The 140706-nt window shown below is 43.2% G+C and overlaps 1 protein-coding gene across 1 annotated transcript; it reads left to right on the top strand.

Annotated features, from left to right (window-relative positions):
- The first annotated feature begins 35388 nt into the window (after positions 1-35388).
- Positions 35389-117958, top strand: si:ch211-236l14.4 (SITS-binding protein). The gene is made up of 10 exons (XM_021564132.3): positions 35389-36467; positions 49464-49635; positions 93871-94078; positions 94537-94687; positions 100701-100907; positions 101367-101611; positions 101698-101834; positions 103567-103688; positions 112379-112558; positions 113495-117958. Exons 1-10 carry the CDS (start codon positions 35997-35999, stop codon positions 113669-113671), a joined length of 2070 nt encoding a protein of 689 aa, XP_021419807.3. The 5' UTR covers positions 35389-35996; the 3' UTR covers positions 113672-117958.
- Positions 117959-140706: the final 22748 nt, after the last annotated feature.

Genomic DNA, 140706 nt, shown 5'->3' with positions numbered 1-140706 from the left:
TGTGATTTCATGAAAATGTAATATTTTTAGTAATTTAATTTGAATTTGGCGCTCTGCAATTCAGCGGATGTTGATGAAAATGATCAGGCTAACAGGATGGGTGCATCAAGAAGTTAACAAGAAATTTGTGGAGTGGTTGAAAAACAAGGTTTAATGACTCCAACCTAAGTGTATGTAAACTTCCGACTTCAACTGTACATAGATTTGGACTTTGCTGTTGAACTATATTAGCATCTGGAACAGAGTAGGAGGCAGTTCACTCTGGGCACGCTATTCATCCAAAAGTGAAATGCTGCCCCCTATCCCAAAAAGATTAAAAGTGAAGACTGTTATTTTATCAAATCAATTCTCTGTAATTATTATTGCGTGATTAAACTAATCGTGTAAATGTAATTAACTAGGAAGTCATGTGAACCCAGGAAAATCTTCAGATTACAAAGTTATAATTTTCCTAATATAACACTTCGGATATTTTAATATCTGATCAATTAGTCTTCTTATTGATGAATTATTATTTCCTCATGTCAGTCTCATTCCAAACGTCGTAAATTGTTGGTTATCTGCATGAATCCAGCCTTTACTATGAATCATCCATACACCAATTGGCTTAATCATTTATTTACTAATTAACTAAATGAAGAAATGCATAAACAAACAAACAGGAGATATGGTTACAAGGAAATGATAGGGGAGGTTCCCTAGTGGGCTTGGTGGACAAAGGTAAGTGAGTGTGGACTGAGAACATGCGGGAAAGACAAAAGGGATCACTACACAGTTGATAATCATATTAATTGAAATTCTAATCCTTTGCACATGAACGCTCACTCATTCGGGAACAATTGCAGTCAATATATATTTACGCCCAGTGTGTCGTCGTGATCTCTGTTGGAATCGTCAGTCCGTCTGTTGGAGAGTTCATCTGAGTCTCTTTCTCTCTCTCTCTGCTTCCATGACGATCAAAGTATTCCCTGGTTAGAATGGATACTTCAGAATACCTTTCAGAAATGTTCTCATAGAATAGATAGATGTTTTGGCGGTTGTCAATAGTAGCATCTCAGGTTTACATAATTTCTAGCTGCAGACTAATAAATAGTATCTAAGATTTGCTCTTATTCTATCGGGATCGATAGTTTCAGAGTTTAACCATTTCCCACCGTGTAGCCAATGCTCCACGTGGTATGGTTGGGAATTCAACAACCATTGCAACCTTAGCTTACACTGAGATTTTTGTGGTCTGAAGAGGATTTCCTCAGGAGGGGGTTTTATTCGTAACAATAGGAAAGGGCGGTTCAGGGCGCCAGATCATGTCTGTGCTCACGGGGGCGTGCCAATGACTTAGTTAAACTTGAAAGGGAATACAATTCTCTCACATTAAAGAGTTATTAACATCACATTACATCATTTCACAAATAGTTTTATCTTTACTCATTCATTTTCCACAAGAATTTGGTGCAAACCCCACAATTGAGAAATGTACACATTCAGAGATATAGTTATGTGTGTTTCCTGTCCTCTCTGAGGTCACCAAATGAAACACACTCATCATAACCGTCCCTTGAGTGTCCACGGACCATTCCCACCTTCTCACAAGTGTACATTTTGTTTCAAATTCCCATTTGGGGGATTTAGGAGTTCGCCAGGTGAAATCCTTTGTTCTCTCTGTGTCTCTCTTTCTGCATGATTGGGGGAGAGAGTCTCTGCCAGGAATTTATGACCTGAGATAACAGAACCTGGGTGTAGGAGAGAATGAGGGGGAAGCCACTATCTATACCCAGAATGGGCCATGTCATGACAGTCGGGACCCTGATCTCTCTTTTGACAAACATATCAAGAAAATTGATAGGGCAGGGTAGCTTTTTTACATCTTCGGTAACATTGCAAAAATATTAAACATTCTGTACAAAAATGATCCAGATAAGAAAAGCCATGCTTATGTCACTTCTAGATTAGACTACTGCAATTTTCTACTCTCCGGCTACCCGGATAAAGCACCAAAAAACTTCAGTTAGTGCTAAACACGTCAGCTAGAATCCTGAATGGAACAAAAACATTTGATCATGTTACTCCAGTGTTAGCCTCTCTACATTAGCTTACTGTTAAGGCTAGGGCTGATTTTTTTTTTACAGCTATCCAACAAAGCATTTACATGGGCTTGCTCCTACTTATCTCTCTGATTTGGTCCTGCCATACATACCTATACGTATGCTACGGTCACAAAACACAGGCCTCCTTATTGTCCTTAGAATCTCTAAGCAAACAGCTGGAGGCAGGGCTTTCTCCTACAGAGCTCAATGTTTATGGAATGATCTGCCTATCCATGTGAGAGACGCAGACTCAGTCTCGACCTTTAAGTCTTTACTGAAGACTCATCTCTTCAGTAGGTCCTTATCATGGCTCAGGCTAAGACCCAGATGCAGACATAGGATGCGGATAGCCTGAGTCTCAGAGTGTATTGTTGTACAAGGGGCAGACACAAGGTAAGTCAAGACAGGCAAAGAGTCACAATCCAAATGAAAGTCGGGCATGTATACGACAGCAGGCAGGATCAGGGTCAGGACAGGCAGAAAGGTCAGAACTGGGAAGACTAGGAAAAACAAAAACTAGAGCACAGGAAACATGGGAACACGCTGGTAGGACTTGACGGGACAAGGCAAACTGGCAACAGACAGCGAAATGGGACACACCTGTGCTCGGGTGTGTCCCAGGGATAAATACACCTTTCCCCCATTCATTGAGGAGACTCTCGCCACACAGGCACACTGTATTTTTGGTTGTGGCATTTTGTGGCTTGTTTGTTTTGTCACCTATCAACACCCCTCATTATCAAATCCCAGAACAATTTTGGGACAAGGCTGAACCTTCTAGAGCCACATAACTCACCGTGCAATACCGACTGAAGCCCTAGAATAGGTTTATAAAGTTTCAGAGCTCTAGGTCTGACGGTTCTTTGATAGTTCGAACCCAGGTAACTATTGCAAGCTCTGTGTGTCTTTAAGCCCCACACTGTGTCACTCCACATTGACTGTGTGCATGTGTGTGAATACAGAAAATCACAGAACATCTCAGAAATCACGTAGAGCTCCGGAACCCGCCTTAACGGATTCGCCTTAACATGCCGCAACTGGATCTATAATTTTTTTGAATTAAAAAAACACATTTATTTAACTTGATGGGACAAGGCGAACTGGCAACAGACAAACAGAAACTGCAGTTATAAATACACATGAGATAATGGGGACACATGGGAGACACCTGGTGGGGGGTGGTGACAAGCACAAGACAGGTGAAACAGATCCGGGTGTGACAGTCCTATGATCGAATGTAGTCTGGCCCAGGAATGCAAAGGTGACTGCCCTTACTGTCTCTGCCTGGCCGGCTCCCCTCTCTCCACGGGGATACTCTGCCTCTAACCCTTTTATGGGGGCTGAGTCACTGGCTTACTAGTGCTCTTCCACGCCGTCCCTAGGAGGGGTGCGTCACTTGAGTGGGTTGAGTCACAGACGTGATCTTCCTGTCTGGTTTTGTGCCCCCTTGGGCTCGTGGGGTGGATGAGATCTTCGTGGGCTATACTCAGCCTTGTCTCAGGGTAGTAAGTTGGTGGTCTGTTCATATCCCTCTAGTGGTGTGGGGGCTGTGCTTTGGCAAAGTGGGTGGGGTTACATCCTGCCACAGTATCCCATCACCCACCCTTGTTTCAGTCTCCAGTATCTATGCTGCTCTCCTTCCCCTCCCGGAGGACCTGAGCCCTATGATCATGCCACAGGACTACCTAGCCTGATGACTCCTGGCTGTCCCCAGGCCACCTGGCCGTGCTGCTGCTCCAGTTTCAACTGTTCTGCCTGCGGCTAGGGAACCCTTACCTGTTCACCGGAAGTTCTACCTTGTCCCGGACCTGCTGTTTTCAATGCTCTCTCTCTACGGCACCTGCTGTCTTGACCTCTGAATGCTCAGCTATGAAAAGACAACTGACATTTACTCCTGATGTACTGACCTGTTGCACCCTCTACAACCACTGTGATTATTATTTGACCCTGCAGGTCATCTATGACTGTTTGAACATCTTGAAGAACAAGAATGTACTCTTATAATCTCCACCCGGCACAGCCAGAAGAGGACTGGCCACCCTTAAGAGCCTGGTTCCTCTCTATGTTTCTTCCTAGGTTCCTGTCTTTCTAGGGAGTTTTTCCTAGCCACTGTGCTTCTACATCTGCATTGCTTGCTGTTTGGGGTTTTAGGCTGGGTTTCTGTATAGCACTTTGCTATAGCACTATAGCACTTACATCTGCTGATGTAAAAAGGGTTTTATAAAGAAATTTGATTGATATATTCTTAATTCCAATCTTTTACTTTTACCTTTATTTGTGTGTATTGTTGTGAACTGCTAGATATTACTGCACTGCTGGAGCTAGGAACACAAGCATTTCGCTACACCCGCGATAGCATCTGCTAAATATGTGTATGCGACCCAAAAAAATGGATTTAATTTGATTTAAAGAGATTCTCTGGTACTTTTGTATACTTTTTATCCAGTTATTCTGAAAGTAGCACTCATGAGCCAAAAGTGCCCCCCTTGACTTTATCCACATTTTGTTGTGTTACAGCCTGAATTTAGAATGTTGTAAATTGAGATTTTGTGTCACTGGCCTACACACAATACCCCATAATTTCAAAGTGGAATTAAGTTTTTAGATTTTTTTACTCATTAATAAAAAATGAAAATCTGAATGTCAGTCAATAAGTATTCAACCCATTTGCCATGGTAAGCCTAAATACGTTCAGGAGTAAAAATGTGCTTTTTAAATAGTTGCCTAATAAGTTGCATGGATTCACTCTGTGTGCAATAATCATGTTAAACATTACTTTCGAATGACTACCTCATCTCTGTAACGCTCACCTAGAATTATTTAAGTCGAGCGGTGCATTTCAAACACAGATTCAACCACAAAGACCAGGGATGAATTCCAATGCTTCGCAAAGAAGAGAGCCTGTTGGGAGATGGGTAAAAATAAAAAAGCATACATTCAATTTCCATTTGAGCATGGTGAAGTGATGAATTACTCATTGGATGGTGTATCAATAGACCCAGTCACTACAAAGATAGTTGCTGGAGAGGAAGGAAACCTCTCAAGGATTTCACCATGAGGCCAATGGTGACTCTAAAACAGTTACAGAGTTTAATGGCTGTGATAAGAGAAAAATGAGGATGGATCAACAATATTGTAGTTACTCCATAATACTAACCTAAATGACAGAGTGAAAAGAAAGAAGCCTGTAAAGAATACAAATATTCCAAAGCATGCATCATGTTTGCAATTAAATACTCAAGTAATACTGCAAAGAAATGTGGCAAAGAAATGTACTTTATGCCCTGAATACAAAAGTGTTACATTTGGGGCAAATCCAAGACAACACATCACTGAGCACCACTCTTCTTCACCACTCTTTCAAGCATGGTGGTGGCTGCATCATGTTATTGGTATGCTTGGCATCGGCAAGGAATAGAGTGTTGTTTAGGATAAAAATAAATGTAATAGAGCTAAGCATAGGCAAAAACCTAGAGGAAAACCTGGTTCGGTCAGCTTTCCAACAGACACTGGGAGACAAATTCACCTTTCAGCAGAACAATAACCTAAAAAAGAAGACCAAATCTACACTGGAGATGTTTACCAAGATTACATTAAATGTTCCTGAGTGGCCTAGTTACAGTTTTGACTTAAATCGTCTTGAAAATGGCTGTCTGGCAATAATCAACAAACAACATGACAGAATTTGTAAAATTTGAAAAATAATAATATTCAAATAATGTACAATCCAGGTGTGCAAAGCTCTTAGAGACTTACCCAGAAAGACTCACAGCTGTAATCACTGCCAAAGGTGATTCTAACATGTACAGGTGAAGTCGGATGTTTACATACACCTTAGCTAAATACATTTAAACTCAGTTTTTCACAATTCCTGACATTTAAACTTAGTAAAGATTCTCTGTCTTAGGTCGGTTAGGATCACCACTAATTTATGAATGTGAAATGTCAGAATAATAGTAGAGAGAATTATTTATTTCAGATTTCATTTCTTTCATCACATTCCCAGTGGGTCAGAAGTTTACATACACTCAATTAGTATTTGGTAGCATTGCCTTCAAATTGTTTATTTAAGCTTGCTTCCACAAGCTTCCCACAATAAGTTGGGTGAATTTTGGCCCATTCCTCCTGACAGAGCTGGTGTAACTGAGTCAGGTTTGTAGGCCCCCTTGCTCGTACACGCTTTTTCAGTTCTGCCCACACATTTTCTATAGGATTGAGGTCAGGTCAGGGCTTTGTGATGGTCACTCCAATATCTTAACTTTGTTGTCCTTAAGCTATTTTGCCACAACTTTGGAAGTATGCTTGGGGTCATTGTCCATTTGGAAGACCCATTTGCAACCAAGCTTCATGACTGATGTCTTGAGATGTTGCTTCAATATCTCCACATAATTTTCCTTCTCATGAAGCCATCTATTTTGTGAAGTGCACCGGTCCCTCATGCAGCAAAGCACCCCCACAACATGATGCTGTTGCTGTTGTTCTTGGATTGATTTGCACTTTTCGCACCAAAGAACGTTCATCTCCAAGAGACGGAATGCGTCTCCTTCCTGAGCGGTATGACGGCTGTGTGGTCCAATGGTGTTTATACTTGTGTTTGTACTTCTGTTTGTACAGATGAACGTGGTACCTTCAGGCGTTTTTAAATTGCTCCCAAGGATGAACCAGACTTGTGGAGGTCTAAAAAAAGATTCTGAGGTCTTGGCTGATTTCTATTGATTTTCCCATGATGTCAAGCAAAGAGGCACCGAGTTTGAAGGTAGGTATCACGGCCGTCGAATGAAGCAGACCAAAGCGCAGCGTGGTGAGAGTACATATTCCTTTTATTTAGAAATAACGGCGACAAAAACAATAAACAATACAGCACAACCGTGAAGCTACCTTCAACAAAGTTAACTTCCCACCCTGAAAGGAGGGAAAGGGCTACCTAAGTATAACGATAGACAGCTGTTCCTGATTGAGAACCATACCCGGCCAAAACATAGAAATATAAAATCATAGAAAACAAAAACATATAATGCCCACCCCAAATCACACCCTGACCAAACCAAATAAAGACATAAAAAGGCTCTCTAAGGTCAGGGCGTGACAGTAGGCCTTGAAATACATACACAGGTACACCTCCAATTGACTCAAATTATGTCAATTAGCCTATCAGAAGCTTCTAAAGCCATGACATCATTTTCTGGAATTTTCCAAGCTGTTTAAAGGCACAGTCAACTTAGTGTATGTAAACTTCTGACCCACTGGAATTGTGATACAGTGAATTATAAGTGAAATAATCTGTCTGTAAACAATTGTTGGAAAAATGACTTGTGTCGCGCATAAAGTAGATGTCCTAACCGACTTGCCAAAACTACTAACAACTTGCCAGCAGCATACCACTCTGCATACCACTGATGGCTTGCTTCTGAAGCAAAGCAGGGTTGGTCCTGGTCAGTTCCTGGATGGGAGACCAGATGCTGCAGCAAGTGGTGTTTGAGGGCCAGTAGGAGGCACTCTTTCCTCTGGTCTAAAAAAAATATCCCAATGCTCCAGGGCAGTGATTGGGGACACTGCCCTGTGTAGGGTACCGTCTTTCAGATGGGACGTTAAACGGGTGTCCTGACTCTCTGAGGTCATTAAAGATCCCATGGCACTTATCGTAAGAGTAGGGGTGTTAACCCCAGTGTCCTGGCTAAATTCCCAATTTGGCCCTCAAACCATCACGGTCACCTAATAATCCCCAGTTTACAATTGGCTCGTTAATCCCCCTCCTCTCCCCTGTAACTATTCCCCAGGTCGTTGCTGCAAATGAGAACGTATTCTCAGTCAATTTACCTGGTAAAATAACGGATAAATAAATAAATGTAGTTTGTTAACAATACATTTGTGGAGTGATTGAAAAACAAGTTTTAATGACTCCGACCTAAGTCTATGTAAACATCCGACTTCAATTGTATTGACTCAGGTGTGTGAATTCTTATGTAAATGTGATATTTCTTTGTTTCAGTTTCAATAAATTAGCAGACATTTATAATAACATGTTTTTACTTATCATTATGGGGTATTGTGTGTAGATGGGTGAAAGATTTAAAAAAATATATGTATTTAATCCATTTTGAATTCAGGCGGTAAACCAACAAAATGTGGAATAAGTTAAGGGGTATGAATAGTTTCTGAAGGCAGTGTACGTGCACCAAGTCATTGCTCTCTCTGTGTCTCTTTCTCACTCTCTGCTGTGTCCACTAAGCCGTTGGGCCTGCCTTGCAACCACATTGGATAATGCTGGGCAAGCCTCTTGCTAGCTGTCAGCTCATTGGCTAGAACTCAAATTGCTAGAGGGCTAGCCCACGTGGGGGTAACTGTAGAATAAATGGCATTGCAGCTTCAAGAAAATAGTCATTTTCAAACTAGGGATTTTGGGCATAACTGAGATGACAGTAATTCTGATCATAGGTTATGCATGTATGAACTACACATTGACACAGGGTGTCAACTTTGGTATTAGAAGTGGAGGGGAAATATATATATATACGTACACTACCGTTCAAAAGCTTGGGGTCACTTGGAAATGTCCTTGTTTTTAAAAGAAAGTCATATTTTTGTCCATTAAAATAACATCAAATTGATCACAAATACAGTGTAGACATTGTTAATGTTGACTATTGTAGCTGGAAACGGCTGATTTTTTTATGGAATATCTACATAGGCGTACAGAGGCCCATTATCAGCAACCATCACTCCTGTGTTCCAATGGCATGTTGTGTTAGCTAACCCAAGTTGATCATTTTAAAAGGCTAATTGATCATTAGAAAACCCTTTTGCAATTATGTTAGCACAGCTGAAAACTGTTGTGCTAATTAAAGAAGCAATGAAACTGGCCACCTTTGGACTAGTTGAGTATCTGGAGCATCAGCATTTGTGGGTTCGATTACAGGCTCAAAACGGTCAGAAACAAAGGACTTTCTTCTGAAACTCATCAGTCTATTCTTGTTCTAAGAAACGAAGGCTATACCATGCGAGAAATTGCCAAGAAACTGAATATCTCATACAACGCTGTGTACTACTCCCTTCACAGAACAGCGCAAACTGTCTCTAACCAGAATAGAAAGAGGAGTGGGAGGCCCCGGTGCACAACTGAGCAAGAGGACAATACATTAGAGTGTCTAGTTTGAGAAACACACGACTCACAAGAACACAACTGGCAGCTTCATTAAATAAATAAATTAGGTAAAATTCCAATGAAATTCCAATTAAATCTCACTGCCCCAGAAATCCATGGTCCAATTCCCACTTCTGCCTGTCCCACTTTCACTCCATAGGCTCTTATCGTGAATAAATATACAGTGCCTTGCGAAAGTATTCGGCCCCCTTGAACTTTGCGACCTTTTGCCACATTTCAGGCTTCAAACATAAAGATATAAAACTGTATTTTTTTGTGAAGAATCAACAACAAGTGGGACACAATCATGAAGTGGAACGACATTTATTGGATATTTCAAACTTTTTTAACAAATCAAAAACTGAAAAATTGGGCGTGCAAAATTATTCAGCCCCTTTACTGTCAGTGCAGCAAACTCTCTCCAGAAGTTCAGTGAGGATCTCTGAATGATCCAATGTTGACCTAAATGACTAATGATGATAAATACAATCCACCTGTGTGTAATCAAGTCTCCGTATAAATGCACCTGCACTGTGATAGTCTCAGAGGTCCGTTAAAAGCGCAGAGAGCATCATGAAGAACAAGGAACACACCAGGCAGGTCCGAGATACTGTTGTGAAGAAGTTTAAAGCCGGATTTGGATACAAAAAGATTTCCCAAGCTTTAAACATCCCAAGGAGCACTGTGCAAGCGATAATATTGAAATGGAAGGAGTATCAGACCACTGCAAATCTACCAAGACCTGGCCGTCCCTCTAAACTTTCAGCTCATACAAGGAGAAGACTGATCAGAGATGCAGCCAAGAGGCCCATGATCACTCTGGATGAACTGCAGAGATCTACAGCTGAGGTGGGAGACTCTGTCCATAGGACAACAATCAGTCGTATATTGCACAAATCTGGCCTTTATGGAAGAGTGGCAAGAAGAAAGCCATTTCTTAAAGATATCCATAAAAAGTGTTGTTTAAAGTTTGCCACAAGCCACCTGGGAGACACACCAAACATGTGGAAGAATCTGTGGAAAGAACTGAAAACTGCTGTTCACAAATGCTCTCCATCCAACCTCACTGAGCTCGAGCTGTTTTGCAAGGAGGAATGGGAAAAAATTTCAGTCTCTCGATGTGCAAAACTGATAGAGACATACCCCAAGCGACTTACAGCTGTAATCGCAGCAAAAGGTGGCGCTACAAAGTATTAACTTTAAGGGGGCTGAATAATTTTGCACACCCAATTTTTCAGTTTTTGATTTGTTAAAAAAGTTGTTCCACTTCATGATTGTGTCCCACTTGTTGTTGATTCTTCACAAAAAATACAGTTTTATATCTTTATGTTTGAAGCCTGAAATGTGGCAAAAGGTCGCAAAGTTCAAGGGGGCCGAATACTTTCGCAAGGCACTGTATAGGCTTCACACCATTTGCATTTGTTAATTTTTTTTTTATTTCACCTTTATTTAACCAGGTAGGCAAGTTGAGAACAAGTTCTCATTTACAATTGCGACCTGGCCAAGATAAAGCAAAGCAGTTCGACACATACAACGACACAGAGTTACACATGGAGTAAAACAAACATACAGTCAATAATACAGTATAAACAAGTCTATATACGATGTGAGCAAATGAGGTGAGATAAGGGAGGTAAAGGCAAAAAGGCCATGGTGGCAAAGTAAATACAATATAGCAAGTAAAACACTGGAATGGTAGATTTGCAATGGGAGAATGTGCAAAGTAGAAATACAAATAATGGGGTGCAAAGGAGCAAAATAAATAAATAAATAAAATACAGTAGGGAAAGAGGTAGTTGTTTGGGCTAAATTATAGGTGGGCTATGTACAGGTGCAGTAATCTGTGAGCTGCTCTGACAGTTGGTGCTTAAAGCTAGTGAGGGAGATAAGTGTTTCCAGTTTCAGAGATTTTTGTAGTTCGTTCCAGTCATTGGCAGCAGAGAACTGGAAGGAGAGGCGGCCAAAGAAAGAATTGGTTTTGGGGGTGACTAGAGAGATATACCTGCTGGAGCATGTGCTACAGGTGGGAGATGCAATGGTGACCAGCGAGCTGAGATAAGGGGGGACTTTACCTAGCAGGGTAGATGACATGGAGCCAGTGGGTTTGGCGACGAGTATGAAGCGAGGGCCAGCCAATGAGAGCGTACAGGTCCCAATGGTGGGTAGTATATGGGGCTTTGGTGACAAAACGGATTGCACTGTGATAGACTGCATCCAATTAGTTGAGTAGGGTATTGGAGGCTATTTTGTAAATGACATCGCCAAAGTCGAGGATTGGTAGGATGGTCAGTTTTACAAGGGTATGTTTGGCAGCATGAGTGAAGGATGCTTTGTTGCGAAATAGGAAGCCAATTCTAGATTTAACTTTGGATTGGAGATGTTTGATATGGGTCTGGAAGGAGAGTTTACAGTCTAACCAGACACCTAAGTATTTGTAGTTGTCCACGTATTCTAAGTCAGAGCTGTCCAGAGTAGTAATGTTGGACAGGCGGGTAGGTACAGGTAGCGATCGGTTGAAGAGCATGCATTTAGTTTTACTTGTATTTAAGAGCAATTGGAGGCCACGGAAGGAGAGTTGTATGACATTGAAGCTTGCCTGGAGGGTTGTTAACACAGTGTCCAAAGAAGGGCCAGAAGTATACAGAATGGTGTCGTCTGCGTAGAGGTGGATCAGAGACTCACCAGCAGCAAGAGCAACCTCATTGATGTATACAGAGAAGAGAGTCGGTCCAAGAATTGAACCCTGTGGCACCCCCATAGAGACTGCCAGAGGTCCGGACAGCAGACCCTCCGATTTGACACACTGAACTCTATCAGAGAAGTAGTTGGTGAACCAGGCGAGGCAATCATTTGAGAAACCAAGGCTGTCGAGTCTGCCGATGAGGATGTGGTGATTGACAGAGTCGAAAGCCTTGGCCAGATCAATGAATACGGCTGCACAGTAATGTTTCTTATCGATGGCGGTTAAGATATCATTTAGGACCTTGAGCGTGGCTGAGGTGCACCCATGACCAGCTCTGAAACCAGATTGCATAGCAGAGAAGGTATGGTGAGATTCGAAATGGTCGGTAATCTGTTTGTTGACTTGGCTTTCGAAGACCTTAGAAAGGCATGGTAGGATAGATATATTTCTGTAGCAGTTTGGGTCAAGAGTGTCACCCCCTTTGAAGAGGGGGATGACCGCAGCTGCTTTCCAATCTTTGGGAATCTCAGACGACACGAAAGAGAGGTTGAACAGGCTAGTAATAGGGGTGGCAACAATTTTGGCAGATAATTTTAGAAAGAAAGGGTCCAGATTGTCTAGCCCGGCTGATTTGTAGGGGTCCAGATTTTGCAGCTCATTCAGAACATCAGCTGAGCAGATTTGGGAGAAGGAGAAATGGGGAAGGCTTGGGCGAGTTGTTGTGGGGGGTGCAGTGCTGTTGACCGGGGTAGGAGTAGCCAGGTGGAAAGCATGGCCAGCCGTAGAAAAATGCTTATTGAAATTCTCAATTATGGTGGATTTATCAGTGGTGACAGTGTTTCCTATCTTCAGTGCAGTGGGCAGCTGGGAGGAGGTGTTCTTATTCTCCATGGACTTTACAGTGTCCGAGAACTTTTTTGAGTTAGTGTTGCAGGAAGCAAATTTCTGCTTGAAAAAGCTAGCCTTGGCTTTTCTAACTGCCTGTGTATAATGGAGCTGTATATCACGGGGGCTGTTCGATGCTAATGCAGAACGCCATAGGATGTTTTTGTGTTGGTTAAGGGCAGTCAGGTCTGGGGAAAACCAAGGGCTATATCTGTTCCTGGTTCTAAATTTCTTGAATGGGGCATGTTTATTTAAGATGGTTAGGAAGGCATTTAAAAAAAATATCCAGGCATCCTCTACTGACGGGATGAGATCAATATCCTTCCAGGATACCCCGGCCAGGTCGATTAGAAAGGCCTGCTCGCTGAAGTGTTTCAGGGAGCGTTTTACAGTGATGAGTGGAGGTCTTTTGACCGCTGACCCATTACGGATGCAGGCAATGAGGCAGTGATCGCTGAGATCTTGGTTGAAAACAGCAGAGGTGTATTTAGAGGGCAAGTTGGTTAGGATGATATCTATGAGGGTGCCCGTGTTTAAGGCTTTGGGGAGGTACCTGGTAGGTTCATTGATCATTTGTGTGAGGTTGAGGGCATCAAGTTTAGATTGTAGGATGGCTGGGGTGTTATGCATGTTCCAGTTTAGGTCGCCTAGCAGCACAAGCTCTGAAGATAGATGGGGGGCAATCAGTTCACATATGGTGTCCAGAGCACAGCTGGGGGCAGAGGGTGGTCTATAGCAGGCGGGAACGGTGAGAGACTTGTTTTTAGAGAGGTGGATTTTTAAAAGTAGAAGTTCAAATTGTTTGGGTACAGACCTGGATAGTAGGACAGAACTCTGCAGGCTATCTTTGCAGTAGATTGCAACACCGCCCCCTTTGGCAGTTCTATCTTGTCTGAAAATGTTGTAGTTTGGAATTAAAATGTCTGAATTGTTGGTGGTCTTCCTAAGCCAGGATTCAGACACAGCTAGAACATCCGGGTTGGCAGTGTGCTAAAGCAGTGAATAGAACAAACTTAGGGAGGAGGCTTCTAATGTTAACATGCATGAAACCAAGGCTATTACGGTTACAGAAGTCGTCAAAAGAGAGCGCCTGGGGAATAGGAGTGGAGCTAGGCACTGCAGGGCCTGGATTCACCTCTACATCGCCAGAGGAACAGAGTAGGAGTAGAATAAGGGTGCGGCTAAAAGCAATAAGAATTGGTCGTTTAGAACGTCTGGAACAGAGAGTAAAAGGAGGTTTCTGGGGGCGATAAAATAGCATCAAGGTATAATGTACAGACGAAGGTAATGTAGGATGTGAATACAGTGGAGGTAAACCTAGGTATTGAGTGATGAAGAGAGAGATATTGTCTCTAGAAACATCATTGAAACCAGGAGATGTCATTGCATGTGTGGGTGGTGGAACTAATAGGTTGGATAAGGTATAATGAGCAGGACTAAAGGCTCTACAGTGAAATAAGCCAATAAACACTAACCAGAACAGCAATGGACAAGGCATATTGACATTAAGGAGAGGCATGCTCAGTCGAGTGATCAATAGGGTCCAGTGAGTGGAGAGGTTGGTTGGGGGTCACGGCGATTTAGACAGCTAAATCGGTAGCAAGCTAGCATAGGAGCAAGCTAGCATAGAATGGAGGTCTGTTATTAGCCAACTCTTGCGTTCCGTCAGTAGATTAGTGGGTTTCCGTGTGGTAGAGGGGATTAATCCAAATCACACAACAACAACAAAAATAAAAACAATAGATATAGTTATAGAGGCCCAAGAAGAAAAATAAATAAATAAAAATAAAATAAAAATAGTCCGATTGTCTATTCAGATAGCAGATAGCCAACGGCTAGCAGGCCGCAGATGGGCGCCCAGGCAACGTTGCGCCGGAGGAGCCAGCCGGACAATTCCCTCGGGTAGACAACATCGGCAGTCCAACTGTGAAGGCCCGGTGGGGCTCCGCGTAGGCAGCAAAACGGGTCCGGATAGGTGACTGCAGCCCAGGAGTGATTGATGGAACTCTTCAGCTGGCTAGCTCCGGAACAATTGATGTTAGCTCCGGAATCGACGAAAGCCGATAGTCACACGGATAGCAGCTAGCTAGCTGTGAGATCCAGGTATGGATGTCCAGAGCCAGCGGCCGAAATCCGGTACGTTCCGTTCCGAGCCGCGCTGCGCTGCACCGCGCCGTACAAAACTGGCGATAGATTCTCGAGCCAAAGGACAGCCGATGACCACAAACCGTGGTTAGCTGAGTACTAACGATTAGCCAGTAAATAAGCTAACTAGCTTCTGAACCAGCTTCAGAGTAGCTTCTGGACCAGCTTCTGGCTAGCTCCCGGCTAGCTTCTGGCTAATTTCTGGCTAGCCTCTCGGAGGATTACAGATCTGAGATAAATAATACTTTTTTATATAAATATAAATTGGTGAAGCGGATTGCAGGAGAGTGTTCTGAAGATGAGTTTTTGGAAAATTAAAAATGTATGTGAAAAAAAAAAAAAAAAAAAGTTGTAAATATATCTATATATTTATATACACGACAGGACGAGGACAAAAATACGTCTGAACTGCTATGCCATCTTGGGATGCTTAATCATTTGATTCTATGAGAAAAATATATATTTTGTGTGTTTAGATGCTGCCTTTTTCATCCACTGAAAACCCCCAAAAGTGTTTCACAACACTGTCTTAAAAACACCAATATTCAGTTTGAAGAACCACTTTGAATAACCTATTTTTAGTGTTTCAGAGTGTCTCTTCTGTTTGAAAACACTTTTTTGTGTATCATAACACTTACATGTACATTCAAACTCCCTCCCAACACCAGATTTCAGGTTAGATGTACTACTTTTCATGGTTTCATTATACAATCATAGTGTTTTGAGTCTTTCTATTTTTACAGTGTAGGATTTGGGGTAGGGACAGTCAGAGACAGTAGGCTGTGGGGTAGGGACAGTCAGAGACAGTAGGCTGTGGGGTAGGGACAGTCAGAGACAGTAGGCTCTGGGGTAGGGACAGTCAGAGACAGTAGGATGTGGGGTAGGGACAGTCAGAGACAGTAGGATGTGGGGTAGGGACAGTCAGAGACAGTAGGCTGTGGGGTAGGGACAGTCAGAGACAGTAGGGTGTGAGGTTGGGACAGAGTCAGAGACGATAGGAAGTGGGACAGAGTCCGAGACAGTAGGGTGTGGTCTTGGAGCGGCAACGATATGGTGTGTTCTCCAATCCCAAAGGAAGGGCTATTTGAGCTATGAGTCACAGCCAGGGATGAGGCTGACGTGGGGGGACGCAGACAATGCGTGCATCCCCTTTCTAATGATTTGGTGGAGGTTGCTTGGATGCTATTTTAGACGGTGTGTTGAGGGTGGGGGGGGGGGCAGTTTGGAAACAGTGGCTTGAGAATAAGATATTATATTAAACCAATCTCATCAGACTACATTAAATTAGATATATTAAATAAATCTGATTATATTATCTAGTATAACGTGCTCTAGCACCTTTATACTTTATATATTGGCTAAAAAACAGAGGAATCTGACCTGAACCAGCCACAGCCACCAGCTAGGCACTGCACTAAGGGTTTTACTGGGGCCAATGGGCCAATGAGCTTTAACTTCATTGTAAGCTTATTAATACATTAGTAACACGTTAATAACTATAACTGACAGGTAAATATGTGGTGTTGTCAAGTATCCTATAATATTTATTGTCTTGTGATTTTGTGCCTGACAATGTGAGCTGTGTGAGCTGTCTGACAGTGAGAGCTGTGTGAGCTGTCTGACAGTGAGAGCTGTGCGAGCTGTCTGACAGTGAGAGCTGTGTGAGCTGTCTGACAGTGAGAGCTGTGCGAGCTGTCTGACAGTGTGAGCTGTGTGAGCTGTCTGACAGTGAGAGCTGTGTGAGCTGTCTGACAGTGAGAGCTGTGCGAGCTGTGTGAGCTGTCTGACAGTGAGAGTTTGTAACTAGTACAGGCATGATGTATCAAATGTTGTTTTCTAAATTCATTGTCACAATAAATTGTTACGTCTGGCTTATTCTTCTTTTAGCCCATATATAAAGTATAAAGGTGCTAGAGCCGTGTGGCATGTCACAACACTCAGAGAGTGAGCGAGTGTATGCATGCCGCCTATATTTAGTCTGGGGCGATTTGGGGGGGGGGGGGGGTTTCGTTGATGTCATCACATTGACCTTTAACCCGGGAGCTGGGCAGCCACACGGCTGACATGGAACTTGAATTTCAGGGGAAAGAGAGAGATACACACTCATACAGAGATGAACACATGCACGTGTACAACACAAATACACGGTAAAGGTACAGCACATTATACTTATGTACTCGTGTACACTTTTATGCACAGACACATTCTCTCTCTCTCTCTCATGGCTGTGGTTTCTGGGAATGTAGTACAGTTCAGAAGACTAGGTGCTGAGACACACACACACTGATGGTTGGGATGATAAAGTAGAGCGCTCACAGAGGGTGAGATTCCCACAGCCTTATCCATTGACTGTGAACCTGCCAGAGATACAGTATGTGGTGGATCAGGAAGCCTGACATGCACCAACAGGGCCAGGGGACACTGATTTTTAATGCATTTGAGCCGACACTCACTGGCTACACGCCGCACTGCATCAGCACCGCACCACGACAGCTCCAAACCTAACAGACATTAAATTACTACACCCAGATATCAATTCATGACATTTAATGACGTTCTCTTGTCCATGCACAAAACATCAGCGATATACACAGTAAACTAAAAGATTTGTTTGTTCATCCTTAGTTGCTCATAAACGTATATGTAGGCTATCTATGAGTTAGAGTAAATACATTTTATACTAGCCCATGCACAGTAGGCACGAAACAACAAACCTCCACTAAAACATACTCTGAATGTATGGGAGAAAGAGACAGTAGAGAGGGGGCAGGCAGAAAGAGAGAGTCAGAGAGAATGAGTCAGAGCAGGGGAGAAGGGGAGTCAAGTGCAATGAAAGCTTGAACAATGACATAATCAATGAGATGCCACCGTTTGTAGTGGGGGTGCCTCCAAGATGCTATGAGTACATTTTTCTGGCGGAAGAAAGTGTTCGTGATGGTAAGGTACTCCATTGGAGTTGATGTTGCCAATGCCTTCTTAATGCATCTTGTCTTACCAATTTTATTGTCCACAATAATTCTTTAGTAATGTCAACCATGTGAGTATCGAAGACACCGTGAAAGACAGACTTGGGATTTATACATACACTACATATACAAACATTTGTGGACACCGCTTCTAATGACTGGATTCAGCTATTTCAGGCACACTTGTTGCTGACGGGGGTATAAAATCGAGCACACAGTCATGCAATCTCCATAGACAAACATAGGCAGCACGTAAACATTTCTGTTTTTTATTTTAATACACTTGCAAAAATGTATTTAATCTATTTTGGAATAAGGCTGTAACGTAACGCATTGGGGAAAGGGAATCATTGTCATCTCTTTCTCTTTCGGGGGTTGGGGAATTAGTGCTGAAGTCTGATTTTTTCATGTCCTCAAAGGACACTTCTTCCTCATTCTCACTGCGGCTGGACCTGAAGGATTGGATCCCCTCATCGACAACTTCGTCTGAGAGCTGGTCACACTCACATTTGGATTCAGCTCCATTTCTCATTCACTGGCACCTGACTTTCAGCTGCACTCGGACCTGTCGTGGTGACCACCAGCTCGGCTGTGGCACGGGGGATGGAACTCCCTCTCGGGGTCAGTGGCTCTGCCACTCTCTCTCTCTCTCTCGCATCTGTCAGCTCTTCCTCTGGGCTAGATGGGGGACCAGCCCTCGCTTTGTAAGCATACGACTGGGGACACTTGAAGAAGTCGTGGTCCTCTTTTGCACACAGGGTCCACTTGCTTGGAGTATCACAGTACCTGGATTTGTGTCCAAGTTCTCTGCAACTCCGCATCTCATACTTCATATGTGGGAAATCCTTGACCTGTTGGCGGCCCCTGGCAGATGTAACACCGAGGGATCTGTCCAGGGTAGGACATCCCGTTGTACAGGCCCAGGGAGATTTAGTTAGGGATTGTTATTTACTGCCCACTGGTGGTTTTGCACAAGAGCACTTTGTACTTGCCACCTCCATACCATATCTACCATATCCCAAACGTATCCACAGGTTTCACTGCAGGTTGCAAAATAGTTTAGTACCTGTTTAGAAACACTTAATCGTTGTGATCTGGAACTCTTTCCGTCCAGAACTTTACAAAGACCATCTTAACGTCCAGCTTAATGGAAGATTCCATTGTCCAGTCCTTCCAATTTGCAGCTGTCTCTTGGGCTGACTGGACTTCTAAGAAGAGGCATAATGGAGGTTCTTCCTTGAAAACAAGTATGACATCTCTCCAGTTAGGCAGTGCAATGAATGAGTAAACATCAGCTGCACTAATCCAATTGATTGGAATAAGAGTGTCTCTCCAACATAGTCACGGTTTGGTGGATATAGATTTCCGGTGGATTTCAATCTTGCCCAGTATTGACCAAAACGTGCGGCATATGCCACCCAAGGATGTGCAATATGGCTCTGAGAGTCCAGAGATACTACAATATTGGACTATTATTATGGGAAATTGTTGATCTACACTTTGGTTTGTAATGGAGAACCGAGAGGTCGGCCAAACATCAGGTTTACTAGTTGAGTTCAAGGGAATGCCTTCCTTTCCTATTGTTCCTGTCCAAATGTTGTGACCCCGGCCGACCCTGGCATTGAAGTCCCCAAGAATAATTATCTTATCCTAATTTGGGATGCTTGACAGTGTTGTGTCTAAGCTGTCGTATAAAGTCTCCTTTACTTCCTTCTGTGAGTCCAGAGTTGGAACATAGGCACTCAAAACTGTTGCCATCTCATTGTTAGCAAGAACAAGATGGATGTTCATGAGATGCTCACTGATCCCAATGGGAAATTCAGAGAGGTGGCTGATGAGCTGGTTCTTGATAGCGAATCCAACGCCATGGATCCTGGACTCATCAGCGGCTTTCCCTTTCCAGAAGAAGGTGTACACAACCTTCTCCTCCTTTATTCTCGCTCCATCTGCCAGACGGGTTTCAGAGAGGGCAGCTAGGTCAATCTGGCAACAACGAAGTTCTCTGGCTATGATTGCAGTTCTCCTCTCGGGTCGATCACTGGTTGCACTATCCATTAGGGTGCACACATTCCAGGCTCCAAAATATATTTTCCTTTGTTTCTGACCGCATGTAGGTGATCCCTCTGGACATGGTGATCCAAGGCAGGCTATTTTTAGGGCACCTTTTCTAGTCCCTTCCCCTACTGGGGTGAGCAGTGGATCCTAAAGAGGGCTGCTCAGTCATGGGTGCAGCTGCCGAAGGGCTCTGCTTCAGTCCAAGAGCCCAGCAATTGAATCCAACACCCACCGCTTGATGTGCCAGCTAGTGACTAGGAGCTTCCAGATAAGTGTTAATTTCATCAACAAAAATAGTGACTAAAATATTCAGAAAAAACACAGATTTTTCAGTGGCAATTGATGAGACTATATCTGACCAAACAGAAAAACACTATAACTAAACTCTGTTGACTAAAATGAGACAAAATTATCTCTGACTAAAATCTGACTACTAAGTGGACTGGACAAGAGTTTATGGAGATATTGAGAGCTTTTCAGTGATAAGCACAATTAATATTAGCTGCTCCCGGCTCCACCTCCGATTAAACACATTGCGCAGGAAACTCTCTTGCTTCCCTGTAGCTATCCAGTCACCACCACATTTCTAGTTAGCTATCCTTTGCCTGGTTAAGAAACACAAGCTGCTTTACAACAACAAAACATTGCAGCATTGAGTTTACTAGTAAAACAACAGTATAGCAATGTTTTTTTTCTCCCTTGAGGACATAAAAGTAGTCTTTGAATTTGTAGTCATGCTCAACCCTCCCACTGCATTTCATATCCAGGTTCTGTAGTCAAGTCTCCCTCTATCCCTCAGAGAAAACGGCTTGAGAGATTACCGTTTAAAAATGTGACCCGTGTTACCGGCACTACGTTTTCTTCTTTCTATCATACATTGACGGGCTGCATTTTACATTCATAAAGCATGTCTCCCAACAGTTCCAAAACCGGGCTACTTGCAGACCGGACCATTAACCATTTGTTCAGTCATGTTAACTCATTAGTTAGCTATAGGACACAATATTTTGGAACGTTCAGATAGAAATATGCTATGTAGAACAAACATGCCTCTCTGACATGTTGAATGAGGAATAACGTTGGCTTTATTCATGGATTTCCTATCTGCAACATTCGAGAACGTTTTGCAACTGAACATGGCCCTGGTAACATTAGCAGTAGCCTATATTTAAATATTTGGTGGCACAGAATGAAAGGAAAAGGGATAGCAAACAATTTATTTCTACTACACTATATCTGACTCTGTAAATAATTGTTATTTGAGTTAATGTCGACTCAGCGACTCAGACTTGAGCACTTGGACCAGGACTCAATCACTGGGACTCGGACTTCAGCCATAGGGGCTCATGACTTGACTCGTGACTCGATCATTGGTGACTTGGACTTGGACTCAAGCACAGGGGGACTTGGGGCTAAAGGTTTAGTGACTGGGCGAAACAGTCATTAGCCCCTGTTCTACTTTTGGTCATCAATGTTGATGCGCCATCTGTTGAACGTTGATAACAATGGCAATCCTACTTTGCCAATACTTTGCAGAACCATCTGGTGATGAACCACCTCCCCCTTGACCTTACCACCATGGGTGAACCTACCAGGAACTAGCTTAGCTCAAGACGGCATCGCTCTCGGGATCATTGGAACTGTGTAAGCTTCTCTACCAAGGCAAGGTGGCGATACTCTGAGAAGATGATATGCAAATGAATTACTTAAAAATCATAAAATGTGATTACAGATCACATTACAGATCTCTACATGCTTTGTAAGTAGGAAAACCTGCAAAATCGTGAGTGTATCAAATACTTGTTCTCCCCACTGTACATGGCCTTCATAGACCTTACAAAAGCCTTCAACATAGTTGACCGCCACGCTCTCTGGCGGATACTCTCAAAATACGGCTTCCGTGACAAGCTTGTCAGAATACTAAGACTGCTTCATGATGACGTCTGCCACAGTGCTCAGCAACAGTGGCTCAGTCAAAGCCCTTCACTGTAGAGACAGAGGTCAAACAGGGCTGCATCATTATGCCCACCCTGTTTGCAATCTTCATTGCTGCCATCCTCCACCTTGTTGGCCAATACCTGCCACAGGGAATTCAAATCCTGTACTGGAAAGATGGCAGGCAATTCAACCTCATGGAGCTTCCTTATGCCGACAACAATGTCATCGCAGCGGACTCCGAAGAAGACCTTCAGTGTTTCCTGGATGTCATTGCCAAGTCATAGAGGCTCCTGGGTCTAGCCTTGAATTTAAAGAATACTAAAATCTTCACCAACCACCACTAAACAAGCTCTCTACTCCACCCACAATACAGGATGACGATAACACCCTTGAAAATGTGTCTCACTTCCCATACCTCGACAGCCTTACCTTCTCCAAAGCCGACACTGACTCGGCGATAAACCACCCCCTGAGTTGTGCCTATGGAGCTTATGCAAGAACAAAAACATTTGTGTTTGATGACCATACAACTAGCTCTCAAGTCAAAATGATGTTCATCCATGTTTCTCAAACGTCAAATTTCGAAGTTCTTCCAAACATCACATGTCAAAGTGTTTAAGGGTAGCATTAGTCATTAAATCAGAATTTTTAAGGTTAGGGTTAAGTTAAGGCATTACATCAAAATTGTTAAGGTAAGGGTTAAGGTTTGGGATAGGCTTAAAACAAACATTTTTAAATCGACTTTCTATTGCGGGATTTGAACACACAACCTTTGGCATCAGGCAGATTCTTACACCCATCTGGCATCCCTGTCCACAAAGATCTAGCAAAACCGAAACCTACTTGAAGGTAACAGTGCTCACTGTTGCCCCTAGTGGCTGGTTTCTAAGACATCTCCCGACGTCCTCAGACATTGATGGACGTTGAATACTGACTTGTATCACAGGTGACCTGGCTGGACCTACAGGTCCAAACGAAACTCCTGGTCTACAGGACACTGCACTAAACAGACATAACTGAAGAGAAAACACTCAAGAGGGAATTGCACTACACAAAAAAGATATCCACCATGCCGCGGAGGACCAGTGGCAGCTACACAAGTAGAGGCCCAACCAGGAAGGCCCAACCACCACCCCTGCCCACACTGCACCAAAATATGTGGCTCCCGGATTGGCCTCTACAGCCATCTGAAGACCCACATCTAGAAGGCACAATGGAGGACAATCATACTTGACTTAAGTGATCGCCGATGATGGTGTATAAGTAGACTACCATGGTAATGTGAGTACCGGTATTTGTGCTAATAGCTCTATGGGTGTGCTTCAACAGGACATGCGTGTGGTAATGTGTATGTCCCCAGACCACAGTATTACTGTGACAAGCGGAGTGATTTCTATGTGCTTATTTTGGACCTAAGCTTGTCACCTCCTTCCCGCCTTTGGGACAATGACTCCCACTGTTAGGGTGGAAACATGGATAAAGTGATTACCAGACGTGATCAGCAGAGATCGCACCATGGATAGAACACACGTTTTGATTGGTTTACAGTTTAGTACTAGGCAGCGTTTGCCTGTCCAGCTAGCAAACATAAAAATAAGTATTTTACAAAAATGTGCAAGAATTGACATTGCCAACACATGGAAATGTGTTCAGATGAAACAAATACAGTGCCTTCAGAAAGTATTCAGACCCCTTGACTTTCTCCACCTTTTGTGTTAAGTTACAGCCTTATTCTAAAATTGATTAAATCGTTTTTTCCCTCATCAATCTACACACAATATCCCATAATGACAAAGCAAAAACTGATTTTTAGAATCTTGGCAAATTTACAAAAAAAACATTATATTACATTTACATACAGTTAAAGGAGGAAGTTTACATACACTTAGGTTGGAGTCATTACAACTCGTTTTTCAATCACTCCACAAATTTGGGGACAAAGATTGTCCTTTTTTGAGAAATGTCCTCTGGTCTCATGAAACAAACTTAGAACTGTTTGGCCATAATGACCATCCTTATGTTTGGAGGAAAAAAGGGGAGGCTTGCAAGCCGAAGAACACCATATCAACCGTGAAGCACGGGGGTGACAGCATCATGTTGTGGGGTTGCTTTGCTGCAGGAGGGACCAGTGCACTTCACAAAATAGATGGCATCACAAGGAAAGAAAATCATGTGGATACACTGAGGCAAAATCTCAAGGCATCAGCTTGAACCCCTTAAAATAAAATTAAAATTAAAAAAAGAGTTAAAGCTTGGTCGCAAATGGGTCTTCCATATGGACAATAACCCCAAGCATACTTCCAAAGTTGTTGCAAAATGGCTTAAGGACAACAAAGTCAAGGTATTGGAGTGGCCATCACAAAGTCCTGACCTCAATCCTATAGAAAATATGTGGGCAGAACTGAAAACGTGTGTGCAAGCAAGGAGGCCTACAAACCTGACTCAGTTACACCAGCTCTGTCAGGAGGAATGGGTCAAAATTCACCCAACTTATTGTGGGAAGCTTGTGGAAGTCTACCAGAAACATTTGACCAAGTTAAACATTTTAAAGGCAATGCTACCAAATACTAATTGACTGTATGTAAACTTCTGACATACTGGGAATGTAATGAAAGAAATACAAGCTCATTCTCTCTACCATTATTCTGACATTTCACATTCATAAAATAAAGTTGTGATTCTAACTGACCTAAGACAGGGAATTTTTACTAGGATTAAATGTCAGGAATTGTGAAAAACTGAGATTAAATGTATTTGACTAAGGTGTATGTAAACTTCTGACTTCAACTGTAAGTATTCAGACCCTTTACTCAGTACTTTGTTGAAACACCTTAGGCAGCGATTACAGCATAGACTCTTCTTGGGTTTGACGCTACAAGCTTGGCACACCTCTATTTGGGGAGTTTCATTCTTCTCTGCAGATCCTCTTAAGCTCTGTCAGGTTGAATGGGGAGTGTTGCTGCACACAGGGTTCAAGTCCAAGCTCTGGCTGGGCCACTCAAAGACATTCTAAGACTTGTTCCGAAGCCACTCCTGCATTGTCTTGGCTGTGTGCTTAGGGTCGTTGTCCTTTTGGAAGGGGAACCTTCACCCCAGTCTGAGGTCCGGAGCACTCTGGACAGGTTTTCATCAACGATCTCTCTGTACTTTGCTCTATTCATCCCTGCCTTGATCCTGACTAGTCTCCCACTCCCTGCCGCTGAAAAACATTCCCACAGCATGATACTGCCACCACCATGCTTCGCCTTAGGGATGGTGCCAGGTTTCCTCCAGATGTGATGCTTTGCATTCAGGCCGACGAGTTCAATCTTGGTTTCATCAGACCAGAGAATCTTGTTTCTCATCATCTGAGAGTCTTCAAGTGCCTTTTGGTGAACTCCAAGCGGGTTGTCATGTGTCTTTTACTGAGGAGTGGCTTCCGCCTGGCCATTCTACCATAAATGCCTGATTGGGGGAGTGCTGCAAAGATGGTTGTCCTTCTGGAAGTTTCTCCCATCTCCACAGAAGGACTCTGGAGCTCTGTTAGAGGACCACCGTGTTATTGGTCACCTCCCTGACCAAGGCACTTCTCCCCCGATAGCTCCGTTTGGCCGGCTGGCCAGCTCTAGTACGAGTCTTGGTGGTTCTAAACCCTTTTCATTCAAGAATTACTGAGGCCACTGTGTTCTTGGGGACCTTCAATGCTAAAGACATTTTTTGGTACCCATCCCCAGATCTGTGCTTTGACACAATCCTGTCTTGAAGCTCTACGGACAATTCATTCGACCTCATGGCTTGGTTTTTGCTCTGACATGCATTGTCAACTGCGGGACCTTATATAGAAAGGTGTGTGCCTTTCCAAATCATGTCCAATCAATTGAATTTACCACAGATGGACTCTAATCAAGTTGTAGAAACATCTCAAGGATGATCAATGGAAACAGGATGCACCTGAGCTAAATTTCGAGCCTCATAGCAAAGGGTCTGAATACTAATAGATTTTAATAGATTTGCAAACATTTCTAAAAACCTGTTTTCGCTTTGTCAATATGGGGTATTGTGTGTAGATTGCTGAGAACTTAAAAACAAATCAATTTTAGAATGAGGCTGTAACTTAACAAAATGTGGAAAAAGTTAAGGGGTCTGAATACTTTCCGAAGGCACTGTATACACAATATGTGACCAACTGGCTCGATTCGGTCTTATGTAGCAAAGTTTGAAATTGTGTTTTTTTACATTGAATAAAAATAGAGACTGTGCTAGAAAATTGTATATCATATACAACAGTTGAGAAACAATGGGAAAGTAATTATGCTTTGAAAGTTGATAAACTTGTAACCCCACTTTTGAGAAAATGTCAATTTAATTTTTTCGTACACCTACTGGAGTGCTCTTCTTTGTCTACACACATTCAGCATCAATTACACCCTCGTAAGCCCTACCGCCACCCATCTCTTTTTTTAATTTAAATTTTATTTTAAGGGGTGGATCAGCTTAATATTGAGGAAAGAATGTTGCTTCCATCAATGTAATTGTCTGCATCATTTCTGTAACGGTCTTCTTGTGGTGAAGTAGAGGCGGACCAAAAAGCAGCGTGATTATGTTGATTCATGTTTAATGACAAAAGGATAAACACGAACATTACAAAAACAAGAAACGTGAAAACCCAAAACAGTCCTATCTGGTGCAAACACGGAGACAGGAACAATCACCCACAAACACACAGTGAAACCCAGGCTACCTAAATATGGTTCCCAATCAGAGACAATGACTAACACCTGCCTTTGATTGAGAACCATATCAGGCCAGACATAGAAATAGACAAACAAGACATCCAACATAGAATGCCCACTCAGATCACACCCTGACCAACCAAAACATAGAAACATACAAAGCAAACTATGGTCAGGGTGTGACAATTTCCAATCCCCCATATATATTTTTTGTAAATATATATCCATATACATGCATGCATACATATATACATATATACAGTGCCTTGCGAAAGTATTCGGCCCCCTTGAACTTTGCGACCTTTTGCCACATTTCAGGCTTCAAACATAAAGATATAAAACTGTATTTTTTTGTGAAGAATCAACAACAAGAGGGACACAATCATGAAGTGGAACGACATTTATTGGATATTTCAAACTTTTTTAACAAATCAAAAACTGAAAAATTGGGCGTGCAAAATTATTCAGCCCCCTTAAGTTAATACTTTGTAGCGCCACCTTTTGCTGCGATTACAGCTGTAAGTCGCTTGGGGTATGTCTCTATCAGTTTTGCACATCGAGAGACTGAATTTTTTTTCCCATTCCTCCTTGCAAAACAGCTCGAGCTCAGTGAGGTTGGATGGAGAGCATTTGTGAACAGCAGTTTTCAGTTCTTTCCACAGATTCTCGATTGGATTCAGTTCTGAACTTTGACTTGGCCATTCTAACACCTGGGTATGTTTATTTTTGAACCATTCCATTGTAGATTTTGCTTTATGTTTTGGATCATTGTCTTGTTGGAAGACAAATCTCCGTCCCAGTCTCAGGTCTTTTGCAGACTTCATCAGGTTTTCTTCCAGAATGGTCCTGTATTTGGCTACATCCATCTTCCCATCAATTTTAACCATCTTCCCTGTCCCTGCTGAAGAAAAGCAGGCCCAAACCATGATGCTGCCACCACCATGTTTGACAGTGGGGATGGTGTGTTCAGGGTGATGAGCTGTGTTGCTTTTACGCCAAACATAACGTTTTGCATTGTTGCCAAATAGTTCAATTTTGGTTTCATCTGACCAGAGCACCTTCTTCCACATGTTTGGTGTGTCTCCCAGGTGGCTTGTGGCAAACTTTAAACTACACTTTTAAGGATATCTTTAAGAAATGGCTTTCTTCTTGCCACTCTTCCATAAAGGCCAGATTTGTGCAATATACGACTGATTGTTGTCCTATGGACAGAGTCTCCCACCTCAGCTGTAGATCTCTGCAGTTCACCCAGAGTGATCATGGGCCTCTTGGCTGCATCTCTGATCAGTCTTCTCCTTGTATGAGCTGAAAGTTTAGAGGGACGGCCAGGTCTTGGTAGATTTGCAGTGGTCTGATACTCCTTCCATTTCAATATTATCGCTTGCACAGTGCTCCTTGGGATGTTTAAAGCTTGGGAAATCTTTTTGTATCCAAATCCGGCTTTAAACTTCTTCACAACAGTATCTCGGACCTGCCTGGTGTGTTCCTTGTTCTTCATGATGCTCTCTGCGCTTTTAACGGACCTCTGAGACTATCACAGTGCAGGTGCATTTATACGGAGACTTGATTACACACAGGTGGATTGTATTTATCATCATTAGTCATTTAGGTCAACATTGGATCATTCAGAGATCCTCACTGAACTTCTGGAGAGAGTTTGCTGCACTGAAAGTAAAGGGGCTGAATAATTTTGCACGCCCAATTTTTCAGTTTTTGATTTGTTAAAAAAGGTTGAAATATCCAATAAATGTCGTTCCACTTCATGATTGTGTCCCACTTGTTGTTGATTCTTCACCAAAAATACAGTTTTATATCTTTATGTTTGAAGCCTGAAATGTGGCAAAAGGTCGCAAAGTTCAAGGGGGCCGAATACTTTCGCAAGGCACTGTACATACCTATATAGACATATATACTTTTTTTTAGAATATACCTTTATTATTCCCCGCAAACCCTACCACCCTTCCCCCAATTAGAGTAAACCAATAAACACTAAGGCTTCTAGCTTCAGTTAATATATCTTATACACATTTTACAGACACAATCTATTTTACAATAGTTATATTTCGTTTGTTTTTAGTCCTTAATCTATTTCTGATGTCCATCCAGTTTGATTTCTATTTGTAACTGTGCTATTTCACAAAAGTTCTGAACCTATATACATACCCCCACTCATCTCTTTAAGGATTCACATGTGAGGCCATGTGCTAAACAGTGAGTACATTCGTGTACTAAACAACCAAAGATTTCAAGACAAAAGGCTGGTTTATACTACATCTATCGACATGTCCGTATACAGTTCAATATTACAGAAAAATAAACTCACAACAAGATCATTATTTACAAGTTACAGAATATTAAAGAAAATAGCTTACAGTTGTGAGTGTGAAGAAATAAAAGCAGGGCATTCTACTGGAAGAATTTTAGAACATGGACTCTGTCTCGTTGGCCTAACGTTATATCCTGATTTGACTTTGGTGGGGGTAATGTTGTTCTTTACATTACTGTCTCTGGTAAACACACACTATATAAAAAAAAAGTTTATTTCTCACATGGACAAATGGTTAGTTGCATAGTGGAGTCTTTTGTTTAGACATGTAGCTAGCTAGCTAACCAATTAACTATAATCTCAACTCATAACAATACTACCCTGCATGAATCTACAGGCAGCTAAACGCTAACAAACTAGGTTCAATGTTAGCTAGCTAGCTAACATTAGGCTATAACTAGAAATGAAATTTGCTCTGAGACGCTAATAATAGTACTGCATAGTTCATACATGTAATTGTCACGACTCCTACCGAAGGTGGCTCCCCCTCCTGTTCGGGTGGCGCTCGGCGGTCGTCATCACCAAACTACTATGTCACGTTCTGACCTTAGTTCCTTTGTTATGTCTTTGTTTTAGGATTGGTCAGAGCGTGAGTTGTGGTGGGCAGTCTATGTTCTTTTTTCTATAATTTGGGATTTCTGTGTTTGGCCTGGTATGGTTCTCAATCAGAGGCAGCTGTCAATCGTTGTCCCTGATTGAGAACCATACTTAGGTAGCCTGGTTTCACCGTTGAGTTGTGGGTGATTATTTTCTGTTCTGTGTTTTGCTTCAACGTTCAGGACTGTCCGATTTTTTTGTCATTTTATTGTTTTTTGTTCAAGTGTTCAGTATTCGTATAAAATACAACATGGACACCGACCACCCAGCGCATTGGTCTGACATTTCTTACTCCTCGTCTGAGGAGGACGAAGACAAGCGTTACAGAATCACCCACCACAACCGGACCAAGCAGCGTGGTACCCAGGAGCAGAGGGTTCAAGACTCCTGGACTTGGGAGGAGATCTTGGATGGCAAGGGACCCTGGGTACAGCCGGGAGAATATCGCCGCCCCAAGGCAGAGCTGGAGGCAGCGAAAGCCGAGAGGCGGCATTATGAGGAGCTAGCACGGCAGCGCGGCTGGGACGAGAGCCAGCCCCAAAAATGTCTTGGGGCGGCACAGGGGGAGTGTGGCTAAGTCAGGTAGGAGACCTGAGCCAACTCCACGTGCTTACCGTGGAGAGAGGTGGACAGGGCAGGCACCGTGTTATGCCGTGAGGCGCAGGCATAGCCCGGTGCGTTACATAGCAGCGCCTTGTATCGGCCGGGCTAGAGTGGGCATCGAGCCAGGTGCCATGAAGCCGGCTCAGCGCATCTGGTCTCCTGTGCGTCTTCTCGGGCCGGGGTACATAGCACCAGCCCTGCGCATGGTGTCCCCGGTTCGCCAGCACAGCCCAGTGCGGTCGATTCCACCTTGACGCACTGGCCTGGCTACGGGGAGCATCCAGCCAGGTAGGGTTGGGCAGGCTCGGTGCTCGAGACCTCCAGTGCGCCTCCATGGTCCGGTCTATCCGGTACCTCCTCCACACACCAGGCCTCCGGTGGCAGCCCCCCGCACCAGGCTGTCTCTCCGTCTCCTCCCTACAGAGTCTCCCGCCTGTCCAGATCTGCCAGAGTCTCCCGTCTGTCCTGAGCTGCCAGAGTCGCCCGTCTGTCCTGAGCTGCCAGAGTCGCCCGTCTGTCCTGAGCTGCCAGAGTCGCCCGTCTGTCCTGAGCTGCCAGAGTTGCCCGTCAGTCTGGAGCTGCCAGAGCCGCCGGTCAGTCAAGAGCTGCCAGAGCCGTCTGTTACTCCGGTGCTGCCGGAATCGCCCTTCACTCCGGAGCTGCCAGAGTCTCCCGCCTGTCCGGTGCCACCGTCCTGCATCGGATAGGATCCGCGATGGACCAGATGATGGAGAGAATGGACCGATGGGAGAGGAGTGGTCTTCTCTCTCCACCTTCGGTTACTCCAGCTCTGGATCCCCCTTCTCCTCCCTCCCCTTCTGGCTCCAGCGCTGTCTGTCTTGCGCTCCCGAGGGACTATGATGGAGCGGCGGCGGGGTGCCAGGGGTTCCTTCTTCAACTGGAACTGTACCTGGCAACCGTGAGGCCCACTCCCTCGGGAGCGGAGAGGGTGAGTGTCCTCGTCTCCTGCCTGACGGGTCATGCTCTGGAGTGGGCGAACGCGGTCTGGAATGGCCCAGACTCAGGGAAGGAGCACTACCCAGAGTTCAGCGACTGTTCCACCTTAGGCAGGAGAGTAGGAGCGCACAGGATTACGCATTGGAGTTCCGGACCTTGGCCGCTGGGGCTGGGTGGAACGACAGGGCCCTTATAGACCACTACCGGTGTAGTCTCCTGGAGGACGTCCGCAGGGAGCTAGCGTGTCAGGACACCGCTCTCTTCCTTGATGAACTCATCGACATGTCTATCCGGCTGGACAATCTGCTGGCTGCCCGCGGGCGTTCGGAGAGGGTCCTGTTCGTTCCACCACCCTGCGTCCCCGCTCCCATTCCTATGGAGTTAGGGGGGCCCATGCCGAGGGGTACCGGAGGAGGAGGCTCCCCCTGCACCAGCTGTCGTCAGAGAGGACACACAGCCTCTTCCCAGCATAAGGCGCTATTCGATTCAGGTGCAGCTGGGAACTTTATGGATCGCGGACTCGCCATCAAGCTGGGTGTTCCGCTCCTGCCGATAGATTCTCCCTTCCCCGTGCACTCCCTAGACAGCCGGCCGTTAGGGTCAGGGTTGGTCAGGGAGGCCACGGTTCCACTGGACATGGTGACGCAGGGAAATCATAGGGGGCGAATTAGTCTTCGTTAACGATTCGCCAGCGTTTCCAGTGGTGCTGGGGATTCCCTGGCTGGCTAGTCTCAAACCTAAGATTTCGTGGAGACAGGGGGTTCTCCAGGGGTGGTCAGAGGAGTGTTCTGGAAGGTGTCTGGGAGTTTCCATCGGTGCCACGTCGGTGGAGAGTCCAGACCAGGGTTCCACGGTGCGCATCCCCCCTGAAAATGCCGATTTGGCAATCGCTTTCAGTAAGAAGAGAGCGACTAAATTACCACCTCATCGACAGGGGGATTGTGCGATAAATCTCCAGGTAAACGAGACGTTGGCTATGGAGACATATGTTACGGAATCTCTAGGGCAGGGGTACATTCGGCCCTCCATCTCACCCGTCTCCTCGAGTTTATTTTTTGTGAAGAAAAAGTAGGGAGGTCTGCATCCGTGCATTGATTGGCCGACTCCTACCACGGTGAAGGAGGTGCAGCGGTTTTTGGGGTTTGCCAATTACTACCGGAGGTTTATCCGGGGTTTTGGCCAGGTAACGGCAGTGAGGTAATGGGGGGCCGGTGCGTTTGCGGTGGTCGGCAGAGGCTGACAGAGCCTTCAATAGGTTGAAGGCGCTGTTCACAGATGCACCCGTGTTGGCGCACCCGGAACCCTCTCTAGCATTCATAGTGGAGGCGGACGTGTCCGAGGCTGGGGTGGGTGCCATGCTATCACAGCGTTCGGGTACACCACCAAAATTCCGCCCCTGCGCTTTCTTTTCAAGGATGCTCAATACGGCGGAGTGTAAGTATGATGTGGGGGACTGGGAGTTGTTGGCAGTGGTCAAGGCCCTGAGAGTGTGGAGACACTGGCTTGAGGGGGCTAAGCACCCCTTTCTCATCTGGACCGACCACCAGAATCTGGAGTATATTCGGGCAGCTAGGAGACTGAATCCGCGTCAGGCAAGGTGGGCCATGTTCTTCACCCGATTTAGGTTCACTCTGTCTTATAGACCAGGCTCCATGAACATAAAGGCCGATGCGCTGTCCCGTCTCTATGACACCGAGGATCGGTCCACCGAGCCTACTCTCATCCTTCCAGCCTCGAGGCTGATGGCTCCAGTGGTAGGTGGGAGGTGGATTCGGACATCGAGCGGGCATTACGGGCGGAGCCTGCGCCTCAGAGTCCGGCTGGGCGTAAGGACATAGTTTTTGATCGGGGTCCCCAGTTCACGTCCCGGGTATGGAGAGCGTTCATGGAGCGTCTGGGGGTCTCGGTCAGCCTGACCTCCGGTTATCACCCCGAGAGTAATGGGCAGGTGGAGAGAGTGAACCAGGAGGTGGGTAGGTTTCTGCGGTCGTATTGCCAGGACAGGCCCAGGGAGTGGTCGAGGTACGTCCCATGGGCGGAGTTGGCCCAAGACTCACTCCGTCACTCCTTGACGAACCTATCATGTAGGTTGTTGTACACGGCTGTAGGTCATGTTTGTCCGTGTATTTTGTATTTTGCTGGACTGTTTAAGTTGGCGTCGTTTTCATCGTTGTGGTGCAAATAAAGCAGCGCTACCCTGAACTCTCTGCTTCCTGCGCCTGACTTCTTCCTCCACTACACCTCGGGCGTAACAGTAATGTTAGCTAGCAAGCCAGTTAACGTTAGCTATCAGTACGCTTTAACTTGCAATGAAAAACAACTCTCTGACAAAATTAGAAAATTATAATATTTGAAAATGTAGCTAGCAAGACTCTTTCACCTGTAGACATGAATGAAGGCTTCTCCTTTTCTGTCATGGATGCCATGGTTGCCTTTAGTTTGATGATGTGATCCAGAGGGGTGTTTTATACAACAGCCTTCTGTGTTCTTTTTTTGACTCCCTCCACATTTGCAATCAAACACCTAAATCTCCTTAGCTATCATACTCTGCTTCCACCGGGCATTCCACTGACTTCAAAATTTGGTCCATCAGAAAGTGGATAGATATCTTTAAAAGAAATCCCAGTTAGAAAGGATTACCTACAACAACTGAGCAGCTCATTATAGACAGAAGCGTGCTAGATGACAAACCAATCCTAACTCATCTCTCGGCATGTCCAACCCATCCATTATCTCATCTGATCATGGCTAGCGGGAAGGTTCCTGGCTTTTTCCATTGCTAAATCAACTAGGCTCGTAATTTAACAATTGTATTCGTATTTACAGATGGCATACAAGTTTGCTACTAAGGCACTTGAAAGTTCACATGTTCCAGAAGGTATTTCTGTCAAGAAATGCATTTTGAAAACCAGTCACATTGGTAAAAACCAGCTTCTCCCTCAACAGAGATCAATCATCTCCCAAACTAAAGCAGATAGCTTACTATGGCTCACCACCTAATTGTGACACACCCAAGACACACTTATTAGTGAAGCTGCGACTGCCTGTCTGTTACGCCATGCTCCGGTTCAGTAATAAATCACACAGTTTATAAAGAGCCACTTCTTCCAAGGCATAAAGAGTTCCATGTGTTATTACAATTTCATGTATAATTTTTTTATCCAAACATTTGGTAATTGTAAAAGCATTGATCTTGCCAAAAGGTTGCCTGTTTTGCCCACCAAGCTAGCTAGCTAACCAGGCTAGTGATGAGCTAAGCTAGATATCTAGCTAGCGCAGTTCACGTTGGACAATTTCAATTGAAACTGGAACGAGAAAAGTCTGGGTTCACTTTTAAAATTACATTTATTGACAGCTAGACCATGTACATAATCCTTGACTAACCATGGGGTCTGGAATTTGTTATACATTTCCCATTTGGCATATATATTTTGTTGTGGTTTGAAGCAGCAGTAGCAGCTGTGTTGACATGACAATGGGTTCCTAACAGAATGGTATAGAGCTGACCAGCTTGTGGTCCTAAAAAACGGAAATGAGTTAGTTACCTCTGGTTCGTTCAGCCATTCAAACTGTATGCGGGACATAAGTGGGAAAAGAATGGGGTTTTATGATAAATGCCAAAAATAAGGTCTGAGGTTAACACAGACTTAGTACATCTTACACATTTTATTTTATGATATAATATCAGTCAGTTAACATGACCTATATGAATTATGAAGCCTTTATGCTCTTGTTTTGATTACATAAATGCTTCAAAATTCACAAAAGGTTATGTTAGTTGAAGAAGATTGTCATAGAACAAAATGTATAAGATCTCCTACACCTGTTTTTATCACATACCTTATTTTCAGCATTTATCCAAAAACCCTACAGAAAAACCCATTCATTTCCCAATAGGCTTTGACCAACGAGCCATGGCAGGGTTAGTGCCTACAAAAAGTGACCATTAGGCTATTGCTCTATGATTGATTTATATTTCTTGTGATGCAATTCAATTAAATTGCAGGCAATTTTTGGAGGTTGAGACACTGACCAACCCAGATGCAACTGTATTGCAAGCAAAATAAATTGCATCCAGATAGCTTCCTGTGAATATCGGCTTTTAAGGTCAAATTTAATTGCAACTGGCCAAATGTAACCTACTTGTTGATGTTTTGCCCACTATAGGCCCAGGCCTACTCCATAGAAAGTCAAGTCAATTACAACCTAAAGACATTGAGTTCCAAAAATTGTTAAGCTACACCATTTTACCCCTCTCCAAATTAATATTTATTCGGCTGATATTAACTTAAGCGCAGTGTTGTAAAAACGTGCAATGGCGAGCCTGCCAGTTGGAGCGCATGCAAGGGGAGCGAGCACCGCCAATGGCCTGCTCGCCCCAACCGGTTGCTCTGGGACTGCCTGTCAAGCCAAGCTCCTCGCGTCTACCGGCTCCCTTATCACTATATCTTCTCTACTCTACCTTTCTGAAGAAACAGCCTGGCGTTACGTCAGACCCGGGCAAAAACCGCAGGGCAAGCAAGTCGGAGCTACCAAACCCGGGTTAAGGCTGCTCACTCACAGCTCAGCGTTCAATGTCATTAAAAAGGAACACTTTTAAACCGCGGCAGCATGTGGTAAGTCAATTTTTCTCTGATTCGTTTTTCCAGCCGTTGGGATTTTTTTTTTTTTTTTACCGTTTTCACTCACATGACACTTTGACCAGTTGTCTCTGGCTGGCATAATTGCGCAAAAACTGCGGTAACACCGCGTGTTGGAGATTGTTCAAAAGTTGACTAACAAACGTTCAGCCACTTTGAAACCAACGTGACATGATGATGAGGCACCCAAGCTTTTCAACAACCACTTGCAGAGATTTTTTCTTCATTTTTTAAATTTGATTCTTGATCATTTCAAAAACAAACATGCCTCATGCTCGAAATAGGAACCCTAGCCCCATCCCTGAGGTAACATGGGATACGGGATTGAAGGAGATGAACGAAACTTGGAAGGGAGCTATTGCCTGTCTCGGGGTGGCAGTCTTTTTCGTCATGACCATTGGAATCATATACTGGCAAGTGGTGGATCAGCCTAACAAGAACTGGATCCTAAAGGGAAGTTATAGCGGGCTTATCTGGGAGAGACGGACTCACTCTCTGGTCATACAGACACTGACAGAAGACAAGACCTACGTGGAGATTGACGTGGGCAACGTGGGGAACCCCGATATTGAAGTGCCGTTTGTCAGGAACCTGTGCTGGCTCAATAAGACGGAGTTCTGCTACACATGGGATTCGGTGGCGGACGTTAAAATCTCTTTGGAGGTGAATGAGGCGACGGAGACGGAGTGTTATAGCATGACATGGTCGCCGGTGCACTGTCATGTGGAGCTGAAGGTACGGGAATGGTTTCTCTCTCTCTCTACCCCTCTCTCTCTCTCTGAGTGTGTGGCATACACACAGCCGGTTCAGCCTGTCAGACAGATATCAGACTATTCAGATGCGTTTTATTCACATAAACCCATCAGGATATATTTTCCAAAATGGTCGTTTCCAAATAAATCAATTTACATACATAAGTGGCTTTTATGATGGTTGTCACACTTTTTATTCTTGTGTGAATTTGTCAGCACCAGTATATTTTACAAGAGTCTTTTCAATATTATGAGAAAGACCAAGGTCTTTGGTTGAAATGGGGTCCCGTTTTATCCTGCATATCTTATTCCAACATGGAGTTAGTTATAAAAGCCATCAAACCCTCTGTCCACCTGTGACAACCAGCCCCACTGTGGGGTTGGTTGTCACACAGTATAGGGGTTGGTTGTCACAATGTTTGCTAGTAGCTTATTCCTTTTGTAACGGGAAATTAAGCAATATAGCATATAGCATATGATTTAACAATATTCCTAACAACATTCAGCATTTTATCCCTTGATAATAACATGACATATTGAGTAAATTTGTGCGTGTGAATGTAAATTTAAGAGTGCTGTCATATTTTTGTTCTAAAAAATATGTGTGAGAGAGGGAGGCAAGGAAGTGAGCTCTCTATAGTACTAGCAAAAAAGAAAAAAAAGATCTTAGGATTTATTGTAATGTCCCTGAACAATATGCCCAGCAAACCAAAATTGGTTCTGTGAAAGTTCCCAGAACATTCGTTAGGTTGTGGCAAATGTTCTCATAACACAAAAACTGTCAAAAAACATTTTCCTGATGTTGCAAGAATGTTCCCAGAATGTTGTTCTCACATTTTGTTGCAGCAGTATGTTAATAATAATAACCCGGTCCAAAAAACATTACTGGTACATTGTGCTATTACATTACCTGGAAACCTAATGAGAACGTTTGGGTTCGGGGAATGTTCTTTGTGGTTGTTACATTTTAGTGAATGTTAGGACAACATTCCAAGGATATTTTAATTTAAATATTAATGTTTTTGGTATGTTGTCATCCTAATGATTTCTGGTCAAACAACATATGGAAGAGGGGTCTCAGAAAACAGTAGAGTATAGTTCAGTACAATACAGTACAGTAGACTAGAGTTCAGTACAATACAATAGAGTTCAGTACAGTACAGTACATTTGAGCACACTAGCGTAGAGTACAGTATAATTTACTGTATTGTACTATACTGTACTGTACTCTTTTGTACTGTACTAAACTGTGCTGTACTGTTCTCTACTGTGCTGTTCTGTGATGTCCAAACCTGTGAAACATAGATGTCTATGATTGGTACAGATTTGGTCCAGTCCGGGCTAAACCAATTTTGGTCTTGTTTGGAGGTGAAGCTCATTAGAATAATAGCCAGTATATAGAATAATAACCACGCATACAAAGGACGATTCTACATTTTTACCATGAAGATAATTACATTCATTATTATGCATTCTGTATTGTACAGATCAGGGACCAATGATGTCATTCTGTTACTGTCACGTTCTGACCTTAGTTATTTTGTTTTGTCTTGGTTTTAGTATGGTCAGGGCGTGAGTTGGGATGGGCAGTCAATGTTTGTTTTTCTATGTTGGTTTCTGTGTTCGGCCTAGTATGGTTCTCAATCAGAGGCAGGTGTCGTTAGTTGTCTCTGATTGAGAATCATACTTAGGTAGCCTTTTTCCACCTGTGTTTCGTGGGTGATTATTTTCTGTCTTTGTGTATGTCGCCAGACAGGACTGTTTCGGTTTTCGTTCGTTCACTTTAATGTTTTTTTGTATTTCAGTGTTCAGTTTGATTCATTAAATATTACATCATGAACACGTACCACGCTGCAAATTGGTCCTCCGATCCTTCTCGCTACTCCTCCTCAGAAGAGGAGGACGAGAGCCGTTACAGTTACCATCATTATGTTACCATAGAATTGCCCACAATCAACACCAATTTGTTTTTATAATGGAGTTGATTATGACAACCACCCACCCAATGCTAATTAAGATGCTAGTTACCACATGACTTGACCTAGGAACTCAGAAATAGGTTTGAAATATATCTCTCCCTTTCCTCTTTTCAACAAACATAATTGTTCATGGCTACAGCTGCACCATCTACAGCTGTACCATCGAGAGCATCCTGACTGGTTGCATCACTGCCTGGAATGGCAACTGCTCGGCCTCCGACCGCAAGGCACTACAGAGGGTAGTGCGTACGACCCAGTACATCACTGGGGCCAAGCTTCCTGCCATCTAGGACCTATATATTAGGCAGTGTCAGAGGCAGGCCATAAAATTGTCAAAGATTCCAGCCACCCTAGTCATAGACTGTTCTCTCTGCTTCCACACAGCAAGCGGTACCGGAGCACCAAGTCGAGGTCCAAAAGGCTTCTTAACAGCTTCTACCCCCAAGCCATAAGACTCCTGAACAGCTACTCAAAGGGCTACACCGACTGTTTGCATTCCCCCCCCCCTCTTTTACGCTCTGTTTATTATTTATGCATAGTCAATTTACCTCTACCTACATGTATATATTACCCCAATTACCTCGACTAACCGGTGTCCCCTCACATTGACTCTACCGGTACCCCTGGTATATTGCCTCGCTTGTTATTTTACTGCTGCTGTTTAATAATTATTTACTTTGATTTTCTATTTTTTACTTAACACTTATTTAAATGTTTTTCTTAACTTAAAGCATGGTTGGTTAAGGGCTTGTAAGTAAGCATCTAATTTTGTTGTTTTTGTCCATTAAAATATAATCAAATTGATCAGAAATACAGTGTAGACATGGATATTGTTGTAAATTACTATTGTAGCTGGACACGGATGATTTTTAATGGAATATCTACATAGGCGTACAAAGGCCCATTATCAGCAACCATCACTCCTGTGTTCCAATGGCACGTTGTGTTAGCTAATCGATGTTTATCATTTTAAAATGCTAATTGATCATTAGAAAACCCTTTTGCAATTATGTTAGCACAGCTGAATACTGTTGTGCTAGTTAAAGAAGCAATAAAACTGTCCTTCTTTAGACTAGTTGAGTATCTGGAGCATCGGCATTTATTTGTGGGTTCGATTACAGGCTCAAAATGGCCCGAAACAAAGGACCTTCTTCTGAAACTCGTCAGTCTATTCTTGTTCTGAGAAATGAAGGCTATCCCATGTGAGAAATTGCCAAGAAACTGAAGATCTCGTACAACACTGTGTACTACTCCCTTCACAGAACAGCGCAAACTGTCTCTAACCAGAATAGAAAGATGAGTGTGACGCCCCGGTGCACAACTGAGCAAGAGGACAAGTACATTAGAGTGTCTAGTTTGAGAAACCGATGCCTCACAAGTCCTCAACTGGCAGCTTCATTAAATAGTACCTGCAAAACACCAGTCTCAATGTCAACAGTGAAGAGGCGACTCCGGGATGCTGGACTTCTAGGCAGAGTTGCACAGAAAAAGCCATATCTCAGACTGGCCAATAAAAAGAAAAGATTAAGATAGGAAAAATAACACAGTGCCTGGACCAAGGAAGATTGGAAAAAAGACAAATCTAAGACAAATCTAAGTTTGAGGTGTTCGGATCACAAGAAGAAAGAACAACATTTGTGAGACGCAGAAAAAAATGAAAAAAATGCTGAAGGGGTGCTTGACACAATCTGTGAAGCATGGTGGAGGGAATGTGATGGTCTGGGGGTGCTTTGGTGGTGGTAAAGTGGGAGATTTGAACAGGGTAAAAGGGATCTTGAAGAAGGAAGGCTATCACTCAATTTTGCGACGCCATGCCATACCCTGTGGACGGCGCTTAATTAGAGCCAATTTCCTCCTACAACAGGACAATTACCCAAAGCACAGCTCCAAACTATGCAGAACTATTTAGGGAAGAAGCAGTCAGCTGGTATTCTGTCAATAATAGAGTGGCCAGCACTGTCACTGGATCTCAACCCTATTGAGCTGTTGTGGGAGCATCTTGACCGTATGGTATGTAAGAAGTGCCCATCAAGCCAATCCAACTTGTGGGAGGTGCTTCAGAAAGCATGGGGTGAAATCTCTTCAGATTCCCTCAACAAATTGACAACTAGAATGCCAAAGATCTGCAAGGCTGTAATTGCTGCAAATGGAGGAATCTTTGACGAAAGCAAAGGGCACAATTATTATTTAAGTTAAAAATCATTATTTATAACCTTGTCAATGTCTTGACTATATTTCCTATTCATTTTGCAACTCATTTCATGTATGTTTTCATGGATAACAAGGACATTTCTAAGTGACCCCAAACTTTTGAATGGTAGTGTATGAAAAACATTTATATCATGCTGACATAAATTAACCAGGTGGATGAGTTCTTTCAAAGAGTTCACATATTCAAACCTTAAAAAATAACACACAGTGCCATTTTGATTGTGAGTAATTAGCACTGTGACAACCAACTCCTGAGACAAATGGCATCCGTGACAGTCCATCCATGAGAGAGGCCTGTAATTGTCATCATAGGTACACTTCAACTATGACAGACAAAAGGAGAAGAAAAAAATCCAGAAAATCACATTGTAGGATTTTTAATGAATTTATTTGCAAATGATGGTGGAAAATAAGTATTTGCTCAATAACAAAAGTTTATCTCAATACTTTGTTATATACCCTTTGTTGGCAATGACAGAGATCAAACGTTTTCTGTGAGTCTTCACAAGGTTTTCACACACTGTTGCTGGTAGTTTGGCCCATTCCTCCATGCAGATCTCCTCTAGAGCAGTGATGTTTTGGGGCTGTTGCTGGGCAAGACGGACTTTCAACTCCCTCCAAAGATTTTCTATGGGGTTGAGATCTGGAGACTGACATGACCTTGAAATGCTTCTTTACGAAGCCACTCCTTCGTTGCCCGGGCGGTGTGTTTGGGATCATTGTCATACTGAAAGACCCAGCCACGTTTCATCTTCAATGCCCTTGCTGATGGAAGGAGGTTTTCACTCAAAATCTCACGATACATGGCCCCATTCAGTCTTTCCTTTACACGGATCAGTCGTCCTGGTCCCTTTGCAGAAAAACCACCCCAAAGCATGATGTTTCCACCCCCATGCTTCACAATAGGTATGGTGTTCTTTGGATGCAACTCAGCATTCTTTGTCCTCCAAACACGACGAGTTGAGTTTTTACCAAAAAGTGATATTTTGGTTTCACCTGACCATATGACATTCTCCCAATCTTCTTCTGGATCATCCAAATGCTCTCTAGCAAACTTCAGACGGGCCTGGACATGTACTGGCTTAAGCAGGGGGACACGCCTGGCACTGCAGGATTTGAGTCCCCGGCGGCGTAGTGTGTTACTTATGGTAGGCTTTGTTACTTTGGTCCCAGCTCTCTGCAGGTCATTCACTAGGTCCCCCCGTGTGGTTCTGGGACTTTTGCTCACCGTTCTTGTGATCATTTTGACCCCACGGGGTGAGATCTTGCGTGGAGCCCCAGATCGAGGGAGATTATCAGTGGTCTTGTATGTCTTCCATTTCCTAAATAATTGCTCCCACAGTTGATTTCTTCAAACCAAGCTGCTTACGTATTGCAGATTCAGTCTTCCCAGCCTGGTGCAGGTCTACAATTTTGTTTCTGGTGTCCTTTGACAGCTCTTTGGTCTTGGCCATAGTGGAGTTTGGAGTGTGACTGTTTGAGGTTGTGGACAGGTGTCTTTTATACTGATAACAAGTTCAAACAGGTGCCATTAATACAGTGGAGGACAGAGGAGCCTCTTAAAGAAGAAGTTACAGGTCTGTGAGAGCCAGAAATCTTGCTTGTTTGTACGTGACCAAATACTTCTTTTCCACCATAATTTTCAAATAAATTCATTAAAAATCCTACAAGGCCTCTCTCATCTTTTTAAGTGGGAGAACTTGCACAATTGGTGGCTGACTAAATACTTTTTTGCCCCACTGTATACAGGTAAGATAGTCTCGCTACCTACATTTTCAGATATTACACATTTCTAATTTTGACAGAAAGTGGTTTCATTTCAAGCTAAATTGTACTGTTAGCTATCTAGCTGACGTAAGCTGGCTGGCTCCCTAGCTAACGTTACGTGTATGATATTATTATTCGTATCCCAGAGCCGTTTGCTTGGCTAGTTAGAGCCTAATGTTAGCTAGCTGGCTGGCTCCCTAGCTAACGTTACGTGTATGATATTATTATTCGTATCCCAGAGCCGTTTGCTTGGCTAGTTAGAGCCTAATGTTAGCTAGTTGCCTGGCTGGCTCGCTAGCTAACATTACGTGTATGATATTATTATTCGTATCCCAGAGCCGTTTGCTTGGCTAGTTAGAGCCTAATGTTAGCTAGCTGGCTGGCTTCCTAGCTAACGTTATGTGTATGATATTATTATTCGTATCCCAGAGCCGTTTGCTTGGCTAGTTAGAGCCTAATGTCGCCTGGCTGGCTCGCTAGCTAACATTACGTATATGATGTAATTATTTGTTTCGCAGAGTCATTTGATTTACTTGTTAGCCTAATGTTAGCTAACTAACATTGAATCTAGTTGGTTATCTCCCATCTGATTCATGCAGGGTAGTAACGACTTTATTTGGCTCTATGTTCATTGTTGTTTAACTAGCTAACATTAGCTGGCTGGCTCGCTAGTTGACGCTACGTGATGTGTATGATCTTACACGTTGTTTACCTAGCTAGGTTCATTGTTTACCTAGCTAGCTAGCTAGCTACATGTCTTAACAAAAGACTCCATGCAACTAACCATTTCAGGTTAGTTTGTAAATTCAATCTGAGTATGCCAGAGCGCAGAATAACTGATGGATTTATGAATGCGTAACACCCGTTGAATATGGCCAGTGTCAGTAAACGTCGGCAAAAAATCGTAATGCAATTGCTGCCAGCAGAGCTGGTTAGGCTGTTTTCATGTTATCCAGAGGTAAACAAATCATCGGCCAGAGCGTCAAGTCTGCGTTCCGAACACTCCGAGAGCGAAACAAGATGGGTGGGGCTAAAGCTTAAGAGGGTGTGAACGATGCTGAATGGTTGTAGACAAAGAAGAGCTCTTCACTAGGTACCAAAACTTTCAAAGGCCATTCCCTCAAAAGTGAGTCTACAAGTTTATCAACTTTCAAAGCAGAGTTACTTTCCCATTGTTCCTAAAAAATGCATTGTATGATATACCATTTCTCTTTTTTTATCCAATGTAAAAAACACAATTTCAAATGTTGCTACATAAGACCAATTTGAGCCAGTTGGTCACATTTATCCTAGACATTTATATTATTTGGTTGAACTTGAATACATTTTAATCAGATGTCCAGTGCACGCACGATGCACAGACATGGCTGTGGAAGGGAAGCAGGATCTTGAACGTCCAGTCTGCTTCGTCATGGCACTGGGTTCTGAGACCACAGAATTCCTTTCCTTCTATCCCTCTTGCTGCCTAATGATTAAACGCTTAACAATTCAGATGTTTTGAAAGTTTAATCCTTCTATTGGTACATTCCCTGGCATAAGTATGTTGTCCCGTGTCATTTGGGGATTCCAGTGGCTTCATATCCTGAAAGAGGGTCATTTCATAAGTCCCAAATCCTATCACATGTGTGAGAGAAATTACAAGATTATGTTATAATGCTGTTATTGCATCAGATGGTTGTTTTATGCAACAGAATAAGGGGTTGTTAGAACACTCATCTAGAGCACTCAATCGATTCACTTTATATGTGTGTGTTGTCTTGATCTGCTCCCTTATTAATAAACTAAATCTTTATTCACTTAAGTATAACTCTGACTTGTGTGATAAGTTTGTCTCTCCTCATTTGATAGTAAAGAAAGTAACTGTCACACGTGTCTCAGGTGACCGCCTGGCACTTGTATAAATTCCTGGCACGGAGCGGAAAATACTTTGGAGGAAAAGCAGAATGAACATCATAGAGGCTAGGGTGAAAGACTACAAATGTGGCGTGATGGGGTTTACGTGGACATATTTTCTTCTTTAGGCTACAGTAAAGCAGTGAAGTGGAGATAGATTCAAGTGCCACATTTGAATTCATGTGGAATCATATTACCGGCCAGCAGACCATGTTCTCTGCACATTTGAAGAAAATGTTATGTAATATTGTAGGCCTGTCATTTTTCATTTGATTCAATGTCACATGCCATTATTATTCCACATAATTCACCAGCTTTACTATAAGTGGAATATTGATCAGGTATATATATTTTTGAAATTTAACCTAATTTCGATGCTCAAAAATGACACAGTCGCTTACAGCACTACAGTACTTCACAATCACAATTGGATTAGAGTATAAAATGAGTATGTGGAGTGCAATATTTTGCCAGTTACACTGTAAAGAGGATGCCATGAATTTGACAGTAACTTACAGGAAGAAAAGTGGCAAGTTACTGTATTTTAAATTGCAGTAAATCTACTGTAATCTAAATACATTATCAAAGCAGTTACTGTGTAATTACACACAGTACGATACCATACAATTGCATGTATTATACTGTAAAAAAGTAAATGCTACTGTAATCATAATGAATGAATGAATGAATGGATAAATGAATGAATGAAATTCATTGAGGGGAGGGGTTTGTATTTCACAATATTTTACTGTAATTACATAGGATTGTTGTAAGCAGGTTGGCTGCTAGGTAATGCGTTTATGAATATTTGGTGTTTTATATTACTTGCACTACTAGAAGCCTTAACAAAGGCTTCCAACCTGGCAGAGACTACAGGGCAAAACAGACCAAAAAGAAATGGCAAAATGTTCAACCATTTAAGGCTTAAAGGCCCAATGAAGCCATTTTTATATACATTTTAAGTCATTTCTGACATTTCCTAAGTAGATTACTGTAATAATTTTCCATTCAAAAGGTTAAAAAATAATCATAAATAGCTTTTTAGCAACAACTTTTTCGCTCTTTGTTATTGGTTTATTAACTATTTTACAAGCCGAAACCCCACCCATTCAAAACATGCCGATTATATACACTGAGTGTACTTAACATTAGGAACACCTGCTCTTTCCATGACATAGACTGACCAGGTGATTGCAGGTGAAAGCTATGATCCCCTATTGATGTCAGCTGTTAAATCCACTTCAATCAGTGTAGATGAAGGGGAGGAAACAGGTTAAAGAATAACTTTTAAGCCTTGAGACATGGATTGTGTATGTGTGGCATCCAGAGGGTGAATTGACAAGACAACATATTTAAATGCCTTTGAACGGGGTATGGTAGTAGGTGCCAGGCGCACCAGTTTGAGTGTGTCAAGAACTACAATGCTGCTGTGGTTTTCATGCTGAGCAGTTTCCCGTATCAAGAATGGTCTATCATCCAAAGGACATAACACTGATCACATTTGTTCACACTTTTACAGTTAGTTTCATCAGCTGTAAAATGTTTCACAGTATTTTACTGTTGATGATACACCAAATTACTCTATAAATGACAGTTTTACGTCACAGCGTACAGTTAAGTCAAGTGGATATAGCGATCACTATAATTAATAATTTCATTGGATACATTTGTTGTAAAATTGTTCTGACCGGCTACACCTAAGTGTATCCTGACCAATTGGCACTCCAAATACACCTCCGCTGTCTTCAATCAGGATCTCAGCGATCACTGCCTCATTGCCTGTATCCGCTACGGGCCCGCAGTCAAACGACTACCCCTCATCACTGTCAAACGCTCCCTAAAACACTTCTGCGAGCAGGCCTTTCTAATCGACCTGGCATCCTGGAAGGATATTGACCTCATCCCGTCAGTTGAGGATGCCTGGTCATTCTTTAAAAGTAACTTCCTCACCATCTTAGATAAGCATGCTCCGTTCAAAAAATGCAGAACTAAGAACAGATATAGCCCTTGGTTCACTCCAGACCTGACTGCCCTCGACCAGCACAAAAACATCCTGTGGCGGACTGCAATAGCATCGAATAGTCCCCGCGATATGCAACTGTTCAGGGAAGTCAGGAACCAATACACGCAGTCAGCAAAGGCCAGCTTTTTCAAACAGAAATTTGCATCCTGTAGCTCTAACTCCAAAAAGTTCTGGGACACTGTAAAGTCCATGGAGAACAAGAGCACCTCCTCTCAGCTGCCCACTTCACTGAGGCTAGGTAACACGGTCACCACTGATAAATCCATGATAATCGAAAACTTCAACAAGCATTTCTCAACGGCTGGCCATGCCTTCCTCCTGGCTACTCCAACCTCGGCCAACAGCTCCCCCCCCCCCCCCCCCCCCCCCCCCCCCGCAGCTACTCGCCCAAGCCTTCCCAGCTTCTCCTTTACCCAAATCCAGATAGCAGATGTTCTGAAAGAGCTGCAAAATCTGGATCCGTACAAATCAGCTGCGCTTGACAATCTGGACCCTCTATTTCTGAAACTATCCGCCGCCATTGTCGCAAACCCTATTACCAGCCTGTTCAACCTCTCTTTCATATCGTCTGAGATCCCCAAGGATTTGAAACCTGCCGCAGTCATCCCCCTCTTCAAAGGGGGAGACACCCTGGACCCAAACTGTTACAGACCTATATCCATCCTGCCCTGCCTATCTAAGGTCTTCGAAAGCCTAGTCAACAAACAGATCACTGACCATCTCGAATCCCACCGTACCTTCTCCGCTGTGCAATCTGGTTTCCGAGCCGTGACCTTGCATCGTGACCTTGCACCTCAATCTGGTTTCCGAGCCGTGCACCTCAGCCACGCTCAAGGTACTAAACAATATCATAACCGCCATCAATAAAAGACAGTACTCTGCAGCTGTCTTTATCGACCTGGCCAAGGCTTTAGACACTGTCAATCACCATATTCTTATCGGCAGACTCAGTAGCCTCGGTTTTTCTAATGACTGCCTTGCCTGGTTCACCAACTACTTTGCAGACAGAGTTCAGTGTGTCAAATCGGAGGGCATGTTGTCCGGTCCTCTGGCAGTCTCTATGGGGGTGCCACAGGGTTCAATTCTCGGGCCGACTCTTTTCTCTGTATATATCAATGATGTTGCTCTTGCTGCGGGCGATTCCCTGATTCACCTCTACGCAGACGACACCATTCTGTATACTTCTGGCCCTTCCTTGGACACTGTGCTATCTAACCTCCAAACAAGCTTCAATGCCATACAACACTCCTTACGTGGCCTCCAACTGCTCTTAAACGCTAGTAAAACCAAATGCATGCTTTTCAACCAATCCCTGCCTGCACCCGCACGCCCGACTAGCATCACCACCCTGGATGGTTCCGACCTAGAATATGTGGACATCTATAAGTACCTAGGTGTCTGGCTAGACTGTAAACTCTCCTTCCAGTCTCATATCAAACATCTTCAATCTAAAATCAAATCTAGAGTCGGCTTTCTATTCCGCAACAAAGCCTCCTTCACTCACGCCGCCAAACTTACCCTAGTAAAACTGACTATCCCACCGATCCTCGACTTCGGCGATGTCATCTACAAAATAGCTTCCAATAATCTACTCAGCAAACTGGATGCAGTTTATCACAGTGCCGTCCGTTTTGTTACTAAAGCACCTTATACTACCCACCACTGCGACCTGTATGCTCTAGTCCGCTGGTCCTCGCTACATATTCGTCGCCAGACCCACTGGCTCCAGGTCATCTACAAGTCCATGCTAGGTAAAGCTCCGCCTTATCTCAGTTCACTAGTCATGATGGCAACACCCACCCGCAGCACGCGCTCCAGCAGGTGTATCTCACTGATCATCCCTAAAGCCAACACCCCATTTGGCCGCCTTTCCTTCCAGTTCTCGGCTGCCTGTGACTGGAACAAATTGCAAAAATCGCTGAAGTTGGAGACTTTTATCTCCCTCACCAACTTTAAACATCTGCTATCTGAGCAGCTAACCGATCGCTGCAGCTGTACATAGTCTATCGGTAAATAGCCCACCCAATTTACCTACCTCATCCCCATACTTTTTATTTACTTTTCTGCTCTTTTGCACACCAGTATATCTTCCTGCACATGACCAGCTGATCATTTATCACTCCAGTGTTAATCTGCTAAATTGTAATTATTCGCCTACCTCCTCATGCCTTTTGCACACAATGTATATAGACTATTTTTTTTATTTTTTTCTACTGTGTTATTGACTTGTTAATTGTTTACTCCATGTGTAACTCTGTGTTGTCTGTTCACATTGCTATGCTTTATCTTGGCCAGGTCGCAGTTGTAAATGATAACTTGTTCTCAACTAGCCTACCTGGTTAAATAAAGGTGAAATAAAAAAAAATAAAAAGTGTTTTCCAGATATGGCAGATTTGTCTGGATAATTTGTTGAGAATTTCTGCAGCATCCACGTATTACACCTCTCTTGGCCATATGAAATCAAAAAGAGCTATTTGTGATTATTATTAATATATTTATTTAAATCACAGCTCTTGGTAGAAAAGTCTGTTGCCCTCAGTCACAACCAGCTCATTATTTTTGTAGACTTTTTAAGTTAGATCTTCAACGCTCGTCCGCTCTTACATTGCTCCTCCTTTTTCTTCTTCCTTATCCTCCTCTTCCCCCTTCTCCTTCTCCTCCCCCCTCCTTTATTTTTTATGAATATATCTATTAGTGTGTGAGACTGATTCTAGATGACACTAAAGACCTCAGATCAACCCCTTTAGATTTTCCAACTCTGTCTCAATCTCTGTTTTCTTCCACGGTGTATTCTCTATCATTCAACTACCTTTCATCTATCTCTCATCATTTTCCTCCCTCCTTCTTTACCCTGTTCCAATTCACCTTTCTCTCCCCGTTCTGTTTCTTTAGAGGAATATTCTCTCTTCCTCCTGCCTTCCACTGTCACAAGCCCAGTCTCTTTTTTCTTTGTCCATCTCTCACTCCCTCTTGCTGTCATTCTATTAATCTCCTCTCTCCTCTGTCTTTTCCAACCATCTACTTCTCTCTCTCCTCCTCCTATTTCACTCACTCTTTAACTGTATCTTCTCTGTGTGTGTGTGTGTGTGTCTCCCCCTTCCCCCAGGACTGCTTCTCCATGGCTAACATGTCGTGGTATGGTGGCGCCAGCGTCCAGAACCAGAGCTGGCCAATCAACGAGCAGAATGTCACCATGCAGCCGTTCACTGTTAGCAACCTCAGGGACAACCCGTCTGGCTTTGGCTCAGTCCTCGAACGCTACTTCCTGGGCTCGTCAGGTAAGGGGTCTTCGCCATATCTGGTCCGTCGGCTTAATAATGGGTACAGAATGAGAATGTTGAGCCAGATTGATTTAGCTAAAAGTTGCCCCTATTCACTGATACAGGGTTAGATACGTTTTCCATCCCCTAATGGTTATGGTTAGGACAGGGGAAGAGATATCTGATTCTACATCTGTGGTTATTGGTGACTTGATGAGTCACAGGGACAGGGGAAAGCCCTGTCGTTGTTCTTTTGTTGACTTACTGTATCACTTACAGGCCTACGGGACACATGCTCTGTAAATAGAGTGTAACACAATACAGGTTGTCCCTGGGTTTATTCATTGAGAGATTATACTACAAAAGGCAGGAAAACCACCACATTTACATGAACTCCTAGGGATGCAGCACTAATTGCCTTTTATTTCTATTATTAGAAGCAACAGATTACTTTATTTGAAAGGTTATTTTTGGGGGGTGTTGGTTTTATCGGGATAGGAGTGTGGGGAATGCCATGCTAGTGGTCCCAGCCGGATGTAAATGTGTGTGTGTGATGAGGGGTATTGCAATGACCCCCGGGGACTATGGACCACCACGCCTGCTATGTGTGGCATGTGTGACAGGGCTTCTGAGCTCCAAACCCAGTCTCTGCTTAAAGTGAGCCATATGTAAATGCCAAACACACACACACTCACACAAACATACACACACACACACACACACACACACACACACACACACACACACACACAAACACAAACACACACACAATGAGAAAAAGGTTACAAAATACAAAGACATCTTAATGCAATGTGTGTGAGTCGAGGTTTGTTTGTGTACGTGTGTGTCTGAGTTTGTGTGTATGTGTGTGTACGTGCGCACGCACGCACGTGTGTGTGTGTGTACACATGTGTGAGTGAGAGAGTGTACCATGACTGTGTGTGTTTGTTGGAGCTAAAACATGCTAATCTTTGTCCCAGACAGCTTTGCCAGTCCAGATCAGAGCATGGGGCAATACATCAACTAAAAGCCATAATTATCATCATGTGATACAAACAAAAGCCCTTTGTGATTCATCACACCATTGTTTCCCCACACACACACACACACACACACACACACACACACACACACACACACACACACACAGTCTTATATAACACAGTAGCAGGGGCTTAACTGTCACATGACTTAAATCTCTTCTCCACCTTCTGAGAGGGCAGCAGTAATGTCCAGGACCTTTTAACCCACTATCTATCACTGTGCTTTGAAGACAAATAACAAAAGTGCTCTGGGCTGAAGCTACTGCCGCTATCTCTGGGCATAGCAAAGCTGATCCCCAACCATGCCAGACATGCTAATGTGATACTAATGCTAACATTTTGCAGGTAATATTTCCTCATTCAAAAATGTAGTGCCGGTTTCCCAGACACAGATTAAGCCTAGTCCTGGATTAAAAAGCTCCACTGAAAGCACTTTTCAAATCAAATTGTATTGGTCACATACACATATTTAGCAGATGTGATTGATTGTGGGTGTAGTGAAATGCTTGTGTTCCTAGCTCCAACAGTGCAGTAATATATAACAATTCACAACAATACACACAAATCTAGAAGCAAATAATGGAATTAAGAAATATACAAATATTAGGACGAGCAATGTCGGAGTGGCATTGACTAAAATACAGTAGAATAGAATACAGTCACACCTGCTCCCTCTCTCCCTCCCTGGCGCTCGAGGGCACCAGGCTGATCTGCATTACTCACTCTTGACACCATCATTACACACACCTGGTTCCCTCGTCACGCGCATCAGCGACCATTTGGACTCACCCGGACTCAATCACCTGTATTATTTCCTTCCCTATATTTGTCTGTCCCCCAGCTCTGCTCCCTGCTTCCGCATTGATTGTCGTATGTCTCGGTTACCCGGTTCTGATGCTGTTCCTGTCCTGTTCCATGTCTGTGTAAATTAAATGTTCACTCTCCATACCTGCTTCTCATCTCCAGCGTTGGTTCTTACAGAATACAGTATATACATCTGAAATTAGTAAAGCAGTATGTAAACATTATTAAAGTGACTAGTGTTCCATTATTCAAGTCATCAGTGATTCCATGACTATGTACTGTATATAGGGCAGCAGCCTCTAAGGTGCAGGGTTGAGTAACCGGATGGTAGCTGGCTAGTGATGGCTGTTTAACAGTCTGATGGCCTTGAGATAGAAGCTGTTTTTCAGTCTCTTGTTCCAGCTTTGATGCACTTGTACTGACCTCGCCTTCTGGATGATAGCGGAGTGAACAGGCCGTGGCTCAGGTGGTTGATGTCCTTGATGATCTTTTTGGCCTGCTTCTGACATCGGGTGCTGTAGGTGTCCTGGAGGACAGGCAGTGTGCCCCTGGTGATGCGTTAGGTAGACGCACCACCCTCTGGAGAGCCCTGCGGTTGCAGGCAGTGAAGTTGCTGTACCAGGCGAGGATACAGCCCGACAGGATGCTCTCAATTGTGAATCTGTATAAGTTTGTGAGGGTCTTAGGGGCCAAGACAAATTTCTTCAGCCGCCTGAGGTTGAAGAGGCGCTATTGTGCCTTCTTCACCACACTGTCTGTGTGAGTGGACCATTTCAGATTGTCAGTGATGTGTATGCCGAGGAACTTGAAGCTTTCCACCTTCTCCACTGCGGTCCTGTCAATGTGGATGGGGCGTGCTCCTTCGGCTTTTTCCTGAAGTCCACGTCCTTAGTTTTTTGACGTTGAGGGAGAGGTTATTTTCCCTGGCACCACTTCGCCAGGGACCTCACCTCCTCCCTGTAGGCTGTCTCGTCATTGTTGGTAATCAAGCCCACCTCTGTTGTGTCGTCTGCAAACTTGATGATTGAGTTGGAGGCGTGTGTGGTCACGCAGGCATGGGTGAACAGGGAGTACAGGAGGGGGCTGTGTATGCACCCTTGTGGAGCCCCTGTGTTGAGGATCAATGAAGTGGAGGTGTTGTTTCCTTCCTTCACCACCTGGGGGCAGCCCGTCAGAAAGTCCAGGACCCAGTTGCACAGGGCGGAGTTCAGACCCAGGGACCCGAGCTTGATGATGAGCTTGGAGGGTACTTTGGTATTGAAGGCTGAGCTATAGTCAATGAACAGCATCCTTACAGTGCCTTGCGAAAGTATTCGGGCCCCTTGAACTTTGCGACCTTTTGCCACATTTCAGGCTTCAAACATAAAGATATAAAACTGTATTTTTTTGTGAAGAATCAACAACAAGTGGGACACAATCATGAAGTGGAACGACATTTATTGGATATTTCAAACTTTTTTAACAAATCAAAAACTGAAAAATTGGTCGTGCGAAATTATTCAGCCCCCTTAAGTTAATACTTTGTAGCGCCACCTTTTGCTGCGATTACTGCTGTAAGTCGCTTGGGGTATGTCTCTATCAGTTTTGCACATCGAGAGACTGACATTTTTTCCCATTCCTCCTTGCAAAACAGCTCGAGCTCAGTGAGGTTGAATGGAGAGCATTTGTGAACAGCAGTTTTCAGTTCTTTCCACAGATTCTCGATTGGATTCAGGTCTGGACTTTGACTTGGCCATTTTAACACCTGGATATGTTTATTTTTGAACCATTTCATTGTAGATTTTGCTTTATGTTTTGGATCATTGTCTTGTTGGAAGACAAATCTCCGTCCCAGTCTCAGGTCTTTTGCAGACTCCATCAGGTTTTCTTCCAGAATGGTCCTGTATTTGGCTCCATCCATCTTCCCATCAATTTTAACCATCTTCCCTGTCCCTACTGAAAAAAAGCAGGCCCAAACCATGATGCTGCCACCACCATGTTTGACAGTGGTGATGGTGTGTTCAGGGTGATGAGCTGTGTTGCTTTTACGCCAAACATAATGTTTTGCATTGTTGCCAAAAAGTTCAATTTTGGTTTCATCTGACCAGAGCACCTTCTTCCACATGTTTGGTGTGTCTCCCAGGTGGCTTGTGGCAAACTTTAAACGACACTTTTTATGGATATCTTTAAGAAATGGCTTTCTTCTTGCCACTCTTCCATAAAGGCCAGATTTGTGCAATATACGACTGATTGTTGTCCTATGGACAGAGTCTCCCACCTCAGCTGTAGATCTAGATCATGACACCTCAGAATGTCAACCAAAGCGTCAGCGATCCTTCCATTCTTTGATGCCCTCTGTCAGTACAATGTCATAAAACAAGAGGTGTGACGGTCGAGCGCAGCATCGAAGGTGTTCGGCATGTCCTGGTACGTTATTTGCAGAAACTGCATACACCTACATTTGGAAATGACAGACGGCAAAGAACAGTTTTTAGCCATATTAACACAAGTTTGGCACAGCAAAACAATTGTTATATTTGTGTAAAAAAACAGCTGTGGAATTTTATCTTTGACTACCTTCCACCTGTAAAGGAACTCCTTTACAGGTGGGCTGTAGGTGACGTCACAGGGCAAATGTGATCTGCATCAAGGCTATACTTGAGATGATAAGAATAGTCCATCATGTACTGGATTCTGTTTGTCAATGTCTTCTTGAAGGTCTGAGTGTCATGGGGAGAATCTCAATTGCATTTCCTCTCTCTTTGTTTCCATCTCAAAACCCATTGGGTGAGAAAGTCAGAAGGGAGGGAACTCTTACCTTCTCGTCCATTGGGTTTTGAGAAGGAGAGTGTTACGGTGCGTGAATGAGGACCCAAAAGCGAATTAACTTAAACAGAGCTTCTTTAATTACCAAACATAGGTAGGCTCAGACGGACCGGCAGATTCCGACAGGACAAGACAAGGTTACAGCAAACATGACGACAGTCTGGTTCAGGCATGAAACACAACAAACAAGAATCCGACAAAGACAGGAGCAGAAACAGAGAGAGATATAGGGACCTAATCAGAGGGAAAAAGGGAACAGGTGGGAAAAGGGGTGACGAGGTGGTTAGGAGGAGACAAGGCACAGCTGGGGGAAAGAGGGGGAGAAAAGGTAACCTAACAACGACCAGCAGAGGGAGACAGGGTGAAGGGAAAGGACAGAGACAAGACACAACATGACAGTACATGACAGTACCCCCCCACTCACCGAGCGCCTCCTGGCGCACTCGAGGAGGAAACCTGGCGGCAACGGAGGAAATCCTCGATCAGCGCACGGTCCAGCACGTCCCGAGAGGGAACCCAACTCCTCTCCTCAGGACCGTACCCCTCCCAATCTACGAGGTACTGGTGACCACGGCCCCGAGGACGCATGTCCAAAATTTTACGGACCCTGTAGATGGGTGCGCCCTCGACAAGGATGGGGGGGGGGGGGAAGACGAGCGGGGGCGCGAAGGACGGGCTTGATGCAGGAGACATGGAAGACCGGGTGGACGCGACGAAGGTATCGCGGAAGAAGAAGTCGAACTGCGACAGGATTAATGACCCGAGAAATACGGAACGGACCAATGAACCGCGGGGTCAACTTGCGAGAAGCCGTCTTAAGGGGAAGGTTCTGAGTGGAGAGCCAAACTCTCTGACCGCGACAATATCTAGGACTCTTAGTTCTACGCTTATTAGCAGCCCTCACAGTCTGCGTCCTATAACGGCAAAGTGCAGACCTGACCCTCTTCCAGGTGCGCTCGCAACGTTGGACAAAAGCCTGAGCGGAGGGGACGCTGGACTCGGCGAACTGAGATGAGAACAGCGGAGGCTGGTACCCGAGGCTACTCTGAAAGGGAGATAGCCTGGTCGCAGACGAAGGAAGCGAGTTGTGGGCGTATTCTGCCCAGGGGAGCTGTTCTGACCAAGACGCAGGGTTGCGAAAAGAAAGACTGCGTAAGATGCGACCAATAGTCTGATTGGCCCGTTCTGCTTGACCGTTAGACTGGGGGTGAAAGCCGGAAGAGAGACTGACGGAAGCCCCAATCAAACGGCAAAACTCCCTCCAAAATTGAGACGTGAATTGCGGACCTCTGTCCGAAACGACGTCTGACGGAAGGCCATGAATTCTGAAAACATTCTCGATGATGATTTGTGCCGTCTCTTTAGCAGAAGGAAGCTTAGCAAGGGGAATGAAATGAGCCGCCTTAGAGAACCTATCGACAACCGTAAGAATAACAGTCTTCCCCGCTGACGAAGGCAGTCCGGTGACAAAATCTAAGGCGATGTGAGACCACGGTCGAGAGGGAATAGGAAGCGGCCTGAGACGGCCGGCAGGAGGAGAGTTACCGGACTTAGTCTGCGCGCAGACCGAACAAGCAGCCACGAAACAACGCGTGTCATGCTCCCGGGTGGGCCACCAAAAACGCTGGCGAATGGAAGCAAGCGTACCCCGAACGCCAGGGTGGCCGGCTAACTTGGCAGAGTGAGCCCACTGAAGAACGGCCAGACGAGTAGGAACGGGAACGAAAAGAAGGTTCCTAGGACAAGCGCGCGGCGCCGGAGTGTGAGTGAGCGCTTGCTTTACCTGCCTCTCAATTCCCCAGACAGTCAACCCGACAACACGCCCCTGAGGGAGAATCCCCTCGGGGTCAGTGGAGGCTACTGAAGAACTGAAGAGACGAGACAGAGCATCAGGCTTGGTGTTCTTAGAGCCCGGACGATAAGAAATCACGAACTCGAAACGAGCGAAAAACAGCGCCCAACGCGCCTGACGCGCATTAAGTCGTTTGGCAGAACGGATGTACTCAAGGTTCCTATGGTCAGTCCAAACGACAAAAGGAACGGTCGCCCCCTCCAACCACTGTCGCCATTCGCCTAGGGCTAACCGGATGGCGAGCAGTTCGCGGTTACCCACATCATAGTTACGTTCCGACGGCGACAGGCGATGAGAAAAATACGCGCATGGGTGGACCTTGTCGTCAGAGAGGGAGCGCTGAGAAAGAATGGCTCCCACGCCCACCTCTGACGCGTCAACCTCGACAACGAACTGTCTAGAGACGTCAGGTGTAACAAGGATAGGAGCGGATGTAAAACGATTCTTGAGGAGATCAAAAGCTCCCTGGGCGGAAACGGACCACTTAAAGCACGTCTTGACAGAAGTAAGGGCTGTGAGAGGAGCTGCCACCTGACCGAAATTACGGATGAAACGACGATAGAAGTTCGCGAAGCCGAGAAAGCACTGCAGCTCGACGCGTGACTTAGGGACGGGCCAATCAATGACAGCTTGGACCTTAGCGGGATCCATCTTAATGCCTTCAGCGGAAATAACAGAACCGAGAAATGTGACGGAGGAGGCATGAAAAGTGCACTTCTCAGCCTTCACAAAAAGACAATTCTCTAAAAGGCGCTGGAGGACACGTCGAACGTGCTGAACATGAATCTGGAGTGACGGTGAAAAAATCAGGATATCGTCAAGGTAAACGAAAACAAAGATGTTCAGCATGTCTCTCAGGACATCATTGACTAATGCCTGAAAGACAGCTGGAGCGTTAGCGAGGCCGAAAGGAAGAACCCGGTATTCAAAGTGCCCTAACGGAGTGTTAAACGCCGTCTTCCACTCGTCCCCCTCCCTGATGCGCACGAGATGGTAAGCGTTACGAAGGTCCAACTTAGTGAAAAACCTGGCTCCCTGCAGGATCTCGAAGGCTGAAGACATAAGAGGAAGCGGATAACGATTCTTCACTGTTATGTCATTCAGCCCTCGATAATCTATGCAGGGGCGCAGAGACCCGTCCTTCTTCTTGACAAAAAAAAACCCCGCTCCGGCGGGAGAGGAGGAGGGGACTATGGTACCGGCGTCAAGAGCTACAGACAAATAATCTTCGAGAGCCTTACGTTCGGGAGCCGACAGAGAGTATAGTCTACCCCGGGGGGGGGGTGGTTCCCGGAAGGAGATCAATACTACAATCATACGACCGGTGTGGAGGAAGAGAGGTGGCCCTGGACCGACTGAACACCGTGCGCAGATCGTGATATTCCTCCGGCACCCCTGTCAAATCACCAGGCTCCTCCTGTGAAGAAGAGACAGAGGAAACAGGGGGGATAGCAGACATTAAACATTTCACATGACAAGAGACGTTCCAGGAGAGGATAGAATTACTAGACCAATTAATGGAAGGATTATGACAAACTAGCCAGGGATGGCCCAAAACAACAGGTGTAAAAGGTGAACGAAAAATTAAAAAAGAAATGGTTTCACTATGATTACCAGAAACAGTGAGGGTTAAAGGTAGCGTCTCACGCTGAATCCTGGGGAGAGGACTACCATCCAGGGCGAACAAGGCCGTGGGCTCCTTTAACTGTCTGAGAGGAATGTCATGTTCCCGAGCCCAGGTCTCGTCCATAAAACAGCCCTCCGCCCCAGAGTCTATTAAGGCACTGCAGGAAGCTGACGAACCGGTCCAGCGTAGATGGACCGACAAGGTAGTGCAGGATCTTGAAGGAGAGACAGGAGTAGTAGCGCTCACCAGTAGCCCTCCGCTTACTGACGAGCTCTGGCCTTTTACTGGACATGAAGTGACAAAATGACCAGCGGAACCGCAATAGAGACAGAGGCGGTTGGTGATTCTCCGTTCCCTCTCCTTAGTCGAGATGCGGATACCTCCCAGCTGCATGGGCTCAGCACCCGAGCCGGCAGAGGAAGATGGTAGTGATGCGGAGAGGGGGGCAACGGAGAACGCGAGCTCCTTTCCACGAGCTCGGTGACGAAGATCAACCCGTCGCTCAATGCGAATAGCGAGTTCAATCAAGGAATCCACGCTGGAAGGAACCTCCCGGGAGAGAATCTCATCCTTTACCTCTGCGCGGAGACCCTCCAGAAAACGAGCGAGCAAAGCCGGCTCGTTCCAGCCACTGGAGGCAGCAAGAGTGCGAAACTCAATAGAGTAGTCTGTTATGGATCGATTACCTTGACATAGGGAAGACAGGGCCCTGGAAGCCTCCTCCCCAAAAACAGATCGATCAAAAACCCGTATCATCTCCTCCTTAAAGTCCTGATACTGGTTAGTACACTCAGCCCTTGCCTCCCAGATTGCCGTGCCCCACTCACGAGCCCGTCCAATAAGGAGAGATATGACGTAGGCGACACGAGCAGTGCTCCTGGAGTAAGTGTTGGGCTGGAGAGAAAACACAATATCACACTGGGTGAGGAACGAGCGGCATTCAGTGGGCTCCCCAGAGTAACACGGCGGGTTATTGATTCTGGGCTCCGGAGATTCGAAAGCCCTGGAAGTGGCCGGTGGATCGAGGCGGAGATGGTGAACCTGTTCTGTGAGGTTGGAGACTTGGGTGGCCAGGGTCTCAACGGCATGTCGAGCAGCAGACACTTCCTGCTCGTGTCTGCCTAGCATCGCTCCCTGGATCCCGACGGCTGAGTGGAGAGGGTCCGAAGTCGCTGGGTCCATTCTTGGTCGGATTCTTCTGTTACGGTGCGTGAATGAGGACCCAAAAGCGAATTAACTTAAACAGAGCTTCTTTAATTACCAAACATAGGTAGGCTCAGACGGACCGGCAGATTCCGACAGGACAAGACAAGGTTACAGCAAACATGACGACAGTCTGGTTCAGGCATGAAACACAACAAACAAGAATCCGACAAAGACAGGAGCAGAAACAGAGAGAGATATAGGGACCTAATCAGAGGGAAAAAGGGAACAGGTGGGAAAAGGGGTGACGAGGTGGTTAGGAGGAGACAAGGCACAGCTGGGGGAAAGAGGGGGAGAAAAGGTAACCTAACAACGACCAGCAGAGGGAGACAGGGTGAAGGGAAAGGACAGAGACAAGACACAACATGACAGTACATGACAGAGAGAGGATCTGATGAAGTCATGTTAGCTATTACGACGTAACGTTAGCCCTGGCATGCCAGTTAGCAGCCTGATTACTAGCTTGACAGATTATGCTTTGAAATTGTACAAATTAACACACATGATTCAAATGAACAATTAATAACTTTATACCATTGAGAAAGTATCCACTGTTGCCGGCAATAGTTGATAACAGCTTGCTATGGAGATAATACCGATTTAAGAAATCGTGGCGATTTTGCCGCCATGTTGGAAGTCATTTTTCGGAACTTGACAAATGTGCCTTTGGAATGTCAACGTGCATGACGTCAGACGTAATCAAGAGCTTGCATCTAACTAATTTGTTCTATCAAATACACTCAATCTTATTGAGTGCAATCTATAATAACTAATAATTGAGAAATAACTACTGAGTGAAAGTGAGTAAATTGTACTTTTAGTAACCTTTGAGTAAATTGTACTTAATTCTTTTAGCAATATATACTGTTAGGTTTTACAGTGCATGTGCCATGGGTTTTGCCATCTGGGAAGTCAGAATGCATGTTAAAGGTATTCAAACAGGCCCTGAGACTCAGGCATTGGCTGTGAGAGACTCTGTCTGTTGTTCCTGTTCCCAAGAAAGCTAAGGTAACTGAGCTAAACGACTACCGCCCCGTAGCACTCACTTCCGTCATCATGAAGTGCTTTGAGAGACTAGTCAAGGACCATATCACCTCCACCCTACCTGACACCCTAGACCCACTCCAATTTGCTTACCGCCCAAATAGGTCCACAGACGATGCAATCTCAACCACACTGCACACTGCCCTAACCCTTCTGGACAAGAGGAATACCTATGTGAGAATGCTGTTCATCGACTACAGCTCGGCATTCAACACCATAGTACCCTCCAAGCTCGTGATCAAGCTCGAGACCCTGGGTCTCGACCCCGCCCTGTGCAACTGGGTACTGGACTTCCTGACGGGCCGCCCCAGGTGGTGAGGGTAGGCAACAACATCTCCACCCCGCTGATCCTCAACACTGGGGCCCCACAAGGGTGCGTTCTGAGCCCTCTCCTATACTCCCTGTTCACCCACAACTGCGTGGCCACGCACGCCTCCAACTCAATCATCAAGTTTGCGGACACAACAGTGGTAGGCTTGATTACCAACAACGACGAGACGGCCTACAGGGAGGAGGTGAGGGCCCTCGGAGTGTGGTGTCAGGAAAATAACCTCACACTCAACGTCAACAAAACTAAGGAGATGATTGTGGACTTCAGGAAACAGCAGAGGGAACACCCCCCTATCCACATCGATGGAACAGTAGTGGAGAGGGTAGTAAGTTTTAAGTTCCTCAGCATACACATCACAGACAAACTGAATTGGTCCACTCACACAGACAGCATCGTGAAGAAGGCGCAGCAGCGCCTCTTCAACCTCAGGAGGCTGAAGAAATTCGGCTTGTCACCAAAAGCACTCACAAACTTCTACAGATGCACAATCGAGAGCATCCTGGCGGGCTGTATCACCGCCTGGTACGGCAACTGCTCCGCCCACAACCGTAAGGCTCTCCAGAGGGTAGTGAGGTCTGCACAACGCATCACCGGGGGCAAACTACCTGCCCTCCAGGACACCTACACCACCCGATGTTACAGGAAGGCCATAAAGATCATCAAGGACAACAACCACCCGAGCCACTGCCTGTTCACCCCGCTATCATCCAGAAGGCGAGGTCAGTACAGGTGCATCAAAGCTGGGACCGAGAGACTGAAAAACAGCTTCTATCTCAAGGCCATCGGACTGTTAAACAGCCACCACTAACATTGAGTGGCTGCTGCCAACACACTGACTCAACTCCAGCCACTTTAATAATGGGAATTGATGGGAAATGATGTAAAATATATCACTAGCCACTTTAAACAATGCTACCTAATATAATGTTTACATACCCTACATTATTCATCTCATATGCATACGTATATACTGTACTCTATATCATCTACTGCATCCTTATGTAATACATGTATCACTAGCCACTTTAACTATGCCACTTTGTTTACATACTCATCTCATATGTATATACTGTACTCGATACCATCTACTGTATCTTGCCTATGCTGCTCTGTACCATCACTCATTCATATATATTTGTATGTACATATTCTTTATCCCCTTACACTGTGTATAAGACAGTAGTTTTGGAATTGTTAGTTAGATTACTTGTTGGTTATTACTGCATTGTCGGAACTAGAAGCACAAGCATTTCGCTACACTCGCATTAACATCTGCTAACCATGTGTATGTGACAAATAAATGTTGATTTGATTTGTCTGTCTGTCTGTCTGTCTGTCTGTGTGTGTGTGTGTGTGTGTGTGTGTGTGTGCGTGGCTGACTGTCTGTCTGTGTGTGTGTGTCTATACTCATAGAGATTATTTTAAATTACTAGAGGGGCTATGTCATAAATACTCAAAGTTCCAGAATGGAAATCCAAAACCAGTCTAATTGGAATGAATGGCAATAGAGGCATAGGTGATGCATTTCCTGCTTTTACTTATGCAAGACAATAAAAGTAAGGCATGTGATGTATCAGAAATGGTGTAATGGAATTAGTCAACTTCATTAATGCAGTTTATACAGGTTTTATACACATTTTCTGTATAAAAAGCCTTTAAAATATATGTAAACAGAGCTTAAATGTCTCAGGAAAGCTGTGAGTGCTATTATATGATACAACCTCAGTACTTGTTGCATTTGCTACTTGTCTACGTCCTATCATCAACTGATTTGAGCCAGTGTATGCATGTGGATTGACTGCATAGAGGGCTTGCAGTTGACGTATGATGCCTCCTGGCGGCCATGTTGGAAGACCACCGCATTAATTATTCTGGCAACAACAGTTAAGTGGCTACCCCAAACTGCATGATAACAGTGCCTTAAACTAGTTGATCCATTACCACGATCATTTTCTGTGCAGTATTTGGCTGCTCTAACAAGGCAGGAAAGAAAACATGAAAAACACATGTTTACAGATTCCCCGCAATTATGAAACACCATTGGTGACATCAAGAAGATAAGTCTCAAGAACTGTCAGAAATGCGAGAAAAAAAACATTTTGCCCGTCAAGACCTGAAACCAGACAGCTGTCAGTACAAGGTCTGCTACGATAATTTCATCACTGGTATGTCAAGTCTGATCGATGTTGAGTGAGTTTAGCTGTTATGCTAAGCAGGTGTTAACAACAACAGTAAGTTAGCTAAAATTTGATGGTAGCCTAGGCCTACTCTGCTGACACTGACAACAGATCAATAAAAATGAATATGTCTTGAATGTAACCATGTAATCTAGGCCTATGAAAAAGGGTCATGGCTAGAATGGATCTAGCTTTTGTCAAATTAATGTCAAAAGTACATTTTTGGCACTTTAGCTAACCCTAACTCTTTTCCTTATCTTAACCTAATTAAACTAACCTGCTACATTAATTATCCTAGTCTGCAGCGTAAATTACATTAATTTGACAAAAGATGGATCACTTCTAGCCATGACCATTAAAAGGGGAGACACAAATTGTACAATATTAGGTCCATATAGCCTGAAGGAGGACATTATTGTCCAAAACAACTCCAGTGGCACTGAACCAATTATCATTTGTCGTTAACTTTATTAATAAGAGGAGGGAAATTGTATAGACATTACAGCATAGGAAAAATGCCTCAATGGGATAGGACAACTTATCCCATTGTTCCAGCCCAACAATAGATTTAATCTATATATGACACTAAAACACTTGCTGTAATTAAACACAACCAAACAAGAGCCCTGATGGTTTAGGTGACCTAAAGAAGTGATATTCTAACATCAGGTGTGATTTTCATTTGTTTATGTTCTGTTCACCAGCTGACTTTTATCAAGACACCAATGTCAACTGGATTCCCCCTGTGAAGATGAGGAATTCTGTAGCAGCATCAGTTTCTACTTTTACTACTTTGTCCTTTTCCAGATATGAAAGGAGACATCCCTCAGTTATACGAGATGGTTGTTATATGCTGTGCTTTGGTTAATCTGAATGATTCTGTTGTGCAATATGAGTAGAGCACCTTCACCTTGTCTTCATGACAAAATAAACCATATAAATATATAAAATGTAATTTGGAACATGTAAAAGACTTGTTAATGATATTGTAAGCTCACTGTACTTTAATAATAGGCTATATTGTTGTATGGGTGAAATTAAAAGTATTTTGTTTGTCATCTCTTAATATATTTAATATAGCCTAAAATTTAAACACATTTAGCATAGATATTATAATTGTTGTGGTAGTCTTAGGCAAACTATTATCACAGTGGCACCTCCAAGTGCCACTCAGACCTTCTATGAGAAAAGTATCTGGAATTGAACTTGGTAGTAGTAGTGTGAATGTTTTAAACCTCTACAGGATCGGTGGGTCCCCCGCGGGACGGTTTAGCTAACGTAGGCTAATGTGATTATCATGAGGTTGTAAGTAACAAGAAACTTTCCCAGGACATAAACTTATCTGATATTGGCAGAAAGCTTAAATTATTTTTAATCTAACTGCACTGTCCAATTTTACCGTAGCTATTACAGTGAAATAATACCATGCTATTGTTTAAGAAGAGTACAGTTATGAACTTGAAAATGTATTAATAAACCAATTTGGCACATTTGGGCAGTCTTAATACAACATTTTGAACAGAAATGCAATGGTTCATTGGATCAGTCTAAAAAGTTGCACATACATTGATACCATCTAGTGGCCAAAATCTAAATTGTACCTGGGCTGGAATAATACAGTATTGCCTTTCTCTTGCATTTCAAAGATGATGGTACAATTTTTGTTTTAATAAACATGTTTTTTCCTTTGTATTATCTTTTACCAGATCTAATGTATTACATTCTCCTACATACATTTCAAATTTCCACAAACTTCAAACTGTTTCCTTTCAAATGGTATCAAGAATATGCCTATCCTTACTGCAGGGCCTGAGCTACAGGCAGTTGGATTTGGGTATGTAATTTTAGGTGAAAATTGTAAAAAAAAAAAAGAAAAAAAAAGGGTGCTAATCCTTAGAGATTTTAAAGCTAAGGATCCCATCACTTCCTGCTTCCAGACATTTCACTAGCTAGATTACAAGGGTTGGATTTGCACTAAACAATTTATTGTCAGCACAAGGCAACATCAAGTTCTAGTATAATGATTAGTACACTATATATACAAAAGAATGTGGACACCCCTTCAAATTAGTAGATTCGGCTATTTCAGCAACACCCGTTGCTGACAGTTGTATAAAATCGAGCACACTGCCATGCAATCTCCATACACAAACATTGGCAGGAGAATGGCCTTACTGAAGGACTCATTGACTTTCAACGTGGCACTGTTATAGGATGCCACCTTTCCAACAAGTCAGTTTGTCAAATTTCTGCCCTAATAAAGCTTCCCCGGTCAACTGTAAGTACTGTTATTGTGAAGTGGAAACATCTAGGAGCAACAATGGCTCAGCCGCGAAGTGGTAGGCCACACCGCTTAGTGCGTAAAAATCATCTGTCGTTGGTTGCAACACTCACTACTGAGTTCCAAACTGCATCTGGAAGCAACGTCAGCACAAGAACTGTTCATCATGAGCTTCAATGGTTTTCCATGGCCAAGCAGGCACACACAAGCCTAAGATCACCATGATTAATGCCAAGCTTCGGTTGGAGTGGTGTAAAGCTCGCCACCATTGGACTCTGGAGCAGTGGAAACGCGTTCTCTGGAGTGATGAATCACCCTTCACCATCTGGCAGTCTGACAGACAACTCTGGGTTTGGCAGATGTCAGGAGAACGCTACCTGCAGACACAGACACATTGTGAGCAGTTCAGTCATCTACACGCAATACAGCTAGCCATATTTTATAGCATACAGTACATATTCTTACCTCTGTTGATTGATATCCATTGAATTGTGTCCATTTTCTGATTTGAGAAAGATTTGCACAAATATGAAAAAATAGATGGTATCGTCATAAAACTAAATCACTTAAGATCATACAAGGGAAAAACCTTACCTTAAATTGAGGAGAACTTTAACATTTTTCAGTTAAGTACCTCCACCTGCTGTCCTTTCAAATTCAAATCCAAATGTTTCAGTTGGGCAGTTAGGTTCGTACAAGAACCACCACCAACTAATGAGGTTCCTCGATGAACCCCACCTACTATGAGGTTCTTGGAAGAACCTTTTGGCGGCAATTTTCAGTACCAAGAACCCTAAGGTTCTTCAAAGAACTTTGAGGAACTTAGAAGAACCCTTGTTGAACCCCTAATTTTTAGAGTGTATGTTAGGCCCTGATCTGGCAATGCCATTTGGCTGTGGGCTACACTAGTTCATTTAGCAGACAAGATTTGCTTAGAATTCTGTGGCATTATTTTATATAATTTTATAGTATGAAGAATACAATTGAATATAACTGAATAAAATAGAAAGGACATTTTCTCCAAACGATTTGAGGGAGTGTGCACATGTGGCTGTTCTGTGTTGAGCGCCGGTTAACAAAGAAATAGGTACTCCTATATGCTTAATTTTGAGTTATTTATGTAACTTTAGTTGTGATAAAAATGTTGAGCTATATGTTTTGATTTTTAATACATTGTAAGGCTGCATAATGCAACTCTAATGATGATTTGAAAAAATTCACATGAAAGGCATGAGCTCTGCTTTGTTTTTTGCGCAGGCTGTACACACTTCATCAGTCTCTCATTTACAATTTGACAAGCACTTGATAAGGCCTCAAATTTCCTGGCTGCATCCTCTTTGTGTGGCTATAATACCCCTAAAATAATCCATGCCTTTTGCAGCCAGTGGCCGTTGTTCCCTTTGGCTGAATGTAATAATTATAATTCCCTTCTCCCCGCTGGGTGCCGAAGCACCTCTCTCTTACATGGCTCTCAGTCACATGATCAGTTCTTTCTCACGATTCTGACTAGTCTCCCACTCCCTGCCGCTGAAAAACATCCCTACAGCATGATGCTGCCACCACCATGCTTCACCATATGGATGGTGCCAGGTTTCCTCCAGAAGTGATGCTTGGCATTCAGGTCAAAGAGTTCATTCTTGGTTTCATCAGACCAGAGAATCTTGCTTTTCATGGTCTGAGAGTCTTTATTTAGGTGCCTTTTGGCAAACTCCAAGTGGACTCAAGGAAAAGTCTTGGTGGTTCCAAACTTCTTCCATTTAAGAATGATGGAAGCCACTGTGTTCTTGTGAACCTTCAATGCTTTGGTACCCTTCCTCAGATCTCTGCAATCCTATCTCGGAGCTCTACGTATAATTCCTTCGACCACATGGCTTGGTTTTTGCACTGATATGCACTCCCAACAGTGGGACCTTATATAGACAGGCGTGTGCCTTTCCAAATCATGTCCAGTCAATTCGAATTTGCTACAGGTGGACTCAAATCACGTTGTGAAAACATCTCAGGGATGATCAATGGAAACAGGATGCACCTGAGCTCAATTTCGAGTCGCATAGGGTCTGAATTAGAGGTCGACCGATTATGACGGCGATAACGATACCGATTAAAAAAAAAAAAGCTGATGCCGATTAGTCGGCCGATTTTCAAAATGTGTATATATATATACACACATTTTTGTAATAATGACAATTGCAACAATACTGAATGAACAATGAACACTTTTATTTTAACTTAATATAATACATATGGGCTTTTGGATGGGTGTTCTTAATAAGGTGATTCCACAGGTTGGTGGTATTTTCTGATTTAGCCGTTGCTGACCCCATGCTTACATCTTTATTACAAATAAGACACCTTGCTTTCCCTGGTGCCAATTCCATGTCATTGTCCCACACTGGTGCTCTGCCTTTCTCTGCCATCTGTAAAACACACACACAGCTCTGAAGTGACAATGATACTGAAGAGTCTGCTTAGGAGACAAATACTCTCAACTGTTTGAATAAAATTTTTTAAGTTTAAGTTACCTGTGATAAATGTTGAAAACAAAAACTGTAATTTCTATATGCAGGAAATCCTATTTTAATAATGGACATGGTAAGAATTGACTACCAAAGTGCTACAAATGCATTTCGAGTTACAAAATAAATACGTCAAGATAGGTAGCTAACTAGCTTATATGAAGTTAGCTAGCTGGTGATATTTAATTCACTTGGCTAGCTATACAGTATGTAAAGTTAGCTAGCTAGCGAACATCACGTTAGCAGCCCTTTTGAAATAGCTTGCACACAAAGTTCCTGTAGATATCATTTTCAAAATTAAATTTACTTACTTGAATAGGTTCTATAAATGCCTCCACTTTCTAGGTCCTTAGAAAAACTAAATAATGGGCAATTTTCCTGAAGTTTCCGGTGATAGCAAAATGCAGCCACCCATGTGGACGATTGGTCTTCGGACATGGCACCTGGTGCGGTTGCTAGGTGATTTGTGATGCAACTGCAAGCTCTCTATTGTTTGAATATAATTTTGGCAGTTAATTTGAACAAATGTATGCAATCATTCCTTTAAAACTGTCTGGCCATCTAGATAATACACATACAGTGCAGAAACATTCTAAACATTCATTGTTTCACACAATATCTTCTCACAGCACTGGCAAACCGTGGTTGACCAACATGGCTGACCTTTGGACCATCATAAGAAGGTTCATGTCCATTCTAGTATTTTCATTCCTAATTCTATGTCCATACTTCTGTCTGTCTGTTCGTCCGTCTGTCCAGCAGCAGCTGAATACCATGTCTTTGTCTTGGCTGGTAAAATGAGCTTCCCTCGACCCAGTGGTAACCTTTTAAACTCTTGCAGCGGTACCCCATGTATATTAAGACATTGGGACAGTCGAGGGGTGTGTTGTTGTTTTTTGCAGTGGGCTATTGTTGTTTCTGAGTTGTCTAACCTGGGATCTGTCAACTGTGGCCTAGTATCCTCTTTGGTCCAAACCAGGCTTGGCTTTGGCCTTGAGACACTTTGGTAGGTAATGCTTCCTTCTGAGTTCTGAGAGAGAGAGCAACAGAGAGAGAACAGAGAAAATGGGAGAGATAGAGAAAGTCCTAAAGAGAGCGCAGGAGAGAAAGAGCATACGGGGAAGAGACAGAGACGGGAGATAGGAGAGATTCAAAAAAAGAGAGAGTACAGGAGGAAGAGAGTGCAGGAAAGAGAGAGAGTAGGAAAGTGACATTTGAGCTAGTTGCCAACTGGGGGAGCTTGTCCTATGCCCACCTGTCTTAAACTGTACAGAACAAATGGAAGTACTGGAGTGCAGATTAGATATCGCTGAGATGCAAGATACCTTTTTTTTTGGAGCTATCATGCGAGCCTTCTAAAGCCCAAAGGCCTATTCCTATATTTACACATCATTAAGTAATGTAGATACACGTTACAGGGGGTTACCACAACCAAGACGTAAGCATTATTGGTGTAAAGTATACTATAGGATAGGTGATATACTACCGGTTTATAACAGTTGATGATACGTAAACATTGTCACCTACTCATATTAGTGATTCATTAGTGATTCACTACTCATATTAGTGATTCATTAGTGATTCACTACTCATATTAGTGATTCATGAACTTGGTCTCACTAAGGCTGGGATTGAATCCGAGACGCATTGTGATGTAGAGCGCTTGACATTAAAGGTGTGTGTTTGCGATTTAGCCGACATTTGCAGCATTAACTGTGAATGTGATCTCTGTGAACATCGGGAACATTGCCTTAAAAAAGTGCATTGTCGGCTGTATAGTGCACTGCTCTATAACGCCCCTCAGATTGTTAGTTAAGTTCAAATCCATCTCTGATTGGTAAGGTAAACTTTCACAGATGGGCTATACCTGGGGAAACAAAATATTATTGAAAAGAGTATTATTGAATGTTTTGCCAAGTAAAGTTTTTTGTCTGAGAGCAATTAAATATTTGGTTAATCTTGTATATTTCATATTTTATGTGTTTGAAACTCTGAAGTGTGACAACGATTGTACAGTAAATGTTAATGTTTGTCAGATGATTAGCAAAGTAATGTGTGTGTGTGTGTATGTGTACGCATGCGTGTGCATGCACATGTGTATGTTTGTGTGCGTGTGTTTGCATTTATTTTACTAGCTTTGACTTGAACATCGTACATTTAGGAGACATAATATCATAGCATACTATTTTCCACTCAAATATAATTAGCCTATTTTCCATTCTCTTTTTTTCTGGAGGTCCATAATTCACAGACAAAGGGTTTCTCTTCAAATCCCCTTATGCTGACATACCTAAATAAGACAGATCGCTTGGCTCTCCTCAAAGTTTCCACAACCCATCATTACAAATAAGGCCCAGAAAAGATCCTGTCCTTTGTTGTTTTCCTAGCAGGCTCTTTTAAATGATGGCCTGATAGCTCCTCCAAAGAGATCACCTGTCTTAGAATCAGTCTGGAACCAATAAAAGTAATTCATTCGGCTGTCTTCTGATATCTGTTATTTTTTCCTCCATTCCCTCCTTCTCCCTCTTTAAAGAAGTTGCTATCAGGGATTAGCGTTTGAAATTAATTCTAGACAATGAACAAGACCTCAGATCAACTCTGTGAGACTTTTCCACTTCTCCCTGCTCTCCTCTTTCTCTCTTTCTATTCCCTGCTCTCTGTCCCTCTCTTTCTCTGTACCTCTCTCTCCATCTCTCTCTCATCTCTTTTTCTTTCTCTCCATCTCTTTTTCTTTCATTCTCTGTCTCTCAAACTATATCTTTCCATCTGTTGATCCTCGAGAAAGAGAGACTCTCCTCCTTTTTTAGTTGTTTTTCTAGAAGACCTTGCCAAGCACAGCTCAGAGACAGTAAGGACAGAGTGGTCATACATAGAAGTGGTCTCAAATGTCTTTCAGAAGCAAGTTTACCTCTAGGGCAGTGTTTCCCAACTCCAGTCCTCGAGTACCCCCAACAGCACACGTGTGTTATAGCCCGGACAAACTGTTGCGGGTACTCGAGGACTGGAGTTGGGAAACACTGCTCTAGGGTACCCCAATCTAAACCACTGGAAACCAGGGTTGTGTTCAATAGCCACCAAACCGAAACTTTCACTAATGAGTTATTCATGCACAATTAAAGTTTTCCGTGAAATACCATGAGAACATTTAGTTTATTCATGAATAGAATGATAGGCTCACCATTTAGTGAAAACAGGTTTTTAGAAATGTTTGCTAATTTATTAAAAATAAAGAACAGAAATACCTTATTTACATAAGCATTCAGAACCTTTGCTATGAGACTCGAAAATGAGCTCAGGTGCATCCTGTTTCCATAGATCATCCTTGAGATGTTTCTACAACTTGATTGGAGTCCACCTGTGGTAAATTCAATTGATTGGACTTGATTTGGAAAGGCACCCACTAGTCTATATAAGGTCCTATAGTTGATAGTGCATGTCAGAGCAAAAACCAAGCCATGAGGTTAAAGGAATTGTCCATAGAGCTCAGAGACAGGATTGTGTTGAGGCACAGCTCTGGGGATGGGTACTAAAACATTTCTGCAGCATTGCAGGTCCCTAAGGACACCGTGGTCTCCATCATTCTTAAATGGAAGAAGTTTAGAACCACCAAGACTTTTTCTAGAGCTGGCCGCCCAGCCAAACTTAGCAACCGGGGCAGAAGGTTCTTGGTCAGGGAGGTGACCAAGAACCCGATGGTCACTCTGAAAGAGCTCTGTTGAGATGGGAGAATATTCCAGAAGGACAACCATCTCTGCAGCACTCCACCAATCAGGCATTTATGGTAGAGTGGCCAGATGGAAGCCACTCCTCCGTAAAAGGCACATCACAGCCCGCTTGGAGTTTACCAAAAAGCACCTAAAACTCTCAGACCATGAGAAACAAGACTCTCTGGTCTGATGAAACATAGATTGAACTCTTTTACCTGAATGTCAAGCATCATGTCTGGAGGAAACCTGGCACCATCCCTCCGGTGAAGCATGATGGTGGCATCATCATGCTGTGGGGATGTTTTTCAGCGGCTGGGACTGGGAAACTCGCCAGGATCGAGGGAAAGACGAACAGAACAAAGTACAGAGACATCCTTGATGAAAACCTGCTCAGCACCTCAGACTGGGGCAAAGGATCACCTTCCAACAGGACAACGACCCTAAGCACACAGCCAAGACAATGCAGCAGTGGCTTCGGGACAAGTCTCTGAATATCCTTGAGTGGCCCAGCCAGAGCCCGGACTTGAACCTGATTGAACAACTCAATAATAGCAATAGCTGTGCAGCAACGCTCCCCATCCAACCTGACAGAACTTGAGAGGATCTGCAGAGAAGGTGTGCCAAGCTTGTAGCATCATACCAAAGAAGACTCAAGGCTGTAATCACTGCCAAAAGTGCTTCAGCAAAGTACTGAGTAAAGGCTTTGAAAACGTATGTAAATGTGCAGTGGCGACCCGTCATTCAGGGCAGTTGGGGCAGAGCCCCACTTGTTTTGAGCCCCACATTTAAATGTAAAACATTTTTTACATTTTAAATTTTGGCATTAATCCATGTCACATATCAGTTTGCAAACAATGTAAAAAATATATATGTATCATTGGGCTAATAAAGCCTCATACAATCATGATCTCTTTTTTGTTTTCTTGAGTAAGGCAGCTCCAAAATGTAGGTGTTTCAGCCAAGCTCAGTGCTTTCTGTGGTGGTGGGACAAGCCAGCAGAAAATATGGAGCGTAACACCATGATTGGCTCAGTGATTCTGTCTGATTCTGTGACTTCAAAAATTCTAGCCCTTTGGGTGCTGACATAGAGTTACATTAGAAGTGCCCATCCAAGAAGGCTCAAGGTCATTGGCCACAGAGAAAATGACGTCAAATCACGTTATATGCACAGTAGCTTTAATTGGACTGATCATGTCAACATCATACTTTCAAAATCTTAACTAGCAGTCATCATCATGAATCAAGTAGACAATCTACTGGCAAATCCTTTTCAATCCTTGTCATATGAAGATAAATAATGAAGAGAAATTATAGATAAAATGTATCGGTGCTCATCGGTCATTGGACATAAACATTACACAGCAAGCTGGAAATCGCAAATTCAACGATGAGTGGTTTGGAAGAAAGTGAGCACAGCACAACAAGATGAGTCCAAAAATGTATTGTATGCTGCTGCTTAAATTATGTCATATGTTTACTGTAGCTAAGAAAGTAATACTAGCTGTAAGCTGTTAGTAGCCCATGTGCCTCATGCTAATAATTTGGTCCCTTTTCCCCTCTTAATTTTGCCTTCTGTTCTGACTATGCGGTGCACATGTACCCTATAGCCTGTTTTAGAGAAATGTAATCATTGAATATTGTAAGACCTTTCATTGTCTACTTTCTCCTACGGTTCTGACTTGGTGTACAGGGAGAATACTGTAAGAATGACCCACGTTTTGAATTTTGTCTCTGTACATTTCATAAGTGCTGAACAAAGTTATATTGACAACGTCCATCCTAGCTCGCTCATTAATGTCTTAATCAAAATTAGGGATTGCCTTATATCCGCTCATCGTTCCCTTATGCCATAGTTTGTACATCTCCATTGTCAGTAGAAACCACATTTATGTAAACAAATCAGCCATATCAGCTATCTTTTTTTTAAAGGCAGTAAATGAGGCTGAATGAACTGTTTCGCTGCCAGACAAGGCTCCGCTGATAGCCAGTTGTAGTAGTGGTAAGGTGTTGGGACAGCTGTTGGGACTCTGCTGTTGGGACAGCTTTATGTAGGCCCTAACAGTTTGCGGGCACCGTTTGTCACTGTTATAGTTTTGTGTGGTGGCTTTGCTGACATGCATGAAATCAATTGTTATTTTTTTGCTCCACCAAGATTTACATGCTAAAATCTCCACTGTAATTGTGATATTTCAGTCATTTTATTTATTTTTTGGTAAAAACTGTTTTGTCTTTGTCATTGTGGGGTATTGTGTGTAGATTGACAAGGAGAAAAAAACTATTTAATCCATTTTAGAATAAAGCTGTAGAGTAACAAAATGTGGAAAATTCAAGGGGTCTGAATACTTTCCGAATGCACTGTAAATTTGAGAATACATGCAGACACACACACAAACACACATTTTAACAGGATGCCAAAGCCATCCAAGAAAAACAAGAAAGGCTTATTAAAAAGTAAATGTGCTTCACTCCTCACTTCCTGTCCCTCTGTAGTGAAAGGTCAAAGTTAAAAGGTGACATTTGAGGTGACCCTGTGCTCCTTGTGAAGGATTAGGTGGGTTTTACAGTGGTGGCTAGCCACCGATGAATGGGGGAATTGGGGGCGAATGCTCCAGCCTGACTCCCTGCTGCTGCTGTGGACCAGATGGGCTGCAGTCTTTTACCTGTGAACAAGGGTTATAAAAATCTGTATTCAAACACTGGGAGAGCATTAGAGTGTGTGTGTTTGTGCGCATGTGTGTGTACATGTGTGCAATGAGTGAATTGTTGTGAGAGACAGAGAGATGGTGTTTGATTTATGTTCCAGCTCAACAGCTGTAAAACCGATACATGTGTGAGTGCCATATCATTCACGTCTGCTCAATAAAATTCATTCACTTTATTTTTTATTTTTACTTCTATGCGTCTGCCGGCTTTGAAGGTAAAAGGATACGGTCAGTCTGACATTCAATTTTTCTTTTAAGAGCTAGTGGAAAATATTTCATGGAACCTGGTAGTATTTAGGGAATTGTTCTAAAAATAAGAGGCACCCCTGAGTGCCCTCCAATATACCATTAAACTCCTGAGGAAGTCACCTTGGATGTAACTCAAACCCTAAAACTCGTACATTTCAACAAATTACAGTTAATGATTCTCTTATTGGTTGGATTCCTGTCTGTTACAGGCATCATAGGCCACTGTTCAATCCAAAACGCAGACAAGATTTTCCAGCAAGGGGTATGAAAACAATTTGGGGTGAGGTAAAAAAAAATCTGTTTCTATTTCACCATGAACACGTTATTTGCTGTGTGGACAGAAAAGCCAGATTAACTTCATATTCCTACAAACAGCTCTGTTGTGCATGTCTTTAGTCTGTATTTAGTGCAAGCCTGTATTTAGACCTGACCTGAAAACCTGGTGACATGTTTAGATTTAGTCCTGCCCTATAGAGTACATATTCAGTACACTCTTAGAATTAAAGATGCCTGGAAGAACCTTTTGTGTTGCCACATCGGCAGAAACCTTTCCAGTTCTTAGAGGAACCCCTCTGAAAAGGGTTTTTGAGGAACCCCTGTAGAAAGGTTCGAACCGGAACCTTTTTGGAATGGGAGAGGTTACATTTTGAACTTTTTTAATAATATATTGTAGAGATGGCAGCATATCAGAGGCGTGGCTTATTGGAGGTGTGGCTTTGAGATAGTTATTTTGGGCCACCCTTCAGTGTAAAAGTAATTCCTGTTCATCATGTTAAGTTTGTACATTGCAAAAAAATATGTATTCATATTACATATTCTAATATAATATGAAGAATATTAACATTGCTAATCATATATAGCTATTAAGTGGTAACTATTCCAACTTTGGGATTTGCATAGGCTCTTGAGAAACTCATACGCCTCTGTTAGCCTCATTGAGGCTACAAAACTGTCAGTGTTCAACCCTAACATCACGTTAGGACAAAGGACAATACAACAGAACAGAACAGATGAACAGGAATGACATTTATTTTTAAAAAATATCTTAAAGTCACGCCCTTACTAAGCCATTTCTTCACTCCAGGGTTCCTCCAGGATCCCAATGCTACATTGAACCATTAAAGGTTCCTCCAAGAACCCCTCAACTAACTGAAGGTGCAAATATGAACCATTGACTAGCAATGGTTCCTTGAGGAACTCCAGGGGTTATATCCCCCTTCCACAAAACACGTGTAAATATTTTTTCTATAAATTGTGCCTTTCTGTATTATACTTATGCTAAAACTGATATTCTACTGAGCCATTTACAATGTTCGTATTCTTATATTTTCTTATTTATTATTGTTGTTGCATTGACGAGGAGTTGGCAAGTAAGCATTTTGTTGGATGGTGTATACCATGTGTATCCTGTACATATGACTAATAAAACTTGAAACTATTTACTTACGTCAACATAATCGGTGACATTTTACTGTTCCTATTCCTTTCCACGGAATGCAGAGATTTGTGATAAGTTTAGGTCAGATCTATGCAACTTCGTTGTCACAGGACAAAAACATAAGAGTTGGCAGCTCAGACCAGACGTATAAAGGACCAGGATAAAAGTGATATGCATTGATAGCAAATTTGTCCATGCTATTTGAATGTATGCAAAATGTTAGACCCTGCATTCTATGAACCAGTGGAGACAGCAATCCACTAGCTAATATTAGCATTTGCTTTATATGTCATGACCCCCGAAAAAACTATAAATTAAATTACATTACCAAAAGTATGTGGACACCTGCTTGTCGAACATCTTATTCCAAAATCATGGGCATTCATTTGGAGTTGGTCCCCCCTCTGCTGCTATAACAGCCTCCACTATTATTGGAAGGCTTTCCACTAGATGTTGGAACATTGCTGCGTAGACATGCTTCCATTCAGCCACAAGATCATTAGTGAGGTCGGGCACTGATGTTGGGCGATTAGGCCTGTTTTGCAGTTGCAGTTCCAATTCATCCCAAAGGTGTTCGATAGGGTTAAGGTCAGGACTCTGTGCAGGCCAGTCAAGTTCTTCCACACCGATCTCGACAAACCATTTCTGTATGGACCTCGCTTTGTGCACAGGGGCATTGTCATGCTGAAACAGGAAAGGGCCTGCCCCAAATTGTTGCCACAAAGTTGGAAGCACAGAATCATTTAGAATGTGCTTTAGAGTTCAGATTTCCCTTCAATGGAACTAAGGGGCCTAGCCCGAACCATGAAAACATCCCCAGAACATTATTCCTCCTCCACCAAACTTTACAGTTGGTTCTATGCATTGGGTTAGGTTGCATTCTCCTGGCATCCACCAATCCCAGAATTGTCCGTCAAACTACCAGATGGTGAAGTGTGAACATGTTTCCACTGCTCCAGAGTCAAATTGCGGCGAGCTTCACACCACTCATGCCGACGCTTGGCATTGTGCATGATGATCTTAGGTTTGTATTAGGTTTGTATGATCATGTTAAGTTTGTACATTGCAAAAAAATATGTATTCATATTACATATTCTAATATAATATGAAGAATATTAACATTGCTAATCATATATAGCTATTAAGTGGTAACTATTCCAACTTTGGGATTTGCATAGGCTCTTGAGAAACTCATACGCCTCTGTTAGCCTCTACGTTCATCTGTACAAACAATGGTACGCAAAATGTATTTGGCTAAGGTGTATGTAAACTAGAGGTCAACCGATTATGAATTTTCAACGCCGATACCGATTATTTGAGGACCAAAAAAGTCGATACCGACGATTTAAAAAAAAATGTATTTGTAATAATGACAATTACAACAATACTGAATGAACACTAATTTTAACTTAATATAATACATTAATAAAATTAATTTAGAATCAAGTAAATAATGAAACATGTTCAATTGGGTTAAATAATGCAAAAACAAAGTGTTGGAGAAGAAAGTAAAAGTGCAATATGTGCTATGTAAGAAAGCTAACGTTTCAGTTCCTTGCTCAGAACATGAGAACATGTGAAAGCTGGTGGTTCCTTTTAGCATGAGTCTTCAATATTCCCAGGTCAGAAGTTTTAGGTTGTAGTTATTATAGGAATTATATGACTATTTCCCTCTATACCATTTGTATTTCATTAACCTTTGACTATTGGATATTCTTATAGGCACTTTAGTATTGCCAGTTAACAGTATAGCTTCCGTCCCTCTCCTCGCTCCTCCCTGGGCTCGAACCAGCAACACAACGACAACAGCCACCATCGAAGCAGCTTTACCCATGCAGAGCAAGGGGAACAACTACTTGAAGTCTCAGAGCGAGTGACGTTTGAAACGCTATTAGCGCGCACCCCGCTAACTAGCTAGCCATTTCACTTCGGTTACACCCGCCTCATCTCGGGAGTTGATAGGCTTGAAGTCATAAACAGCGCAAAGCTTGACGCACAACGAATAGTTGCTGGCAAAACGCACGAAAGTGCTGTTTGAATTCATGTTTACGTGCCTGCTTCTGCCTACCACCGCTCAGTCAGATACTTAGATACTTGTATGCTTGTATGCTCAGTCAGATTATATGCAACACAGGACACGCTAGATAATATCTAGTAATATCATCAACCATGTGTAGATAACTAGTGATTATGATGGATTGTTTTTATAATAAAAGTTTAATGCTAGCTAGCAACTTACCTTGGCTTACTGCATTCGCGTAACAGGCAGTCTCCTTGTGGAGTGCAACGAGAGAGAGGCAGGTCATTATTGCATTGGACTAGTTAACTGTAAGGTTGCAAGAATGGATCCCCCGAGCCGACAAGGTGAAAATCTGTCGTTCTGCCCCTGAAAGAGGCAGTTAACCCACCGTTCCTAGGCCGTCATTGAAAATAAGAATGTGTTCTTAACTAACTTGCCTAGTTAAATAAAGGTATAGAAAAAATAAATAAATACTTAAAAAAAAAAAAAAAATCGGCAAATCGATTTCCGATTGTTATGAATACTTGAAATCGGCCCTAATTAATCGACCATTCCGATTAATCGGTCCACCTCTATTGTAAATTTTCGACTTAAACTCTATAGTGTATCTAAGACTGTTAAATTGGCATTAGCAAGGACTGGGATAGCTACAGCTGGAATAATTAGAGGGATAAAGCCTTAAAAAAAATCATTATAATCAATAATGTTGAAATAGTTTGCCGTCAAGTATTGCACCTAAACATCTACTTGACCTATGGACCAAATAAGATCATGATGACAGTATAAAGAAACTACACCATTCACATAAGGAGAACAGGGTTTGTTTCCATATTTTAATACAATCGAGCATTTCAGTTGATTCTGTTTGGCAATGTAAAAACTATAACTAAAAAGCTTTTTGGTTGACTTCAAGGGGAAGTTCAGGATTTTACAACTTCATGTTAGATGGAGCCACACGTTGCAAGTAGTCTGTAGGACAGGAAAAATCATAAATAGACACAAACTTTTGCTAAATTTACCCAAACCTAGCTAACAATCAATTGAAGTGATTGCTAGTGGCATGTGTGCATGTTATTTTAACGTTAAAATCACCTTTATGTTGTATCAAACCAAATATGGGGTTGAATTGGTCATGACTTGGCCTTGAAATTCTGTGATCCATGGTTTGATTTTCTTTTAACGCCACTACAAACTTCAGCTAACTTTAGGGGCATGTGTGCATGTTTTTTGTTGAGGCCAAATAACGTTTAAGGAACATCAAAACAAACATGGAGTTGATTTCAGTTGACTTCAACCCTCCTAAACCTAACCTAGCCAGTGCCATTGCTCTTCACCACCTGTCCTATACTCTCCAGACCAACAAAGTTATTTTGAAATGTTATTTTGTATACATCCCTCCCCCTCCCCCATTGTTTTGCTGACTGACGTCTTGAAAATCTTTTGTCCTAGACTCTACAGAACACACAACAACAAGGTTGTCGTTACTTTTTTAAAACATTTTGTATCACACTCCACCCCATTACGCCCCATGCTGACAGGACACCCCCCACATACACGTGATCATATACATGTGATTAGCAGATGTTATTGCGGGTGTGGCAAAATGCTTGTGCTTCTAGCTCCGATAGTGCAGTAATATCTAAGAAGTAATATCTAACAAATTACACAACATATTCCCAAGACACATAAATCTAAGTAGGAATGAATTAAGAGTATATACATACAGTGGGGCAAAAAAGTATTTAGTCAGGCACCAATTGTGTAAGTTCTCCCACTTAGAAAGATGAGAGAGGCCTGTAATTTTCATAATAGGTACACTTCAACTATGACAGACAAAATTAGAAAAAAATCCAGAAAATCACATTGTAGGATTTTTAATGAATTTATTTGCAAATTATGGTGGAAAATAAGTATTTGGTCAATAACAAAAGTTTATCTCAATACTTTGTTATATACCCTTTGTTTGCCCCACTGTATGGACAAGCGATGTCAGAGCTGAACGGACTAAGATACAGTAGAATCGTATAAGAAACAGTATATACATATGAGATGAGTAATGTAAGATATGTAAATATTAAGTGACTAAGATACCATAGAATAAGTATGGAAGACAGTATTATACGGGCACAGGGTGAGACCCAGATGCAGACACGGGAGGCAGATGGTTTGAGTCTCTGATATTTATTAGTATCCAAGGGGGCAGGCAAGAAAATGGTCGTGGACAGGCAAAATGATCATAACAAGGTCAGAGTCCAGGAGGTACAGAGTGGCAGGCAGGCTCGAGGTCAGGGCAGGCAGAAATGGTCAGGCAGGCGGGTTCAGGGATAAATACACCGGGGAAAATAAGTGACACCTGGAGGGGGTGGAGACAATCACAAGGACAGGTGAAACAGATCAAGGCGTGACGAGTATATATATATATATATATATATATATATATATATATATATATATATATATGGGATGAGTAATGCCAGATACAGTGCCTTGCAAAAGTATTCATCCCCCTTGGTGTTTTTCCTATTTTGTTGCATTACAACTTGTAATTTAAACAGATTTTTATTTGGATTTCATGTAATGGACATACACAAAATAATCCAAATTGGTGAAATGAAATGAAAAAAATAACTTGTTTCAAAAAACAAAAATTAAAACTGAAAAGTGGTGCTTGCATATGTATTCACCCCCTTTGCTATGAAGTCCCTAAATAAGATCTGGTGCAACCAATTTCCTTCAGAACAACAAACCTGCCAAGATAGGGCCGCCCACCAAAACTCACGAACCAGGCAAGGAGGGCATTAATCAGAGACGCAACAAAGAGACCAAAGATAACCCCGAACACGTTTGGTGTTTGCCAAAAGGCATGTGGGAGATTCCCCAAACATATGGAAGAAGTTACTCTGGTCAGATGAGACTAAAATTGAGCTTTTTGGCCATCAAGGAAAACGCTATGTCTGGCACAAACCCAACACCTCTCATCACCCTGAGAACATCATCCCCACAGTGAAGCATGGTGGTGGCAGCATCATGCTGTGGAGATGTTTTTCATTGACAGGGACTGGGAAACTGGTCAGAATTGAAGGAATGATGGATGGCGCTAAATACAGGGAAATTCTTGAGAGAAACCTGTTTCAGTCTTCCAGAGATTTGAGACTGGGATGGAGGTTCACCTTCCAGCAGGACAATGACCCTAAGCATACTGCTAAAGCAACACTCAAATGTTTTAAGGGGAAACATTTACATGTCTTGGAATGGCCTAGTCAAAGCCCAGACCTCAATCCAATTGAGAATCTGTGGTATGACTTTGGTATGACTTAAAGTTTGCTGTAAACCAGCTGTCCCAACTTTGATGTACCTGTACTGACCTCACCTTCTGGATGACAGGCAGTGGCTCAGGTGGTTGATGTCCTTGATGATCATTTTGGCCTTCCTGTGACATTGGGTGCTGTAGGTGTCCTGAAGGGTGGGTAGTTTGCCCCCAGTAATGCGTTGGGCAAACCAGCGCCACCCTCTGGAGAGCCTTGCGGTTGTGGGCGGTGATACAGCCCATCAGGATTCTTTCAATTGTGCATCTGTAAAAGTTTGTGAGGGTTTTACGTGATTGTCTATAGTCCCTGCTACATTTTTTATTTTAACTAGGCACATCAGTTAAGAACAAACTCTTATTTTCAATGACGGCCTAGAAACAGTGGGTTAACTGCCTGTTCAGGGGCAGAATGACAGATTTGTACCTTGTCAGCTCGGGGGTGTGAACTTGCAACCTTCCGGTTACTAGTCCAATGCTCTAACCACTAGGTTACCCTGCCGTACCCTGCTACTCCACTTTATCTCTATACTGACGTTTAGCTTGTTTGATTGCCTTGCAGATTGAATAACTACACTGTTTATATTCTGCCATATTACCAGTCACCTTGTCATGTTTAAATATTACATTTATTTTCTTATTTTATCGTTATTGCAAAATCCAGTGTGCAAAGCTCTTAGAGACTCAGAAAGACTCAGTTGTAATCGCTTACAAATGTGATTCTAACATTCATTTACTCAATGGTGTGAATACTTATGTAAATGAGATATTTCTGTATTTCATTGTTTTCACTTTGTCATTATGGGGTATTGTGTGTATAAAGGTGATATATATTTTTTTATCCATTTTGAATTCAGGCTGTGACACAAAATGTGGAATAAGTCAAAGGGTATACACACACACACACACACACACACAGTTGTGTGACATATTTGTTTACTTCGTCTTCTCCTTTCCTCTTCCTCTTCCTTCCTTTATGGATTGCAGTGTTTGTTGTCGGTGACTCAAGTTCAAACTTTTCAACGGTGTTCATCCTTTTTTCATACTAAACAATACAGAGTATTGACACCTCTTTTCTACTGAGTACTGATACTTAAATAATACCTGTTTTAAAAGTAGAAATGCATGAAGTAAACAGTAAAATCATCCGATTTCTGCAACAACGACAAATATAAATAATACCTGTTTTAAAGGTAGAGTCAGCGATGCATGAAGTAAATAGTAATATCATCTGATTTCTGCAACAATGAAGAATATGAATCACAACGCTAAACTTTCTCTGCTGTTTTGGTCCCACAGCTATCACTTTGCAGCAGTAGGAAGCGCACCCATGCACATATATTTCTTGCAAGTGTAACATCGCTCATCAGCATTTCATCCGGCAACGTCATATCGTTAAGTATCAGTTTAAAATATGAACCCAATTACAGTATAGTTAACGTGAGTACCATTAGTGCTTAAAGTGGACTGAAATAGTTACCCATAATCAATTTGGGTGCCTGTAGACGTTATATTTAGATGCTGATCCACAATTAAAACTTAAGAAATGCAATGTATTTGGTCATTAAGAGTGGGGTGGTGACTTAATACCTTGGGAAAGGCGGCTGAAGTGTTACCACTATCCCTTTGACATTCTCCATTGCACACACATGCTCGCGCCATCACTGTTATTTTATTGAAAATGTATTAACTAATTTTGTACCATGCTTTCGGACCACACTGAGAAAATGTTTGTGGTCTGAGGCGTTTCACTTCCCATGAGGTGCCGGACCGAATAATTCATGTATTTATTGGCAATTTGATATTAGAATTTTTGAATGAAGTAAAAAATATATGTCAAGGTACTGTGTTGTTGGAGCATCGGAGTACGCATAATGACAGAGAAATCCATCAGCATAGTTATGTTGTGAGTTAGAGAGAATAGTCCTTGTTGTTACACAGCAACAATCAGAGCCACTGCTATTTTTTTCTGATCACCTGGCATATAATATAGTACAGCATGTACAGCAGACTATTCATCTGATCTTATTGTGATCAATTGCCGACGTGATCACAGTAAAGCCATTGAAACAAGAGAGACTCACATTTGAGTCTTAAGGAGCTCTGTTCTCAGGGTTCTTGGACTCTCGGACACGGCCTAAATGACCTTAGTTAGGCACAGATTTAGGATTAGCCTGCCCTCCCATGATTATAACCTAAACCATAATGGTGGGGAAATGCAAAAATGACCTTAGATCAGTGTTTATAGGGGTAACTATATAGGATTCTGTCCTTGTGTATGGGGCAGGGCATGGAACAGTTTCATAAGAGAGACCTGGTAGAGACATGGATGGTGGAAAGGAGGTTGGTTGGGGTGAGGTGAGAAGGGAGGTAACCTGAGAGGCAGGAAGCATTCCTGGTAGGGCAGCTACATCTGTGGACACAATTATCTGGTTCACATAATCTCATTTCACATGAACACCATACATACAAACAGGAGTGAGGGAAAGAGAGAGGATATGAGAGTACAGAAAGATATGCTGTAGGTTAACTGTTTTAAGAAAGCAATAGCGACATTAAGTAGATTTGATTTTGCTGGGTAGAAAAATGGTCTGTTAACGTGTACTTTGTTGTGGATTTCTTAAAAACTGAAAATGTATATTTTTTATTTGCCTAGGTGGCAGCAAACCAAACCAAGTTCATTAGCCGGTTATTTAGTCATTTCTGTGAATTGCCTTGGCGAAACGAGTTAAAATAACCTGCTTTCCAACTTCAAAATGGTTTAGAAATAACACTTATTCAGAAATAAGATTTAACTTCAACTGAAGTCAACTATCCCTTAAAACCCATAAAAGTTTAAGCCCTGTCTAAGCTGGGAAGTTCTACTAAGCTAAATGGAGTGTCATACCAAGGATAATTTAGCTATTTGATTTTTAATTTAGAATTATAAAAACAAATAATACAAATATATATATATATATATATATATTTTTTTTTAAATGGGGCCTTACTGCTATTAGCCCATACAAACACATTGAATAACAGGGGGGTTCTACTAAGCTATACCAAGGATAATAAGAAAATAGCTTACAGTTGTGAGTGTGAAGAAATAATAGCAGGGGATTCTAACAGAGAATTTTAGAATATGGGACACCGTGTCGTTGGCCTAACGTATCCTGATTTGAATTTGGTGCAGGTCATGTTGTTCTTCACATTACTGTCTCTGGTAAGCACACACTATATCAAATAAAATCTACGTTTATTTCTCACATGGACAGGATACAGAAGGTGTTAACGGTACAGTGAAATGGTTACTTGCATAGTGGAGTCTTTTGTATAGACATGTAGCTAGCTAGCTAAACAATGAACCATAATCCAAACTCATAACATTACTACCCTGCATGAATCTACAGGTAGCTAAATGCTAACAAACTAGGTGCAATGTTAAACTAAAATGTTAAATGCTAACAAACTAGGTGCAAACTAGGTGCAATTAGGCTATAACTAGCAATGCAAATGGCTCTGAGACACAAATAATATTACTACACAGATCAAACATGTAACATTAGCTAGCGAGCCAGCCAGTTAAAGTTAGCTAGGTAGCTAACAGTACGCATGAATTAAAAATTACTTTCTGACAAAATTAGAAACTTATAATATCTGAACATTTTGCTAAATGTTGCTCTTTTTCCTATTAACATAGATGAAGGCTTCTCCTTCTCTATCGCGGATGCCATGGTTGCCTTTAGTTTGAAGATGTAATCCGGAGACAGGTGTTTTATACAACAGCCTTCTGTGTTCTCTTTTCGACTCCCTCCACATTTGCAATCAAACGCCTGAATTTTCTCCATCTCCTTAGCTATCGTACTCTGCTTCCAACGGGCATTCCACTGATTTTAAAACTCGGTCCTCCAGAAGGTGGATAGATATATTTTTTTTAAATCTCAGTTTGAAAGGATAACCTACAACAACTGAGCATCTCATTATAGACAGAAGCCATTATCTCATACAATCATGGCTAGCGGGAAGATTGCTTCCTTTTTCTGTGGCTAAACCAAGTAGGCGTGTAATTTAACAATTGTATTTGTATTTACAGATGGTCAACATCCGGTGAAATTGCAGAGCGCGAAATTCAAACTACAGAATTATAAATATTTAACTTTCATAAAATCACAAGTGTAATACATCAAAATGAAGCTTAAAACCTGTTGATGCCAGGAGTTCCTCTAGAGGAACACCTCCCGCCCCCGTTCAGCTCAAACCGTGGCGCATGGAACGCAAAAATATTCTTAGAAATATTTAACCTCCACACATTAACAAGTCCAATAGCTCAAATGAAAGATAAACACCTTGTTCATCTACCCAGCATGTCAGATTTTTTAAATGTTTTACGGCGAAAACACACCACATATTTATATTAGACCACCACCGAAACCAAGACAAGCGGCAGCCATTTTGTCCCAGAAAATATAAAATTATAAAAACAGGATTAAAAAATAAATCGCTCACTAACCTTTTGAAAATCTTCATCAGATGACAGTGATAGGACATGTTACACAGTACATTTTTTTTTTCAATAATATGCCATATATATCCATAAATGTCCATTTACAATGTGCTCATGTTCAGAAATTACTCAAAAACGCCCGCAGGAAATCTAGGTAGCTCGGCAAGATAACGTAAATAGACATCATAAACTTTGGCTAAATATACATGTTCTACATATAGTTAGAAAGATACACTGCTTCTTTATGCAACCGCTGTGTTAGATTTATTTTTAACGTTACAGAAATCGCACACTATTCCATATGCTGAGACAGCGCTCAGTTCCAAGCTACATTTCCACGTAATGTTGGAGTCAACAGAAACACAGATTTAAGCATAAATATTCCCTTACCTTCGATGGTCTTCGTTCAGAATGTTCTGGAAGGGTTCATACTTACCCAATACATCGTTTTGTTTCAAGTCTTGCGTCTTTGTATTAGCTACAGCTAATAACATCAGCTGAAATGCACCCAAAACGTCCTCTGGTCCGGAAACGTTGCGCATCAAAACTTCAAAATTACATATTATATGTCGACTAAACAGGTCAAACTAAGTGCAGAAGCAAGCTTTATGATGTTTTTAACACACAAAACAAATTTCAATTCAACCGGGCATCGTTTGCTCTTCCCAGGAGTGCTGGAACAAAGGAATGGCTGTGACCAATTCGCGCCCTAACGCACAGGTTTTTTTCTCGCGGCACTTACTCAAATCACTCCCATAGGGCCAATTCTCGCGCGATTTGAACGATTGAACGCTCTAAAGAAAGAGGACATCTAGTGGAAGAGATGGAAAGTGTCCCCAGATCCATAAGTGGTCGGGAAGGGTGGGGGCCATGACGTCAAAGTTGCTCCAACTTTCATGACCACAAAAACTAGTTTGGAAGAATGCATGCCCTGTGAGTTCTGCTATACTTACAGACATAATTCCAACGGTTTTAGAAGCTTTAGAGTGTTTTCTATCCAATAATAATTATTATATGCATATATTAGCAATTTTTGAGAATTTTTTTTTCAGTTTACTAGGGGTACCCAATTTCTCCAAAGGGGGCGTAAATCTGCCATGCCCTCAAAAGGTTTTAACTTCTTGTTAATCCAGCCACTGTGTCAGATTTCAAAAATGATTTACGGCAAAAGCACACCATGCGATTATCTGAGGACAGCGCCCCACATACAAAAGCATGAAAAACATATTTCAACCAGACAGGTGCAACACGAAAGTCAGAAATAACGATATAAAAAATGCCTTACCTTTGATGATCTTCTTCTGTTGACACTCCAAAAGGTCCCCGTAACATCACAAATGGTCCTTTTGTTTGATAATGTCCTTCTTTATATCCATAAAAACTCAGTTTAGCTGGCGCGCTTCAGTCAATAATCCACCCAGTTTCCCTCCATCAAAATGCATACAATATGAATCCCAAACGTTACTAATAAACTTTTCCAAACAAGTCAAACAACGTTTATAATCAAACCTTAGGTACCCTAATACGTGAATAAATGATACAAATTTAAGACGGAGAATCGTTATTGTCTTTACCAGAGAAAAATACCAAAGAATGCGCTCTCATTCACGCGCTTGGAAACACTACAGCCAAAATGGGACCCACCTAGAAAAACTACAATTTCTGGCTAATTTTTCCAAAAACCAGCATGAAGCTCTTGCTAAAGACTGTTGACATCTAGTGGAGGCCCTAGGATCTGCAATCTGGGAGGACTTTGCTTATAATAAAATAGTGGTAGGCTGAATTATTTTGGGGGGGGATGGTTTGTCCTTGGGGTTTCGCCTGCCATATCAGTTCTGTTATACTCACAGACATTATTTTAACAGTTTTAGAGACTTTAGAGTGTTTTCTATCCAATCTACCAATTATATGCATATCCTAGCTTCTGGGCCTGAGTAACAGGCAGTTTACTTTGGGCACGCTTTTCATCCGGATGTGAAAATACTGCCCCCTACCCAAGAGAGGTTAAGGTACATGAAAGTTTACATGTTCCAGAAGGTATTTCTGCCAAAAAACACATTTTTACACGTGACATATGCCTGAAACCAGTCAGCTATATATATATATATATATATATATATATACACAGTGCCTTGCGAAAGTATTCGGCCCCCTTGAACTTTGCGACCTTCTGCCACATTTCAGGCTTCAAACATAAAGTTATAAAACTGTATGTTTTTGTGAAGAATCAACAACAAGTGGGACACAATCATGAAGTGGAACGACATTTATTGGATATTTCAAACTTTTTTAACAAATCAAAAACTGAAAAATTGGGCGTGCAAAATTATTCAGCCCCTTTACTTTCAGTGCAGCAAACTCTCTCCAGAAGTTCAGTGAGGATCTCTGAATGATCCAATGTTGACCTAAATGACTAATGATGATAAATACAATCCACCTGTGTGTAATCAAGTCTCCGTATAAATGCACCTGCACTGTGATAGTCTCAGAGGTCCGTTAAAAGCGCAGAGAGCATCATGAAGAACAAGGAACACACCAAGCAGGTCCGAGATACTGTTGTGAAGAAGTTTAAAGCCGGATTTGGATACAAAAAGATTTCCCAAGCTTTAAACATCCCAAGGAGCACTGTGCAAGCGATAATATTGAAATGGAAGGAGTATCAGACCACTGCAAATCTACCAAGACCTGGCCGTCCCTCTAAACTTTCAGCTCATACAAGGAGAAGACTGATCAGAGATGCAGCCAAGAGGCCCATGATCACTCTGGATGAACTGCAGAGATCTACAGCTGAGGTGGGAGACTCTGTCCATAGGACAACAATCAGTCGTATATTGCACAAATCTGGCCTTTATGGAAGAGTGACAAGAAGAAAGCCATTTCTTAAAGATATCCATAAAAAGTGTCGTTTAAAGTTTGCCACAAGCCACCTGGGAGACACACCAAACATGTGGAAGAAGGTGCTCTGGTCAGATGAAACCAAAATTGAACTTTTTGGCAACAATGCAAAACGTTATGTTTGGCGTAAAAGCAACACAGCTGAACACACCATCCCCACTGTCAAACATGGTGGTGGCAGCATCATGGTTTGGGCCTGCTTTTCTTCAGCAGGGACAGGGAAGATGGTTAAAATTGATGGGAAGATGGATGGAGCCAAATACAGGACCATTCTGGAAGAAAACCTGATGGAGTCTGCAAAAGACCTGAGACTGGGACGGAGATTTGTCTTCCAACAAGACAATGATCCAAAACATAAAGCAAAATCTACAATGGAATGGTTCAAAAATAAACATATCCAGGTGTTAGAATGGCCAAGTCAAAGTCCAGACCTGAATCCAATCGAGAATCTGTGGAAAGAACTGAAAACTGCTGTTCACAAATGCTCTCCATCCAACCTCACTGAGCTCGAGCTGTTTTGCAAGGAGGAATGGGAAAAAAATTTCAGTCTCTCGATGTGCAAAACTGATAGAGACATACCCCAAGCGACTTACAGCTGTAATCGCAGCAAAAGGTGGCGCTACAAAGTATTAACTTAAGGGGGCTGAATAATTTTGCACGCCCAATTTTTCAGTTTTTGATTTGTTAAAAAAGTTTGAAATATCCAATAAATGTCGTTCCACTTCATGATTGTGTCCCACTTGTTGTTGATTCTTCACAAAAAAATACAGTTTTATATCTTTATGTTTGAAGCCTGAAATGTGGCAAAAGGTCGCAAAGTTCAAGGGGGCCGAATACTTTCGCAAGGCACTGTATATATGTGTTTTTACACATGTATTTAACCCCTTATTTAACCCCTTATTTGTGGAACTAAACAGTCTCCATATATATTTCCATTCATTTTTTCAACTGGTACCGGGGGACCTTTAGATGAGTCTTGAGTCTTGTGAGGCCTGTGGCCATCCTAGAGCAAAACAACTGACATGTACAGTATATGCTACAGATAGAAGATGGCAGATCGGCTATACCGACTTCAGACTAGTCCCAAGACGCTTGTCGGGGTCATAGAGAAAACACAGAACACCATGGTGTTTGTGAGAGTCTCTTCTTTCCATAGAGGAAAAGATTTTGTGAGAAGACCAATTTTCGGGATGTCTCATGGTCTGACAAACACTGCTCTAGCTCTGTCACCTTTCACTCTAAATACAGAAGTGCGACATATGCAGATGCGGTGGATTGAGACTCATCCAATGCAAAAAAAAAACAGATCTCTATCTTAAACTGACAGATTGTGATTATGCTAATTAGATCTCTGTGATGGCGTGGCATTGAATTTAGGGGGTTTAAGATTGTGGTTGCTTGGTTAGTTGAGCAGAATTGAGCACTATGAAAGGATGTATGATGGGGCACCTACTGTAGGGGAGTGTAACTGGTAGTAGTTGGAGGTTTTTGCACAGTACCCAAGACCAGTATTTGAGTATATTTGACTAAGCGTGAATACCCCAATGGGGGTTGGATTGATATTGAGCCCCTAGATATCATCCTAAAGATGCTTTTCCCACTACCATGCACTGAGATCAGCTGACTCTACCACCCACTCCCCCACCCTTGCCACAACACCTTTCTCGTCTTCTCTCTCACACATTATGTCACCCCTCTCGCTCTCTCACACTATGTCATTTCACTGGCACTGTCATTTCCGAGCCTGTGACTCTCAAATGTTCCTGCATCGTGATTTGTGACTCACAGTTCTCTGGTGACCCATCAGGTAAACAAAACAAATGTGAATAGGCAGTCGCAAAACAGGTACAACCCAATAGGAACTAAACACGATGCACCATTTGAGAAGCATTGTCAGCGGCAAACCTGCATCTAACACATTATGTCAAACGTTCAAATACTTTAGCTGTGGCTGATTTAGACAATGTGTATAAGGGTATATATGTTGTGGGTCTCTTAACCTGGGGTGGCAGCATAGCCTAGTGGTTAGAGCATAGAACTAGTAACCGCAAGGTTGCAAGTTCATATCCCTGAGCTGACAAGGTAAAAGAAATCTGTTGTTCTGTGCCTGAACAAGGCAGTTAAACCCGTTTCTAGGCAGTCATTGAAAATAAGAATTTGTTCTTAACTGACTTGCCTAGTTTAAATAAATAAAAATGACTCACTCCCTTTAATGATTGTGCTCATCCTCCCTCTCTATTTCTATATCATCAAATGAGTTTCTAATGGTGAGCAGGAGATGCAGAGTGAAGGGTAGACAACCCCTGTCTCATGCATGCCAGAAATGTATTTCCTTCTCTCTCTCTGTTTTTATTTATTATTTAACCTTTATTTTACTATGCAAGTCAGTTAAAGAACACATTCTTATTTACAATGACGGCCTACCAAAAGTCAAAAGGCCCCCTGTGGGGACGGGTCCTGGGATTAAAATAAATAAATACAATAAATACAATAGGACAAAACTCACAACAAGAAAGACAACACAACACTACATAAAGACAGACCTAAGACAACAGCATAGAAAGGCAGCAACACTTGACAACACAGCATGGTAGCATCACAACATAACAACATGGTGGCAACGCAACATGGCAGCAGCACAGGGTACAAACATTATTGGGCACAGACAACAGCACAAAGGGCAAGAAGGTAGAGACAATAATACATCACATAAAGCAGCCACAACTGTCAGTGAGAGTGTCCATGATTGAGTCTTTGAATGAAGAGATTGAGATAAAACTGTCCAGTTTGAGTGTTTCTTGCAGCTCGCTCCAGTCGCTAGCTGCAGCGAACTGAAAAGAGGAGCAACCCAGGGATTTGTGTGCTTTGGGGACCTTTAACAGAATTTGACTGGCAGAACAGGTGTTGTATGTGGCGGATGAGGGCTGCAGTAGATATCTCAGATAGGGGGGAGTGAGGCCTAAGAGGGCTTTTTAAACAAGCATCAACCAGTGGGTCTTGCGACGGGTATACAGAGATGACCCGTTTAAAGTGGAGTAGAGAGTGCAGTGATGTGTCCTATAAGGAGCATTGGTGGCAAATCTGATGGCCGAATGGTAAAGAACATCTAGTCGCTCGAGTGCACCCTTACCTGCTGGTCTATAAATTATGTCTCTGTGATCTTGCATAGGTAGGATGGTCATCTGTATCAGGGTTATTTTGGCAGCTGGGGTGAATGAGGAGCGATTACAATAGAGGAAACCAAATCTAGATTTAACTTTAGCCTGCAGCTTTGATATGTGCTGAGAGAAGGACAGTGCACCGTCTAGCCATACTCCCAAGTTCAGTCGTGGCCAAAAGTGTTGAGAATGACACATATATTAATTTCCACAAAGTTTGCTGCTTCAGTGTCTTTAGATATTTTTGTCAGATGTTACTATGGAATACTGATGTATATTTACAAGCATTTCATAAGTGTCAAAGGCTTTTATTTTGACAATTACATGAAGTTGATGCGAAGAGTCAATATTTGCAGTGTTGACCCTTCTTTTTCAAGACCTCTGCAATCTGCCCTGGCATGCTGTCAATTAACTTCTAGGTAACATCCTGACTGATGGCAGCCCATTCTTGCATAATCAATGCTTGGAGTTTGTCATAATTTGTGCGTTTTTGTTTGTCCACCCGCCTCGCCACAAGTTCTCGATGGAATTATGGTCTGTGGAGATTCCTGGCCATGGACCCAAAATATCGATGTTTTGTTTCCCGAGACACTTAGTTATCACTTTTTCCTTATGGCAAGGTGCTCCATCATGCTGGAAAAGGCATTGTTCATCACCAAACTGTTCCTGGATGGTTGGGAGAAGTTGCTCTTGGAGGACGTGTTGGTACCTACCATTCTTTATTCATGGCTGTGTTCTTCTGCAAAATTGTGAGTGAGCCCACTCCCTTGGCTAAGAAGCAACCCCACACATGAGTGGTCTCAGGATGCTTTACTGTTGGCATGACACAGGACTGATGGTAGCGCTCACCTTGTCTTCTCTGGACAAGCTTTTTTCCGGGTGCCCCAAACAATCGGGAAGGGGATTCATCAGAGAAAATGACTGTACCCCAGTCCTCAGCAGTCCAATCCCTGTACCTTTTGCAAAATATCAGTCTGTCCCTGATGTTTTTCCTAGAGAGAAGTGCCTTCTTTGCTGCCCTTCTTTGATGCACTCTCACCTGCCTGCTGCCATTCCTGAGCAAGCTCTGCACTGGTGGTGCCCCAATCCCGCAGCTGAATCAACTTTAGGAGATGGTCCTGGTGCTTGCTGGACTTTCTTGGCCGCCCTGAAGCCTTCTTCACAACAATTTAACCACTCTCCTTGAAGTTCTTGATGATCCAATAAATGGTTGATTTAGGTGCAATCTTACTGGCAGCAATGAAGCCCTTTTTGTGCAAAGCAATGATGACAGCACGTGTTTCCTTGCAGTTAACCATGATTGACAGAGGAAGAACAACGATTCCAAGAACCACCATCATTTTGAAGCTTCCAGTCTGTTATTCGAAGTCAGCATGACAGAGTGATCTCCAGCCTTGTCCTCGTCAACACTTGTCCTCGTCAACACCTGTGTTAACGAGAGAATCACTGACATGATGTCAGCTGGTCTTTTTGTTACAGGGCTGAAATGCAGTGGAAATGTTTTTTGGGGATTCAGTTCATTTGCATGGCAAAGAGGGATTTTGCAATTAATTGCAATTCATCTGATCACTCTTCATAACATTCTGGAGTATATGCAAATTGCCATCATACAAATTGAGGCAGCAGACGTTGTTAAAATTAATATTTGTATCATTCTCAAAACTTTTGACCACGACTGTACTTGTATGAGGTGACTACCTCAAGCTCTAAACCGTCTGAGGTAGTAATAACATCTGTGGGAAGAGGAGTATTCTTCTTACCAAACCACATTACATTTGATTTGGAGGTATTTAGGACAAGGTTAAGGGTAGAGAAAGCTTGTTGGACACTAAGAAAACTTTATTGTAGAGCATTTAACACAAAATCCGGGGAGGGGCCAGCTGAGTATAAGACTGTATCATCTGCATATAAATGGATGAGAGAGCTTCCTACTGCCTGAACTATGTTGTTGATGTAAATTGGGAAGAGCGCGGGGCCTAGGATCGAGCCTTGGGGTACTCCCTTGGTGACAGGCAGTGGCTGAGAAAGCAGAATATCTGACATTATACACTGCACTCTTTGAGAGAGGTAGTTAGCAAACCGGCCCAAAGACCCCTTAGAGACACCAATACGCCTTAGCCAGCCCACAAGAATGGAATGGTCTACCGTATCAAAAGCTTTGGCCAAGTCAATAAAATATCAGGACAACGTTACTTAGAGTCAAGGGCAATGGTGACATCTCATTGAGGACCTTTAAGGTTGCAGTGACACATCCATAACCTGAGCGGAAACCAGATTGCATTCCTGAGAGAATACTATAGACATCAAGAAAGCCATTCAGTTGATTATTGACACGTTTTTTCAACACTTTAAACAGGGCAAAATAGAAATAGGCCTATAAAAGTTAGGATCAGATTTATCTCCCCCTTTAAATAAAGGATGAACCGTGGCTGCCTTCCAAGCAATGTGAACCTCCCCAGAAAGGAGAGACAGGCTTGGCGATAACAGGGGCAGCAACCTTATTTTAGTGCTTTTTCCTATACAGCTCCCTTTGGTAAGACTTGGGGTTTGACATCCCTTATTTATTTACTATAGATCTTAACCTGAGTCTCTCTCTCTCTTTCTCCTCCAGGTGTAGCAGTGCTGGTGTCCCCAGATGTTCCTCTTCAGGTGGGAATGGAGAGCCGACAGCATTTTTGCCTGCAGTCTCCCTCCAGCCTGGAGCGCACCCCGCTTCAGTACACTGTGTGCGTGGGCCACAACATCAGGGCTGTACACCAGGAGGCGCTGCAGCAGCTCTCATCGCCCAGCAGGGAGCTGCCCAACATGGACGTCTTATGGTACAACTCCCTCATCTTCGTCTTCCTAAATTGTACTACATTTCATTTCGATGACAGTGGACATTTAACATAAAATCTAGCTATGTGTGATAACTTATGGATGGAGATCATTACCTATTCATAACACGACTAGATGCATCCACAGGCAATGCCTATGATTGGTATAACTCCGGTAGCTGCTTATGGATATGACAGCTCTAACGCAGTTCCACTTCCAACACTGCCAAGACACCAGCTATGTGGGTGTCAGCTAGCGCGGATTGTTTGAAACCCAACGAGATCTCACAAATGTCCATTTCAGTTGGAATCCTAACTTGAGATGCCTGTGCTTTAACTCAGCAGTCGCATAATTGATGCATAACGCATTGATGTCAAAAACGTATGCATGTGATCTCAAGTTAGAATTTCGGTCTACTTGACCAAATATCTATCTGTCTGTCCATCCGTCCCCCATCCAGGTTGCCTTTCTGGAAGCTTCTGGCCAGTGTGGACTCAGGGCCAAAGGTAGAGAGGGAGTTGAGGACCTTCTCCAACCGTCTGAGGAGACACCAGCTGGGAGAGGGGGCCATCAGCCTCAACGAACATTCCACCGCCCTCCTCGCAGACATGGTATGTCCCTTCTCTCCTCTCCTTACGTCAATGAATTCAACCCAAATGGTTACCATTATAACAAGCCGTTTCTAATTAACTACCTGGTAAGCAGCGGCCTGAAAAATAAAGTGTTACCGTCTCCTCCTCCCTCATCTTCATTTTGACCCTCCTAGATGTTTGATTGACAGTCGCTGGACCCAGGTTTGAGTGGGTCCAGGGGCTACCCCCAAAAAGGCTACCCCCAAAAAGGTTTTTCAAAATAAGGGGTAGGATAGCAAACTTTATTAGCCCAACAGCACCTCACAAACAAATTGAGAAGTTCGGATGTGTGTGTCGAGAGATTCAAGTTTCTTGGTGTCCATATCACCAACAAACTATCATGGTCCAAACACACCAAGAAAGCCGTGAAGAAGGCACGACAATGCCTTTCCCCCTCAGGAGACTGAACATTTTTGGCATGGGTCCCCAGATCCTCAAAAAGTTCTACAGCTGCAACATTGAGAGCATCCTGACCGGTTGCATCACCGCCTGGTATGTCAACTGCTCGCCATCCGACCGTGAGGCACAACAGAGGGTAGTGTGTACAGCCCAGTGCATCACTGGCTCACACTTCCTGCCATCCTGAACCTATATACTAGGTGGTGCCAGAGGAAGGCCTAAAGAATTGTCAAAGACTCCAGTCACCCAAATCATAGACTGTTCTCTCTGCTACCACACGGCAAGTGGTAGAGGAGCGCTAAGTCTAAGTCCAAAAGGCTCCTTAACAGCTTCTACCCACAAGCCATAAGACTTTAATCATGAAGAATGCCCTCGATGGTGCAGCTGTAAAACCTTTTGACGATCTGAGAACCCATGCCAAATCTTTTCAGTCTCCTGAGGGGGAATAGGTTTAGTCGTGCCTGCTTCATGACTGTCTTGGTGTGCTTAGACCATGTTAGTTTGTTGGTGATGTAGACGCCAAGGAACTATACAGCCCCGCCGATGAGAATGGGGGCGTGCTCGGTCTTCCTTTTCCTGTTGTCCACAATCATCTCCTTTGTCTTGATCACATTGAGGAAGAGGTTGTTGTCATTGCAGTCATGAGTGAACAGGGAGTACAGGAGGGTACTGAGCACTCACCCCTGAGGGGCCCCCGTGTTGAGGATCAGCGTAGCGGATGAGTTGTTACCTACCCTTACCACCTGGGGGAGGCCCATCAGGAAGTCCAGGATCCAGTTGCAGAGGGAAGTGTTTAGTCCCAGGTTCCTTAGCTTAGTGATGACCTTTGAGGGCACTATGGTGTTGAACGCTGAGCTGTAGTCAGTGAATAGCATTCTCACAAAGGTGTTCCTTTTGTCCAGGTTTGAAAGGGCAGTGTTTAGTCCAATAGAGATTGCATCATCTGTGGATCTGTTGGTGCGGTATGCTTATTGGAGTGGGTCTAGGGTTTCTGGGACAGTGGTGTTGATGTGAGCCATGACCAGCCTTTCAAAGCAGTTCATGGCTACAGATGCGAGTGCTACAGGTCGGTAGTCATTTAGGCAGGTTACCTTAGTGTTCTTGGGCACAGGGACTATGGTGGTCTGCTTGAAACATGTTGGTATTACAGACTCAGACAGGGAGAGGTTGAAAATGTCAGTGAAGACACTTGCCAGTTGGTCAGCGCATGCTCGGAGTACACGTCCTGGTAATCCATCTGGTCCTGTGCCCTTGTGAATTTTTACCTGTTTAACTTCTTATGAACGGTAGCGTCCCACCTGGCCAACATCCGGTGAAATTGCAGGGCGCGAAATAATTCACTACAGAATTATAAAAATTTTACTTTCATAAAATCACAAGTGTAATACATCAAAAGAAAGCGTAACTTCTTGTTAATCCAGCCGCTGTGTCAGATTTCAAAAAGGATTTACGACGAAAGCACACCATGCGATTATCTGAGGACAGCGCCCCACATACAAAAGCATGAAAAACATATTTCAACCAGGCAGGTGCGACATGAAAGTCAGAAATAGCGATATAATAAATGCCTTACCTTTGATGATCTTCTTCTGTTGGCACTCCAAAAGGAGTGGTCCTTTTGTTTGATAATGTCCTTCTTTATATCCATAAAAACTCAGTTTAGCTGGCGCGCTTCAGTCAATAATCCACCCAGTTTCCCTCCATCAAAATGCATACAATATGAATCCCAAACGTTACTAATAAACTTTTCCAAACAAGTCAAACAACGTTTATAATCAAACCTTAGGTACCCTAATACGTAAATAAACGATAACATTTAAGACTGAGAATCGTTATTGTCTTTACCGGAGAAAAATACAAAAGAACGTGCTCTCTTCCACGCACTTGGAAACACTACAGCCAAAATGGGAGCCACCTAGAAAAACTACAATTTCTGGCTTATTTTCACATCTAGGGGAAGCTCTAGGAACTGCAATCTGGGAGATTTTCGCCTTCAAATAAGTGACAGCCGTTGAAAACAGTGGTAGGCTGAATTTTCTTTTTTTGGGATGGTTTGTCCAAATCGACCAATTATATGCATATCCTAGCTTCTGGGCCTGAGTAACAGCCAGTTTACTTTGGGCACGCTTTTCATCCGGACGTGAAAATACTGCCCCCTACCCAAGAGAGGTTAAAGGTCTTTCTCATATCACCTGCGGAGCACAGTCTGATGCAGCTAATGCTAATGCTCTCATGCATGTTTCAGTGTTACTTGCCTCGAAGCAAGCATAGAAGTTATTGGTAGGCTCGTGTCACTGGGCAGCTCTCGGAGCCGGTGTAGTACGATTCGATCTTATTCCTGTATTGACGCTTTGCCTGTTTGATGGTTCGTTGGAGGCCATAGCGGGATTTCTTATAAACTTCCAGATTAGAGTCCCGCTTCTTGAAAGCGGCAGCTCCAGCCTTTAGCTCAGTGCGGATGTTGCCTGTAATCCATGGCTTCTGGTTGGTGTATGTACGTACAGTCACTGTGGGGACAACGTCATCGATGCACTTATTGATGAAGCCAATGACTGATGTGGTGTACTCCTCAATGCCATCGGAGGAATCCCGGAACATATTCCAGTCTGTGCTAGCAAAACAGTCCTGTAGCTTAGCATCTGCTTCATCTGACCACTTTTTTATTGATCTAGTCACGGGTGCTTCCTGCTTTCATTTTTGCTTGTAAGCAGGAATCAGGAGGATAGAATTGTGGTCAAATTTGCCAAATGGAGGGCAAGGGAGAGCTTTGTACGTGTCTCTGTGTGCAGAGTAAATTTGTTACATTTTTTTGCACATTTATGCTAATAGAAATTAGGTAAAACTGATTTAAGTTTCCGTGCATTAAAGTCCCAGGCCTGTAGGAGTGTCTCCTCTGGATGAGCGTTTTCCTGTTTGCTTATGGCGGAATACAGCTCATTGAGTGTGGTGTTAGTGCCAGCATCGGTCTGTGGGGGTATGTAGACAGCTACGAAAAATACAGATGAAAACTCTCTAGGTAGATGGTGTGGTCTACAGCTTATGAGATACTCTACCTCCGGCGAGCAAAACCTTGAGACGTCCTTAGATATCGTGCACCAGCTGTTGTTTACATAAATGCATAGGCCCCAGCCCTGTGTCTTACCAGAGGCTGCTGTTCTGTCCTGCCGTTAGAGTGTATAACCCGCCAGCCGTATGTTCTTAATGTCGTCGTTCAGCCACGACTCGGTGAAACATAAGATATTACAGTTTTTAATGTCCCGTTGGTAGGATGAGCGTGTTTTCAGTTCGTCCCATTTATTTTCCAGCAACTGAACGTTAGCTAGCAGGAATGAAGACATGGGCAGATTAGCCACTCGTTGCCTGATCCTCACAAGGCACCCTGATCTCCTTCCACGAAATCTGCGTTTCCTTCTCCAGCGAATAACTGAGATCTGGGCCTGGTCGGGTGTCTGTATTATATCCTTGCCGTCCAACTCATTGAAGAAGAACTCTTTGTCCAGTTTTAAGTGAGCAATCGCAGTTCATATTTTCTATGCATAGTCACTTTACCCCTACCTCTACTAGCCTGTACCCCCGCACATTGATTCGGTATCAGTACCCTCTGTATATAGCTTAATTTTTGTTATTTTATTGTGTTACTTTATTTATTATTATTTTTACTTTAGTTTATTTTATTTATCTTAAAACTGCATTGTTGGTTAAGGGCTTGTAAGTACGCATTTCACAGTAAGGTCGTATTCGACAAAAATGTATTTGATTTGATATCTTGGTGTAACGGCTTAGTTGTTGGGTTGTGCTGGTCAGGTACTACCCCCCGGTGTCTGCAATACTTTGACATCTCATTAAAACAAATACATCTGTAGGAAGAAAAATAGTCCTATGCCCCCGGCTGATAGGTGGACAGCCGAGACGTTTGACTGAGGCTGGGCTAGGCGGGGCAGGGAGCCAAGAGAAACTAGTTTAGTTGAAACTGACACCTAGCTAGTGCAGTGATCTGCCTCAGCTACATGGGAGAGGAGTCGCCAGTTCATCTCCTGTTATTCTAAATTCACTGTCTATCATAACACACCAGGTTCGCGTTCCATCTCCACAGTCACTTTCCCACAGATGGAAGGGAGATGGGGAGGGAAGATAGAGAGAGTAGAGAGAGAGAGAGAGAGGGGAAAAGAGAGAGGGAGCGGATAGAGGGACAGAGAGGGTGTGATATGGAAAAGACAGAAACAGAGAGAAAGAGGGAGAGAGGGAGACAGGTGGAGAAAGTAAGGAACGGAGAGATAGACCAAGAATTGAAGTAAAATAAGGATAATGGAGAAAGAAACATTGCGAGAGAAAGAGAAGGACAATATTTTTTAGATTCAGAACAAGAGCGTCTCTTAAGCGGATTTAAAGTTTTTTTTCAACTTGATCAAAGGGCGTTCTACAGTTGCTGAAGCCACCCAGTTCACTTTGCTAATAACGTAAAATAATCCAAGGGTACAGTTAGCGTATGGAAACTTTGGCACGATTGGCAAAGTAGCGTAAGTGTGAATGTGAACGGCAACAATGAATTGCTGCAAGGACTATGCTTCTCTCTCGTTATGTTTTTACAAGTATTCATGAGTTATCAGTCAAGCCACAAGTTTTATTTTCTAGTTTCCATATTAGCTTTATACAACGGACTCTTGAGTTGGAACAACCACTTGGCGTAGAGCGAATTGGCATATGAATAGGACTGCCAGGTTTCTGCCTTTATTGCTGAAAAAACTCTGTAATGTAAGGTTGGCCAAAAAAAATGCAATCGGATCATACATTTTTGTTAGATAAGCATTATTCAATTGTACTTTTACATTTTAGTCATTCAGCACAGGCTCTTATCCAGAGCGACTTACAGCTAGCTAGTATGATAAATACTATAAGGGACTAAAGACTTTATAGAGCATTCATAAAGTCTTTATAAGCACTACATATCGGTAGATATTTCTCAAATAATTTTCAAGCTACATTTACAAGCTATACTCAGTCCTTACATCTGTTGCTCTGTCAAATGCGGTACAACCCTTTTTCCACCCTTCATGATATTTGCTTATGAAGTGTCTACATAGGCAAAAAGTGTAATAATTACTGTGTAGTGGTTGACCTCATGGGGTCAAGCTCAAAAGGTCAACTTTTATAAAAAGGCTTTCTTAGTTATGCCATTACATAAGCAGAAATCCCCTTCGCCCTTTTTTTCTCACGTCTCATCACCAGATGATTAAATGAGATGTTAAACAGTCGTGGCAGAGGTCATATCGCCATAGTTACATCTTTACTTAGTAGTTATAGCAGCCACAGAGTCCAAAGGCAGCATGAGTCAGCTACTTTGTAGCTTTGTCAGTAAGCAAAGCGGCAACATCTTGTTTTCAATCAGGTTATAATTTTCAAAGAGTAAAGAAAAAGGAAGAGAAGAAAAGTCCGCTCACTGATTTGCTGCTCCCAAACGCAATTTTTGTTATGAAGCTTAGGTGATATGATCACAGTGTTTGGACCGACATGGTCTTCTTCAGTTCCCAGTTCATATCCTGCATTGTCTCTCTTCCAGTCTTCTGCTCCAATATCTCTTTCTCTCTCCCTACAGGACCAAGACTACCTCGCCAGCAGGAAAAGAGGGACATCCAAGAGACAGACCAGGGACTTCAGGGACCTCTCACTGATCAAGCTTCTAAACATTTCCATCACCCTGTCCCCGTTCCTGAGCGTGGACACCACCCAGTTCCACAAGTCCCTGCTGGACGGCACTGAGGCCTATTGGCTCAGCCTCCCCGTAGCCCCACAGGGGCGACTGGTAAGCAGCCTAGCCCAGCCAACCCTCACCTGCTCTGGGGAGTGGTGGACCTCTACACTCAGAAAAAAGGATTACAAAAGGGTTATTTGCGAAGGGATCGGGTTTTATCATGAACCGTTTTCATCTGAATAACCTTTTTTGGAAGTTTGTTTTGTAAAGGGTTCCCCTATCGGGAAAAGCCGAAGAACGCTATATGGTTCTACTTAGCACCGTTTTTTCTATGAGTGTAAATGGGAGATCCATTCGACCTGAGGGAGGTGTCCGTTGTGATGGGGTGGCGGGTGGTTGTTATCTGGAAGATAAAAAGAAAAACTGTCATCCTTGCATTTGATATTTATTGTGGTGTTTATTTCCTGCTTGTCCTCTTCAGGTATTGTCCAAGTCAGGCATGTTCTAATGTTTTAAGTATGTAAAGGCCATACAATGACATATTGCCCAATCTACTCTCTCTCTTTCCAGGTGCCTGTGCTGACCCAGTGGCGAGGGCAGTTCTGTGTGAAACTGAACATCAGCAACCCAGAGGCGGTCAGCTGGTTCCTGGACCGGGTGGGCTTGCTGCAGGCCCGTCTGGGCATGGAGTCCATCCATCTGGAGGGGGCAGAGGGGAACCCGCTGGACCTAGGCGGGGGAGACCAGTATATTGGCCAGCTGGCAGATGTGGCAGCCAGGATAGAAAAGTCAGCTATCATGAATGCAGGGACAAGGTGAGGGCTGAGGGAGGACACACACACACACACACTCACTAGACACTGACAATATGCATAACTATCATCTATCTCTCTTCAACAAGGTCGAGCCACAAGCCTGTGTTTGTGCGGATGCCTCCTTTGCAGTCTGACTGGAGCTCCTCTGGACTGAAGGGCCTCATTCCCTCCTTGCTGCACCACACTCTGCTGGGGTACAACTTACTCATTCCCGACGCAGTAGGTAATACCACAGCTACTCACCATCACTATACCTTCAGTTCAGATTGTTGTACCAAAGACACTCACACTCTTGCTAGTGATCAAGCAAGCAAACGAGTGAATGTTGACTCACTCACTCATTAATTTGCTCACTCGCTCTATTCATCAATCAATTTATCAATCCATACCTTTAAGCAGAACTATCAGTCAGTTATACCCTGAAATAGTCTATAGAATACAGTAAGTCTGGGGTCTCCCGGGTGGCGCAGTGGTCTAAGGCACTGCATCGCAGTGCTAGCTGTGCCACCAGAGACTCTGGGTTTGAGCCCAGGCTCTGTCGCAGCTGGCCGCTACCGGGAGGTCCATGGGGCGACGCACAATTGGCCTAGCGTCGTCCGGGTTAGGGAGGGCTTGGCCGGTAGGGATATCCTTGTCTCATCGGGCGCAGTGCACGCTGACCAGGTTGCCAGGTGCACGGTGTTTCCTCCAACACATTGGTGCGGCTGGCTTCCGGGTTGGATGCGCGCTGTGTTAAGAAGCAGTGCGGCTTGGTTGGTTGTGTTTCGGAGGACGCATGGCTTTCGCCCATTGTCTCTCCCGAGCCCGTACGGGAGTTGTAGCGATGAGACAAGATAGTAACTACTAACAATTGGATACCACAAAATTGGGGGGAAAAATAGGGTAAAATAAAAAAAATTTAAAAAGAATACATTAAGTCTGATTCAAATGCTCACTGCTTTTACATTGTTTGGATAGTCCTGCATAAAGGGAAAGTTCAGCAAAAGTACATGTTAGCATATTTGTTTCCTTGCCCTGAAAGCAGTGGACAAGGAGGGACTGCAATCCACACTTTAGTTTAGTTACGGTCTTGTACCATCGCTGCAACTCTCGTACAGACTCAGGAGAGGCAACGGTCGAGAGCCATGCGTCCTCCCTAACACAGCCCTGCCAAGCCACACTGCTTCTTGACACACTGCTCGCTTAACCCGGAAGCCAGCCGCACCAATGTGACCGAAGTCAGCTTGCAGGCGCCCGGCCTGCCACAAGTAGTCGCTAGAGCGTGATGGGACAAGGACATCCTGGTTGGCCAAACCCTCCCCTAACCCAGACGATGCTGGGCAGCTGTGACACACTGGGATCGAACCCGGGTCTGTAGTGATGCCTCAAGCACTGCGATGCAGTGCCTTAAACTGCTGCGCCACTCAGGAGGCCGTCCAAATCATCTCTTGAATGAATTGTTGATCAATGACTTGATTTGAAGTTATTTTGAGATGGTTTGGTCATGGGTTCACTGCTATTTCTACCATAAAGTCTGCAGTCAGACCTGATTCTATTTAAATTAACATCCATTGGACCACCTTTGATATTCTGGACGACTGCATATTCCCAAAGGTGAAACATCCTTGGGTTTTGGCAAAAAAAAAACATATTCCCAAAATACTCTGAATTCCGGTTAGGGAACATATCAGACAAGTATTTACTTTGATGTGGAGAAAACAGAAATGTGTCAGAGAGAGGAAGGATAGATGGGCTGGAAATCACACTAACTTCTATCACCCTCTCAGACTAAAAGGCTGTATTAATAACTGTTGGATTTCACGCCTTCAGTGAAATGTCCGTCTACCTCTACAGTATATGGGCATAGCAAGCTGGTTTGATAAATTCTAACTCTCTCTCTCCCTCCACACCCTTCCCCTACATATTCCTCCCCACCCCCACCCCCGCCCATCTCTTTCTTTCTTTCTTTCTTCCAGGTGGTTCTCTATCTGGGGACCTGGTGACTGACGAGGAACTGTTCATCAGGTGGCTGCAGATTGTAGCCTTCCTCCCCGTCATCAGCTTTGAGACACCTCCCTGGGTCTGTGGGGAGGACCGGGTGAGTGAACACCACCCTCACAAGACACCATAAAGTCTCCAAATAGGGTTTCAACATTTCAAAAACGTTCCCAGGGTTTTCAAAACTCCTAGTTGGAAAATGCAACCCTGAACCGTCATACACACAAACACCCAAAATGTTCAGACCTCCTGGAAGACTACAATATTTGGGACTTTAGACCGAAGACCTTTTTACATACTCACCACCACACATTCCTATCACAGTGGAGAGGTGGGGAGTGAATTTGGCCAATTCGATGTGCTGGAGAGATGTTCTTTCATTCTTATAGGATAGTTTAGCTAGTGTGTTTAGGGTTACGGTGTGTGCTCTGTCAGTGGAGGCCTGATATTCTGATAGTGTGTTTATTGATCCAGCAGCCTCTCCCTTTGCCTCTGGGTCACTCAGCGCTTTTCACACCGCTTTCGTCCATCAGTCCATCTGTCCATCTGTCTGTCTTTTTGTCAGTCACTTTTGTGTGTTTGTGGAAGTGTTTAGAGTACATTGAGCACATTGTCCCTGGGTCTATCCAAACCTAGGCCTTTCTCTCTCCCTTCCTCTCTCCCCTCTCTCTTTCCCAGCATGATACTGGATCACTCCCCATCCTTACCTCTCTGATGGACATCAGAAATATACACTTCACCTAGTGGGCAAGGAAAACAAGGGATTAGGGCTCCAAGGGTAGTCTCAGGGTGTCTGGTCACCAGGGGCGGACTGAAACAATAATTCAGGCCGGGAATTTGACTCCATCCCAGGCCACCCTGTTCACGCAAACCACCAGACCTCTAATTTTGTAGGCTAACCCTATTTGTTGATGTAACGGGTTCCAAGCTAGTTATAAATTTGGCCACTATGTTCATCTGGGAAGAAAGTTATCCACATTACAAAATACAAACACTTGGGACTGACCAACATGTAGCCTATCTGAACACTGAGTTTTCAAGGTATGCTATGGCTATGGGTGCACCCTCATAAACTCACTAGGAATACGCCAATCATAGCACATACAAATGTACAAGGCTAGACACACAAAACAATTAGTATGCACTTTTTAAAAAGAGAATGAGATATACAGAGTTAGCTCAAATGTTCAAATTATTCTCTTTATATTCAAGCATCAAGCATATCAAAAGTAGCAAAAAAACTTCACACACACACATTCACAGAACTTAAACATAAGCTACAACAGTGTAAGTAAGTATAATACAAAAGTCGAAAAAGCACTCCTCTACAAAAAAATGTTGATTACAATGTTCCCTCACTGGTGCCCATAAAGCCAACAGCACACAATAAACACATCTATACACTGAGTCAATGAAATGGAACATTGGCTACATAACTGCAGGTAGAATATGAAAGTCCAAAAAACATGCCTCTGTACAAAAGCTTTAACTCACAGCAAATGTTCTTTCACCCTTGTCAGCCTGTTAAGGAAGAGTCATAACATAGCTCCTTCAGAGTAACCAGGAAGTAATTACCACTAGTAACAATATAAGCTCAAAAAACTAGCCATGATTGTCGGCAATGTTTTCCAAGTTATATGCTGCTTCGTGTCTGTGTCCTCTGTAGCTAAGCCCACATTTTCCAATAACTTTAACTACATCAATCACACGTTCCATGACCTGCCTCCTCTTTCTGACCTGGTCTCGTTGAACTGACATTTGCTTATCACTCAGAAGGGTACGGATTTGCTGGCTCTAAGGAAAAAGGCTTCTGCACTTTCTCTATGGGTCTTGCTTCTCTCATGTTCCTGTACTTTCTGATGGGCATGTTTCCAGGCCTCCTTTGACAAATGCACTATCACTGACTGAAGGTTAGTCGAGGCAATTGAGGTAATATGTAGGTAGAGTTAAAGTGACTATGCATAGATATTAAACAGAGTGTAGCGGCAGCAGCGTAAAAGAGGGGTCTGGGTAGCCCTTTGATTAGCTGTTCAGGAGTTTTATGGCTTGGGGGAAGAAGATGTTAAGAAGCCTTTTGGACCTAGACTTGGCGCTCCGGTACTGCTTGCCGTGTGGTAGCAGAGAGAACAGCCTATGACTAGGGTGGCTGGAGTCTTTGAACATTTTAGGGCCTTCCTCTGACACATAGCCTGGTATAGAGGTCCCGGATGGCAAGAAGCTTGGCCCCAGTGATGTACTGGGCCGTACGCACTACCCTCTGTAGTGCCTTGTGGTCGGAGGCCGAGCAGTTCCCATACCAGGCAGTGATGCAACCAGTTAGGATGCTCTCGATGGTGCAGCTGTTGAGCCTTTTGAGGATCTGAGGACCCATGCCACATCTTTTCAGTCTCTTGAGGGGGAATAGGCTTTGTCGTGCCCTCTTCACAACTGTCTTAGTGTGTTTGAACCATGATAGTTTGTTGGTGATGTGGACACCAAGGAACTTGAAGCTCTCAACCTGCTCCCCTACAGCCCCGTCGATGAGAATGGGGGCGTGCTCGGTCCTCCTTTTCCTGTAGTCCATAGCCATCTCCTTTGTCTTGATCACATTGAGGGGGAGAGGTTGTTGTCCTGGCACCACATGGTCAGGTCTCTGGCCTCCTCCTTATAGGCTGTCTCATCGTTAGTGGTAATCAGACCTACCACTGTTGTGTCATCGGCAAACTTGATGATAGTGTTGGAGTCGTGCCTGGCCATGCAGTCGTGGGTGAACAGGTAGTACCGGAGCGGACTGAGCACGCACCCCTCAGGGGCCCCCTGTTTTGAGGATCTTCCACCACAGATGCGGAAGACCAATATAGGCGGATGCAGTGGATTGAGACGCAGCCCAACCTCTAGCTTAAACTGATGTCATTATGTTACTTAGATTGATGCACAGGTGCGTCAATAGACACTTAAGGATTTTAGGTTGCACAAGAAGTTGCACGAATTGTACTTTATTGAAGAAACAATGTCTGAATTGGAAAGAAATGTGGTATGGGATAGTAATTTCATGTTATTTGGAAGACGTTATATTAACCCAAAATTGGTTCTGGGGACCCGACGGGATGCACGTTTAGTTTTTTGCCCTAAGCACTATGCAGCTGATTCAAATAATGAACAAGATCAAGCTTTGCAAAGTGCTTTGTTTTATAGTGACATTTAAATTGTCTATCACACGTTGCGGCATTCCATATCACTTTCATTTACAATGTGGAAATGAAATACAAGTTAGTCTTCAATAACTTTATTTTTGCAGAAGAGTAGCTTTGATGTAGGCATAATTTGTCTTAATTGCAACTACAAAAAATTGGTGTGCAATTAAAAATGTATTCACTAAATCATCGTAATTGACAAGTTACATTTCTGGTTGAATAATTTTATTTCAGTTGTAAAATGTAATTCTTCCACTTGATCTTTTTCATATTTCGAATTCGTTGTTCCTAATAGGGATGTAATTTCATTGGGGCGGGATTTTGAACGCAGACAATTGCCATTTCCCATGCCATTTCCTCTGTATAGTATCAAGAAGGCTTGACACGGAGCTCCTCGTAATATCCATTTAGTAGTGTGTTAAGAAATCCATTGGTAACCTGCAGGGAATACACTACATGGGTAAATGTATGTGGACACCACTTCATATTAGTGGTGACAGGTGTATAAAATAGAGCATACATCCATGCAATCTCCATAGACAAACATTGACAGTAGAATGGTCTTACTGAAGAGCTCAGTGACTTTCCACATGGGACCATCATAGAATTCTACCTTTCCAACAAGTCAGTCAAATTTCTGTCTTCCTAGAGCTGATCCAGTCAACTGTAAGTGCTGTTATTGTGAAGTCGAAATGTCTAGGAGCAACAACGGCTCAGCTGCGAAGTGGTAGGCCACACAAGCTCACAGAACGGGACCGCCAAATGCTGAAGAGCGTAAAAATAGTCTGTCCTCGGTTGCAACACTCAATACTGAGTTCCAAACTGCCTTTGGAAGCAACTTCAGCACAAACCACAAGCCTTTGTCGGGAGCTTCATGAAATGGGTTTCCATGGCCGAGCAGCTGCACACAAGCCTAATGTCACGGTGTCCAAGGCCAAGCGTCGACTGGAGTAGTGTAAGGCTCGCCACCATTGGACTCTGGAACAGTAGAAGTATGTTCTCTGGAGTGATGAATAATGCTTCACCATCTGGCAGTCTGATGGACGAATCTGGGTTGCAAAGTGCCAACTGTAAAATGCATAGTGCCAACTGTAAAGTTTGGTGGAGGAGGAATAATGGTCCGGGGATGTTTTCCATGGTTCAGGCTAGTTCCTTTAGTTCCAGTGAAGGGAAATCTGAAAGCTACAGCATACAATTACACTCTAGACGATTCTGTACTTCCAACGTTGTGGCAACAGTTTGGGGAAGGCTCTTTTCTGTTTCAGCATGACATTGCCGCCATGCACAAAGCGATGTCCATACAGAAATGGTTTGTCGACATCGGTGTGGAAGAACTTGACTTGCCTTCACAGAGCCTCAACCCCATCAATCACCTTTGGGATGAATTGGAACACTGACTGCTAGCCAGGCCTAATCGCCCAACATCAGTGCCCGACCTCATTAATGCTCTTGTGGCTGAATGGCAGCAAGTCCCCGCAGCAATGTTCCAACTTGTAGTAGAAAGCCTTCCCAGAAGAGTGGAGGCTGTTATAGCAGCAAAGGGGGGGACCAACTCCATATTAATACCCATGATTTTGGAATGAGATGTTTGACGAGCAGGTGACAGACTATGACAGACAAAATTAGCAAACAAATCCAGAAAATCACATTGTAGGATTTTTAATGAATTTATTTGCAAATTATGGTGGAAAATAAGTATTTGGTCAATAACAAAAGTTTATCTCAATACTTTGTTATATACCCTTTGTTGGCAATGACAGAGGTCAAACGTTTTCTGTCTTCACAAGGTCTTCACAAGGTTTTCACACACTGTTGCTGGTATTTTGGCCCATTCCTCCATGCAGATCTCCTCTAGAGCAGTGATGTTTTGGGGCTGTTGCTGGGCAACACGGACTTTCAACTCCCTCCAAAGATTTTCTATGGGGTTGAGATCTGGAGACTGGCTAGGCCACTCCAGGACCTTGAAATGCTTCTTACGGAGCCACTCCTTCGTTGCCCGGGCGGTGTGTTTGGGATCATTGTCATGCTGAAAGACCCAGCCACGTTTCATCTTCAATGCCCTTGCTGATGGAAGGAGGTTTTCACTCAAAATCTCACGATACATGGCCCCATTCATTCTTTCCTTTACACGGATCAGTCGTCCTGGACCCTTTGCAGAAAAACAACCCCAAAGCATGATGTTTCCACCCCCATGCTTCACAGTAGGTATGGTGTTCTTTGGATGCAACTCAGCATTCTTTGTCCTCCAAACATGACGAGTTGAGTTTTTACCAAAAAGTTATATTTTGGTTTCATCTGACCATATGACATTCTCCCAATCTTCTTCTGGATCATCCAAATGCTCTCTAGCAAACTTCAGACGGGCCTGGACATGTACTGGCTTAAGCAGGGGGACACGTCTGGCACTGCAGGATTTGAGTCTCATTTTGTCTGTCATAGTTGAAGTGTACTTATGATGAAAATAACAGGCCTCTATCATCTTTATAAGTGGGAGAACTTGCACAATTGGTGGCTGACTAAATACTTTTTGCCCCACTGTAAGTTGTTGGTCCTATGTTTCATGAGCTGAAATTAAATACATTTTCAATACGCACAAAAGCGTATTTCTCTCCAATTTTGTGCACAAATTTGTTTACATCCCTGTTAGTGAGCATTACTCCTTTGCCAAGATAATCCATCCACCTGAAGCTAATTAAATGGCATCATCATTACATAAGTGCACCTTGTGCTGGGAACATTAAAAGGCCAGTCTAAAATGTGCAGTGTTTTCGCAGAATGCCATCGATGTCTCAAGTTTTGAGGGAGCGTGCAATTGGCATGCTGGCTGCAGGAATGTCCACCAGAGCTGTTGCCAGAGAAATGTAAGGTTAATTGCTCTACCGTAAAGAATTTACGTAGAGAATTTGGCAGTACGTCCAACCGGCCACACAACCGCAAACCACATGTAACCATGCCAACCCAGGACTTCCACATTCGGCTTATTCACCTGTTGGATCGTCTGAGACCAGCCACCCAGACAGCTGATGAAACTGAATAGTATTTTGGTCTGTAATAAAGCCCTTTTGTGGGGAAAAACTCATTCTGATTGGCTAGGCCTGGCTCCCAAGTTGGTGGGCCTATGCCCTCCCAGGTCCACCCATAGCTGCGTCTCTGCCCAGTCATGTGAAATCCATAGGGTCTAATGAATTCATTTCAATTGACTGATTTCCTTATATGAACTGTAACTCAGTAAAATTGTTGCATGTTGCATTTATTTTTGTTCATTATATTTCAGAATACTGTTTAGTAGAAACGGAACAAATACACAAAGTATACAGAACAATAAGAACACCTGCTCTTTCCAGGATATAGACTGACCAGGTGAATTCAGGTGAAAGCTATGATCCCTTATTGATGTCACTTGTTAAATCCACTTCAATCAGTGTAGATGAAGGGGAGGAGACGGGTTAAAGAAGATTTTTAAGCCTTGAGACAATTGATAGATGGATTGTGTATGTGTGCCATTGAGGGGGAATGGGCAAGACAAAATGCTTAAATTCCTTTGAATAGGGTATGGTCAACATACTATTGCTTATCCATACTAAGAAGTTGTCATATAATGCACAATTGGGTTGTTCCCTGCAATTAATTCATTTTGGAACATCCCCTTATTTGATTATCAGCTGTTGTGAAACACACATTGATCTGAAAAGAAGATTATCTTCCTCAATAGTGTGCAGCGAATTCATACTAGATGAAAGCCAAAAGGAGTATGACATCCTGGCATTTAAAACATACTCCATTAAAAAAAATGATATCTCATAAAACGTTCTGTTTTTGCATACCCAATGAGCCTACTATTTAGAATGCAAGTAAGGGTTTTCAGCTAGGCCCAGTGGCTTTTCGGGGGTTGATGGTGGGTGGGGTGATAGTGTTGGGGTTGTGGTAGTGGAAGCGAGGGGGTGGAATTGTCTGGATTGGGTGGCTAGGTTTTTCCTTAAGCAAAGCACAGTGTCTTTTTAGACAGGATAGATGGTGATGATGGTGGTGAAAGAGTGTTTTCCCCCCTTCTGTCAATGGGAGCAATCGGTTGGCCCCCTCCCTCCCTCCGGCCCAGTATCACCTGTGGTTAGGAGTCCATCTGGTCGACATTAGGGCCTTCCTCTAGATTTATGACTCTCTCACTCTCGGGCCATGACGCGAGCCACTTCGGCAGGAATGATAATGAATTTGAGGACAAGTCTTGGAAAAATACTTTATTACCGTCATTAAGGTTCCCATGTGTAATTGACTAGTGTGACAGGGCTGAGGGAGATCAACTCATTTTTCCACGTTTGGGAAGCAAAGAGAGGGAGAAAATATCCAGAGAGAAACATCATTTGCATGACAATTATGGAGAAATGGGACATGTGAAAATATTGGTCAGTTGAGGGACTGCAGTTTTTCCATGTCGGTCCTTGGCTGTATCTCAAATGACACCCTTTTCCTCCATATGTGGTTCTGGTCAAAATGTAGTGCACTGTATGGGAAGTAGGGTGTCATTTGTGTCTCAGAGAGCTTGAATTAAGTGGTGTTCTGCTGGATATATAACACATGACAAATTACAGTAGGTATGTCAGACTGCTATTATTGTGTTGTCGTGAGAAATACCTTGGACTACCTTTATTTTCCATAGCGTGTGTGTTTGGGTGTATTTGCATTGGCCATCATAGTGTGTGTGTGTGTGTGTGTTTGTGTGTGCCGTGCATGCGCAACACCCTTCAGAGACTGTTACATCAATCACCGTTTTGAGTCCAAATAGGAATACAACCATGGTTTAAACCGCATGCCTGTTTTCTCAATTAGAGCTCCAGTCTTAGCCAGGCTATGATTCTTCCACATTCATTTCGACAAATGTTTTCCCCCCCTTGTCAAAATACATAGTTTTATGGTTGTGGTTGGGTTTTGTTTCCGTCACGGGAGACTGGAGAGGACGTTAACCCGGGTGTGTGACCCTTCCTGGAATGTCCGAGAGGTTTGGCCCGAGCCGGAGAGAGGAGACGGACACTGTTAGACCACAATGTTAACAATGCTCTGTTCTTTATTCCTGCATGTCTGAGAAGGACAGCTGAACTTGGCCCACCTCTCTCTCAACTCAAATGCATTTACAGGTCTTTAATGTACACTGAGGACCAGTTTCAGCAGCCAGATTAAGCTCACTCCTGGACTAAAATACATGCTCAAAGAAAAATCTCCACTGAAAGTGCTGGGCACAGACATGTTCAACTTCTATTTTTGATTTACATTTGATTTAGTTGTCAACTAACCTGAATTCATGTGAGATCAACAGAACATGTCACCATGTCATTGGATTTAGGTTCAAAGTTGGGTGGGGGGGGAGAAGAAAAAAGTCCCTTATGTTAATGACTTTTTTCAAATTCAATCAGTTTTCCACGTTGATTCAACGTCATTACATTATATTTATTTTGTTGAAATGACTTGAAAACAACGTTGATTCAAATCAGTTTTTGCCCAGTGGGAAAGGCTAAATCTGGTTTAAGACTGGCCCTCAGTACTGCTTACAGCTTTGACAGTTCCAATGATTGTTCAAAAGTATGTTGTTTCTGTGTATTTCTATGTGATTGTCCCTCCACCCTAGGTGCTGAACTTGACGCGGGCTCTCATCGCGTGGCACCAGGACTTTGTGGTTCCACTGGTGACGAGGTATGCAGAGGACTGGATGACCTCGGGGAGCCCAATTTACCGGCCCCTGTGGTGGCTCAGCCCTGATGACCCCGCGACCTTCACCATTGATGACCAGTTCCTCATCGGAGACGAGGTGACCGAATGATACTCAGACGTGGCATTGTTTTATACTTGTTCTGATTCTGCTGGTTAAGATTGAAGGACGCACAGCGATAAAAACATTATTATTGCATACATTCTGGTACAACTTCTCCGTTTATAAAGCCCTCTTGCACGAACTTCAGCCGTACCTTACTTCATTGTTAACCTACAGACGTACGAGCTACCAGACCCGGTCCCAGAGATGGCCAACTCTGGAGATCCTTTTGCGAGTTAGGTAGATCTGCATTTCGTTTTTTTTTTTTCCGTTACTTTTTCAGTGATCTCCAGAACTCTCAAATTGGATGTTTTGGTACCGCTAGGGCAACTTTAAACTTAGAATAGTTTTTATTTTTCTTATGGTCGTTTCATGAAGCTACTTTTCATAAATTACTTTTATTGCGTTGGAATTGTACATTTGTATGATTGATTGCAGGGTACTTTTTGTAAAAGAAGCATGGGTCTCAATGAGGTTTTTCTGTTTAAACAAAAGGTTCAATAAAAAAATATATTTTTAAATATGCCGTTTGGGGCCTACTGAAGGAGACCCCCCTGGTTTCCAAGTGTAAGAAAGAGGCCTAGGGCCTCAGTATTCATCTCAGACAGTCTCCTGCGTGGATTCCACTTCTAACACCAATGTCAACTAGTGGCCAATGCCATCCTAGAAGACTGAGGCCCAAGGCCTCTTTATTACAGTTGATGTCAGAAGTGGGATAGACATGTGTTGCATGCTCCTATCACTCCCATAGATTTTTAGCTAGCGGTGGCTAAAGTTAGAAAATGTTTATAGTGGTTTAATGAAAACCAAACCATGGAGTACAGTTTCTCCTGGCCGATAAACTACTTTCAGGGTGAGGAACCATCTAACATTAAGTTTTAAAATACTGAACTTCTCCTTTAATGTGTTGTTGTCATTTTTATGTTTTTCCAGGTCCTTGTTGCCCCGGTAATAGAGAGGGGGACAGTACGGAGAAATATTTACCTGCCCGACGGGGGCTTTCAGTGGCAGGACAGCCGCAACGCCCAGGTGTTCGACGGGGGAACTCTCTTGGAGGACTACCCTGTTGCCCTCGAGGAGGTTGCCATTTTCTTACGGAGGAGATCTTGAGGCTCAAGTCACGTGATTTATACGTGACCTATCCGGATACTAGTTTCGAATCTTTTATTTTATGTTTTACTCGTGCTGTTCTCAAGTTGCACTTTTCCACAAAGACAATTGACAGAGGCTCAAGACTTCTTCTTGAGATTAGATGTGAATATTTTTATACTTGCACTTTACAATTCAGAACGATTTGTATTTTATTGACGTCGTTTTCTTCTCTTTTCTTCCTTTTTTAACTTTAATCTGCTGCACCTCTCGGCTGATTGTTTCAGGACTTCTTTTTTGTTTCTTCTAATCATTGCTGTTCTTGCTTTTTTTGTATCTAAGAAAGAAACCTATGTGTTTACATATGATTCATTTCTAACGTTTAACTGCTGCCGGTTCTCATGGAGACATAGAGTACCAACGCAAGCCCCTCGTTCGCTTAAAAAGAAAAGATATGAATTTCTAAAGAAGACCAAACGAAGGAAAAGAAACAGAAGAATATGGTTTCTGCTAACGGAGAGCCTGGAAGGAATGAATGAGATGTTTGCTTAATATGAAAGAGGCTGAAGCAGCTTGGTATGTTTCTTTCATTCTTTGGAACAGCTTTTACTTGACCTAGGCTTAGAGCTGATGTATGATGAATGTACCTCAACTTCAGTTTTTTCATTGCTTTACTACGCTAACAATCAACACTTACAGACTTCGAGACACCCCTTTCCTTTAAAGCACTTATTTTTTCAACTCATGCTCAAACAATATGCAGAATATAATGCTAATATTCTTTATTGTACTTTACAACCTTAACATACACTACTTGACCAAAAGTATGTGGACACCTGCAGGTCAAACATCTCATTCCAAAATCATGGGCATTAATATGGAGTTGGTCCCCCCTTTGCTGCTATAACAGCCTCCACTCTTCTGGGAAGGCTTTCCACTAGATGTTGGAACATTGATGCAGGGAGTTGCTCCCATCCAGCCACAAGAGCATTAGTGAGGTCGGGCACTGATGATGGGTGATTAGGGCTGGCTTGCAGTCAGCGTTACAATTCATCCCAAAGGTGTTCGATGGGGTTGAGGTCAGGGAACTGTACAGGCCAGTCAAGTTCTTCCACACCAATCTCAACAAACCATTTCTGTATGGGTCTCGCTTTGTGCACGGGGGCATTGTCATGCTGAAATAGGAAAGGGCCTTCCCCAACCTATTGTTGGAAGCTCAGAATTGTCAAGAATGTCATTGTATGCTGTATCATTATCATTTCCTTTCAAAAACAGCCCCAGACCATTACTCCTCCTCCACCAAACATTACAGTTGGCACTATGTATTGAGGCAGGTAGCGTTCTCCTAGCATCCGCCAAACGTCCGTCGGACTGCCAGATGGTGATGCGTAATTCATCACTCTAGAAAACCCTTTTCCACTGCTCCAGAGTCCATTGGTGGTGAGCCTTACACCACTCCAACTGATGCTTGGCATTGCGCATGGGGATCTTAGGCTTGTGTGCTGCTACTCGGCCATGGAAACCCATTTCGTGAAGCTCCCGACAAACACTTCCTGTGCTGACGTTGCTTCCAGAGGCAGTTTGGAACTTGTTAGTGAGTGTTGCAACTGAGGACAGACATTTTTGTGCACTCTTCAGCACTCAGTGGTCCCGTTCTGTGGCTGTCTGCTGAATTTTTTACACTTGTCAGCAACAGGTGTGGCTGAAATTGCTGAATCTACTAATTTGAATGGGTGTCCACATACTTTCGTATACATAGTGTAGCTTTTCAAGCTCTATTCTGGTATAAGCAACCCATTTGAGTGCCTTTTTTATACATGAACTTGAACCTAAACCACTGTCCCAGCAAGAGCATGCACCATACGCAACAGATGTTGCTTATAGCAGCTTAGCCCACTCAAACCTCATACTCAACATGCTGTCTGTCTTAAAACGTTTTAATCGTATGGTCATGTTTTACTGGCACTGCTGCTGTGTTGGTGTGCTCTTTCGTGGTAGCCAGAGGAAGCTCTAAAGAAAGACACCAGGCTCTAAAGGTGGACGCCAGTTGTAATGGAGATTCAAATAAGACAGGGATGTTCTAAGGTGCCCCAAAGTACCTGTATATTTCAATGGTTGGAAACACCTATGTACTGTTTGCGCTGTCATAGCAACCGTTGCAGCACAGTTTGGATGCAGATTAGAATGACTATTGTCAAAGAATGCAAGCCCCTCCCCCAATTGTATACAGGGTGGATCACTATTGAGACCAGGATCTCATTTGCAAGGGAGCCCGGTGAACAGGAACATACAATAAATAATATCAATACAATAAATACAATAAGAGTCATCAAAACAAACAACTCACATATCACCTCCCTTAAACTCAATCTAAACTGTCCAATTCAGACAAGCGAGTCAAATTTCAAGGTGGCCTGAATGGTATTCCATGACCTGGGGGCATAGAAACATAAAAACTAAAGGCATTTTTACCCAGGTCAATGGAGACGCATGGGACCTCTAGAACCAGCCAGTCCAGACAGTGGGTCTGAAAATTGCTGGATCTCCAGTTAATACGGGAGCTTATCAATAAAAGAGAGCTTATCGTCAATCCAAATCCCCAAGTATTTTTAAATGCGGAACTTGGGGCTCCATTCAATTAGCAAATATGCAAGTCCTCAGGGTCAATATTAAGAGACCTAGAGAACAACATACATTTGTTTATATTAGCATTTAGCATTCATTTAAGATCACTAAGTGATTTTTGAATTGAGTCAAAACCAGGATGAAGGTCATGAATGGCCTGCTGTAATGAAGGTACACAGAAGTAAATAACTATAATCCACGTAGAGATGAATGTTGCAGGTCTTAACAGATAGACCAATATTATTTACATAAATAGTTGACAACGGGGCCCAAAATCACCCTCTGCGGCATACCTTCGTAATTTTAAGGAAACTAGATTTGATACCGTCAGTAAGCACACATTGTGTCCTGTCCGTTAGATAGTTCTTGAACCAATTGCAAGATGCCTGATCACGGTCTATTTCAGAGAAACTTTGAACAAGTAAAACATGGTCAATCATATCAAATGTTTTCGATGGGTCAATAAATAGGTCAGTACACATATTTTTATGGTCTAAACAATATAGCACATCATCTATGTTCGGGTCTAAAACCAGACTTATGGTCATTAAGAATAGAATGAGAAGGAAAGAAAGTTTCAAGCTGAGAGTTGGCCAGGGACTCTAAAACTTCGGCAAGGCAAGATAGCTTGGAAATTGGATGGTAGTTATCCAAGTCAGAAGGACTGTGTAGGAGGAGGACTTATGCCATTTTCCATATAACTCCAGAAACAGAAACAATTGGCAAGTTAAAAAATATAGCATAAGGATTCTGCAATAAGTGGGGCAGAAATCTGCAGCAGAAAGGGATCAAGTGAGTCAGCTACAGCCATTTTTCTTTTTTTTTTTTTTTTACATCGATCTTCAATAAGGCACCTAGTACATACTGTAGACATCCAATGGTTGAAATGAGGAATGTGTATCTGGGAATGTATTGTTCTCTGCAACCTGGCTCGAGGTGGAATCAGAGTTTTCAGAAGCTATAAAATCAAATAGGTGACCCCCAGAGGCAAAGTGGTTATTAAAAATGTCCATCACAAATGTCCATCTTATCTGTTATGGGAACAGAGGCTGTCGTAACGTGCTGGAGTAATGAGGGGATGGAGTTTTGTTTCAGAGATTTGACTCCCTTCCAGAAGGCAGCTGGATTCTCACCAGTTCAAGAAGTATGTCGATTTAGCCTTTTTAACCAGGCATAGACATATTTCTCAAGCGTCTGAAGGACTGCCAGTCAGACTTAAATTCAGTCATCCTAGCCTTAGCCCAAGCTACATTTCTCTCCAGAATTATTTCTGATAGTTCATGCGCGAACCAGGGATTAGCTTTATCCCTTACCCTTAGTTTCTTGAATGGAGCATGCTTATCTGCAATAGAGCAAAGAAGTAAAACAGTTTAGGGCCTGATGCGAAATGCCTATGGCGGGTGACGTACTTCCATGGTTGGGCAGCAGAATTGGTGAGAGTATTATCCTCAATCCACCAGAGGCAACGGTCCTGCTCCATTTCCCAGGGGAGTGGGAGGCTTCTTTGGGGAGGGGTCCCTGGAAGGCATTGGCCATTCAGTCAAGGAGTGTTGAGATGGTGGTGATACTCTCAACACATTGAAACGAAGTCCAGCCTGTGGTGTGGAAAAGGTAGGCGTGGGTACTTTCCCCAGTAGATTGTGCAAGTTTTGAATCTGTTTACTAAGAGTAGTCACTTCTTTCCTATAGTCTTCTGCAAGTAAACAATTGTTGCCTCAAAACTCTGGTCAGTCCACATTGTCCCGGAAGAGAGCATAGTAAATACAGCTCCTGCAGCACAAGAAATGCTCGCTTTTTTCCCTGAACGGGAAAGCATCCATGGAAAGAGACATAGGAACTAAAGAGATAGTGATTTCAGGCAGAGTAATAAAATAGACAATAACGTATTTTCCGGACCTATACAGGCTGTCGGTAAATAGACCCAATATATAAATGCACCAAATACAAACAAATATATTAAACGAAATAGACTCCAGCCTGTTAAACTTAACTTTCTTCTACAAACAATTCAGTCTCAAAGAAATGTGTGCGCTCTCTCTCTTTCCAGTAACCCTAACCTTCATGGGATAGTTCAGGGAAATTACATATTTAGATATGTTTCCTTGAAAGCAGTCTAGGTACAATGAGTGACTGCAATCCACACTGCAATCCAAATCATCTCTTAAATGGATTGTGTTGCTCAATGGTTCAGATGATTTTGGCAGGACATTTGAAATGGGGATACTATTTGGTCCCAAAATGCTAATATGAACAAAACCAAATTGTGGATTGCAGTCATTCAAAGTCAGAATTTCTAAATATGTAATTTCACTGAACTATCCCTTTAAAGTGATAGTTCACACAGCTACATCTTGATTGCTTAGAGTAGAAATTCAATGTTTCTGTATTATTCTTTCGTAATATGATAGCATATTTGTCTAACGTAAAGGGCTGGTGGGAACCATTCATTGGATCCATTAATTGGCATCAGTGCCCTTATCAAGATAATATTGAGTTGATCTCTATGAATTATTAGCTACATCCTCTTCTCAAAGCATCTGATTCATTTACTGCAGTAGTAGAGTTTTATGAAAAAAATTCTCAAATATATTTTGAAGGCTACACAGCAATTGAAAGACGGATCTACTGTAAAGATTTTGAATTAACATTTGACTGAGTTGTCAGAGTTACCTGCTATACAGTTAGATAGACAGCCAATCTGGTTTAGAAAGCATGTGATTTTTATAGAGGCTGTCCAAATATAGAGCAATTGTCTCCACACATTACAGACCTGCTAAGTGATTTGGTTAGTGAATTTATTATTTGATTTACTGTAACTATACCCTCAGTTCACAGACAGATTTTTCACCTCATTCTTTATATCCAGCACCATACCAGTGTATGTGAAAACGGTGCATTTCTAAGTTTTGTAGTCAGAAAGATAGAAAAGGTTTTCAGCAATTTCTCCCGGTGATGTTATTTTCTAAAAAAAAAAAAATGTTTCCTTCGTAAGAAACCAAAAACCAGTCGTTGCTTAACAAATCAAACCTCGGTACGGATTCTCTCTGTTTTGTTTGTCATCCTGGGACCTGAACTGCGTCATTTAATTACACCTTTCATTTTGACAACTGAATTGATTTACTTTAATTTGACTTGTTTTCTTCATACAGAAAGAACACTCAGGTCTACTGTTAGTAGCTAATCAAATCACACAATGTCTTAGTGCCACAGCACATTGTGGGCATGTGTCTTAAACGTCTTAAACCCTATTAGAGATTCATGTACTTAACCGTTATGGCCAAATGCAGTAGAACTAGCTGTTTATGTAAAGAGCTTTTCTTTTTTCCTGCTTATGTTTTTCAGTGTATGCTGTTTTATGGTACTGTAGATGTAAGTTGCTAAGAAAAACTTGGAGACACTTTTCCCACCACACGCTGAGCAAGCGTGATGATATGTACCTTGTTGTCAGCCCTCTCTTATACAGTAGGAGGACGGACCGGGTATTACCATAACCACATCAATAATGTACATATTTCAATGACTGTGCAATTACATGTTTTATTTTTCTCTTCTGTAAATTAGAGAAATAGAATCGACAAACTGCAATAAAGTTTACATTTTCTTACAGAAGCTGTTTTTGACTTTGTTAAATGATGACAAGACAGATCATGATATCTCAAGATTGTGTTACTATGTACATGGTCAATGTGTCTTTGTTAGAGCTCTTGTCTGTAGTTATTGCATGATTATAGTATTATCATCTGTGCCTTTGGACAGAAAATGTGTGGTTCCTTGTTTCTGTATGCTTGGCTGTGTGTGCTGTGTTTTGTGCTCATGTGCATGCTTGTTATCTTATTTGTCAGTGTATGTGTGTGCCGATGCAGTCATCCTTATATTTTTGTGCATGTGTGTGTGTGTGGTTTTACTATCCTTGTGGAGACCAGAAGTCCTCACAGTGATAATAACACATGGAAAATTGTGGGGAGATTTTGCCGATTACCACAAGGACAAAGTGTCACGTTCTGACCTCTATTTCCTTTGTTTTGGTATTTATTTTGTATGGTCAGGGCGTGAGTTGGGTGGGCAGTCTATGTTTGTTTTTCTATGTTTTGGTCTAGTTCTATGTTCGGCCTGATATGGTTCTCAATCAGAGGCAGGTGTTCGTCATTGTCTCTGATTGGGAACCATATTTAGGTAGCCTGGGTTTCACTGTGTTTGTGGGTGATTGTTCCTGTTTTTGTGTTTGCACCAGACAGGGCTGTTTTGAGTTCTCACATTTCTTGTTTTTTCGTTAGTTTGTTCTTGTATAGTGTCGTAAATAAAGTACAATGAACAACCACCACGCTGCGCTTTGGTCCGCCTCTACTTCACAAGAAGAGAATCGTTACAGAATCACCCACCACAACAGGACCAAGCGGTGTGGTAATGGGCAAAGGAGAAAGCAGCAGCAGGAGCAGCGCGAGGTATGGACATGGGAGGACGAATTAGACGGTAAAGGACCTTGGGCTCAGCCAGGAGAATATCGCCGCCCCAAGGAAGAACGGGAGGCGGCGAAAGCGGAGAGGCGCTGGTACGAGGAGGCAGCGCGGCGTCGTGGATGGAAGCCCGGGAGTCAGCCCCAAAAATTTCTTGGGGGGGGGGCTAACAGGGAGTATGGCTACGCCAGGTAGGAGACCTGAGCCAACTTCCTGTGGTTACCGGGGGGCTAGAGAGACCGGGCAGGCACCGTGTTATGCTGTGGAGCGCACGGTGTCCCCAGTGCGGGTGCACAGCCCGGTGCGGTACATTCCAGCTCCGCGTATCGGCCGGGCTAGAGTGGGCATCGAGCCAAGTGCCATGAAGCCGGCTCTACGCATCTGGTCTCCAGTGCGTCTCCTTGGGCCGGCTTACATGGCACCAGCCTTGCGCACGGTGTCCCCGGTTCGCCTGCATAGCCCAGTGCGGGCTATTCCACCTCGCCGCACTGGCAGGGCGACCGGGACCATTCAACCGGGTAAGGTTGGGCAGGCTCGGTGCTCAAGAGCTCCAGTGCGCCTGCACGGCCCGGTCTATCCGTCACCACCTCCACACCCCAGCCCTCCGGTGGCAGCTCCCCGTACCAGGCTGTCTCTCCGGCCCATCCGTCCAGAGCCTTCCTCCTCTCCAGCGCTGCCGGAGCCTCCCGCCTGTCCGGCGCCTCTGCCGGAGCCTCCCGCCTGTCCGGCGCCTCTGCCGGAGCCTCCCGCCTGTCCGGCGCCTCTGCCAGAGCTTCCCGTCTGCCCGGCGCCTCTGCCAGAGCTTCGCGTCTGCCCGGCGCCATCGGAGCTTCCCGTCTGCCCAGCGCCGCCCGTCTGCCCAGCGCCGCCAGTGCCGCCCGTCTGCCCAGCGCCGCCAGTGCCGCCCGTCTGCCCAGCGCCGCCAGTGCCGCCCGTCTGCCCAGCGCCGCCAGTGCCGCCCGTCTGCCCAGCGCCGCCAGTGCCGCCCGTCTGCCCAGCGCCGCCAGTGCCGCCCGTCTGCCCAGCGCCGCCAGTGCCGCCCGTCTGCCCAGCGCCGCCAGTGCCGCCCGTCTGCCCAGCGCCGCCAGTGCCGCCCGTCTGCCCAGCGCCGCCAGTGCCGCCCGTCTGCGCCGCCCGTCTGCCCAGCGCCGCCAGTGCCGCCCGTCTGCCCAGCGCCGCCAGTGCCGCCCGTCTGCCAGGAGCCGCCAATGCCGCCCGTCTGCCAGGAGCCGCCAGTGCCGCCCGTCAGCCAGGGGCCGCCAGTGCCGCCCGTCAGCCAGGGGCCGCCAGTGCCGCCAGTCAGCCAGGGGCCGCCAGGGGCCGCCAGTCAGCCAGGGGCCGCCAGTGCCGCCAGTCAGCCAGGGGCCGCCAGTCAGCCAGGGGCCGCCAGTGCCGCCAGTCAGCCAGGGGCCGCTAGAGCCCCTCCGCCCGGAGCAGCTGTCCCTCTGTCCCGAGCAGCTGTCCCTCTGTCCCGAGCAGCTGTCCCTCTGTCCCGAGCAGCTGTCCCTCTGTCCCGAGCAGCTGTCCCTCTGTCCCGAGCAGCTGTCCCTCTGTCCCGAGCAGCTGTCCCTCTGTCCCAAGCAGCCCCTCTGTCCAGTGGGGTCATTGAGAGGGGTGGGCATGGTGAGTAAGCCACGGAGGCGGACAATAAGGCGGACTGAGACAATGGCGAAGTGGGGTCCGCGTCCCGCGCCAGAGCCGCCACCGCGGACAGACGCCCACCCAGACCCTCCCCTATAGGTCAAGGTTTTGCGGCCGGAGTCCGCACCTTTGGGGGGGGGTACTGTCACGTTCTGACCTCTATTTCCTTTGTTTTGGTATTTATTTTGTATGGTCAGGGCGTGAGTTGGGTGGGCAGTCTATGTTTGTTTTTCTATGTTTTGGTCTAGTTCTATGTTCGGCCTGATATGGTTCTCAATCAGAGGCAGGTGTTCGTCATTGTCTCTGATTGGGAACCATATTTAGGTAGCCTGGGTTTCACTGTGTTTGTGGGTGATTGTTCCTGTTTTTGTGTTTGCACCAGACAGGGCTGTTTTGAGTTCTCACGTTTCTTGTTTTTTCGTTAGTTTGTTCTTGTATAGTGTCGTAAATAAAGTACAATGAACAACCACCACGCTGCGCTTTGGTCCGCCTCTACTTCACAAGAAGAGAATCGTTACACAAAGGCTGTTTTAGGTTTAGGGGTTAGGGTTAAAATATCATTTTCAATGGGAATCAATTGTTTGGTGCCCACAAGGATAGCAAAACAAACGTGTGTTTTTTTCTTGCTTGCTTGTGTATTTCTGTGTGCTCATATTCATGATTGTGTGCTTCGTTTTTCAAGTGTGTGCTATCTTGGTTTTGTGAGTGTGCGCTTGGCTAGTTTTGTGAATGTGTTTTTGCTTGGTTGTACGTGTGCTCACTTGCTTGAGAGTATGCTCATGGTCATGGTCATGTGCTTGGCTTTGAGTGTGTATTATCTTGTGTGTGTCTACATATGGACGTCACTCACTCTACCTCCCTCCGTGTCAGCCAGTCTGTCACTGTATATCTGCGTCCATGCTGACTACTAACATCTCCACGAATTCCTCTTAAAGCTAATAAAAGTTATTTATAGTGGCGTTGAGCATGCGGTGGTGGCTGAGATTCTCTGGGGAATCACATTCCCCCATGCAGCCCCCCCCCCCCCCCCCGCCCCCGACCTACCTTTCAGCTCCCTGCCTGGCCAGGATCCACCCAGGGGCCCCTTTCTCACTTCTCTCTCCTTCCCTCTCTACTCCTTTACTTCAGACCGACGGGTGCAGCAGGCTACCGGCATCTTACTTTCACCAGATCACCCTACTCAGCCCTATTTAGGATTTATGTAATCACTTTTATATTAGGTATTTCTTAAAGCAGGATCAATGAGTTAGCTTGCCAGCTTTTAGCTGGTAAGGTTAAGGTTAATTCTGCCATGTGAAATACCATCCAGGTCTCTGGAGGTATTTTTGGAGGGACCTGGGTCATGTTCATTAGGCACCAAATGGTCGAAAACAGAGTGAAACATGGAAAGATGCTCATTTTCATTTCCATCGCAAAACATTTTAAAGTGTTTTCTGTTGTGTGCCCTATTGAACACAACCCAGACGGCATTGAAGGGCAAAATTCCAATAATTGGTTGTTAGTGTTAAGCGGAGTGACACAGGGGAACCCAAGAGCAGTCTCAGATGAGGAAACAGGGATAAATGAACCAAACTATTTATTGTTACACAGAGAGATATGGAGTGCAGATCCAGGGAAGCTCGGATGAGTATCAGAAAAACCTGATGTGGAGACTGCGGTTGGAGTTGGCTGAGTAGAACAGGGTAAACAGGTCCTGAGGGGAATCCAAGGTAGTGGTGGTGAGTAAAATCCAGAGCAAGGTAGTTGGGTGGTGAGATGTGGAACAGGAGACAGGAGCCAGAGCGGTAACTGCAATACACGGTGTCAGGCAGGGAAACAGGCTCAGCAGAGTAACAGGATCTTGAATAATCATAAATGGCTAGAATCATGAACTGACTGAGCAGAGATTACAATCTGGCAGAATGGAAGTGGCAGGACTGAGTATTTGTAGAGGTCTTGATTATGGAATGAGTTGCAGCTGGTAGGGATCTGCTCTGACTCAGCACACCTGTCTCCAACCACACAGAGAGGGAGAGAGAGAGAGAGTGTACAGGGGGAGTAACTGCAGGTCAAGAAGACACCGGATGAACACCAGAGGGCATAGCAGGTGCAGATGTGACATACAGTTTAGAGTCTCATATCTTAGTCATTCTGAATGCAAGTTGCAGGTGAATGAAATTTCAGAATGTTGGCTGTCCCAACTCTGTTTGGATTCCGATAGGAATTACACGTCACTTTGCAAACCTGCATAATGTGACTTACAGGCCTGATGAGTGTTAGGGTAAAACTAGGCCCTGAAAATAACACCTTATGAAATATGCATTGTATTGTGTTAAATCATTTTATTTGAACTATAACATGTTTGCCTAGAATCTCACTTGAAGGTCACAGGACTGAAAATGCATGTATGCAAAAACCATGTCTCTGTCACTAACAGATACAGTCATGGGTGGTAAACTCAAAATTTTACTTGAATGGCAAGGCATTCTGGGAAATATGTAAATAAAACTTTTCACTAAGCAGTGTGTTAATTTAACACTGAAAAGTGTGGACCTGTAAAGACACTGGACCAGTGTTAAATTGAACACTCGGTGTTGATATAACACTGGAGAATTTGCTGTCTACTCAATTAGCTTTGAGCTTAACACAACCTTGCCAGCCCGGCATGAAAAACAAATTGTACAGCCAAACCCGAATCAAGAATGCCACGAATGATCAACTTTGATATCCAATCTACATAACTGACATGAACCGACAATGTCGTTCACTCTTTCTTTGCCCATTTCATAACGGCAAAGACTATGAATGAATGGTCACTTTAGAATGTGGACACCCCTGGCCTGTATTAATGGATCAAAGCACATGATGATTGGCCAGCCAGCACACACAGCAGACAATACGGTCTATTTTTTAGGGTGTTGTGTACTGTGGAGACAGGCAGATGAATTAAACTGGTGACAAGCAGAGGCCTGAGACCTCTCGCTCAGTCTACTTTTAGAAAGTGCAAATCAAGTTTTAGGTTTCAGTGTCTGCCCCAGAGTGAATGGGTTTTCCAGCTTGCCAATTAGACATACAATTTAAAAGCCTCTTGTCCACGGGCCAGTTGGTTGGGAGCCTCTTGTGCAGTGCAAGGCTAGTGTCAGTCTGTGTATGTGTGTGTGTCTTTGCATTTCTGTGCACATGTGTGTGTGTATATTTGTGTATCTGCATGTGAGTTGTGGTTTGGTGTGGAGTATGAGTCTGTGTCCCGTCTGGCTTGTAGTCTGTTATTCATTCTCAGCAGATAGAATAAGGTATATTGTGTAACAGCAGATGTAATGAATGCAACAGACTCAATCTCTTAGAGATATGTATTCAAAGAAAGTGTTTTGAAATTTTGTTTTACAAAGGCTCTGCCTTTGAAAGTGATCCTTTTCCCCCAAGCAGCCAAGCTGCAGGTTCCCAGAGTTGACGAGGGGCAAGTAGACCTCAGGAATGCGGCCTTGAAACATTAGCCCACCAGCGGAAGCCCAGGGCTGGGTGACATAGGGGCGGGCGTACCATTCTGGAGGTGTGGGATTTAAAGGGTGGGGGGGTGTCCCATCTAATCATTTCCTGTTCCTGCCCTGCTGAGAAATCTGTCACCTCGTGATAGAGGTCTGTGCAGCACTGATTTATTCATCCCTTCTAGGCAATGTAGTAAACCAGGGGCGGACTTTGCCCAAAATGCCAGATGGGCTGGTTTATTTTTAGCCCAGTGGGCCTGTCTAACTTAGGTTTTTTGTGCAAAATTACTATTATCTGGCTAATATTGGGGGCCATAAAGAAATAAATGGGCTGGTGTGGGGGCCTCGAGGAAAAATATGGGCCAGTGTGGGCCAGTGTAAGGGCCTCAAGGGTTAAAAATTGTTCGGTGTGAAGGCCTAAAGGAAATGCCAGGGCTGATTTTTGGTTCCAGGCGGTCCTTGTAGTGAACTATAGCCTAATCATATTTAGGAAGTACATTTCCTTGGAAAGATATCTGCCCCGTTGTTCTCCACCCATGCATAGGCTATAGCCAAGCCTACTCTATTTAAGTGAGACCACACGTGCTCCTGATCTAGCACATATGGCTACTAAACTTGAAGCAGCGAATGATGAGAGCAGACACTTGCACTTTCTAACTTTTAGGAGGACGATTTGCAGGCAAAGACAAATAAATGGGTAATCAATATTTATTGAAAATGAAAAGTTGCAATGCTCGCTCAGCATGGTAGCCAAACCTGTGCACGTGTTGCGCCTTTTCCTTTTCAATGACGATCACAATTTTTGATTGCACCTCCACTTCTTTACATGATCGATATTTATTTACAGACACTGAGGTAAACTATAGTCTAATCATATTTAATGTAATTTCCTTGGAGAGATAGCTGATACGTAATTCTCCGCCAATGCATAGGCAGCCTACCCTTTTTCATTGAGACCACACATAAGGTAGCAGGCACACTCAACTCGGACCAAAGAGGTAGGCTACTTAACTTGAAGCAGCGAATTCTGAGTGTGTGAATAATGTGTTTTTAATACAGTAGGTAGGCTAATGCATACAACGCAGAAATATTACCGTATCCAAACGATTTGCGGGACAACAACAAATGTTTTCATCCCAAAGTTGTCTGTGTGACCACCTGCTCCCAACCGCAGCATGATACATGCAGACCGCTCTGTCGGGACTGCATGTCGCGGTAATGCCGCTGTCTACCTCGTGGCGCCTTTAAAAGTTTTCCTTTTAATTTGGGCTCCCGAGGAATAACGCTCAAACGCTGGTCTTTGACAGTTTTATTAATACCACGGCAGGTGGACCTGCCTCCTCTGTGCGGTCCATTTGAGCCTGACCACCTGGCTGTGTGGTGGGCTGCTGCAAGGGGACGGCTCCCTCAAGGTAAATCTACATTGCCTTGTAGTAGCAAGAAGGATTCAATTTTCCTACAGTCTTCATTTCAAGTGATTTTCAATTTTCTCAAAGAAGAAGTGAAGGATGTAGGGCCTAGTTACGCATGCTAGCTGGTAGCTCCATTCTTTGATGGTTTATGTCTGCACAATATTGTATATATTAATACTGACTTAACCAAATGGTGTCTAGGTGTTGTTGTGTCAACTATGTTTTGCTTGGGTCTGGATGAACACCAACCAAGACAATGTTCAAGGTTAAGGACCATGTACTATCCTGTTTGTTTTGAAGTAGCTTCAGACACCGTTTAACTTTCACTACCTTTCTCTCTCTCACACACACACACACACAAACATTAAAACAAACAAAAAAACATTATTTAAATCCACAAATCACATGACAGTCGAGAAAGACTGAAACAATTCAAAAATCAGGGATATATGGATACCAAAAAGCACTTTCTTCTCCATACAGCTAGGCTAACCATGACTGCTGACAGCGAGCAGCACCTTGCTAGCTGCTTTGCTTTTGTCCTATGCAGGCATGCAATCTGTATGCCACGTACTGTCAGCCAATGTACAGCACGTGGAGACATACTGTATCAGTACCACTAGTTTGCACTAGTACACAAGGCATGATACAACGGGTGGATGTTTAAGTAGCTTGGCAGCAGAGATCTTCTCCGTCTATGAGTAACCAACTTCAAAAATAGCAGCCCACATAAAAAATGAGCACCTCCCTCTAACCTCCCCCAACAACAACAAATTCTGGTGTGTTTAGCACACAAGGGAACACATCATGAACATCAAAACAGATGCCTCTGACAAGAGAATGTTGGTGAATGTGCACTGCTGGTGGTAGTGCCTGTCTCACCTCACAATGGACCAGGTCAACAAGGCATGTCTAGCTACAGTATTTACAGGTTCTTAAACACACATCCACCGTTTCATCTTGGAGTCCAAATGACCCCAGTTGGTAATCCATGTAAGCAAAATATGTTGGTAGGGTTAATGTATGCAGGGAACCACGGTACACTGATATGAGTGAAGTCGGAAGTTCACATACACATCATTAAAACTTGTTTTTCAACCACTCCAAAGATTTATTGTTAACAAACTATAGTTTTGGCAAGTCGGTTAGGATATCTACTGTGTGCATGACACAAGTAAATTTACCAACAATTGTTCTCAGACATATAATTTCACTTATAATTCACTGTATCACAATTCCAGTGAGTCAGATGTTTACATACACTAAGTTGAGACACAAGTAAATTTACCAACAATTGTTCTCAGACATATAATTTCACTTATAATTCACTGTATCACAATTCCAGTGAGTCAGATGTTTACATACACTAAGTTGACTGTGCCTTTAAACAGCTTGGAAAATTCCAGAAAATTATGTCACGGCTTTAGAAGCTTCTGATAGGCTAATTGACATAATTTGAGTCAGTTGGGGGTGTACCGGTGGATGTACTTCAAGGCCTACCTTCAAACTCAATCCCTCTTTGCTTGACATCATGGGAAAATCAAAAGAAATCAGCCAAGACCTCAGAAAAAAATGGTACACCTCCACAGGACTGGTTCATCCTTGGGAGCAATTTCCAAATGCCTGAAGGTACCACGTTCATCTGCACAAACAAAAGTATGCAAGTATAAACACCATGGGACCACGCAGCCGTCATACCACTCAGGAATCTCCTAGAGATTAATGTACTTTGGTGCAAAAAGTGCAAATCAATTCCAGAACAACAGCAAAGGACCTTGTGAAGATGCTGGAGGAAACAGGTACAAAAGTATCTATATCCACAGTAAAACGGGTCCTACAGTGCCTTGCGAAAGTATTCGGCCCCCTTGAACTTTGCGACCTTTTGCCACATTTCAGGCTTCAAACATAAAGATATAAAACTGTATTTTTTTGTGAAGAATCAACAACAAATGGGACACAATCATGAAGTGGAACGACATTTATTGGATATTTCAAACTTTTTTAACAAATCAAAAACTGAAAAATTGGGCGTGCAAAATTATTCAGCCCCTTTACTTTCAGTGCAGCAAACTCTCTCCAGAAGTTCAGTGAGGATCTCTGAATGATCCAATGTTGACCTAAATGACTAATGATGATAAATACAATCCACCTGTGTGTAATCAAGTCTCCGTATAAATGCACCTGCACTGTGATAGTCTCAGAGGTCCGTTAAAAGCGCATAGAGCATCATGAAGAACAAGGAACACACCAGGCAGGTCCGAGATACTGTTGTGAAGAAGTTTAAAGCCGGATTTGGATACAAAAATATTTCCCAAGCTTTGAACATCCCAAGGAGCACTGTGCAAGCGATAATATTGAAATGGAAGGAGTATCAGACCACTGCAAATCTACCAAGACCTGGCCGTCCCTCTAAACTTTCAGCTCATACAAGGAGAAGACTGATCAGAGATGCAGCCAAGAGGCCCATGATCACTCTGGATGAACTGCAGAGATCTACAGCTGAGGTGGGAGACTCTGTCCATAGGACAACAATCAGTCGTATATTGCACAAATCTGGCCTTTATGGAAGAGTGGCAAGAAGAAAGCCATTTCTTAAAGATATCCATAAAAAGTGTTGTTTAAAGTTTGCCACAAGCCACCTGGGAGACACACCAAACATGTGGAAGAAGGTGCTCTGGTCAGATGAAACCAAAATTGAACTTTTTGGCAACAATGCAAAACGTTATGTTTGGCGTAAAAGCAACACAGCTGAACACACCATCCCCACTGTCAAACATGGTGGTGGCAGCATCATGGTTTGGGCCTGATGGAGTCTGCAAAAGACCTGAGACTGGGACGGAGATTTGTCTTCCAACAAGACAATGATCCAAAACATAAAGCAAAATCTACAATGGAATGATTCAAAAATAAAAATATCCAGGTGTTAGAATGGCCAAGTCAAAGTCCAGACCTGAATCCAATCGAGAATCTGTGGAAAGAACTGAAAACTGCTGTTCACAAATGCTCTCCATCCAACCTCACTGAGCTCGAGCTGTTTTGCAAGGAGGAATGGGAAAAAAATGTCAGTCTCTCGATGTGCAAAACTGATAGAGACATACCCCAAGCGACTTACAGCTGTAATCGCAGCAAAAGGTGGCGCTACAAAGTATTAACTTAAGGGGGCTGAATAATTTTGCACGCCCAATTTTTCAGTTCATGATTTGTTAAAAAAGTTTGAAATATCCAATAAATGTCGTTCCACTTCATGATTGTGTCCCACTTGTTGTTGATTCTTCACAAAAAAATACAGTTTTATATCTTTATGTTTGAAGCCTGAAATGTGGCAAAAGGTCGCAAAGTTCAAGGGGGCCGAATACTTTCGCAAGGCACTGTATATCGACATAACCTGAAATGCCGCTCAGCAAGGAAGAAGCCACTGCTCCAAAACTGCCACAAAAAAGCCAGACTACGGTGTTCAGCTTTACATGGGGACAAAGATCGTACTTTTGGGAGAAATGTTCTCTGCTCTGATGAAACAAAAATAGAACTGTTTGGCCATAATGACCATCCTTATGTTTGGAGGAAAAAGGGGGAGGCTTGCAAGCTGAAGAACATCATCCCAACCCTGAAGCACAGGGGTGGCAGCATCATGTTGTGGGGGTGCTTTGCTGCAGGAGGAACTGGTGCATTTCACAATCTAGATGGCATCATGAGGAAAGAAAATTATGTGGACATATTAAATCAACATCTCAAGGAAGTTAAAGCTTGGTCGCAAATGGGTCTTCCAAATGGACAATGACCCCAAGCATACTTCCAAAGTTGTGGCAAAATGGCTTAAGGACAACAAAGTCCTATGGACAATTTGTGGCAGAACTGAATAAGTGTGTACAAGCAAGGAGGCCTACAAACCTGACTCAGTTACACCAGCTCTGTTAAGAGGAATGGGCCAAAATCCACCCAACTTATTGTGGAAAGAATTTGGATGGCTACCCAAAACTTTGACCCAAGTTAAACAATTGAAGGCAACGCAACCAAATACTAATTGAGTGTATGTAAACTTCTGACCCACTGGGAATGTGATGAAAGAAATCAAAGCTTAAATAAATCATTCTCTCTGCTATTATTCTGACATTTCATATTCTTAAAATAAAGTGGTGATCCTAACTGACCTAAGACAGGGAATTTTTACTTGGATTAAATGTCAGGAATTGTGAAAAACTGCGTTTAAATGTATTTGGCTAAGGTGTATGTAAACGTCCGACTTCAACTGTAATTGTTTACCACAGCAAATCTACTATGGCAATATACCGACACTGTATGAATGGAAACTAATCCTGGTTTGGCCTATTGTTTCCTATTTATGTTATCCAAAAGTGTCAAGATCGAGGGTAAAATATCCCCAGACTGTCCGTGTCTGAAATGTGTAAATATATCAAGTAAATCAGGGGATTGAGTTCTTTATGCCAGAAGGGCATGGGCCGGACTCAAACCCACACCGACACAGGTCTGCTGTATATTTACGATCTGAAGGCAGCAGCCCTAACCACTAGACCACCCCAGGCCACAATTTAACTGAATTTTGACCTTAGGATACATTTGACCCTTGTATGTCATAGCCTACTGGAGAGGAAAAACTACCTTGTGTTATTAACCTGTTACGGATGATGCGAATTACCCTGTATTAGTTTTACCCTACCATTCTGGAGGTGTGGGATTTAAAGGGTGGGGGGGTGTCCCATCTAATCATTTCCTGTTCCTGCCCTGCTGAGAAATCTGTCACCTCGTGATAGAGGTCTGTGCAGCACTGATTTATTCATCCCTTCTAGGCAATGTAGTAAACCAGGGGCGGACTTTGCCCAAAATGCCAGATGGGCTGGTTTATTTTTAGCCCAGTGGGCCTGTCTAACTTAGGTTTTTTGTGCAAAATTACTATTATCTGGCTAATATTGGGGGCCATAAAGAAATAAATGGGCTGGTGTGGGGGCCTCGAGGAAAAATATGGGCCAGTGTGGGCCAGTGTAAGGGCCTCAAGGGTTAAAAATTGTTCGGTGTGAAGGCCTAAAGGAAATGCCAGGGCTGATTTTTGGTTCCAGGCGGTCCTTGTAGTGAACTATAGCCTAATCATATTTAGGAAGTACATTTCCTTGGAAAGATATCTGCCCCGTTGTTCTCCACCCATGCATAGGCTATAGCCAAGCCTACTCTATTTAAGTGAGACCACACGTGCTCCTGATCTAGCACATATGGCTACTAAACTTGAAGCAGCGAATGATGAGAGCAGACACTTGCACTTTCTAACTTTTAGGAGGACGATTTGCAGGCAAAGACAAATAAATGGGTAATCAATATTTATTGAAAATGAAAAGTTGCAATGCTCGCTCAGCATGGTAGCCAAACCTGTGCACGTGTTGCGCCTTTTCCTTTTCAATGACGATCACAATTTTTGATTGCACCTCCACTTCTTTACATGATCGATATTTATTTACAGACACTGAGGTAAACTATAGTCTAATCATATTTAATGTAATTTCCTTGGAGAGATAGCTGATACGTAATTCTCCGCCAATGCATAGACAGCCTACCCTTTTTCATTGAGACCACACATAAGGTAGCAGGCACACTCAACTCGGACCAAAGAGGTAGGCTACTTAACTTGAAGCAGCGAATTGAGTGTGTGAATAATGTGTTTTTAATACAGTAGGTAGGCTAATGCATACAACGCAGAAATATTACCGTATCCAAACGATTTGCGGGACAACAACAAATGTTTTCATCCCAAAGTTGTCTGTGTGACCACCTGCTCCCAACCGCAGCATGATACATGCAGACCGCTCTGTCGGGACTGCATGTCGCGGTAATGCCGCTGTCTACCTCGTGGCGCCTTTAAAAGTTTTCCTTTTAATTTGGGCTCCCGAGGAATAACGCTCAAACGCTGGTCTTTGACAGTTTTATTAATACCACGGCAGGTGGACCTGCCTCCTCTGTGCGGTCCATTTGAGCCTGACCACCTGGCTGTGTGGTGGGCTGCTGCAAGGGGACGGCTCCCTCAAGGTAAATCTACATTGCCTTGTAGTAGCAAGAAGGATTCAATTTTCCTACAGTCTTCATTTCAAGTGATTTTCAATTTTCTCAAAGAAGAAGTGAAGGATGTAGGGCCTAGTTACGCATGCTAGCTGGTAGCTCCATTCTTTGATGGTTTATGTCTGCACAATATTGTATATATTAATACTGACTTAACCAAATGGTGTCTAGGTGTTGTTGTGTCAACTATGTTTTGCTTGGGTCTGGATGAACACCAACCAAGACAATGTTCAAGGTTAAGGACCATGTACTATCCTGTTTGTTTTGAAGTAGCTTCAGACACCGTTTAACTTTCACTACCTTTCTCTCTCTCACACACACACACACACAAACATTAAAACAAACAAAAAAACATTATTTAAATCCACAAATCACATGACAGTCGAGAAAGACTGAAACAATTCAAAAATCAGGGATATATGGATACCAAAAAGCACTTTCTTCTCCATACAGCTAGGCTAACCATGACTGCTGACAGCGAGCAGCACCTTGCTAGCTGCTTTGCTTTTGTCCTATGCAGGCATGCAATCTGTATGCCACGTACTGTCAGCCAATGTACAGCACGTGGAGACATACTGTATCAGTACCACTAGTTTGCACTAGTACACAAGGCATGATACAACGGGTGGATGTTTAAGTAGCTTGGCAGCAGAGATCTTCTCCGTCTTTGAGTAACCAACTTCAAAAATAGCAGCCCACATAAAAAATGAGCACCTCCCTCTAACCTCCCCCAACAACAACAAATTCTGGTGTGTTTAGCACACAAGGGAACACATCATGAACATCAAAACAGATGCCTCTGACAAGAGAATGTTGGTGAATGTGCACTGCTGGTGGTAGTGCCTGTCTCACCTCACAATGGACCAGGTCAACAAGGCATGTCTAGCTACAGTATTTACAGGTTCTTAAACACACATCCACCGTTTCATCTTGGAGTCCAAATGACCCCAGTTGGTAATCCATGTAAGCAAAATATGTTGGTAGGGTTAATGTATGCAGGGAACCACGGTACACTGATATGAGTGAAGTCGGAAGTTCACATACACATCATTAAAACTTGTTTTTCAACCACTCCAAAGATTTATTGTTAACAAACTATAGTTTTGGCAAGTCGGTTAGGATATCTACTGTGTGCATGACACAAGTAAATTTACCAACAATTGTTCTCAGACATATAATTTCACTTATAATTCACTGTATCACAATTCCAGTGAGTCAGATGTTTACATACACTAAGTTGAGACACAAGTAAATTTACCAACAATTGTTCTCAGACATATAATTTCACTTATAATTCACTGTATCACAATTCCAGTGAGTCAGATGTTTACATACACTAAGTTGACTGTGCCTTTAAACAGCTTGGAAAATTCCAGAAAATTATGTCACGGCTTTAGAAGCTTCTGATAGGCTAATTGACATAATTTGAGTCAGTTGGGGGTGTACCGGTGGATGTACTTCAAGGCCTACCTTCAAACTCAATCCCTCTTTGCTTGACATCATGGGAAAATCAAAAGAAATCAGCCAAGACCTCAGAAAAAAATGGTACACCTCCACAGGACTGGTTCATCCTTGGGAGCAATTTCCAAATGCCTGAAGGTACCACGTTCATCTGCACAAACAAAAGTATGCAAGTATAAACACCATGGGACCACGCAGCCGTCATACCACTCAGGAATCTCCTAGAGATTAATGTACTTTGGTGCAAAAAGTGCAAATCAATTCCAGAACAACAGCAAAGGACCTTGTGAAGATGCTGGAGGAAACAGGTACAAAAGTATCTATATCCACAGTAAAACGGGTCCTACAGTGCCTTGCGAAAGTATTCGGCCCCCTTGAACTTTGCGACCTTTTGCCACATTTCAGGCTTCAAACATAAAGATATAAAACTGTATTTTTTTGTGAAGAATCAACAACAAATGGGACACAATCATGAAGTGGAACGACATTTATTGGATATTTCAAACTTTTTTAACAAATCAAAAACTGAAAAATTGGGCGTGCAAAATTATTCAGCCCCTTTACTTTCAGTGCAGCAAACTCTCTCCAGAAGTTCAGTGAGGATCTCTGAATGATCCAATGTTGACCTAAATGACTAATGACGATAAATACAATCCACCTGTGTGTAATCAAGTCTCCGTATAAATGCACCTGCACTGTGATAGTCTCAGAGGTCCGTTAAAAGCGCATAGAGCATCATGAAGAACAAGGAACACACCAGGCAGGTCCGAGATACTGTTGTGAAGAAGTTTAAAGCCGGATTTGGATACAAAAATATTTCCCAAGCTTTGAACATCCCAAGGAGCACTGTGCAAGCGATAATATTGAAATGGAAGGAGTATCAGACCACTGCAAATCTACCAAGACCTGGCCGTCCCTCTAAACTTTCAGCTCATACAAGGAGAAGACTGATCAGAGATGCAGCCAAGAGGCCCATGATCACTCTGGATGAACTGCAGAGATCTACAGCTGAGGTGGGAGACTCTGTCCATAGGACAACAATCAGTCGTATATTGCACAAATCTGGCCTTTATGGAAGAGTGGCAAGAAGAAAGCCATTTCTTAAAGATATCCATAAAAAGTGTTGTTTAAAGTTTGCCACAAGCCACCTGGGAGACACACCAAACATGTGGAAGAAGGTGCTCTGGTCAGATGAAACCAAAATTGAACTTTTTGGCAACAATGCAAAACGTTATGTTTGGCGTAAAAGCAACACAGCTGAACACACCATCCCCACTGTCAAACATGGTGGTGGCAGCATCATGGTTTGGGCCTGATGGAGTCTGCAAAAGACCTGAGACTGGGACGGAGATTTGTCTTCCAACAAGACAATGATCCAAAACATAAAGCAAAATCTACAATGGAATGATTCAAAAATAAAAATATCCAGGTGTTAGAATGGCCAAGTCAAAGTCCAGACCTGAATCCAATCGAGAATCTGTGGAAAGAACTGAAAACTGCTGTTCACAAATGCTCTCCATCCAACCTCACTGAGCTCGAGCTGTTTTGCAAGGAGGAATGGGAAAAAAATGTCAGTCTCTCGATGTGCAAAACTGATAGAGACATACCCCAAGCGACTTACATCTGTAATCGCAGCAAAAGGTGGCGCTACAAAGTATTAACTTAAGGGGGCTGAATAATTTTGCACGCCCAATTTTTCAGTTCATGATTTGTTAAAAAAGTTTGAAATATCCAATAAATGTCGTTCCACTTCATGATTGTGTCCCACTTGTTGTTGATTCTTCACAAAAAAATACAGTTTTATATCTTTATGTTTGAAGCCTGAAATGTGGCAAAAGGTCGCAAAGTTCAAGGGGGCCGAATACTTTCGCAAGGCACTGTATATCGACATAACCTGAAATGCCGCTCAGCAAGGAAGAAGCCACTGCTCCAAAACTGCCACAAAAAAGCCAGACTACGGTGTTCAGCTTTACATGGGGACAAAGATCGTACTTTTGGGAGAAATGTTCTCTGCTCTGATGAAACAAAAATAGAACTGTTTGGCCATAATGACCATCCTTATGTTTGGAGGAAAAAGGGGGAGGCTTGCAAGCTGAAGAACATCATCCCAACCCTGAAGCACAGGGGTGGCAGCATCATGTTGTGGGGGTGCTTTGCTGCAGGAGGAACTGGTGCATTTCACAATCTAGATGGCATCATGAGGAAAGAAAATTATGTGGACATATTAAATCAACATCTCAAGGAAGTTAAAGCTTGGTCGCAAATGGGTCTTCCAAATGGACAATGACCCCAAGCATACTTCCAAAGTTGTGGCAAAATGGCTTAAGGACAACAAAGTCCTATGGACAATTTGTGGCAGAACTGAATAAGTGTGTACAAGCAAGGAGGCCTACAAACCTGACTCAGTTACACCAGCTCTGTTAAGAGGAATGGGCCAAAATCCACCCAACTTATTGTGGAAAGAATTTGGATGGCTACCCAAAACTTTGACCCAAGTTAAACAATTGAAGGCAACGCAACCAAATACTAATTGAGTGTATGTAAACTTCTGACCCACTGGGAATGTGATGAAAGAAATCAAAGCTTAAATAAATCATTCTCTCTGCTATTATTCTGACATTTCACATTCTTAAAATAAAGTGGTGATCCTAACTGACCTAAGACAGGGAATTTTTACTTGGATTAAATGTCAGGAATTGTGAAAAACTGCGTTTAAATGTATTTGGCTAAGGTGTATGTAAACGTCCGACTTCAACTGTAATTGTTTACCACAGCAAATCTACTATGGCAATATACCGACACTGTATGAATGGAAACTAATCCTGGTTTGGCCTATTGTTTCCTATTTATGTTATCCAAAAGTGTCAAGATCGAGGGTAAAATATCCCCAGACTGTCCGTGTCTGAAATGTGTAAATATATCAAGTAAATCAGGGGATTGAGTTCTTTATGCCAGAAGGGCATGGGCCGGACTCAAACCCACACCGACACAGGTCTGCTGTATATTTACGATCTGAAGGCAGCAGCCCTAACCACTAGACCACCCCAGGCCACAATTTAACTGAATTTTGACCTTAGGATACATTTGACCCTTGTATGTCATAGCCTACTGGAGAGGAAAAACTACCTTGTGTTATTAACCTGTTACGGATGATGCGAATTCTCGCAGCTTTTCGCAACTTTTTGTTAAAAATCGAGCAACATTTCAACGTCCTGCTACTCATGCCAGGAATATAGTATATGCATATGATAAGTATGTGTGTATAGAAAACACTCTGAAGTTTCTAAAACTGGTTAAATCATGTCTGTGGCTATAACAGAACGTGTTATAAACATAACATATAACATAAAATGACAGTTGTTGATGTGTATTTGCTGCATTTTAGATACATTTTTGTACATTTAAATGCTGCAGTAATAGGACCTAGGACTAGTGTTTGAGAGAGTGAAAGCGAAAATTCTCCACAACAAAAGAATGATTAAGTTAAGATCTGACATCCTCAAGCATAATATCTAAGGTGATTACCCAGTTATAACCAGTTGTCTATCTGGTCAAAATCACTAATACAGGTTCCCTCCACCCTCTGGTGGGATGATTAACTTGTTATTATGTTTCCAGATAAAAATAGATTCAAATAAAGGTCCTATCTATCAAATTACTATAGGCGGAATTACTGTAGGTGTTTTTGGCTGGGGTCAAAATGACCACAAAGAACTTGAACATTTTCAAAGTCCGTATTGATACCGAAACACGAAACAATGTCTTCGATTTGTTCAGAAAATGTTGATTGACAAAGTGATGAAACATTTAAAGAATTGAATCCCAATTCAATGTATGAGTTCTGCAACCCTGATGTGGTTCAGTTTTGTTCAGTTGGTCGAGCATGGCACTTGCAATGTCAGTGTTATGGGTTCAATTCCTGCTGGGGCCACCTATACAAAAATGAATGCATGCACTACTGTAAGTTGCTTTGGATAAATGTGTCTTCCAAATGGCATTTATTAAATAGTATAGAATGTCATGGCCCAGTCGTGGCACACTCTTCAAACGGGGAGTCATCATACCATACATCATACTCTATCTTTTAGCTCCCTCTAGGGGATACAATCATCACTACAATGAGCTGACACCCAAACATTTTGGAAGAGGTGCTGACTAATGGAATCATAACCTTTGTAAAAAAAAAATAAAGCAGAAAGTAGCAAAAGTTTTGTGGATGCTCCCAAAAAATGTTTTATTATAGAGTGTGTGAATTTCTTCATTAAGTTTTACCCTGTATTGGATAAACAGGAAAGCTGAGTGTATTCAAAGGTTGAGTGTATTCACACTTTACGCATTTGAATTTATAAATCAAATGAAGGGGTCGCTCATGATATATGCTAGATGTTCATTTGATGAGCATAATATATATTTTTTTCTCAGTCAAATAGGTACATTTGACGTAAAAAACACTTGTTATAACAAACATACCAAATCAAATGTTATTGGTCACATACACGTGTTCAGCAGATGTTATTGCGATTCTAGCGAAATGCTTGTGCTTCTAGTTCCGACAGTGCAGCAATATCTAACATGTAATCTAACAATTCCACAACAACCTCCTAATACACACACATCTAAGTAAGGAATGGAATAAGAATATATACATATAAATAAATGGATGAGCAATGACAGAGCGGCATAGGCAAGATGCAATAGATGGTATAAAATACAGTATATACATATGAGATGGGTACTGCAAGATATGTAGACATTATTAAAGTGGCATTAGTTAGAGTGACAACTGATCCATTTATTAAACTGGCCAATGATTTCAAGTCTGTATGGAGGCAGCAGACTCTCTGTGTTAGTGATGGCTGTTTAACAGCTTTGATGCACCTGTACTGACCCCGCCTTCAGGATGATAGCAGTGTGAACAGGCAGTGGCTCAGGTGGTTGTTGTCCTTGATGATCTTTTTGGCCTTCTGTGACATAGGGTGCTGTAGGTGTCCTGGAGGGCAGGTAGTTTGCCCCCGGTGATGCGTTGTGAAGACCTCACTACCCTCTGGAGAGCTTGCGCTTGTGGGGGTGCAGTTGAGGTACCAGGCGGTGATACAGCCCAACAGGATGCTCTCAATTGTGCATCTGTAAAAGTTTGTGAGGGTTTTAGGTGACAAGCCAAATTTCTTCAGCCTCCTGAGGTTGAAGAGGCTGTTGCGCCTTCTTCCCAACACTGTCTGTGTGGGTGGACCATTTCAGTTTGTCCGTGATGTGTATGCCGAGGAACTTAAAACGTTCCACCTTCTCCACTGCTGTCCCGTTGATGTGGATAGGGTGGTGCTCCCAATGCTGTTTCCTGAAGTCCACTATCATCTCCTTTGTTTTGGTATTTGGTATTTTATTAGGATCTCCATTGGCTGTTGTAAAAGCAGCAGCTACTCTTCCTGGGTCCACACAAAACATGAAACATAATACATAATGACATAATATAGAACATCAATAGACAAGAACAGCTCAAGGACAGAACTACATGCATTTTTTTAAAGGCACACATAGGTTACATATCAATGCATACACACAAACTATCTAGGTCAAATAGGGGAGCGGCGTTGTGCCATGAGGTGTTGCTTTATCTGTTTTTTGAAATCAGGTTTGCTGTTTATTTGAGCAATATGAGATGGAAGAAGTTCCATGCAATAACTGTAATATAATACTGTACTATAATATAATAACATAAAATCAACATTTTGGTCATCCATTAGGAAATCAAATATGCCATCATAAGTTAAATTGAGTATAATAAAATCATTATATGTAATCCAGTATTGAAATACATCCAAAAAGGTTTTAATGAGTTGACATTATGTTGAAAATGAGTTGAAAATATGTTCTGCTGTTTCAATATCAGAATTACAAAAAAACACAATGATTCTCTGGGATATTCGGGACGATAGCGTCCC

Source organism: Oncorhynchus mykiss, chromosome 2 (assembly GCF_057628025.1).
Source record: "Oncorhynchus mykiss isolate SJ-2025 chromosome 2, ASM5762802v1, whole genome shotgun sequence".
NCBI lineage: Eukaryota > Metazoa > Chordata > Actinopteri > Salmoniformes > Salmonidae > Oncorhynchus > Oncorhynchus mykiss.
This window is presented reverse-complemented; position numbering and strand designations above follow the sequence as displayed.

Coding starts and splice junctions, on each gene's coding strand:
- si:ch211-236l14.4 (XM_021564132.3), top strand. CDS start 35,997: ATGCCTCATGCTCGAAATAGGAACCCTAGCCCCATCCCTGAGGTAACA. Junction 49,636..93,870: donor CTACTTCCTGGGCTCGTCAG/GTAAGGGGTCTT, acceptor TTTCTCCTCCAG/GTGTAGCAGTGCTGGTGTCC. Junction 94,688..100,700: donor CCGCCCTCCTCGCAGACATG/GTATGTCCCTTC, acceptor CTCTCCCTACAG/GACCAAGACTACCTCGCCAG.